The sequence below is a fragment of the Plecotus auritus genome (assembly GCF_963455305.1).
Source record: "Plecotus auritus genome assembly, chromosome: 1".
NCBI classification, from domain to species: domain Eukaryota; kingdom Metazoa; phylum Chordata; class Mammalia; order Chiroptera; family Vespertilionidae; genus Plecotus; species Plecotus auritus.
Window position 1 is genome coordinate 29,260,230 of NC_137770.1, and position 143,274 is coordinate 29,403,503.

At 46.9% G+C, this 143,274-nt stretch overlaps 2 protein-coding genes and 1 long non-coding RNA gene across 5 annotated transcripts; 2 read left to right on the forward strand and 1 right to left on the reverse strand.

The window, feature by feature from the left end:
* Window positions 1-1,499: 1,499 nt before the first annotated feature.
* LOC308245287 lies at window positions 1,500-10,531 on the forward strand. The gene is made up of 4 exons (XR_013960266.1): window positions 1,500-1,639; window positions 9,256-9,370; window positions 9,609-9,774; window positions 10,067-10,531. It is a non-coding gene; the product is annotated as an uncharacterized lncRNA (long non-coding RNA).
* A 12,710-nt stretch (window positions 10,532-23,241) lies between these two features.
* MAP3K9 (mitogen-activated protein kinase kinase kinase 9) lies at window positions 23,242-118,726 on the forward strand. 3 transcript variants are annotated; one of them, XR_013960143.1, is made up of 13 exons: window positions 23,242-23,947; window positions 29,042-29,455; window positions 77,317-77,497; window positions 85,129-85,277; window positions 86,199-86,374; window positions 90,759-90,999; window positions 95,230-95,352; window positions 96,651-96,804; window positions 99,672-99,740; window positions 101,208-101,320; window positions 102,259-103,062; window positions 104,998-112,237; window positions 118,655-118,726. XR_013960143.1 is itself a non-coding variant. In XM_080660525.1 (12 exons), the coding sequence occupies exons 1-12, from the start codon at window positions 23,548-23,550 to the stop codon at window positions 105,480-105,482; spliced, it is 3,309 nt and encodes a 1,102-aa protein (XP_080516651.1). In that variant the 5' UTR covers window positions 23,242-23,547; the 3' UTR covers window positions 105,483-113,462. The 3 variants fall into 3 exon arrangements, 2 of the variants coding, with proteins under 2 accessions (XP_080516651.1, XP_080516652.1); XM_080660525.1 differs by lacking the exon at window positions 118,655-118,726 and having other exon boundaries at window positions 104,998-113,462; XM_080660526.1 differs by lacking the exons at window positions 99,672-99,740; window positions 118,655-118,726 and having other exon boundaries at window positions 104,998-113,462.
* LOC308244518 (RWD domain-containing protein 4) lies at window positions 74,779-75,477 on the reverse strand. Its single transcript, XM_080660590.1, has one exon. It carries the CDS (start codon window positions 75,463-75,465, stop codon window positions 74,899-74,901), a length of 567 nt encoding a protein of 188 aa, XP_080516716.1. The 5' UTR covers window positions 75,466-75,477; the 3' UTR covers window positions 74,779-74,898.
* Window positions 118,727-143,274: the final 24,548 nt, after the last annotated feature.

Below are 143,274 nucleotides of genomic sequence, written 5' to 3' on the forward strand. Positions count from 1 at the left end.
CCCAATTGCTCCGCGCCGTCAGCGGGTGTGAGCGGGGCCAGAGCCGTCAGCGTGTGGGATCGGAGGCAGCGGGAGTGGAGCTGCCAGCAGATAGGGTACTGGGGCTGTGGTGGGAGGGGCCGGGCGGGGACGCAGAGGATGGGCCAAGACCCACCCCTGTGCCCACCACAACTTCGTGGCCCAGTTCCTTTCAAGGTGCATGAATTCGTGCATTGGGTCCCTAATATACTTATATGTATAGCTCATGAACAGGGGCAATAGGGTGCTGAAGACATGGGGAGGATCTGGGAAGGAACTGCAGGGAGAGGTGTAAATGGGGGGGGGGGGAATGGGAGACATCTATAATACTATCAACAGTAAAACATATATATATTTTTAAAAAAGAAAGAAAGCAGATTAGTGATGGCCTGGGGATGGAGAAAGGAGAGAAGGTCAGGAAGGAGGGATTACAAAGTGATTATAGGAAAATTTATGGGGTTGGTGAATATATTCATTATCTGAATTGTATTGGTTTCATAGGTAATGGCTTCATTATCATATAATCTACTGTAAAAATAGATAGCTTATTGTGTCACTTATACCTCAATGAAGCTGCAAAATAACTTGCATTTAATTAACCCTCCCCTGGACAGATTCTATTCATTTTTAGCAACATTGACTTCCCTTAGGTATCTTGTATAGAGCCATTTCCGGCTCTTTCCTCACTTGTTGGCCTCCTTGTCTGAGCCAGGATTTTCTTGTGTTCCACCAAATATCGAGAGGTCTGCCTATAAAGACAAACAGCAATCAATGCTAGAAAGCTATTTTCTTCTAAAACATATTTTAAAATCTGAAGAGAATTATTACATTACTTGCTATGGCTTTACTTATTATTCTGTTGTAATGGTCTTGGAAGAAATGACGTGCCAGCCTGGAGATGCCGGAGTATCACCTGAGAAATCACATGCCCATCAATGTATGATGTCTGGTCTGTGCACCTGTGTATGGATGCATAGGCAGCAATTATCTAATGGGTCTACACAATGACTGATGGTCTGCAACTGCATTTATAATTTCAGCATGTATTTGGGATAATGTCCTGGGAGTGTGGGTATCATCTAGGAGCTAAGCTGTCTCCAAGCTCCCAAGCTCCAATGAAGATGTTTTGCCACCATCCCCATAGGCAGCAGGGCTAGCGGATGCTGGTGGGTTCCTGGCTAGTAATAATAATAATAGCCAGTGTGTGTGGACTGGTAAAAATGAGCTCTCTCTCACTGTGAAAAACATGGCCACAGTACGTGGCAGCTCCTGCCATCAGGAGGTGGAGTCTATTTCCCCACTCCTTGAAGTTGGGCTGGCCTTGTGACTTGCTCTGACCAATGGGATGCAGCCAAAGTGACATTATGCAAGTCCAGAACCTAGGCCTAAGAAGTACTGTACTGCGTCTCCCCGGTGGCACTCTTGGCACACTCCTGCAGCCGTGTAAGCCTGCGCTAGACAAATGAATGACATCAGCGGGAGAGGAAAATCTGACAGCTAAGCACCAAAGCCCCAGTCCTGTAAGTGTGGTCGTTTCTATTAGATCATCCTGCTGCAGTCAACCCATCTGAAGATTACAAGCTCATGAGTGACCCCAGGTGAGATCCGAAGAACCGCCCAGGTAAGCCCAGTCCCAACTGCAGAATCATGCAAAATAGGTGGTGATCGTTGTAAGTGACTATGTTTCGGGGAGGCTTGTTATGCAGTAATAGATACCTGCAATGCTCACCCAACAGCCAGCCATTTGTGCAATCTGAGACAGTTCCCAGTAAGCTCCTGAGAACCAGTTTCTAGTGTTTTCACTGCCTTGTGGCACAATAGTGGGCAAATCATTTACCATCTCCACCTTAATTATTTTATTTTTCAAAAAGAAACAGCATCATGTGTGTTGAAAAATTTATTTTTGTAGGATGTTTCTATATACAGTTGTGGGGGAGTGAAAATTTAGCTACATATTTAGAAAATGGATTTATTTTGATAGTTTTGGCTAATCAGGTTTCTCTTTTGAGGCTGTCCTTAAATAGCCTTAATGTCAGGCTCTTCTGGTTTTACTAGCAAACAGTCTTCAAACTACTGATTACTGCCTCTTCCTTCTTGTCTTTACCACTCCCCTTCTTTTCCTCTCCCCGTGCCCTTTGTGTAATCTTTGGTGCAGGAGACCTGATACGGATATTGCAGCCTTGCATACCTTTTGTCTGTTTTGTTTAGGAAAGCCTGTATCTGATTTCTACCGCTTGTTCCTGGCAGAGTGATTTACAGGTAGTAGGGGCTGAATATTTGTTCAATGGTGATACTATTAAACTACCAATACTTGGGCAGAAGGACCCAAGGAAGGTAAACAATTATTTCATTAGAGAGATAAGCTGACCCCTAAAAGATATACCTGCTGAAGCCTGGTTTCTAGGATGGGTACACAAAGGACCTTGGGGCAGATTCTGTTTTGCAGGAATTGTCTTAGTTGGCTCTTTGGTTATGCAAAAATAAAGCCAGTGGGGGCCCATTGTCCTGGAGGAAGGAAGCAAATAGGGTGAGTTTCATGGCTAAAGTCTGGTCTAATCCCAGGTATGTGGTTGACTGTGCGGCAGAGGTTAGAGAAATATGCATTGTGGGCCAAGGACCCTACTCGAATGAAAGGGATCTAATACTCAGACTACTTCTGTCTTGGGGTTTAACACAGTTCTACACCTCTGATGCATGAGATAGTTCCAGCTAAGATCAGCAGGCAGGAAGGGGCACCAGGGCTCCCCAAGGGGCAGCTTAAATCAACAGTGAGGGAAGCCTGCAATGGCCCGTTGGTCTCCACACCAGCACTGAGATTGTTTTATTGGAAAGCCTGGTATGGGAAGAATGGGTCTAAGGCTGGAAAGCCTTCCTGACCTAGTCACCCAGCACTTGGAGTGAGCTTAGGAAACAACTGTGTGAACGTGAAAAGCACACAGGTGAAGCTTTAGGAGCCCAGGCCTTCACAGGTGTGGTAAGACCATTATAACGCCGAGGAGGCATGAGACACTGGGAAGAACTCTAACCCAGTGTTAAGAAGACCTGAGTTTTGGTCCTAGGTCTGCTGTTGCTTATTGAGTATTATTATTGAGTTACTGAGTGTTAGTAAGTGTGCCTTTTCATTTCTCTGCACCTTGGTTTCCTTATTTATGAAATGAGGGGCTGGATTCCTGGTCCATTACTTGGGATTCTGTGAGTGTTACGTTGGGAGGCAACCTTTATGGGATTAGGAATGCATTTTCATGAGAGATCTGTGTTGACTAAAAAGAATACATATGTCCATCAAGAAAATTTATGACAAAAATTACAGGCCTTTAAGTAATTTAGGCTTCCTACTCTGGAATCTGGGCCCTGGTACTTTTTTTCTTTGAAAATGAGCTCGAGGTGGCTTGGCAGAAGGGAGACTAGGTATGGAAGGCGCTAATAGGAGCTTTGGAAAAAATGACAGACTTGCTTTCCTGAAATAAGCTTCAGTCTTCAGTCAAATGACGTGTAGATTTCCATTAAAAAACAACAACACACATACACACACACCAAAACCTCATGGTAAATATAGATTCATTAAAGATTCTTCAGAGAAACCAAGATGGGAGCATAGGTAAACACCTAAACTGCTGCCTCGCACAACAATTTCAAAACTACAACTAAAAGACAAATGGACATCATCCAGAACAACAGGAAGGCTAGCTGAGTGGAAATTCTACAACTAGAAGGAAAGAGAAAAGCACACTGAGACTCAGAGGAGCTGCAGGAGGCAGAAGTCCTGAGACGCACGCGGAGAGGACTGACAACTGAGTGCACAGCTGGCTTTCTCAAGTGGGAGGGAGACAAAACCTCCCGATTGTGCTGAACTCCAGTTCCAGGCAAGACTTTGGGGACCCAGACTCATAAGGGGTGAAACTGGACTGTCAGGAAAGAGAAAAGCACACTGAGACTCAGAGGAACTGTGGAAGGCAGAGGTACCGAGGCACATGCATGCAGAGAGGGAGGCTGGCTTTCTCAAGCGGGAGGGAGATGAAAGCTCCTGACTGCACTGAACTCCAGTTCCGGGCGAGACTCTGGGGACCCAGACTCATTCAGGGTGAAACTGGACTGTCTGGCAGCAGGCAGAACTCAAGGGCGGCTTTCTCTCAGAGGTGCTTGCAGCAATTACCATGGGACACTGAGACACAGGGGCCTATTAGGGCAGGACAGACGGGAAACCAATGCTGTCTGCTCCGCCCTGAGACTCCGCTCCATCCAAGCTGATCATAGAGGCTTTTGCAAGTCTTGTCTCATAAGGGTGTCTACAGCACAGAAGTTCTCCCAGCATAGACACAGCTGATCCTCACAGCCAATTGGCATGGAGGTCAATTCCTCCCAGTGATACCAACAACAATCAAGGCTTAACTACAACAAGACTGTGCACACAGCCCACAAAGGGGTGCACCAAGAGTGTCCACCTCAGGTAACTGCGGAGGCTGAGCCACTGGGCCCTATAGGACACCTAGCACACAAAGCCACTCTATCAACTCAGGGAAGCAGCCAAAATGCAGAGACAAAGAAACAGATCACAAATGAAAGAAATGGAGGAAAGCAAACGACTGGATATAGAGTTCAAAACCACGGTTATAAGGTTTTTCAAGAATTTTCTAGAAAAGGCCGATAAATTTAGCGAGACCCTCGAAGATATGAAAAAGGACCAACTAGAAATTAAGCATACACTGACTGAAATAAAAAATATTATACAGAGATCTAACAGCAGACTAGAGGATTGCAAGAATCAAGTCAAAGGTTTGAAATACAAAGAAGTAAAAAACACTCAACTGGAAAAGCAAAAAGAAAAAAGTGAAGATAGTGTATGGAGCCTCCAAAAATATGAATATAGTGTAAGGAGCCTCTGGGACAACTTCAAGTGTACCAACATCAGAATTATGGGGGTGCCAGAAGAAGAGAGAAAGCAAGATACTGAAAACCTATTTGAAGAAATAATGACAGAAAACTTCCCCCACCTGGTGAAAGAAATAGACTTACAAGTCCAGGAAGCACAGAGAACCCCTAACAAAAGGAATCCAAAGAGGACCACACCAAGACACATCATAATTAAAATGCCAAGAACAAAAGACAAAGAGAGAATATTAAAAGCAGCAAGAGAAAAACAGTTAATTACCTACAAGGGAGCACCCATACGACTGTCAGCTGATTTCTCAACAGAAATGATGCAGGACAGACGGGAGTGGCAAGAAATATTCAAAGTGATGAATAGCAAGAACCTACAACCAAGATTACTCTACCCAGCAAAACTATCATTCAGAATGAAGGGCAGATAAAGAGCTTCACACATAAGAAAAAGCTAAAGGAGTTCATCACCACCAAACCAGTATTATATGAAATGCTGACAGGTATTCTTTAAGAAGAGGAAGAAGAAGAAAAAGGTAAAGATAAAAATTATGAACAACAAATACATATCTATCAACAAGTGAATCTAAAAATCAAGTGAATAAAAAAATCTGAAGAACAGAATAAACTGGTAAATATAATAGAATCAGGGGCATAGAAAGGTAGTGGACTGACAATTCTCAGGGGAAAAGGGTATGGGGGGTGCGCGAAGAGACTGGACAAAAATCGTACACCTATGGATGAGGACAGTGGGGGGAGGTAAGGGCAGAGGGTGGGGTGGGAACTGGGTGGAGGGTAGCTATGGGGGAAAAAGAGGAACAATTGTAATAATCTGAACAATAAAGATTTATTAAAATTAAAAAAAAGATTTTTCAAAATAGGATCTAGGGAGGGTGAGGGTAAGGTGGAGAGATCAACCAATGGACTTGTATGCATGCATATAAGCATAACCAATGGACACAGATACCAGGGGGGTGAGGACGTGAGCGGGGGGGGGGGGAGAGGGGGCAATGGGGGGATAAGGTCACATATGTAATACCTTAATCAATAAAGAAAGAAAAAAATAGGATCTAGGCTTGGACTAGAGGCTTGGGTAGGGTACACAAGCAACTTCATCAGGGCGCCTGGGGATCTTTTGTATGTGGTGCAGCTGTGAGATGACTCTCTGCATTTGTCTCAGCTCAAAATTCAGGTTCTCCAGAAAGAAATTCTGATTGCCCAGCTTAAGTCCCGTGTCCACCCTCTGGTCAGGGGATTGGTCCTGTGATTAATAGTCTAACCAGAGGAGCATGGAATGGGATAGGGCAGCCCCCCAAAAGTATGTGTGTGGTAGGAGTGGGTCTAGTTTATGCTACCATAAAGGGGAGAGGGGAGGCAGATAAATGTCGTAGTGTCTAAGGCTCCAGAATTTCTCAGGAATAACTCTAAGTGACAGCAAGTTTCTTTTTTTTTTTTTTTTAAATAAATCTTTATTCAGATTATTACAATTATTTCTCCTTTTTCCTCCCATAGCTCCCCTCCACCCATTTCCCACCCCACCTTCTGCCCTTACCTCCCCCCCACTGTCCTCATCCATAGGTGTATGATTTTTGTCCAGTCTCTTCATGAACCCCCCATACCGCTTTCCCCCTGAGAATTATCAGTCCACTCCCTTTCTATGCCCCTGATTCTATTATATTCACCAGATTATTCTGTCCCTCAGGTTTTTAATTCACTTGATTTTTAGGTTCACTTGTTGATAGATATGTATTTGTTGTTCATAATTTTTATCTTTACTTTTTTCTTCTTTAAGAATACCTTTCAGCATTTCATATAATACTGGTTTGGTAGTGATGAACTCCTTTAGCTTTTTCTTGTCTGTGAAACTCTTTATCTGCCCTTCAATTCTGAATGATAGCTTTGCTGGGTAGAGTAATCTTGGTTGTAGGTTCTTGCTATTCATCACTTTGAAAATTTCTTGCCACTCCCGTCTGGCCTGCATAGTTTCTGTTGAAAAGTCAGCTGACAGTCGTATGGGTGCTCCCTTGTAGGTAATTAACTGTTTTTCTCTTGCTGCTTTTAATATTCTCTCTTTGTCTTTTGCTCTTGGCATTTTAATTATGATGTGTCTTGGTGTGGTCCTCTTTGGATTCCTTTTGTTTGGGGTTCTGTGGGCTTCCTGGACTTGTAAGTCTATTTCTTTCACCAGGTGGGGGAAGTTTTCTGTCATTATTTCTTCAAATAGGTTTTCAGTATCTTGCTCTCTCTCTTCTTCTGGCACCCCCATAATTCTGATGTTGGTACGCTTGAAGTTGTCCCAGAGTCTTCTTACATTATCTTCAACTTTTTGGATTTTTTTTTTTGCTTTTTGCTTTTTCGGTTGAGTGTTTTTTGCTTCTTTGTAATTCAATTCTTTGACTTGATTTTTGTGTTCCTCTTGTCTGTTTTTGGGTCTCTGTATAATATTTTTTATTTCAGTCAGTGTATGTTTAATTTCTAGTTGGTCCTTTTTCATATCTTCGAGGGTCTCGTTATATTTATCAGCCTTTTCTAGGATATTCTTAAAAAGCCTTATAACCGTGGTTTTGAATTCTATATCCAGTCGTTTGTTTTCCTCCATTTCTTTCGTTTGTGATCTGATTCTTTGACGCCGCATTTTCACTGCTTCCCTGAGTTGGTAAGGTAGATTTGTGTGCTAGGTTTCCAATATGGCCCAGTGGGTTGGCCTCCCCAGTTAACCTGAGGTGGACACTCTTGGTGCACCCCTTTGTGGACTGTGTGTACAGCCTTGTTGTAATTAAGTCTTTATTGTTGTTGGTATCACTGGGAAGAATTGACCTCCAGGCCAGTTGGCTGTAAGGATCAGCTGTGTCTATGCTGGGAGAAGTTCGGCGCTGGAGACAGCCTTATAGGATTAGACTTGCCAAATTGCAATAGCCTCTGTGCTCAGCTTGGATGGGGTGGAGTCTCAGTGTTGGCTTCCCGTCAGCCTTGCCCTTGTGCGCACATGCGTGCCTTCAGACCTCCGCCTTCCCCGGCTCCCGAGTCTCCGCCCGAGAGTCCAGACTCCCCCCGTAAGAGCATGGGTCCCCAGGGGCTCGCCATGAACTGGGGTTCAGTGCAGTCAGAACTGGGGTTCAGTGCGGTCGGGGGCTTCTTTCCCCCTTCTGCCAGAGAAAGTCAGCCAGGCTCTCAGCCGCCCTTCCTCTCTGCGCCCACAAAGACCCTTTGCCGTACCTCCAATTCTCTGTGAGCTTTTCTCTTTCCTTCTAGTTGTAGAATTTTCACTCAGCCAGCTTTCCTGTGGTTCTGGATGGTGTCCGTTCTGTCTTTTAGTTGTAGTTTTGAAATTGTTGTGCGAGGCAGCAGTTTAGGTGTTTACCTATGCCGCCATCTTGGTTTCTCTCGACAGCAAGTTTCTATATCAAAAGTGATGCTCCCACCCGAACCGGTTTGGCTCAGTGGATAGAGCGTCGGCCTGCAGACTGAAGGGTCCCAGGTTCGATTCCGGTCAAGGGCATGTACCTTGGTTGTGGGCACATCCGTAGTAGGAGGTGTGCAGGAGGCAGCTGATCGATGTTTCTCTCTCATAGATGTTTCTAACTCTCTATCCCTCTCCCTTCCTCTCTGTGAAAAATCAATAAAATATATTAAAAAAATAATAAAAATAATAATAATAAAAAAGTGATGCTCCCACTGCATAACTCAGTAATTTCAAGAGCTTTTAGGGACGGCTGGTTAAAAGGCTGACACCCAGTGGCTGTTTTGTGTCATAGAGGGTGCAGTCAACCTTTTTTCTTCTTATGAGCCTTGTAAATATTTGGCATTCAATAATATTCATTGGCCGAAACCGGTTTGGCTCAGTGGATAGAGCGTCAGCCTGCGGACTGAAAGGTCCCAGGTTCGATTCCGGTCAAGGGCATGTAACTTGGTTGCGGGCACATCCCCAGTGGGAGGTGTGCAGGAGGCAGCTGATCGATGTTTCTCTCTCATCGATGTTTCTGGCTATCTATCCCTCTTCCTTCCTCTCTGTAAAAAAATCAATAAAATATATTAAAAAAAAAATAATATTCATTGGCTGGTGGTCTGACTGGGTGAATGAATGAATGAATGAACAAATGAATGGAGTGACAGCTCTTATATGGGCTAAGAAAGGATTTCCTTTCTACATTAGCCACAGTTACATTAATTTAGAAACTGTTTAATTATGAATCTTTTAGCTGCAAGTGTTGAAGCTTACCCATGCTATCTTTAGCAAAATATGGTCTTAGCTGGGATGTCATTCCTGGTAGGCATGGATAGACTTCAACCAAGACCTCTGCCTCTTGTATTCCCTTCTCTTTGAACTTCTGTTCTATTCTTCTATTCTTTAATTTTCAGCCCACCTTGTCAGAAAAATCATGACTCCAGGATTTGTATCTCCTCTGTTCAAGAGCCCAGGGTGGCCCTGTCCAGTTTTGCTCAGTGGATAGAATGTCAGCCCGCAAACCGAAGGGTATGTACCTGGGTTGCAGGCTCCTCCCGGGCCTGGGGCCCTGGTCGGGGCACATGCAGGACAGGAGGCAACCAATCGATGTGTTTCTCTAACATCGATATTTCTCTTTCTTTATCTCTTCCACCCTCTCTCTAAAATCAATGAAAAAATATCCTCAGGTAAGGATTAAAAAAACAACAAACAAACAATCAAGAGCCCATGGTGGATGAGACTGAGTTTCCTTCATTCCCATTCCCAGGACTCTCCATGGCCCAGCTTGACTCAATCAACCAAAATGGCCAAAGGGTGTTTTGGAGGGGGCACCTCTCTTACCACGTGGATTTGGCTACAGGAGCAGTTCTTGGAAAAGAAGGGAGATTTAAGCAGACAGCCCAATTGATGTCTCCTACAGAAGCCAAAGAACAGTACGTGCACAGTGCTTTAAAAATACTTGATATTTATGACCTCATTTGATTCTTGTCACAACTTCATGAGATAAGCAAATCAGGTATTAATAGTCTTTCTCCCATACCTACGTTATTTCACTCTGCCATGAGGTCTATGTTTTCATTCCTGTCTCTCCTGTTTGACTACATTTATTGCGAGTAGAGATTAGGTCCTGTTTATTTTTGAATCTATGTCCCAAGTACCTAGCTCTGGGCTCTGTCTGCGGTGTCATCTAGTGGGTATTTATAACACTGAATTTCTATTTTACAGATGAGAAAACTGAGGTCCAGAGTATTGAATGGCTTGCTCTAGGACACACAGAATGTTATAGCCTGAAGTCTGGTGGCCTCCAAGAGGACAGTCTCCACCGTCCAAGGTCTTTGCTAGAGCACGCAGATGATGTGGACGAAAGGGGCCACACACTGACCCTGACAAGCTCAGGGGAGGCCTACATGGTGAGCCTTACAAACTCAAAGACCAAAGGTAACCACATAGGATGGTCTGAACATAAAAATTCCCAATTAGCCAAAACCGGTTTGGCTCAGTGGATAGAGCATTGGCCTGTGGACTGAGGGGTCCCAGGTTCGATTCCGGTCAAGGGCACGTACCTTGGTTGCGGGCACATCCCCAGTAGGAGGTGTGCAGGAGGCAGCTGATCGATGTTTCTCTCTCATCGATGTTTCTAACTCTCTATCCCTCTCCCTTCCTCTCTGTAAAATATCAATAAAATATATTAAAAAAAAAAAAAAGGAGTTTGCTCTTAAAAAAAAAAAAAAATTCCCAATTGAAAGCGGGTCATGGCCCAGCTGGCGTGGCTCAGTGGTTGGGCTTCGACCTATGAACCAGGAGGTCATGGTTCGATTTCCAGTTGGGGCACATACCTGGGTTGCAAACTTGATCCCGGGTGTAGAGCATGCAGAAGGCAGCCGATCAATGATTTTCTTTCATCACTGATGTTTCTGTATATCTCTCCTTCCTTCCTCTCTGAAATAAAAAAATATATATATATTTTTTTAAAAAGTGGGTCATGGCGGGTAGTCAAGTCCTAGGCCAGTAGCTCCCTTGACAAACTCAATCTTTGCCTTAAGTGAGCCTGTCCATTGTCTTTTTGCATCTAAAATAACATACCCTTGGTATGTCAGAGTTATCCCCTTTTCCAGACCCATCAGGGCACAACCTCCTTGCCTACCATCTTTATGTGCTGTGTTAACCATTCTGTACCCACCAATGTAAAAGATGTGTCTCTCTGTTTTACTTGTTATCCAATCTCAGAGATTTCCCTATTTTGCTTTCTCCCAGCTCCCTAATCTACCACCAATAAACTTCATGTAACCCTCTTTACATCTCCTCCTTTGATTTTAATGTATACAATACACTGCCAAACTGCCATTCTCCAGAGCATATTCTCAACCTGTTGAGATTTTGCTTCCTAGCAATTGTTAGTTTGACTCAAAATCTTACAAGACTTTTTCTTAGACTGGACATTCTTTTGTCGATGACGAGCACGTAAGGAAGGCAGGTTATCAAAACTTCCATTTCCTTGAGAGTTGACTCAGTTATCTTGGCTGCCTGACATTTGAACTTGACAGGAGAGAAAGGAGTCAAGGGGGACACTGCCTTTTGGAGAAAATTTCTACTACACGGCAGAAGGCAGTCAGGGACACCTGCGAGCTAGGGTCTGTGGTCTCGGAACTGGGTTACATCTTCCAGTTCTGCCCCTTACCCAACGACCTGGGCAAGTCACTTCACTTCTTTGTGTCCATCGTCCCAGGGCTGTGTGAGGGCTAAATGAGAGAATGTAGGGGAGAGACCTTTATAGATGGTGGATCATTCTGTAAGTACTATGATCTCACTCCATTCAAAGTAGGACCAACAGGAATTGTGTCAAGTATAGATGAGGAAGACCAAGTCCCTTTCCTCAAAGATCTGATGACTAAGGGAGGGGAGCAGGTGGCAGTGTAAAGTGGGAAGGGCTCTACGTGTGGGTCAGGCCCGTGTGACCCAGAGAGGAAATCTTTAGGATCATCAGGAAAAGAGTCCAAGGGTGCAGAACTGTCCCAGAGAGTGTGGTCTTACAGGATGGGTAAGAATTCACTGATCAGAGAGGTTATATTTGTAAGAAATGGCAGAGTTATAACAGGGTGATGACAAAGGGATGGAGTGACAAAGCGGCCTGGGGATGCTATTGCTGCTGTCAGCTATTGTCAGAGCCTCCATATTTATGCTGGATAGGCTACACGTGGCCATCTGATGTCAGGGGACCAATCAAGAAGGCTCTTTGATATCTGAAGATTCCTTCTTCCTGACTTGCGGGTGGCATCCATTCCTCTCTTCAGCTCCATTTCTTCAGAGCTAGAAGGGATCTTGAGAAATCTGGTGCCATCCTCTGCACCAAGGTAGGAATGGATGGGTACACCCATTTCATAGATGAGGCAACTGCAGGTGAGAGTCCCCTTGTTAACGGGATTCCTAGAGTTCTTGTTCTCCTCTATCAAGCTGCTTCTTTGGTTCCTTTTAAGTTTGAAATCTCCATTCCAGGTAATACTCAAGGTATTGCTCACTTATACTTCAAGTTTCAAGCCTTTTCTTGGAAGAAGGTTATAAAAGGAGAGAAGCTGAGACAGGGAGGAAGCAAACAGAACAGGGAGGCTGAAGTCTTCATCGACCAGAAGAGAAACTTCCTTGGCTTTTGTGGACTCAACATCTGCAGCAATCTAACCAGTGGAAAGGCTCCTTGTCCAAACCACAGACCTCGGGAGCTTTGAGAAGCAGAACCAGTATTTTCATAGCCAATGACCGGAAGGAACCCAGACGTGTAATGTTAAGGTTTTCTCAGAATAAACTGTTATTATTTTATTTTCTTCTGTCCTTCCTCCTCACCTCCCCCTATTAATGACCTAGTATCAGGGCCGTTAAAGAGAGTAACAGCCTGGAGGAAAGAGCCAGCAAGTGAGGGGGAATGTGGGTGGGGAGGAAGGGGGAGAACTGAAATGCATATGCAGATCCTGTAGCTCACAGGGTCCACAGATGCCTTGGCTAGTGCACATAGAGCTGTGGGGAGAAGGGCAAGGGAGAGAGGGGTCACTTTTGGAGCAACTGGAGTGACAGGGGACAAATGTGCTGACTGTGGGTTATTAATAGGCACCAGGACATATATTTACAACCGTGGCTTAAATTAGAACAGTCACATCTAGCCAAATCTACACCCCATACCAAAGACACCTGAAGCATGCACAGTGGCTGATATGAACCCAGCCCACCCAGTTAGTACAGGTTAGTGTGCAGGCTGCCTTCCGACGGAGATCTTTGGTGCTTGCTCAAGTGTATGTTGCAATTCTGCCCTTCGGCGCACCATTCTCTTTGAAAAGAAGGAAGGAAGAAATGGATCAGAGAGATAGCGATAGAGATGAGAGATAGAGATAGAGATGAGAGGTAGAGATAGAGGGAGAGAGAGAGATGAGAGATAGAGATGAAAGGTAGAGATAGAGATGATAGAGGGAGAGAAAGAGGGAGAGATAGAGATAGAGATGAGAGATAGAGATAGAGATGAGAGGTAGAGATAGAGGGAGAGAGAGATAGAGATGAGAGATAGAGATTAGAGATAGAGATGAGAGGGAGAGATAGAGGGAGAGATAGAGATGAGAGATAGAGATGAAAGGTAGAGATAGAGATGATAGAGGGAGAGAAAGAGGGAGAGATAGAGATGAGAGACAGAGATGAGAGACAGAGATGAGAGACAGAGATGAGAGACAGAGATGAGAGACAGAGATGAGAAGTAGAGATAGAGGGAGAGAGAGAGGGAGAGAGAGAAAGCAGGATGCTCAGCTCAGGCCAAGCCCCTCGTAGGTTTTGTAATCTCCCACATCCAGCCTCAGGTCTGAGTGGGGAAATTGTTCATTTCAACCCCGAGAGGAATTCTAGTTAGGACATGCTGGAGGCCCAGCAGTGGAGCAGGGCAATCTGAACACCAAGAGGCCAGGAAGGAAGGAATGCAGACTCCCGACCTTGCTCCAGAGGGGTGGCGCGGAGGAGTGGAGTTCCCGGTCAGGAATAGTGACGCATGGGTGTGGGACTGAGTCCATACCTCAGACTTCCGCTGCGCTCTCCTCGGGCCCAAACAGATGTCCCCAGTCCGTCCTCCACGCTGGGCGAGAACCTCTGGCCCAGGGAGTGGCCGGGGTTTGGAGGGCGGCCAGCTCGCACAGTGTGTCTGGGTTTAGGAGGAGGAAGGGAAGGGCGGTCGAACGCTGGGCGGGGCTGCCCCGGGTGTCACACTTTGGCAGCCGCCAGCTAGGCCCCGGGTGGGCTGTCCAGGAGGTGGGGTGGGGTGGGGTGGGGTGGGGGGCAATCTGCCTCCCCCAATCCTATTGCAGTCCAGAAAGGGAGCCGCCACAGCGCAGTGCATTTGCCACATGGGTACCTGCTGAGCGCATGAACGCGGCGGACCCCGGCTTCTGAGCCAACTCACACCCCTCCTGTAACTTCGCGGCTCCGGCCCCCGTTTTCACACAAAGGGCTTATTAAAAGGACCTCGTGCCTAGGGTTTCGGTGAAGACGAAATGGGAGCAGCACCAGAGGTGCTTCGCTGGCCCAGGCTTGACACCCCGATGTGACCAAGAAGGATCGCTTATTTTGGCGGTTATTCCCTCGCAATCCCTGCGTGGACCTCGCAAAGACAAAGCCAGCAGACACCAGGAGACCAGGTGAGAAAGTCTGTGTGTTTAACACCAAACCAACTCTCCTGGCGGAAAAGGACTCCACGTGGGAAGAGCGTGGGAATTGAAGGCAGCTACTCGTGACTGGATCTAGTGCTCGTGCTACTTCCCACTGTGCTGTCCCACTGACCAGCCTCTCAGGGCGTCAGTTTCCTGCGGGCCCAGTGGTCATATAATCACTTCTGCCCTTGCTGAGGGCTCGCTATGTTGCAGACACTGTTCTTAGTGTATTACTTCACTTACTCCTTAAGACCTCCCCCCTCTCCCCCCAGAGAAAGGCAGAGGGAGAGATAGAAACATCAATGATGACAGACAATCACTGCTCGGCTTCCTCCTGCACGGCCCCCACTGGGGACTGAGTGGCAACCTGGGCATGTGCCCTGAGCGGGAATTGAGCGGTGACCTCCTGGTTCATGGGTTAAGGCTCAACCATTGAGCCACACTGGCCAGGCTAGCAGCCTGAGTTTTACGAAGTCAGTCAGATCACACCACTCCTCGACAGAAAACTCCGAAAGGACTCCCATCTCACTCAAAGTAAGAGCCAAAGTCCTCCTTTGACCTGAAAGTCCCACATGATCTGGGCCTCATTACCTCCCCTACCTCTGACTACCCGGGACTCTCATTCCTGCTGGATTGCTCTTTGCTTGAATACACAGGCACCTCTCTGCCTCCAGCCCTTGCGCTGTTGTTCCCTCTGCCTGCATGCTCTTCCCCCATTTCTGTATGGCTAGTTTCCTCAGTTCCTCCAGGTCTTTATTTCCAAAGTCACCTCATTAAGGAGGCCCCTGGCCACCCTGAAACGTAACCCCTTCTAGCATTCATCTCCCTCATCCCATCCTTTTTTTTTTTTTTTTTTTTTTTACCACTTATCCCTTTAATATTATATGATATTATATTATGTATTTTACTTGCTTATCTTATTGCTCTGTCTCCCCCATTAGAAGATGAGATTTATGAAGGAGTTTTTGTCTATTTTGTTACTTTTGTTATGTTCATTGCCTTGAACAGCACCTGACACATAGTAGACACATGTATGAATAATTAGTAAATGAATAAAGGCAAGAAAAGGGGACTGAAAATTAGCTGTGGACACTTTAGCAAATCATGTATCTTCTCTAAGACTCGGTTTTCTTGGATGTAAATTGACTTTTTGCATTAGATAGTTCTTAGGTTCCCTGCAGCTGACGGGAAGATAGCCTTGATTTAAGTTGAAGAATTGGAAGCAGTTGTGTGGCTAGAAAGGGTCTGAAGAGGGTCCATCTGACGATTTGGTTCAAACTCTAGTGATATCACTTGTCTGGGTCTTGGTTTCCACAACAAATTGAAAGGGCTCCACCCAGCGACCACTACGGTTTCTTTCAGCACTAAAAGAGTAAACCTAAAAATAAATTTTTTTTTTCATTAAAAAAAGGTCGCTATACCCCCTCAGTACCGCAGGGTGGCATAGTTGTCTACTATTGTCTCTGGACATTGCTGTGTCAAGTCCTTAACCAAACAGCTTCGGCTCTTGTAAAGTATTTTTCACTGTGAGTTGCTCTCATCAGATATTACTGGTTTGTTTAAATAGCAGACAACAAGAGTCTTTAAATGTATTTTTTTCTATTAGAAGTCATAAATCTCAAAAGCAAAACAGTGAGCTGAAGTTTTAACTAAATCTTTGTCACAACATGGTTTAAAGATCAAGCTTTGAAAAGCTAAAGAATAAGACAAGTTTGTGCTAGTGTTAAGTGAGTGAGGCCACAGCCACATTAAATTACTTCTAAAGTATGTAGCCACATATATGTCTGCACATAACCATGAATGAGGTAGAAAGGATAGGGATGGAATGAACTGTTTAAATTCCAGGACCTTTTTATTTGCTTGAAAAAGCTGTTGAAGACACTAATAAATAGAAAATATTGTGGATGGTACATGGCACCCAGTAAGCCTTCAATTCATAGCAGCCATTATCATTATTGTTATTAATATTATTATTGGCATACTTCTAATTTTTTTCCCTCCTCTATCATCTCCCCAGCTAACAATAAGGCTTTCTGCTTGAAATTTATTTTATTATTATACAAAATAAAAATGATTTGTGGCTATCCTAATAAAGAGGGAATATGCTAATTGATCATCACTCTGTCACAAAGATGGCTGCACCCACAGCTGAGGCCAAGTTCCCATAAGGAGCCTTAATGAGCAATCAGCAGGGACCTGAGGCTACGACCTCCCCTGCCCCCGTGGGGCTTCACAGGGGACCTCAGGCCGAGTCCCCCACCTGGCAGCGCTTGACAAGGGACCTCAGGCCGTGCCCCCCACCCAGTGGGGCTTGATGGGGGACCTCAAGGTGCACCCCCAGTGCTGGGTCAGGGGAACTCAGGCTGTGCCCCTGACCAGTGGGGCTTGATGGGGAACCTGAGGCTGCGCGGCCCTCCCAGTGCTGGGCTGGGGGACCTCAGGCCATGCCCCCCATCCAGCAGGGTTTGACAGGGGATCTCAGGCCATGTCCCCCACTTGGTGGGGCTTGACGGAGGACCTCAAGGCACGCCCCCTACCCCAGTCTGGGTTGGGGGTCCTCAGGCCACAGCCGCCATCCTGGCCCCAGGCCAGGGGACCTGAGGCTACGCCCCCTGCCCGGCAGGGCTTTACAAGGGTGGGACTGGCCAGGTCTGGATCTAGCCCAATGAGGGGGGCCGGCCAGGTCTGGGTCTCACGTGATTTTGAGGTGCATGTGGGTGGGTGGGGACTTGACTCTGGGTCTCATGGTGTGCCCCAGACTCTGACAGGAGTAAGGTTTTCATATACATTTTACTAATTTTCTTTCATCTGTGACACTTCTATTATAGAGAAAGGGCAAATAGCAATATTAAATTATTTCCTTTAATTAATCCTCTTTTAATGTGCACAAATTTCGTGCACTGGGTCACTAGTTTAATTATAAAAGTATTACATGGTAATTTTAGCTACATGGACATTTTTTAAAAGGTAAAATGAAGGCAATACAAATTATCCATATTCCACCACTCAGCTCAGAAATAACTAATAAAATAAGATTTTAAAATATATATTTTTATTGATTTCAGAAAGGAAGGGGGAAGGAGAGAGAGATAGAAACATCAATGATGAGAGGGAACCATCGATTGGTTGCCTCCTGCATGCCCCACATGGGGGATCGAGCCCGCAACCCAGGCATATGCCCCTGACCAGAATCGAACCTGGGACCTTTCAGTCTGCAGGCCAATGCTCTATCCACTGAGCCAAGCTGGCTAGGGCATAAAATAAGATTTTGAGCTCTGGCCCGTGTGGCTCAGTGGGTTGGGCATAGTCCCATATACCAAAAGTTTGCCAGTTTGGTTCCATTTCTGGTCAGGACACACACCCAGGTTTAGGGCTCAATTCCTAGCAGGGAGCATGCAGCCAATCAATGTTCTCATCGATGTTTCTATCTTTCTCTCTTCTGACCTCTCTAAAATCAATAAAAACATTTTTTAAAAAAGATTTTGATACTATACAAACACGCACTCACACATTTCTGATCATGGCATCCAGTAAGCCCTCCATTTCTGATCATCTATATATATAAAGCTTAAGTGACCATTACAACCGGTCACTACGACGCACACTGACCACCAGAGGGCAGGTGTTCAATGCAGGAGCTGCCTCCTGGTGGTCAGTGCACTCCCACAGCCAACCTCTCGCGGTCCCTCCCCCTGGCCGGCCAGCCTCAACTGGGACTGGGCAAGACGATCCAATCGCTGGCCAGGCGGAGGGACCCCACCTGTGCACAAATTCGTGCACTGGGCCTCTAGAATTGTATAAAGGTTTTTTTTCCACTATTTTTTCATTAATCATATTATGCACATTTTCATATAATTAAGATTGTTGTTTGTTTGTTTGCATTTAAACCCGAGGATATATTTCCATTGATTTTTAGAGAGAGTGGAAGGGACACGGAGAGGCAGAGAGAGGGAAACATTGACGTGAGAGAGACACATGGATTGGTTACCTCTTGCACACACCCAACCAGGGCCAGGGATCGAGCCTGCAACCAAGGCACATGCCCTTGACCAGAATCAACTTGGGACCCTTCAGTCCATAGGTTGATGCTCTATCCACTGAGCCAAACTTGCTAGGGCTCACTAAAATTTTTCATGATCATCATTAACTATAACATACTTCCTGATTAGAAAATAGGAACATTTTGATGGTAGAAAATACCGAACAGTATAGCCTAAAAAAAAACCACTCCTAATCCCATCATCCTTCCTCCCTCTCTTCATTGTTTCCTTCTTTCTCTCTTTTTTTCCCGTTTCCCATCCCTTCTTTAAAAAAAAAAAAAGGCGGGGGAGGGGGGAACCTAGTTTAACTTCCGGTCAAGAAGCCTTTGTAGTTTTCTTGGATGCAAGTAAAGGATGTTTCTGAAGGTGATGGGCAGAGGAAAGAAGGAAGTAAATATGTTGAGTTGTCAGTGGATGCTAAGCAGCATGCTAAGAGATTTTGTATCATGTAATACTATAAACCTCAGAAGCAGTTTCTATTTTATAACTATCTATATATATAAAAGGCTAATATGCAAAGTGTCCCCTCGGGAGTTCAACCAGGAGTTCGATTGCTCACTATGACATGCACTGACCACTAGGGGGCAGTGCAGACGAAGGAAGGCCCTGGCTGGCAGCCGGAAGGCCCCAATTGGCTCTGATTGCCGACCAGGCCTAGGGACCCTACCCATGCATAAATTTCGTACACCAGGCCTCTAGTTTAAAATTTAAAAAATGAGGAAACTGAGGTTTAACCAGGTGCCCTGTTCAAAGCCACATGGTTTTTAATGGACAGACCCACAAGAAATCATGATCCTCTGAAGTGAGCCTAGTAGTGCCAACTGCATCGCTGACTGCTATTATACTCTCCCTGCCTTATGCTATACTTTTCTGTGGGGTAGAGAAAATGGTCCTTTTTTGGGGTGACGTGTGTCAGCCCCTGCTCAAGAACTTAATAGTGGTGAAATCTTGGTAATTCCACCTGGCTTTCAAAGTCTTTTGCAATCTGCCCCTCTTTTAGTTAGTCCATTTTATTTCCCACCACTCCCATTTTGTACTCTCGCCTCTTCTCAGGCTGGTATTCCTGTTATTGCTATCCATTACATTAATTTCCAGCTCCACCTTGCTGTTCTCTACTAATTAAGTTGTACACATCCTTCAATGCCCAACTTAAGCACCTCCTTAAGCATTTCTCATCTATTCCAGTCCGCAGTGACAGTAACATTTGATCCCCTCACAGCCCTGCTCAAAAGCCTTCAGTGATAACCTTTTATCTGCTAAACAAAGCCCAGGCTTCTTAGCCGGGTACTCACACCAGCCATTCAGTCACAAATACATACCTAGAGTGATTTACGCACTCTCTAGGTGCTGGGAGAACTGTAAAGAACCAGGTCCCTGCCCGTACGGTAAACAAACTGGGCATTAAATCATTACAAATAATTAATTATTAGTGTGAATCAAGTGATTACAAGGCCCTATACAATCTGGTCTCAACCTGTTTTTCAGAGTTCTTTCTCATCCTTTTATTCCATCCAGATGGGCTTACTCAAGCTTTCCCACTTCTGTGGCTGTGCCCATATCCTCCTTCCTTTCCTGAACACAGGTTCTTCCACAGGTTCTTCCTGGCTCCACCCCGTACCCATCCAGGACCAGCTTTGGTTCTGCCTCTTCCATGAAACCCTGCTAGGCAAAGTTAGCCAGAAGAATCTTCCCTCATTTGAATTCCTATCACTTAGCCATTCAACAAATATTTACGGAATGACTTCTTGGAATGTTTGATGAATGACTCTTCATGAAGTGCTAAACACATGCTATGGTATTACATATTTAAATTATATCAGGAGTTAGAGGGATCTGGAATATTTTCCCCTTCTCCTCTGGGTGGGGGAGAAGTGAAGAGCCGCAAAGTGATATAGTAGCACATACAAAAAATTACTGAGAAGCAAAATGACAAAAATTGTCCAATAACTCATAATCCTGCTACTTTTTTTTTTTTAATATACTTTATTGATTTTCTACAGAGAGGAAGGGAGAGGGATAGAGAGCCAGAAGCATTGATGAGAGAGAAACATCGATTAGCTGCCTCCTGCACACCCCCGACTGGGGATGTGCCCGCAATCAAGGTACATGCCCTTGACCGGAATCGAACCTGGGACCCTTTAGTCCGCAGGCCGACGCTCTATCCACTGAGCCAAACCGGTCAGGGCAATCCTGCTACTTTAAAGCGATCCACCACAGACGGTTTTCTCTTTATCTTTCTAGTGGTTTTCTTTTTCTGTGTCTCTCTGTGTATGTCTATGCCATTTTCCTCCAAAATAATTTTTTCTCAAGAAAACCTTTTTTTTTTTTTTAATGGTCTTTTAAAAAACACAAAGGGCCTCTCTATCCCCATTATCCTGCTCTCTTTTGCTTGGGGATGGGATAGTTTGTTTTAAACAAAACCTAGAGAATTAGCCCTAACCAGTTTGGCTCAGTGGATAGAGCATCGGCCTGTGGACTGAAAGGTCCCAGGTTCGATTCTGGTCAAGGGCAGGTATCCTGGTTGCAGGCACATCCCCAGTAGGGGTTGTGCAGGAGGCGGCTGATTGATGTTTCTCTCTCATCAATGTTTCTAATTCTCTATCCCTTTCCCTTCCTCTCTGTAAAAAAATCAATAAAAAAAACCCCACAAAACAAAACCAAAAAAACCTAGAGAATTGACTCAAAGACTCCTCCATATCTTTTCCAGTTCACAGATCCAATGTACAAGAAGAATCTGAACATTGTTTTAGGGCATCTACTCAGAAGTCTTTTCTCAAGAACTCCTCTGGACGCTCTTCAGGACAGTACTCAAATCTCTCTTCTTCAAGACCTCGGATGTGTGGGTATACCGTGTAGCCATTCTGGTGTGCAAACCAGAGCGCTGGGCCTACAAGAACACGGGAGATCTTCCAGTCCACCCCCTCACTTTATGGATGAACACACTGCACTGCAATGTTAAGCACTTTCCCAAGATCATGCAGCTGCTGGTGGAGGAGCCAAAGATGCCTGCTCTGCTTATCTTTCCCAGTTACCCTATTGTCTCCTTTGTCCAACAATTAACCCCAAACTAAAATTAAACAAGATATACTCAGTGAAGCACTAACTCTTGTTAAATACATCGTATCTATTCTTACCACTAAAGGGGAAAAGGTAAGGCAGTTTGGTAGAGACTGGGCTAGATCTTTCAGCATTCAGTTATTTTGAAACCCCAGAAAACCTCATTGGAAATTTTCATTGCTCTGATAGGATTAGAGCACAGAAGAAATAGTAGGGACCACCTATCTCATTCTTTCTTCATGTTTGAGAAATGGAGGATAACAAAAGGAAATATATATATATATTTCTTCTTCTTCTTCTTCTTCTTCTTCTTCTTCTTCTTCTTCTTCTTCTTCTTCTTCTTCTTCCTCCTCCTCCTCCTCTTCCTCCTCCTCCTTTCAGAGAGGAAGGGAGAGGGAGAGATAGAAACATCAATGATGACAGAGAGGCATTGATAAGCTGCCTTCTGCATGCCCCACATTGCGGATCCAGCCAGCAACCTGAACATGTGCCCTGATCAGGAATCTAACTGTATCCTCCTGGTTCATAGGTCAACGCTCAACCACTGAGCCACGCAGGCTGGGCTCTATTTTGGTTCTTAACCTTATTTATATATATGTCACCGTGACCAGAGGTGTAGTTCACCCAGGTGAAAGAAATGCACGACTGTAAAAAAGCTGTCTCTTCAGAGAGACCAAGCCAACTTCGCCATAGTTTTTCCAGCCTCAGTTTGAAGCCCCTGTAAAGTGGTCTCTCTTTCTGAATTCTAAAAACCACTGTATTGGAATCTCTTCTCACAGGAACCCGGAAAAGGAAAGCTGTGTGCACTCTTCGTTAAGGCGGGAACTGTCGTTGTAAGAGCTTTTCTAAAGAACATTTCAATAGGCCTGCAGGCCTTAAATTGGAAATGAAAGGTTACGGAGGTGGGGTGGAGCCAATCCAACTGGTTGGACCACGGCAAAGGCAGATCCAAGAGGGGAGAATCCAAGTTAAGAGGTAGATGGAGAGGAAAACGCTCTCCAGGGGGGCGGGGGGGGGGCGCAACCCAGCTCCCTTCTCCTCTGCTCATTTTCAAAAGCTCACTGTAGGATACAAAACACCGGTACTGCCCAACAGAACCCCTACCCACCCACCGCAAACAAAGAGAAGGGCCTCCTCCAGGCTTTTTGGTCTGAATGAAGTCTGGGCTTTACCTTTTAGGATCCACCCATCCTTCCTCATATACCCAATGAGGCCGCGGCCTCCTCCAGCCGGGAGGTGTTGAACTCTCCCAGGAAATGGACAGGTACCTCGGGCCAATGGTTGGAGCTGCGGCGGGCCAATGGGAGAGAGAACTGCGTGACCTGGGGTTTGAGAATGTGGGAGCCCGCAAAAGAGGGCGGGAACCAGGGGGGCCTTTGACCAGGGCGCAGCGGGTGGAGAGAGGCGGGCCGGGTACTTGGCAGGGTGCTCCAACCGCGGCGGGGGGAACCTGCGGGCCGGTCGGCAGCATCCAATAGGAAGGCGGGTTGGCGCAGGGGCGGGCCGGATGCCGGGGAGCCCGCCCCTTCGGGTCCGCAGGGCTGGGGCGGAGCCAGGCCGCGTCAGGTGGTCCCGGGCGGGCTGGCGGGTCTGGGGCGGGGCGCGGCGCCGAGAGGGGAGCGGCCGCTGGCGGGCGGCTGCGGGCACCGGCTGAGTGAGCAGGTAGCGCGGCGGAGGTGGCCAGGCCGCCCCCAGGGGGCGAGCGCACAGGCTGGGGCTCCTGCCCGCCGCGCCCCCATGCTGCGGTGAGCACTCGAGCTGGTGGCACTCGCCGCGCCAGCCGCAAGCAGCCAGTTCTCTCCGCCCCGCCAGCCCGGGCCCTACCTGCGGCCACTGTCGGGGGAGGGGGTCCCCCCAGCTCTGCGGAGCCGCATGAACAATAGGCGGCGGCGGCTCCAGCGGGTGGCGGCAGCCCCGCACCCTATGGATCGGCCGCTCCATGGAGCCCTCCAGAGCGCTTCTCGGCTGCCTGGCGAGCGCCGCCGCTGCCGCCCCGCCGGGGGAGGATGGAGCGGGGGCCGGGGCCGAGGAGGAGGAGGAAGAGGAGGAGGAGGCGGCGGCGGCCCCCGGGGAGCTGGGTTCCGACGCGCCGCTGCCCTACTGGACCGCCGTGTTCGAGTACGAGGCGGCGGGCGAGGACGAACTGACCCTGCGGCTGGGCGACGTGGTGGAGGTGCTGTCCAAGGACTCGCAGGTGTCCGGCGACGAGGGCTGGTGGACCGGGCAGCTGAACCAGCGGGTGGGCATCTTCCCCAGCAACTACGTGACCCCGCGCAGCGCCTTCTCCAGTCGCTGCCAGCCCGGCGGAGAGGACCCCAGTTGCTACCCGCCCATTCAGTGTAAGGCGAAGGCGGGGCCCGGGACCCTGGCGGGGAGGGGCGGTGGGACGTTGGAGCCTGGGGATGGTCCCAGAGAGACGGGAGCCCTCCTCGAGGGTTAGGCTGAGTGTGGAGGGATGGTTGACCTGGGGCTGGGTGTGTGCGCGCGCTCGGGCCGCAGGGCTTTGGTGGGGGTGCTGTGTGTACCATGGAGACGCCGCAGGCCTTGCCTGGAACCTCAGGCGCTTGGGCTTCTCAACCTTCATCTGACCACCTCAGCAGCAACCCCTGATTGCACTTCCTTAAGCCTCAGCATGAGAATCTCCCCATTTCCCACTGCCCTCCCTCCCCCCTCCCCCCAACATCTCCCCTACCACTCCCCTCTCCCCTCAAAAAATATCTGCAAGGATTTCAGGCAAGCTAGCTGGTGGTTTCTGTCGTAACCTTAGTCCCTAAGTCTAGGACTTCCCGGCCCCTGGTATCCTCTGTCCCCGCCCCTTAAAGGCATTTGCTTTGAAGGAGTTGGGGGTTGTCTCCCGCAGGGCTGGGCTGGGCTGGCTCACAAGTCCCGGAAGCCTGTGTGAACTCAGGGCTGAAGTGTCTTTGAAATGTCGTGTTGATTTCTTGGATGCTAATCTTGTAACTCAGAAGTTGTACCTTCTGGAGTCTCACTGAATACTAATGTGCTGAGAAGGGTGTGTGTTGTGTGGAGGGGCAGGTGATGGGTAGAGAAATGATTAGAGAGGCAAAAGTAAGTCATTCTCCCATGAGAGATTAGGAGGTCAGGGTACAGTGGCTAAATCCCAGACCCTTGACACCTAGGATGTTAAGACAATACATTTTCTTCTTTATTCTCATCCTACATCCTTGCCTATATTTGGTGTTTGCTAAATCTCAGGGGGACCATGCCCATAGGTCCCTCCCAGGGCCTTCCTTCCAGTGTCCTGGTTTTTACCAGTTTCCCAGGAGTCCCCTGATCCACACCCTGTAATGAAATTTCCTTTGTTTTTTCAAAGGATTTAAGCTGCCATTAAAATCCCTCAATCAATGATGCTAGGTGGTTTTAGTAGAAAGATGTAGATATCTCCACGTACCGCTTACACTATATTTGTATTTGAGGGATTCCATAATTTCTTTCCTGTTAAGAAAAATATTGTTGATACATATTTAGCATTCCTCATTCCATATTTTGTATACTTTGCATCTTAGCGCTGATTTAAAAAAATCATCACCATCCAACTTTAAACATTTAGTTTTAAAATTTCATTTGTGACAGTTATCTTCTGGCCCTGTAACTTACTTTCGCTTGAACAACTGTGTTATTATCTTAAGATATTTATTAAATACCACCACTTAATATCAAAATCATAATCTCTTACCCTGTTTTTCTACTTTCTCTTTTTGTATTGGTGATTTGACTATCAATTGATGTTCAAATCGTTAGTTACCTTTGCTTCCCTCTCCCTCTTATTCAATTAAAAACGTTCTGTTTCTGCATCTGATAGTACTTGGAGGCAACAAAATACTTTACGCTGTTTCTATGCATTATATCTTTTTGGCACTAGTATTGGGAAGATGTAGGCTAGTGTCTGAAATAGTGTTGAAGATGAACTTGGTCACACATTGGGAGAAATATGGAAGAATGGTCTGGTGTATTAGAAAACAGTGTCGTTTTAAACACAGGTCAGATTTTGAGGTTCTTTGTGGGTGAAGTTTGATTTTTGTTTTTTCAGCAACAGCTAATGTCAGAGCAGAAGGGTTGTGTGAGGCTCATGAGCTGGAACGCAGTTTCTTGACTGTCTTGTGCTCTGCGCTGTCAGAGCAGTCAGGAGTGAATGAGACTTAGGCTGGAAGCACCCATCCCCAGAAAGCCAGACATGTCCAGTGTGCTACTGTAGACACTCCTTCTTCATTAGGTTCCCAGGACTTAATCTTATTGTAACAAAAGTTACTTTGCATAGACTAGATTCTTATATCTAGAACTCAGATGGTGAGCAAGTAGGCAGTACCTTGTGTTATTGAAAGAATTGACTTGAAGAACATGGTATTTGAAGGTCCTGGTGAGTTATTTTATTTAGTGTCGTCAGGAGTTCTGATCTTGCCTGGAATTAATTCTTGGTAATTCAGAAAATGTAATTCCAGTCAAAAAGCAATTACAGGACCTCGTGGAGAATGGCTACTGTGTTAAATATCCAGGGATGAAGAAATGATAAAGAGGTGCTTGCAAGTCACACATGAGGGAGATTGGTGATGTAAATAATTTCACTACAGTGCTTTGGTAAAGGATGAACCAGGCAAGTTGCTGACAGATGTGCTTCCTACCTGCAGGCTAATGTCCACCAGTTCCGGTGGTGTCACTCAGAAATGAAAGGTGATTGACAACCTTTCTCCAAAGATTTGGAATGAAGTTGAGCCACTGACAACTTTTCCCTGTTACCCTTTTGAACTTCCCATTATGATGTTAGACTGCGAATAGAAGACACTAATAACGATCTGTTTTAGTTTTAAATACTGCTTCAGAGGGAAAATTCTGTTTCAAACTTTACTCAAAACAAAAGAGGTGGAAATTACTAAATCTTACGACAAAGAAAAATCCCCTCCATTGTGGATATTAGAGTATAGCTCTTCATGGAGCTGACAAATAAAAACCACCAAGGAGGTCTTTCATCTTCCTTATTTTAGTAAAAGATGAAAAATGTAGTTCCAAATGTTTTATCTTGGGAGATATGTAGGTATTTAAAAACGTTTCTCCTAATGGAGGGTGTGTCTATTTTCAAGCAGGGCATAAATTAAGGTTCTGACTAATTTATTTTTTTCTTATAAGGATGCATTTTCATATGTACTTAAGATTTTTGAATGAGTGAGATACATACCATTCACTTGCCAAAACCCACCAGAATGTGCCTATACATTTCATTTTCAAGGATACAATTGAGAGCGAATAACATTTGACTCCGAAAATGAAAGAAATAAGGTTTTGTTCCTGATATTCCTGGATATGTCCTTCCGAAGAAACAGAAAACTGTGATGGATGCGACTTGACCTGATTCTTATTTAAAACCAGGTCTTGACTGGAGCAGGGAACGGAAAGAGAGCCCCACATTCTCTCAGCGCAACCAAGGAACTTCTTCCAAGGGAAGGGAAAAGAAAGAAGTACCTTCCTCCCTTGCCCCCGTCCCCTCTGTTCTTTCTTCTATCTGCTTGTAAGCTGTGTTCTATACTTTTCTTTAAGTTTGGTCATAATATTTTCTTAACTAAGTAGCAAGAACCTAAGAGTTTATGTTCTACCCAGAGCAAGAATATTCATTGCTTTGCCTTCCCCACAGAGGTTTTCTGTCTTCTGCAAAACGCCACCCGTGGAGCTGTCCTTTCAGCACCCTAGTTCAGAATCACATCTTTAAAATCCTCATACATTTAAATAAATATTTAACACCTCCTGTGTGTTCGCAACTATGCTTCAGTCCCAGGGAAGAAGGCAGGATAGAAGAGAAAACACAACAGTTCATTCCCTTAAGGAGAATTCACATATTCAGCTAAAGAAATAAGATGTGTAAATACAAATTTGTTAAATAGGCACATACCTTTTCATCAGTATAAAAACTGGTAGAAAACAATGAACTTTCCTTCCCTCCATGATCCAGGTGACTCCTAACATAACTTATATGTTTCTCCAAAAGGGTTTCTAATCTCTCTTTAACATAGGCATATTTTCCCCCCATTCATATAGATGAGATAAGGCAAAAATTAGTAATGTCAGGTTTCATTTTAGGACCTAGAAACACTCAAGCTATTTTAAGTAGAGAGTGCTCTCGCACAGGAAATTAGGTGCTTACAGAATGATCGGGAGGGTAGGGAGAAGGGACTCGCAGGTGGACCTGTAGGAAAAACTCCAAGAACATTGCAGACCTGACCCACCAGGTAGGCTGCTACTTCTCTCATTGGGAAGGCACAGAATCCGGAGCTGTCTTTGAAGCTGTGGATTTAGAAAGCTCGGTTGTTGTTGCAGTCCAAGATTAGGCAACCACTTGGCCTTGCAACATGCCTCTCCTCATCCACAGAGCAAATGATTGGACACTGACTCGCTGTTGCAGAAAAACGCCACCTCTCCACAGCCTTGCTTGCCAGGAGACGCAGCAAGAAGATGGTCTCCATTTCATTTCTGCCTTCCAAATCTTCTGCATCTAACGCAGAACCTAATCTGCATCCAGAACTCTAGCTGTCAGGGAGTCTGGGAAAATGTAGTTTTCAGCTTTCTGGCCTCTGTAGAACTGAAAGACATGCTGGAGGGATTTTAGAATGGATGCTGATTGCTAGTCTGCAGGACCTGCCGCACCATATATTCTTTGGGGAGAGTGCCCAATGAGGTGATAAGCCGGAACATTTGGAGTCAAGATGGGCCATACTTTTTGTATACCAAAAAACAACTAACTTTTCCTAATAGTTTCCTTTGTGCAGACTGCCACTTGCATTACAAAATACAAGTGAATATCAGCCCCAGATGGAATAGAAACACTATAATTAAGCAAGAACAGAGTTTGGAGCACCACCAGGATCTGAGTGGAGAATGGCGGCATCATGGGGCTGGCTGTGGAAGGAAGCAGTGGGCAGTTCCTCTTTTGGTCTTGCCAAAAGTTCAGAAATACATTTTTGTTTTCTTAGTTTTTTAGCAAAGTTTTGTTTGTTTTTATTGTGTGTGTGTGTGTGTGTGTGTGTGTGTGTGTGTGTGTGTGTGTTTGCGCGTTGGGGTTTTATTTTTCTTAGCCAAACTACTAAGCTGAGAGATGAGTATGAGTAAGTCAGGTAAAGATGATGAGACTGAGAAGGTAGAACAGGGTTTTCATGAAAAAAAAGAAAAACCACATAAAATAGCACTTTGCTCATAGAGCAGTACCATGTCCAGCCCAAGATTTGTGTGCCAGTTACAAAGCATAAGGCCGCAGAGAGTAAGTTAATCCCATTTCCTGCCCTTATGGAGTTGCCTTTATATTAGGAAGACAAAAAAAACCACACGAACAGACAAACAACTTGCTGCGTTTACTCATCCGGGTAAATGGGTGATTAAATGGTGTTTTTGGAATGTTTTTGACTTGCTTCTCTTTCCCTCCTCTTTCCCAGTGTTAGAGATTGATTTTGCGGAGCTAACCCTGGAAGAGATTATTGGCATCGGGGGCTTTGGGAAGGTCTATCGTGCTTTCTGGATAGGGGATGAGGTCGCCGTGAAAGCAGCTCGCCACGACCCCGATGAGGACATCAGCCAGACCATAGAGAATGTACGCCAGGAGGCCAAGCTCTTTGCCATGCTGAAGCACCCCAACATCATTGCTCTCAGGGGGGTGTGTCTGAAGGAACCCAACCTCTGCTTGGTCATGGAGTTCGCTCGTGGAGGACCTTTGAACAGAGTGTTATCTGGGAAAAGGATTCCCCCAGACATCCTGGTTAACTGGGCCGTGCAGATTGCCAGAGGGATGAACTACTTACATGATGAGGCGATTGTCCCCATCATCCACCGCGACCTTAAGTCCAGCAACAGTGAGTATGGAGGGATGGGGCTGGAGGGCTTAAGAGCACGTTCAGACTCAGTCCAGGGCATCAGTTGGTGTGGATTCCTAAAGGAACCTTAGTGGGCAGTGAAAACTGCTTGCTTAAAACCATTCCATCCTGGAGTTGAGATGTAGGGCTGCAATGAGTGCCAGGAAAATTGGTTTAGGAGGAGAAGAATAAGGTGCCTGAGGGGTTGGGACACTTCTGAGCTCCCATCAGCAGGTAAGTTTGGCAATGTATAATTCTGATGTACTGTGCAAAAAAATGACGATGACATAGATTTACTTTTCCACTTCAGGGAATTGTGTCTGTAATCACAAAAGGGCTTTCTCTCTTTCGTGGAACATCAGGTAAAGCAAACCTATACCACCTGTTTGCATTTCTCTAAATAGCCAGCTTGAGGCACCCATCAGAGAAGGGGCTCTAAAGAAGAGGAGGCATGTGGTTTAAGCTGTGAGGCCTAGTCAGGTGACAGTGTCAACTTGGAGAGCAGGACCTGGCTGGTAGGCTTACAGATCTCCTGATAGCCTAGGGGTAGTGTTAATTAATTGTCATAACTTCCTAGTATTTAATAGCAGGGAACTGAGAAGCAACTTTATTAACCACCCAGAATCCATAAACTGGATCGTAAAGCAAGTGTTAGACATAATTAAATGGTGAGTCGGTAGACACTTGAGTCTTTTTCCTTGGCTGAATCCACAGGTACTGGGAATATGCTTCTTTTGTGTGGTCATGCATGTTCTCTGTTGCCTAAACTATGTGGCAAAGAGGATCCAGTGTGCTAAATGGTCACTCTGAGCACCCTGTCCAGAGAGGAGGGTGCTAGGACTTTGGTGGTGAGGTGGGCCCAGGAACTTCACGCTCTCTGGAGCCTTCAGCTTTGAGGCCAGAAAGCCTTCAGGCTTTGTTTCGTACCTTTGGCTGTTCCAGAGGTAGCTTACTTTTCTGTTGATGCTTTTGTGAATCTGTTTAAGGGAATGCATGTTAGCCCGGGCCCGTTTGACTTGGTGGATAGAGGGTGGATAGTGTGTCGGCCCTTGCACTGAAAGAAACCCATAATGTTTTCTTTCAGGGAATATAACTATTATATTTGGCATTTCCTGCAGACATTTCTAGAGCATATATGGTTTATATACTTTCCAATTTTTGTTAAGTAGCCTTTATTTATTTATTTATTTATTTATTTATTTATTTACTTACTTACTTAAATATATTTTTATTGATTTCAGAGAGAAAGGGAGAGGGAGAGAGAGATAGAAACATCAACGAAGAGAAAGAATCATTGCTCGGCTGCCTCCTGCACACCCCCTACTGGGGATTGAGCCCATAACCCGGGCATGTGCTCTTGACTGGAATCGAACCGGGGACCCTTCAGTCCACAGGCTGGCACTCTATCCACTGAGCCAAACCGACTGTTTTTTTTTTTATTGTTTAAAGTATTACATGTCTCCTTTTTCCCCGATTGACCCCTTCACCCCCCCTGGTAAGTAGCCTTTATTACCCCTACCTCTTCCACCTGCACCTTCTTCCCTTTAATAATAGAAAATTCATTCTTGTGAGATTATGGAACACTGGGTATGTATTTTAGATAGAATGCATGTGAAGGATTTAAGTTCCATAAAATAAAACCTGATTTCTCTTTTCCTTCTGCCATTATTCTGTCTCTTTAACATGATTATTCTCATACGGGCTTCCAAAATTCTGTTCTTTAACTGTATTAAAGAAATTAAAACTTTTGGTGACCCTTTTTCAAAGTGATTTCCACCTAGAGATTGCTTTGGATGATGGGGTAAGAATAAGCAGATGTGTTGGTACAAACAAATGATAAAGAAGCTGAATTTTCTTTATTTTATTTTTTCTTATATCCTTATCATGCTGGGAGAACTAAGCAAAGTGCTTTAACCTTACATAATTGAGCCCATTTAAAAATTTGGGCTAGGATGATGGAATTGTGAAAGTTAATAATTTCTTATATGAAGTTTTAAATTTGGGTATAATTTCAAGCTGTAAATACAAGGTTTTACCTTATGAGATTTGTGTTTGTAAGTCTAGGCTCTTGTGAAGGAAAAGCTAAATTGTCAAGGATCTGCTGTTTGCAGGAGATGGCAAGAGACCTGAATGTCATTCTGTCATCCAGGAGACAAAGGCCTGGTTCCTTTCTTTGTCCTTAAGTGAATTTTAGGATTGCCAAGGCTAGGATTGCCTTCAGTGCAGTGTATTGTGGTAGGAGGTAACTGATGTCCAGAAGTGTGTAAGGTTCATTGTTCTGCATGGTTGGTGTTGATGTTGATGCCCCCATAAATCTCACAGGTGAGGTGGGGCACCTCCCTGGCATTTACCTCCTTGGCTGTTTGCCTGGGATCGTATACAGCATATCCAACAGGAGCCTTCATGACACAGTTCTTATTTCATTGCTGTGTATACATAACTTGGAAATCATTTTTAAAATGTTATGCCACTTCTTTGCCTCCAGTTGGAGAGTCACAACTTCTTTGTGCTTTGCAGACTTGGGGATACTGGCCTGTCTCCCTTGGCTTTCATTAGGGGTTCCAGAGAGTTGGATTTGGGTCACAGTCATGTGAGGGCAGAATTCTGCAACTTATATGTATTAGTTGACTTTGAACCTCTAGAGAAAAGAATATGTATATATTGGGAAGGTCCTTGTTGGGAAAAAAAAAAGTAGTTGATGATAAACATCTATTACAAAAGGTTCAGCAAAAAAGTGATTTTTAAAAATATATTTTTATTGATTTCAGAGAGAGGAAGGGAAAGGGAGGGAGAGATAGAAACATCAATGGTCAGAGAGAATGATCAATGGGCTGCTCCCTGCATGCTCCCAACTGGAGATCAAGCCTGCAACAGGGGCACGTGCCCCGACCAGGAATCAAACAGTGACCTCCTGGCTCATGGGTCAACTCTCAACCACTGAACCACACCAGCTGGGCAAAAAAGTGATTTATTAAAATGTTATATCATCCTGATCACCTACTTTAAAAAGTATAAGCTGTTTAGTGGCAGTGAAATGTGAACAGCATATAGCATCCTATGTTGATATACAGTATAATCTCTAGTAAGCTTAGGTTTGACTGTATATAACCTAAAAAGAACAAAACAAGTTAACAGTGGCTAAAACAAGGTATGCCTTCATTTGCCTTTGAAAGGAAGTCTGGGGGAGTTTTGGGGCATCTGCACAGTATCCTCAGGGGCCCAGGCTCCTATTTTTCACTCCATTATCCCAGCACATGGCTAGTATCCTCAGGGGTCGCCTTACTGTTCAAGATGCTATTATTTGGTCTAAGTCAGTGGTCGTCAAACATGTGGCTCGCGAGCCGTGGTTTGCCGCTCTGGTGACTAATGAGTTTGCCGACCACTGGTCTAAGTCATAAACCTGGAGAAGGAGGAAAGCAGAAGCACAGAAGTTGTCTCCCATGAACCTCCCAGAAGTCCAGTACAACACATTTGCTTGCATTAATTGGTCAGAATGAAATCATATAGCCATGGCTAGTACAGGAGAGGCTGGGAGATGGAGGATTTTGTTCTGGGTGCAGTGGGTGCAGCTAATAATCAGGGTGTATCACCAAGGAAGAGGGAGAGCATGGCTGGTGGGGAAGCAGCTGGCAGTCTTACCATGGAATCTCAATGCGGGACAAACGTTGGGAAGAACCGTTATCTCAGATACTTAGCATCATACAGCCAAACAAGGCTAGACAGGCCCTGGGATGTGTGGCTCAGACCCCTGATTTAGCTAATGGTTTACTTTACCACATTGCATCGTTAACTTAAACATCACTTCGTGAAACTGCTTGTAAAAGCGCTGGCTGTAAAAATGGATTTATGTGGCTCTGCTCCTTCAGACAGGGGAAAACCTGATTGTTAGCAACCGTGTTAGTGATCGGTGGTCTTTCAGAGGAAAGATTGTCCTTTTGGGGGTAGGTAGATGGGTTTCAGGGTTTTGACTTACAGGCATTTGGCAGAATTGCAGTTTAATAGTAGCCATTAAAAGTTAAATTAGTGTAAAAATGAGGCCATATGAAAAAGCTTTGGAAAATGGAAAGCCTCACCCAAAGTGAAGACTGTGTTCTTTTATTATTAAACTAGTGGCCCAGTGCACGAAATTTGTTCACATTAAAAGGGAATTAATTAGAGGAAATATTTTAATATTGCTATTTGCCCTTTCTCAATAATAGAAGTGTCAGAGATGAAATAAAATTAGTAAAATATATATGAAAATAATATGTAAATTTATTAATAAATAAACAATAAGCCTCATGTCCCCTGGCTGGTGCCGGGTGGGGAATGCAACCTCACGTCCCCCGGCCGCGCTGCGCATGCAGCCCTGCCGCACACACAGCCCCACCCACCCATGCTTGCTGTGCATGCAGCCTCCTGCTGATCGGTTATTACGGCGTGAGGGTATCACGACCATTTGCATATTAGCCTTTTATTATATAGGATAACTTATTTCCTCCTCTTAGAACACATGGAAGAAGCATACAAGCAAAAGCCGTGTGTTTTTCCAAATTTTGCATTTGTGCATATTTGTTCTCACTCCCAAGTCATGCACAGAAAATCTTAATAAACATTGCTTGTAGTATGCATTCCCCCCCGCAACACTTGTCAGTGTATTGTAGCCACTTTCTCATGTAAGAAAATATTCTTTTACTACCAGATATTTAAAGGTTGCACAGTATTTTACTATTTAGATATACCATCCTGTATTAACAGTCAAACCCTTATCTAATAATAATATTAATAACAACTACTAATGCTTTCTGAGTGCTCCCTTTAAGTCAGGCACTGTCTAAGCATTTTACCTAGATTCTCTTTTAATTCTCTCAGCAACCCTACAGGGTAAAGGCTATGAGTGTCTTTACAGATGAGGAAACTGAGGCTCGGAAGGGGTCAGCCTCTTCTCTAGAATCTCACTGCCAGTCCTAAGACCAAGCTTGGAGCTCAGGTCTGACTCCTCAGCTTGTGTTCCTAATTACTCTGCCATCATTGGCACACTGTTGTTGGGCAGCGGGGGTGTTTCACTGCATTATTTCTGTGGCCCTATAGTACTGAAGTTTTGTGTAATTAGAAGTGATGTTACTCTGCTCACAGAGCCATGGCATCCACATTTCACTAATGTACAATCGATCACCTTATTCTTGATTTCCTAGTTGAAAGAACAGGTGAGTGGTGAACTGTATTTGGTTTGGGACTAGCCACACGTGCCTTCCTGTTTTTGGATGTCAACTTATTCTTCTCATGAGGTTTTTTGCTGCCTTATTTCCCTCTTTTCCTCAAAGGTACTTGCCCCTTAAGCCAAGCTGGTTTCCTCTTCCCCCCGGGACACATCCTGTACTTCTCAACCACTGCACCCTCATCACACTGACCCTTGCTGTGGGAATAATCTTGCTTTCAGGGTGCTCTCGCCTCATCTCTTTGCCTAGCCAAACCCCACCCAGTTTCCTGTGCTCAGCTCAAAGCTGGCTGCTTCTCCTACCCCACAGCCCGTCACTGTAGTCAAGGCTGAGTAGTTGCTAAATATGTTCACCTGATGGCATGTAGAAGAATATTAAGGAACAAGGGACTAGATCTGCTAGGCCAGTGGTGGGCAAACTGCGGCTCGCGAGCCACATGCGGCTCGCGAGCCGCGGTTTGCTGCTCTGTTGACTAATGAGTTTGCCGACTCTCGATTCCAATAATTACAGGCTGTTGTTGTTCCTTGTGATTAAGCCCCTATCCAGTGGTCGGCAAACTCATTAGTCAACAGAGCCGCAGTTTGCCGACCATTGTGCTAGGCCAGTGGGTGGAAACTCAGATGCTTTCCAGTCGGTCAGTAAATTTGTGAAGCAGCTGGTGTGAAGGTGTAGGGCTTGGTGGGAATGATGGCGAAGGGCACGTCTGCTCCACCCAACACAGGCCGATGGAAAACAAAGCAAAACACTGTGCTGGCCTGCAGCTGGCCGCGAAACTGCATCCCTGGCCTCCTGTCTTTGTGAGCTCTGATCTCAGGAACATCCCCTATGTCTCTAAATAGATTTTGTGTCTTTAGTTTTCAGGCACTTGAATGAATGAATGAGTGAACGAGTGAATAAAGTAGCACTTGAACTGTCTGCTTGCAGGATCTCAAAATGTAAAAATTCCCGTTTTCTTGTCGGAGGTCGCTTGTGCCTCATTTGCATGGAAGTTGCTTTGGATCCTCATTATAATCTCCAGGCCCTTGATCCTTGCTAACATCTGAGTTCATCGACCTGTTCTGGGTGCCGCGTGTGGCATTTTTACAACATTCGTTAGCAACCTCTAGGGCTTTGCCCTCTTCTTTCTCTGCACCCTTCCCAGTTGCTCGCCCCCAGTGGCTCTCACTGGCCAGTGTCTCCATAGCAGCCAGTTGCAGCTGCCAGGTGCTGCTGGGTCCACTGCCAGCCTGTCTCATCCATCCTCGGCGTTCCTTTAGTCCCGGCTTGTGAAGCCCTGTCTTGTTCTTCACGGTGCCGGGTCCAGTTTTGTTGAGTTGTTTGATTGGCTGCTCCTTTGCAACCGGAGGCCCTCCCTCCCAGTTCTGTGCTCACAATGCTTTGTGCCTGTCTCCAGCCTTTGCTCAGAGTTCACCAGGCAAGGAGAGGAAGACCTGCTTTCCTACAGTGGGAGGAGCTTCCATCTTGCCCTTCGCCTGAGGCTGGCTCTAAGTTCTAAGCCCTGGCGTGCACCTGGACTGGACCCTGGCCTCAGCCCCTGACTGCACTCCCTGTGTAGGCTTTCCCCAAGGCTGCCAGCTTGCTGGCTGCGAGGTTTGTGGAGCCCCGTGACCCACTAGATTCCACTCTCTAGTGTCCTTGTTCCTGCACACATTCCTCCTGAGGTGGAGCACATTCCTGCCTTAGGGATGAAGCCTCTGAGGCAGTGGCCTCCTGGCCAGCAGCAGTGTGGCAGAAAGGACCTGCCTAGAAAAGGTTGAGGAGTAGCCATAAACGTAGCTTTCCAGAAGGACGGGTGGGGAACGTCTGGCCATAAAAGGCCTGTGAAATAATTTGGTCTGGCCCTGCCACGGCATTAGGAGTGAGTTAATTAAATGTTTGACCAAATAGAGCAAGCTAATTTTTAAGTTGATAATTTTGTATGGCCTGCGAATGATCTTATAAATATCCAAATGGCCCTTGTCAGAAAAAAATGTTCATCACCCCTGCTATAGGAGAATAAACTAGAACAGTGGTCGGCAAACTGCGGCTCGCAAGCCACATGCGGCTCGCGAGCCGCGGTTTGCCGCTCTGTTGACTAACGAGTTTGCCGACCACTGAACTAGAACATTCTCAGGGTGGATCTGGGAGGCAGTCAAATATCAGCTATAGAGAACCCAATTCTTAGTCTTTCTGAGAGGTTCATGAATGACTTTTTCTATGACTCATGAACACATCTCCAGCAATACCAGGCTCTGGTATTTCTGAATCCTTTTCCCTGTTATTCTCCCTATTTCTAGTCTTTGGGGTGCTTTGCTACAAGTTCCCTCTCACAGAGAATTGGAGGATGACAGATGAGTCTTGAGGACTTTTCCAGGCAAAAGTACACACGCGCTCAGCGAATTGGATTTCTCTTTTGGTTGCAGGAGACTGTACCTGCAGTCCGCTAGCAGCCCTCAGGCATGCCCCAGAGCGTTGTGGTCAGTTGATGGGTTGCATTTTCCATGAATACAGAGACCGCTTCTGCAAGTTAAAATGAATACATAAGTGAATAAAGCTGAAATGAAGCAAGCCACCAGCCAGGTGACACGCCTCAGCAGAAGACCCCAGTGAGGCCAAGAGGTCTGACCTGCGGGTTGCATTGTGTCTTCGGTTCTTTAACTTTGTCTGGGAACCTCGGTGCTTCCCCACAAAGGTGGTTCTGGTGGTGTGTCAGTTTGAACGTGTGGTGTTGGGAATGTAACAGTAAGCAGAAACAGATGCTGTCATGATGGGTGAGCATAGTAGAGGGAAGGTGCAGGTGACATGAGAGTGACTAACAGGGGACATACCCGAGGACATACCCGAGAGTTTGCTGAGGATGTGGTCTGAAGAGAGAAGAGGACTTAATGAGACAAAGTGTGGAGGGTAGGTGGGGCTGGGAGGTTCCAGGCTGGGAGACTAGCAGACACAAACGCCCAGTGAGAGCATGGCCTCCCGTGGGGAAGGGGGTGGCAAATGGTGCCCTTGACATTCTCTGTGGATTTTCTTGCCTCAGTCTTTTCCTGTGGTTGGAGGGGCTTCTTTGTGGATTGTTTCCCCTTCCCCCCCCCTCAGGTTTGCTCTGGAAGCCGCCCACTTTCCCTTCCTCTGTGCTGACCCTGGGGGCTTCTCTGTAGCTTACTCAGTGGGGCTCGAGTGGCTTGGGGCCCTGGGCAATATTTAGGCACCTACAAAGCCTGCATTGGAGTTGGAGCAGAAAAGTGTTGTGTGCAGGGTTTTGGTAGATATTTCTGGACTATGACTGAGCTGTTATCATGGGGGGGAAAAGCCTCGGTGAAGGAAGGGCTGGGTGGGCTCAGAGCAAGAAGGGTTTTGAAAGGTGTATGGGCTCTGATTCCTAAATACAGGGTGGGGCAACAGTGTTCATATGGAAAATAACACAATAATTGATAAATAATAATACCAGAATAAACTCTGTTTCAGATACTTATAAACAACTGTAAACCTACTTTTGCCCCACCCTGTATTTCTTTTGTCTCGTCTCCTTTACCCCTGTTCCTAGTGTCTGCTGGTTTGAGCCACTGTTGCCTTGAAAGTCGAATAAACTATCATGTCTTCTCTTCCTTAGTTCTCAACCCCAAGCGAACCTGGTAACAGCTAAGTAGTGACCTCCACCTTTCACAGGTGGCCGGTGGCACTGCCATCGCTCAGGGTCAAGATGTGTGCTTCACAGCCTCTCTCTCCTTTCCTCCATGGTGGGAAGTTTTCCACTCCTCACTTGGCGCTTCGCCTCATTCCCATGAGGTAGCTCAGGATCACTATGGATATGGACACTGAGACATAAAGTGGTGACGTCAGTGGTCTGAGTCAAGAGAAAAATGTAGCTTCTCCCCAGGTCGCCCTTGGAGTCTCCTTCAATGCCCTATCGGCTTCTTGTAGAACCATACTTGTTCTTAATTAGGAAGGGCTTGAACCCCTGGATCTATGCAAAATGTGTATGGGTTCATTTGGGGAAAGGGTTATAGCTTTCACCTGTCCAATTCTCAGATAAAGTTATGAATCAGCACCGTTACAGAGAACTTCTTTGAGCATCTCGGTAAGAGGACTGGTGCGGTGGAAGGGACACCTGCCCAGTGGTGCTGACTGGCTGGGTGGCCCTGGGGTACATCTTGTGCTTTCTCTGGGCCTCAGGGTCCTCGTTTGTGAAATGAGAGGTTTGGATGAGATTGTCTCTGAGGTCCCTCCCAGGAATGACATGTGACGTAAGTGTCAATGTGTGTGTTTTGGGAGTAGGTGAGGACTACATGATCTGTCTGAATCTGTGCGCAGGCCACTGCAGGCCCAGGTTCCCCCTCTTTCCAGCTTCTTGTTGCAGAGGCCAGGCGCCTGGTGGGGAATCTTCGCCAAGTGAGAAGACAGTTGACAGGAGCCCACAGGTGCTCCCTTCCCCCTTTGCTGCCCAGGGGCATGACAGATGGCCTTGCGGAGAGAAGATGCTCTGGTCACATGCAGCATAATTGGGATTTACAATAAACCAAGGGCAGCCTGCATCCACAATCAGGACACAGCCCACTCTTCTGTCCTTGGAGCTGGGTGACGGGCATCCTAGTGTCTCAGGGCTTTGAGTACTGGCTTCCCATCCACTTTTCTGAACGGACATAAGGCTTTTCCAAATGGCGCTCAAGACCATTTAGATGGTTTTAATTGTGTGTTTCTGTTCTGCACTCACCCATACAACTGCAGGAAGACTTTGCAGGCCATTAGGCTGTGACAGTGAGCTACAGAAATGAGACATATTAAAGCTGTGGATTACATAGCCCTTTCCTTCCGAACTTCCCTGGGGTTTTTATTCTCTGTAGGAAATTTGAAGGTTTTCATATGAGAAGAAAGCATTTCTCCCTTAAGCTTGCTTTTTGGAACCACTGTGCTCTAATGGAAGGGACACTGGCTTAGGCGTCAGAGCGACTTGGATTCAAGCTATTTCTTAAGCCCCCGACACTGGGCATGTGGCTAGGATTCTCGTCTGTACGATGTGGATAGTCCAGAAAGGAGCAGGCTTGTCCCAAGATGGTGTGTCATGCACAAACCACAGTCAGCAGTGGGCCTGCACTTTCTTCCCTCTTCCCAAGGAGTAGGAGAACCTTCTTTCTGTTCCTTGCTGTTTGAGGTGTGCACAGGATAGAATCGGGTTTTTCTTTTTATTATGAGGATTTTCAGCAGCCCTAAGCTGCCGTCTCTCAAGCCGGCCAGGTGTAGTTTTACCGCTTCCACTGAAATGGGCAGAGTTATTTCCGCGGAAGCTGCAGAAGAAGATTGATCCCTGCCAGCCCCTTCCAACTGTGCCTGGGCCTCTTGTGGACCCAGCTTAACTCGCAGTGCTAGGCCCCCTGAGAAATGCTGCCTGGTCTTATTATGGCCTTTGGCCTGATTGAAAGGGACAGCTGGCCAGTTTTATGGCTCGGCTGGCCTCTCGGCTGATCATTAAAATGCTTTTGCCCTAGGAGGAAGGCCATATATTTCTCTCCCTCTCCCTTCTCTGCTGCCCCACTCTGTGGCTGAGGTCAAAGGGAATAGATGCCTTTTTTCCAAACCCTCCTCCCAGCCTTCCCAAATCAACTTTAGCATTCTTGTTGCACAGTCTCCTTTAAGACTGGAATATTCAGGGTGGGCGGAAGAGATTTTGAGTATTGTGGTCTTCTTTGGAAGGAGAATGGAGTGTGATTACTCCCTTTCCATCTCTGTATAGCAGCTCTTACTTCCTACTGCTTTTCCAAATCCGGTTGTGCCAACCTCCTGGTGGGGAATCTCCATTTGGGGGGAAAGGGTTATAGCTTTTACCAGTCCAAGACTCAGATAACATTATGACTCAACACTGTTACAGAGAACTGCTTTAACTGAGCATCTGGGTAAGAGGACCGTAGCGCGTAGAAGGTCCTCAAGAAATGTTTGTGCTTTTGATCGTCATAGGTTCCGGTGCTGTGCCTCTTCCCATGTACTAACTACCCGCCTCAAGACATTCTCCAAACAATGCCAGAACCCCTCTCCTGTAGAGCCCACATTTAGGATGTGAACCCCCTTTCCATTGGAGATGAGCCCGCTTGAGTTCTGGGTGAGACTGGGTGTGAGCCCTGGCTCTATTTCTTGTTAGCTGGGACCTTGAGCAAATGAGAATCTCTGTGCCTTAGCTTCTATAAATGTGAAATGGGGATAATTATAACCCCACCGATCTCATTTTACAGGGTAGACGTGGTGCTCTTAGAGGTGCCTGGCACGCGGTAAGAACTCCATATACTGACATTATTATTGTAAATCCAGCGACTACATTTATTCCCTCAGTATTTAGATACACAATTTGTGATCTTGTACTTTTGAGTACAATTTGTCTTCTACCTGCATTTTCAGTATTTTAATCGTATTCGCTCCAATTGCACAATGGGTTTTTAAAATTCAAAGATGTCAAAATAGTGCAAAATTGAAATACAAAGAAAAGCCAGTCTCTTTCCTATCCTAAAGTTCACTTCCTTTTTTCCCCATTTATTTATCTATCTATTTATTTATCTATTTATTTATTTATTTTAATTTAATAAATCTTTATTGTTCAGATTATTACAATTGTTCCTCTTTTTTCCCCCCATAGCTCCCCTCCACCCAGTTCCCACCCCACCCTCTATCCTTACCCCCACCCCCTCACTGTCCTCATCCATAGGTGTACGATTTTTGTCCAGTCTCTTCCCGCAACCCCCACATTCCTTTCCCCCCGAGAATTGTCAGTCCACTCCCTTTCTATGCCCCTGATTCTATTATATTCACCAGTTTATTCTGTTCATTAGATTTTTTTATTCACTTGATTTTTAGATTCACTTGTTGATAGATATGTATTTGTTGTTCATAATTTTTATCTTTACCTTTTTCTTCTTTCTCTTCTTAAAGAATACCTGTCAGCATTTCATATAATACTGGTTTGGTGTTGATGAACTCCTTTAGGTTTTTCTTATCTGTGAAGCTCTTTATCTGCCCTTCAATTATGAATGATAGTTTTGCTGGGTAGAGTAATCTTGGTTGTAGGTTCTTGCTATTCATCACTTTGAATATTTCTTGCCATTCCCATCTGGCCTGCATCATTTCTGTTGAGAAATCAGCTGACAGTCATATGGGTGCTCCCTTGTAGGTAACTAACTGTTTTTCTCTTGCTGCTTTTAATAGTCTCTCTTTGTCTTTTGTTCTTGGCATTTTAATTATGATGTGTCTTGGTGTGGTCCTCTTTGGATTCCTTTTGTTTGGGGTTCTGTGCGCTTCCTGGACTTGTAAGTCTATTTCTTTCACCAGGTGGGGGAAGTTTTCTGTCATTATTTCTTCAAATAGGTTTTCAGTATCTTGCTCTCTCTCTTCTTCTGGCACCCCCATAATTCGGATGTTGGTATGCTTGAAGTTGTCCCAGAGGCTCCTTACACTATCTTCATATTTTTGGATTCTTTTTTCTTTTTGCTTTTCCGGTTGGGTGTTTTTTGCTTCTTTGTATTTCAAACCTTTGACTTGATTCTTGTGATCCTCTAGTCTCATTAGATCTCTGTATAATATTTTTTATTTCAGTCAGTGTATGCTTAATTTCTAGTTGGTCCTTTTTCATATCCTCAAGGGTCTCGCTAAATTTATCGGCCTTTTCTAGAAAATTCTTGAAAAACCTTATAACTGTGGTTTTGAACTCTATATCCAGTCATTTGTTTTCCTCCATTTCTTTCATTTGTGACCTGTTTCTTTGTCTCCACATTTTGGCTGCTTCCCTGAGTTAATAGAGTGGCTTTGTGTGCTAGGTGTCCTATAGGGCCCAGTGCCTCAGCCTCCCCAGTTAACTGAGGTGGACACTCTTGGTGCACCCCTTTGTGGGCTATGTGCACAGTCTTGTTGTAGTTAAGCCTTGATTGTTGTTGGTATCACTGGGAGGAATTGACCTCCAGGCCATTTGGCTGTGAGGATCAGCTGTGTCTACGCTGGGAAAGCTTCTGTGCTGTAGACACCCTTATGAGACAAGACTTGCAAAAGCCTCTGTGCTCAGCTTGGATGGGGCGGAGTCTCAGCGCGGAGCAGACAGCATTGGTTTCCTGTCAGCCCTGCCCTAATAGGCCCCTGTGTCTCGGTGTCCCATGGTAATTGCTGCAGGCACCTCTGAGAAAGCCGCCCTCAAGTTCTGCCTGCTGCCAGACAGTCCATTTTCTCCCCGAATGAGTCTGGGTCCCCGGAGTCTCGCCCAGAACTGGAGTTCAGTGCAGTCAGGAGCTTTTTTCTCCCTCCCGCTTGAGAAAGCTAGCCGCGCACTCAGTTGCCTGCCCTCTTAGCTTGCATGCGTGCCTCAGTACCTCTACCTTCCGCAGTTCCTCTGAGTCTCAGTGTGCTTTTCTCTTTTCTGACAGTCCAGTTTCACCCCGTATGAGTCTGGGTCCCCAGAGTCTCGCCTGGAACTGGAGCTCAGCGCAGTCGGGAGCTTTTGTCTCCCTCCCGCTTGAGAAAGACAGCTGCGTACTCAGTTGCCAGTCCTCTCCGCACACGCGTCTCAGTACCTCTGCCTCCTGCAGCTCCTCTGAGTCTCAATGTGCTTTTCTCTCCTTCTAGTTGTAGAATTTCCACTCAGCCAGCCTTCCTGTGGTTCTGGATGGTGTCCGTTTTGTCTTTTAGTTGTAGTTTTGAAATGGTTGTGCGAGGCAGCAGTTTAGGCGTTTACCTATGCCGCCATCTTGGTTTCTCTTAAAGTTTACTTCTTAGAAACAAATGGAATTAAGGTTCTTTGGGTTTTCTTTGATAATTTTTTCCTATGAAAACAGGAACCCCAATAGGATTCCTGACAGCAGAGTTGTTGTGCTCCTTTTTCCATCTTCCCCTCCTCCCTGCCCCCCTCCCTAGAATCATGCCAACATAGGACTTTGCATGTGGCAGTCCAGATGCTGAGCAGCAGTTCCAACTTTGCTATGAAGTCTTGCCTTTCCTGTGCCTAGTTCCTTTCTGGATGGACTCAAACTCCTTTACCGAGTGAGCTCTGTTTGCTTCCGTCAAGCCCTTGCTTTTATGTATCCATTTTATAAACTTTAGGAGCTTGGAATCCTAAGGGAAGGTGTTCCCTGGAGTTATGCAGAGAGTCAGAAGCCTAATGTTTGCCTCTGGAGTTGCCCACCTGGGAAGGCTCTTTCTTCCCATCCCCGTGGGTTGGGGGTGGGTAGGGGTGAGGGCTGTGGCCACACCAGTGCAGCTACAGGGTCCTGGCAATGATGGGTATTGTAACTAAGACCTTTCCCTGCAAATCCGTGTGACTGTTTGCAGCTTGTTACCTGAGAAGGCAGTGTAACAGGACAAAAGCATCATTGAAAAAGGAAAAATTATCCCAGATTTCACTGTGTAAATGTTTTTATCTACACTAATAAAAGAGAAACATGCAAATTAACCATCACTCTGCTACCCCCACCAGCCAATCAGAGCGAGTATGCAGATTAACCCAACAAAAGATGGCGGTTAATTTGCATATGCAGACAGAGTGAAGACTGAAGACAGCATAGAAGGAAGAGGGAGGGAAAGTGGAAAGCAAGGCGGCAGTGGCAGCAGGAGGGAAAGCACGTGGGGGGGGGGGCGGTGGCTGCAGGAGGGAAAGTGCAAGGGTTGGGGGGGTGGCGGCAGGAGGGAAAGCACGTGGGGGAGGCGGTGGCTGCGGGAGGGAAAGTGCGAGGGTTGGGGGGTGGTGGCAGGAGGGAAAGCACGTGGGGGGAGTGGCGGCTGTGGGAGGGAAAGTGCGAGGGTTGGTGGGGCGGCGGCGGGAGGGAAAGCGTGGGGGGGGAGCGGAGGTGGCGGGAGGGAAAGTGGAAAGCAAGGCAGCGGTGGCGGCAGGAGGGAAAGCACGTGGGTGGGGCGGCGGCTGCGGGAGGGAAAGTGCGAGGGTTGTGGGGGTGGCAGCGGGAGGGAAAGCGCGGGGGGTGGGGGAGCAGCGGTGGCGGGAGGAAAAGCGCAGGGTGGGGGGTAGAGGCCGCGGGAGGGAAGGGAAACATGGGGGGCAGGAGGGGTGGCGTTGGCGGGAGGGAAGCCTGCTGGAAGCCCTGTTCTTGCAGGAATCTTCCTGCAATGGGCCTCTAGTTATTATATATGATTTGCCTATTTTTGTCTATTTAGCTCATCTTCTGTCATTTTAGTCATAGTGTACCTACTATCCAGATACTTATTATATAACTAGAGGCCCGGTGGGGTCCAGCCTGCCTGCCCCAATCCAGCTGTCAGTCCCGGCAGCTTCAGGGAGGGGCTGTGGGTGGTTGCCCGCCCCTGGCAACCACCATTCTACTCTTTACTTTTACAAATTGGGCTTCTTTAGATTCCACATATAAGTGATATCATAGAGTGTTTGTCTTTCTCTGTCTGACTTATCTCTTAGCATAATACCCTTAAGGTTCATCTATGTTGTCGCAAGTGGCAGGATATTGCATTGTATACATATACTACAGCTTCCTTAGCCACTCATCTGTAGATGACATTTAGATTGTTTCTTTATCTTAACTATGTGAATAATGCTGCAGTGAAGATGGGAGCGCAGATATCACCTTCAGGTAGTGGTTTTATTTCCTTTGGCTATGTACCCAGAAGTGGGATTGCTGGGTCATGTGGTAGCTCTACTTGTTTTCCAGAGTGACTACACCAATTTACATTCCCACCATTGGTATTCAAGGGTTGTCTTTTTCTCCCATTTCCTCACCCACCTTGTTACCACTTGTCTTGTTGACAGTAGCCATTTTGACAGGTGTGAGGTGATAGCTCATTGTGGTTTTAATTTCGCATTTCCCTCATGATTAGGGATGCTGAGTATCTTTTTATGTAAGTCTTCTTTAAAAAAATGTCTATTCTGGTCTTCTGCCCATTTTTCGATCGAATTGAAGAAAACATTTTTATTTCTTAAGCAGTTAAGCCCTGGTACCTGTGCTTAGGGATAGGCATGCTGGAGTGGGTCAGTAGCAATCTCTCTGCCATTGGTAGTTCTCCCTTCTCCCGTAGGAGAACGTCTCACTCTAATTATTTGGATCAAATTAATAATAAAATTAGCTTGTCTATCCCAAGTGTGTGGCAGCTGGTGACAAGGAAAGATGCACCCTCAAGTTCCGTGGATGGCAATGGAAAACCTTCTTAAAATTTTCCCACAAGCTTTTTTCAGATGATTTAAGATTACTAGTGTAATGTGACCTTATCTGATTTTTTCCCTCAGCCTGTTGTTCATGGTGACAGCAATAAATGAACCTTCATCCCCACTACCCCTGTCTCATATTTCTAGAGATGGGATGAAGAATAATCATATTTGTATTTGGTGCTGTAGAATTTCATTTGAAAGAATATCTAATGTATTCTAGGCGGAGGTGATGCTTGCCCCATTTTAGAGTAGAGGAAACTGAGGCTCAGAGAGATTTAATGCCTTGCCTAAAACACATAGCTAGAGAATGGTGGAGCCTGAGCTTGACCCCCAGGCTCTCAAGCGCTTGTGTGCTGTTCTTTCTGCTCTGTTCCTTGAGAACACACTGCCGTAGGAGACCCTCTTGTAGCAAACTTGTTCTGTGGGATGGCCCATGTGACCCACCAGAGTCTGGGTGTGATGAGGAGGCTGGTCCCCGACTTTAAACCTGGTCTTGTGGAGCAGATCATCCCCACATCTGGAATTTCCGGGAGCAGATCCTTCACTCCAACCCAGGGGCCTCTGACACCTCTGGACCTCATGGTCCTAAAATGCAAGTTGCTGCAAATTAGTTTCTCATTTTCCCCTTCCCCAGGGCCCCTCCAAAAGCACAATATGCACCTCAGCTTTCATTCTGTGGCCTCGGCTTTGCTTTTTGTTAGTGTTGGTCCTGAACCACAGTGATGCTTGCATACAGCTGCCCAAAAGTTGGGCCATAACCGAAGTTTCCCCTCTATGGGACTCTTGTTTGTGTTTATGTTCATGTTGTGGTTTTGTTTTTGTATAAACCAGGGAAGTATCTATAAATCTCAGATAAATTCACTGGTGCTCCTTTATGGCATTTAAAAATTTTTAACCAGAAAAGTAATGTAAACATTCAAAAACATATGGACACATCTGTTGATGGCAGAGCCTCATGTGGTTATTCAGATGCCAGGGTTTTAGCTCCTTGTCTTCTTGGCGGTGAGCCGGCCCCCTCCCTCAGGTATTGCCTTTGCAGTTGAGCTTGTAACCAGAAGAACCATGTTGGACCAGCATGGCGCTTCTGCACCCCACGGAGGAGAACATGGCAGGCTTTGTGGTGCCACTTACAGTTTCAGATTAATATCGTGAAAGAGAACGTTGACTTTCCATCATTCATTCTTTAATGCTTCAATTTGGGTCAGTTGCTGGTGGAACAGCCCCCAAAACTGTTATGAGTGAAGCTTCCCTACTGTTTCTTCTCCCATCTCACTGTAGAGAATTTGACTTTGTTGCTACTAGTACTTTTGAGCTACTTTGATGTGAGGGAGGGAAAGGGGAAGAGAACTAAAATCCTTCAATTCAGCAGGACAGAAACATTATTTTAAAAGGCATTTTAAGCAGGAAATTTGTGAGCTTCTTTGTGTAAGGGCAATGAGAGGAAGGAAAGGGGGGATTTGAAGAGTATTTCTGTGGACCATATGAACCCCCTGATGCCTGACAAAATAAGGAAACAAGTCTTAACTAACTTCTGATTTCCTTTAGGATGCTGTCCGTCTCCCCACTGGGTACAGCTTGCCCTGTGATTATAACCTGTGAGCCTGGCTTTACATGCATGGCTCTGGGTGGCATGGACCGTGAATCTGGCTAATTTCAGGCTCCTCTAAGCTTTTTGGTGCCTGCTTTGATATGTAGTATATTGGAGGAGAGGCTGGGAATGGCAAGGTCACTGGAAAGAATAAGAACGTCTCTGTTGAGGAAAAAGGAGATATTCTAAGATCTTTCCTGACAGGGAAGTTCCCCGAGGGAGGAAATCAGGCATTGGAATATTTTCCTGGCAGTTTCTGGGTGTGCTCATGTCGCCTACATTCCTCAGGTAGCAAGGAAGGAAGGAACAGATTGGCTTCCCCCTGGAAACAGAGATGTACCACCTTGAGAGTCCGTGTGGTTTTAGTTTGCCCAAGCGTAGTAAGATCCGCAGCTCCATCCCATGGGGAATGGGATATGTGGAGTAATTTTTGGAGGTAGACTGGGAAGTTATAGGCACACAACTTGTCTTGCTCATCCCAGTGGGCGTGGAGGTGGAAGGAAGGTAGTAGGAAAGGCATCCACAGCATAGACTGGAGGACAGTGAGTCAGAACAAAGTTAGTCGTAGCCTGAGGAGGTACTCGGGGTTGGTCCCTCCTTGCTCTTAGTGGGGAGCTTGAGGAGTGACTCACAGGAAACTTCAATCGTTGTTTCTCAGCTTTCCAGGACTATTAAGGACTTGTGGTTCAAAATGGCAACTCTGGACCTTTGTGTCGAGCCTCCATGGTCGGGGGGCTTCCTTGCCTGCCAGGTGATAGTGATAGATGTCTGTGGTGGGTCAAGCTGCTTCCTCCGCCGCCCTCAAGTCCTTTTTCCTCTGTGATGCCCCGGGGGGGAAGTGCAGGGCACAGAGCCTGGGATGTTTGTGTTGTGTGTTGGTTGTGGTTCGCAGCCTACCAGCTCCTTGTGAGAAGCTGATGTGCCTGCTGTTGTATAGGTGCTGCAGGTTAGGTCACTTTATCACATGCATACCTTAGACATCATTTCCACCACATTCTTTCCATCCTCAGGCACCAGGCAACCGGAGCACCAGGAGACGGTATGGAATGGTGTGCCCAACATATGTGAGAGGGTGTCCAGAGAAGGCAGAATTCTCTGGAAGGCCTGGGTGGAGGAGTTAGGCCTTAAAGAAGGAGTGGGCTTCAGGGGGAGTTGAAAATAGAGCGATGGGCCATGGCAGGGACTTTCTAGGCAGGGGGTTCTGCCCCAGCTTAGACTAGGCCAAGTGTTTGTCGATGCTGTGCCCCTGTCTTCTGGGTTCTTCAGGAAATTCCCAGACCTATTGGACAGGAAGCCCGTGCTCCCAGGTAGCTGAGTCTTCCATACAGAAGCAGCTCGTGCCCAAGTGGCTGGAGAGCAGAACATGGCTCAGGGTTATGGGCTGTCAGTCAGTCACACCTGGGCAAGGTCCTCAACCTCTGAGCCCATCTCCATTTTGTAAAATGGGGGTAATCTTAGTATTTACGTACAGCATTGTAATGAGCATTGAGTGCAATTATGTGTGTAAGCCCTTAGCATAATGCCTGGCACTAAGTAAGTGCTCAATAAAAGGGAGCTTTTAAAAAAAATTACTGTTTGCGTCTCTGGTAGCAGCAGATGTGAGAATCGACTAACAAATGAGTCACCAACTGTTTCCATTACTGTTGCTTCGGAACGAGAACCGTTTCATTATCTGATGGAGACTTTGGGTTGGGAATTGGGAAAGGGCTTAGCAGGAGTGGCTTATTGTTGCTCCTCAGTTTCCGGGGCCTCAGCTGGGAAGATTTGAAGGCTCAGGGTGAGGTCAGAGATGGAGGCAGGAATCATCAGAAAGGCTTATTCACACACACCTCTGATGCCTGGGCTGGGAGGACTGGAAGGCTGGGACTGCTGATGGGGGTGCCCACCTCTAACCCCTCGGTGGGTGCCACTATCTCAGGGCTCTTGGCCTTCTCACGTGGTGGCTCAAGGCTTCAAGCACAAGCGAACAGGGCAGACACTACAGCATGTTTTCTGATCTGGTTTAGAGGTCAGGCAGTGTCGCTTCTGCTAGTCGGCAAAGTGAGTCCGGGCCCACTCAGACTCAAACAGAGGGGACAGAGACCTGCCTCTCAGTGGGAGGAGTGTCCATTCACATTGCAGAAAAGCATAGAAGACAGGAGATGCTGTGCCCTTAGGAAAAGGCCACCTGCCATGCCTGCTAAGGGAGCTCTGGTGGTCAGGCTTGGGGCTAGAGGTCCTGAGAGCCTGTCCTCCAGCAGCACCCCATGCCCACATGCCAAGAAAGAAGCACGACTTTGTGTTGACAGCATCGTCAAAGGTCTGATGTGCCACCCCTGTTTTTATTATTTTTATCCAGCTGGTAGCTGCTTGCTTGCAAGGCACCACAGAGACCTGGCATCTCTGCTCAGTCCGTCTGAGCCGGTAAGGTGGGGATATTCAGGGCAAACAGGTGTTTGAAGAAGTGTTCTTTCATGAGGAAACTGGCTGCACAAAAGCTCTGCCCTGCCTTTCTGTTCCCCACTGGTGACATCTGTGTCTGGGCCAGCACAGGGATGGGTGCCCGCTGTGTTATCTGGGCTTAATCTGCACAAGATGGCAGTAGCCGTGGGTACCCACGTTGACACCTTTTGAAATAGTCATATTTTAGGATGTTGGAGAGAGCAGGTGTCCTGCAGACACATGCTGGGAGGCATGGCCAGGGAGATGGCACTGATTTTTCTGTTTTAATCACCAGAAGCTGGTCTGTAAGAAAATCTTTATGCACAGCATGAGAGAGATGGGCGAGGGAGTAGAGCATTCAGGGTAGAGATGAAAATGAAGGCCCGGTGGAAAGCTGGGGCTGGTTAAAAGGGTCATTGAAAAAGTCTGGTGACTTGTGCTATGCCTGCTTGAGACCAGCCGCTGTTACTCTGTCAACACTGTATTTCCCTGCCGTGCCCCCTTCTAGGCTCCAGCCCAACAAGGCAGCAGAAAACCACCCTCATGCTGTCGAATCATGTCGCAGACATGGATGCGGGCACATAATGAAGGCTGTTCCACTCAAATGCATCTGACCCTCCCTTGTTCCCCATGGCCAGCCAGAGTTGGGAGTGGCCTGAAACCCTGGCCAATCTTGAACAGTTGCACAGTGCTGTTAACTAACCACCATGCCTGAACGCTGTGCTGAGGGCCCTGGTGCCAGTCTGAGCACTGGCTCATGTTTCAGTTCCGTCCCCTCTGGCCTCATGCTTGGTTGTGCTGTTGCCTGAGCTCTCTATTGCATGCCTTTGGCTGACATTGCGAAGCTCAGTCCATTGTTCCTGATGAACGCGGGGCTGAGCTGGTTTGGCAAATAGTGTCAGCATGGCAGGACTATGGGACCGCACGTGGTCCAGACGGCAGCAGTTAGTAACGTGAGAGTTGGTGGTTACAACTGGAAACAGGAACCGTGTGCCTAGGTGGCTGTGGAGCTCGTAGCGGGGGATGGGAAGCTTCGGTCCCTGTTGGAAGGGAAGAGTGGGGGTGGATGTTGGCGCAGAGGCGGGGGAGGGAGGGTGAGGATGGGACCTCTAAAAGCCCCTGTACTCACTGAACCCTTATACCTTCCTGTAAGATTGGTGACATACAGGTACCAGCCGGAGAAAATGAGTGATGTGAAGCCAGGAGATTTCCTGGGGCTCATTGGCCACTCCTGCTCCCTGTACATGTAATTAGTTACTTCATCTCTTGATCATACATCCCCATCTCCGGTACCTTAGTTTGTTCTTTACCACCTTCCCCTGGATAATGGTAATAGGTGATGGTGTCCTTGCCGCCAGTTTGTTCTTGCTATCAATCTCACTGCACCCACGATGTTTTGCTAAAACACAAATCTGATCATGCCACTTTCTTTCTTTTTTTTTTAAAATATATTTTATTGATATTTTTACAGAGAGGAAGGGGGAGGGACAGAGAGCTAGAAACATCGATGAGAGAGAAACATAGATCAGCTGCCTCCTGCACACCTCCCACTGGGGATGTGCCCGCAACCAAGGTACATGCCCTTGACCGGAATCGAACCCGGGACCCTTCAGTCCGCAAGCCGACGCTCTATCCACTGAGCCAAACCGGTTTCGGCTGATCATGCCACTTTCTTGCTTAAAAACGGCCTGTGAGCCCTGGCCCAGTGACTCGGTTGGTTGGAGTGTTACCTCGTGCACTGAAAGGCTGTGGGTTTGATTCCGGTCAGGGCACATACCTAGGCAGCGGGTTTGATCCCTGGTCGGGGCGCGTATGGGAGGCAACTAATTGATATTTCTCTTACATTGGCGTTTCTCTCTCTCTCTCTCTCTCTCTCTCTCTCTCCCTCTCTCCCTCTCTCCCTCTCACTCCCTCTCTCCCTCTCTCCCTTTCTCCCTCTCTCCCTACCCCCCTTTCCCTACTCTCTAAAATCAATAAGTATGTCCTTGACTTAGGATTTAAAAAGAACAAAACAAAAAAATGTATTGACTCCAGGGTGGATTCCCAGCTCCTCCGCGTGGCCTGTAGTCTTCCAGTCCTGCCCCATCCCTTTGCTCCAGCTCCACCTTCTCCCCTTTCCCTTCACGAAAGTTCTGCTCCAGCTACCAGGGACTGTTTGCTAGGTGTGTCAGGGTTTTTATTCCCTTTGGCCTAAAATAACCTTATTCCCCCTACAGAGAGTGGACTCCTCCTGAGTCTGTCCCTGGACTAAGCCCTGTCCCTTCTTTACAACTCTAAGAGCAGCTGTATATTCTGTGACCCCTTCTGAGACATTTCCTTCTCTCTACATCTGTTGCTTTCAGAGTGCTCCGCGGTAGGTGTTCAAGTAAGATGGGTTAGAATAAGAGCATCATTAAGAGCATGGGAGCTTAAAGCTAGTCCCAGCTGCGCCACTTACTGGCTGTGTAACTTTGAGGAGTATCCTCACTTCACTCAGCCATAGCATCTTCATCTATAAACAGAGATGAAAACAGTATCCATCTCATGAGGTTTTAAAGGGAGATGTGCATGTAAAATGCTTAGCTCAGTGCCTGGCATATAGTAAGTGCTCCGTAAGTACTTGTAGTGGTGATGGTAATGGTTATAGGTGCTGACTTATAGCCAGAATGAATGGGAGTAGAGATGTGAGAATGAGGGAAGTTCCATCCTATTTTTCTTTATAGAATCAACTCTTTATTCCTCTCTCTTTCTCTTCCTTTTGTGAATGTAGGTGATTGCTGACCTTGTCCAATAACCAAAGCAGTTGATATCTCTTATTGGCCAAAGTCAATAGATTCTCAGGCAGGAATATTAGTAAGGAGGACTCTTGATCTCTTGGAGTAACAACCTGGATTCTCTTCTGGTTATAGGTCTGATCCTGGATGTTGGTTGTATTTTAGAGGCTTTAGCTAACTTCAACTCCCTTTCCACCATGGTGGTGGTGCCTCTTTCCCAGAGAGGAGGGTGGTTGCTGCAGTTTGTCAGGGTGTGGTCTTGTGGTTCGAGGACAAAACTGGCATCTCAAGAGTTGACTTGCTGGGGCATGTGACTCTCTGGTGAGGGCCTGACCCTTGTGCTTCAGAACTCCACCCCATGTACCCTGACCACTTTTAGTAGCACCAGCCTGGTCTTGTAGGGGAGACTTACTGACCCCAGAGACTTACTGATGGAGCAAGGAGAAGACTCCTTTCTAAAATAACTTTCCCCTCCATTTTTGAATATGGACAATGATTTTTTTTAAAAAATCTTCACCCAAGGATATTTTTCCATTGATTTTTAGAGAGAGTGGAAGAGATAGGAAAAGACAGAGAGAAATATCGATGTGAGAGAAACACATCGATTGGTTGCCTCCTGCATGCACCTTGACCAGGGCCCAGGCCGGGGAGGAGCCTGCAACCAGGGTACGTGCCCTTGACTAGAATTGAACTCAGGACCCTTTGGTTCACAGGCCAACACACTATCCACTGAACCAAACCGGCTAGGACTGGACAATGATTCTTTCTTGGGTGAATGAACAGTATGTAATGTTTCTCCCATAGTCAACTATGGCTGTTTCAGAGTTTACACTTATTCTTTGCCTTTCTTATCACTCTCTGGAGGCCCTTTCTGTTGGTCTGGGGATGAATCCCTGGGTAGGGAACACATTATAGGAAAGGACAAAGAGACATGGATGGTGACTTGGTACGGGTGGGACAGGAATGAAGATTCCCGGTGAAAAGGTTAGTGAGCTAGGCATTGGACCAAGCAACTGGGCCCTAGAGATGGGCGGAAAGTTAGAGACCAGCCAGTCAAGGACTGTTCATAGTTCTTACAGCCTGGTGACTGAAGCGACGGTGGAAGAGGATTCCCTAAATCCAAGTAGAGATCCTAGATTGAGAACATTTCATTTTGGGTTTTGCTGAGCATCTGTATTGGGCCCACCTGCTACTGCTCAGCACCAAATACATACTTATCTTGAGGATGGAGGTCTAATGGTGATATCAGAACTTCAAGATCCCAGGATTCCTCTGCTTTCTTAGTTTTTATCCTTGCACTTTTGAACACGTAAGTTTTCTCTTCTCAGCTCTCCACTGATTTTACTGATGGTCTATAACACCTGGAGGGGTATAACTTAAAGATGATTGGTGGTATTGAGTTTACAGGGTCTAGCATATATGACTCAAAACTCCTACAGACTAGGTGTCAGACTAGATTGTAGCAGGGTTACAGGCCTGTCCATAACCACTTTCTCTCCCCAACCCCTCAGCCATGGTGCTTATGGCACACATTTGCTCTAAATTACACCTGGTGAGACACTGCCCACCAGCAAGCTCTTGCCCATCACACCTTGCCAGAGATGCCATAGTTTCAGTGTCTGACCTTCCCAGATATTTACAATCTTCACTTCTAAAGCACTCCTATCCTATATAATAAAAGTGTAATAGGCAAACCGACCGAACGGCTGAACAGTGGAACGACCATCTGGATGGCCATCCGGGACCACACTATGACACCCACTGGAGCCAGGCCAGCCAAGGCGGGTGCGATGCGATTGGTTGGGGGCCCGGCCATCACCCCATGATCACCCCGCAGAGGGAGGCCCAGGTGCCGGCAGCCAGAGGGAAGCCCGGGTCCCTGGTGCCAGCAGCTGGGGGAAGGAAGGCCTACTCTTGTGTGAATTTCGTGCATCGGGCCTCTAGTTTAGTTATGAAAGGCAGGTAGAATTAGGTTTTACTCCGAGCTTTGGCGGCTTCTCTTCAGTTCCCTTTTGTTCTAGACAGCCATCCCTGCTTGCCCTGGCCAGTGAGAAGTAGCCGTCACCAACTTGACAATGCTCTGAGGAAACCATTCTCAGTGGCAGCTCTGTCCATACGGGGTGTAGGATTGGGTGAGGTGCCTGCCCAGTTAACCTGTGATATGAGCCCATCCCAAGACAACAAAAAACATGAAGATGTGGCACTGTGGCACAGGAGAGATGTATGACAGAGACGTGCAAGGTCTTGTAGCGATGTAATTGCTGAACATTTGAACCCCAAGAAGAGGGGACAGTGTGGTATAGTGGAAGGAGCTTGGGCTAGAAGAGGTCAACAGGGGGAAAGCGGGGACCTATTTTTTATATTAACAAAAATAAACATTTATTTTAGATGATTTCAACAATAGAGATGAGTATAACAAATTTGTCACCTCAAATCCTGGTAGCCAGAGATAACTGCTACTAGCATTTAGGGATAGGTATATACCTCTCAGGTATTTTCTATATGACAGATAGATAGATGGACAGACAGCATATTCTCAACAAAAAGAAATACGATCAAGCTATGTCTTTTTTTATACTAATGTTTTATTTTAACATAGTCACATGTATTATTAAATTGTCTGCTACATCTTTTTGATATGTATTTTTTTAAATTTTTTTTAAAAATATATTTTATTGATATTTTACAGAGAGGAAGGGAGAGGGATAGAAAGTTAGAAACATCGATGAGAGAGAAACATCGATCAGCTGCCTCCTGCACATCTCCTACTGGGGATGTGCCCGCAACCAAGGTACGTGCCCTTGACCGGAATCGAACCTGGGACCCTTCAGTCCGCAGGCCGACGCTCTATCCACTGAGCCAAACCAGTTTCAGCTTGATATGTATTTTTAAAGTCATACATGTATAATATTTAGTCTAGAAACCAAGTTATATCACAGGGTTTATAACAAAAATCAAAGGTCTCCTGTTCTATCCTTTCTTACTCACTGAACCTTCCTCCTAGCTAGTGATCTTCTTGAGGGGAGGTACTGGTTTAATTTATATTTGAACACCCTGTACTTAGCACACTTGCCTGTAGGCCCTCCATACATGTGGCCTTTTGTTTTTGAAATATTTAAGCCAACACTTATTATAAAACATGACATACTACTTTAAAAATATGCAGTTGAAACATGTTTCAAGTTGATTCATTTTATAACAGCTTGGAGAGGCCATTCAAATCTTTGGCTATATTGGGTGGAGACATTATTGGCTGGAATGTTGCTTTTTGTTTATATTTTCAATTTTGGATTGCTGTTTTGCTGTAAAGAGATTTTTTTTTAAATATATGTTTTTATTGATTTTAGAGAGAGAGGAACGGAGGGGGGGGGAGAAAGAGAGAGAGAGAGAGAGAGAGAGAGAGAGAGAGAGAGAGAGAGAGAGAGAACATCAGTGAGATAGAAACATCAGTCACTTGCCTCCTGCACACTCCCTACTGGGATCAAGCCCCCAACTTGGGCACGAGCCCAGACCCAGAATCGAACTGGCGACCTTTGGTGCATGGGATGATGCTTCACCAGTGGAGCCACACCAGCCAGGGCTATAAAGAGATTCTGTAGGAGTGGAATTGGACTTTGTATAAGTTAGCTATCAGGAGCGGGCACGCAGAGTCTCTAGTGGCTGAAATAAGAAGCCTGGTTCTTTGGTACATAAAAGTCTGGCAAGAACAGTCCATGGTTGGCATCTCTGTTCTATAAGCCCTACACTTCTCGTTCACAGCTATGCCAACTTTTGGGCATTATCTTACCCTCATGGTCCCAACTGGTAGCTAGTACTCCATCTATCACATTCATGTTCCAGGCAGCACAAGGTAGGAAGGGATGAAGAAGCAGGGCCAAAGGCCTGGAGCTGGTATTTTTAAGACAAGTTACAGAAAGCAGCCACAGGATACATCTTAGTCACCTGGCTATACTAGGAGCAAGGGAAATGTAATGGGTGTTAGAGGTGGCCAGATGCCCATCTTGAAATTGAAGGTTCTGTTACTATGGGAGGAGGGGAGAATAACCATTGAAGGGCGACTAGCAGTCTGGGTCACAGATTTCAGGCTCTCTTCCTCTCATAAATCCCCGTTAGTCCTTCCACAATATGTTGCCAGGATTGCTAATGTAGCAGTTCATTTCTGCTGTGTTTTCAACTTGTTTTGTCTTTCTCATGAACTTGCTGACTCTGTCCTTCTGTTTTAACCCTTCCTTGGAGATTCTCTCCCCTCCACTCCTCTGGAGTTGGAGGCTTGGTGACACCTGCTTGGATGTGAGATTATGGTAGACAGGTAGGTCCTTTCTTGGAGGCAGTATCCTGCTGCTTTCTGCATAATGGGCTTCTAGGCACTGAGCTCAGTGGTTCCTAGTGATGGGCTATAGACCCCTGAGGAGGGGATTACTGCAAGGTGTCTTTAAATCTAAACATGTTCATAGAAGGTGCAAGTATTCATATTTCTGTTTTCACATGTGTGTAGGTGCTGCTATGTTCATAAAATACCAATACATTTAAAAGTGCTTTTCTTATTGGGGTTTAATTTGGTACGGTGACCTGTGGCCCCGACTGTGATTTCATTCAGACCTGAGTTATGTCCTCCTTCCCCTTGTGGACCAGCCTCTCTGAACTCCATTCTCCACATCTGAAAGTGCTTTCCAGAATTGTTGAAAGAAGTAAGATTATGGGTGAATCACTTAGTCCAGTGCACAGCACACATTAAGGCCCTCATAAGCATTAGCTCTGGTTATTGTTTTCTTCTTAATTGACACACACTAAAGTACATTTGCCATCATAATAACATTGTTTAAGGATGAAAGGACCTATTTTAAAAGGTTAGGAATCATTGCTATAGTTTCTTTGGTGATTCACCCAGCCCTCAGATAGGTATTTGGGGACCACTGCCTTAGCTGATTCAATCAGAAACCTTTGGGATGATATGTATTCATTCACTCATTCATTCATTCATTCATTCATTCATTCAAGACATATCTTTATTGAGCACCTATATGCCTCTTCAGGTTACAGTTAAAGGAAGGGAGGCCATTGTAATTCAGCTTTGTTCTAGCTCGGGTCACAGGACAAGGTGCTCAGTGTTCTCTGGCTTTTCCAGGACCGCATTGCACACATCCAGTATTTTCCTCTTCTGTAGAAGTGGAGGTAGATCCAAAGTCCTCAAAGACCCAGTTTTCTCTACTCGTCTGTAGTTCTTCCCACAGGACCTGCTAGCTGCCTGGGCCCAAGCGTTTGTTGGGAAGCACAGCCTCGCTGGCTGTGCTGGTGGACTTGGTGCAGCTCTGCTGACATTGCTGAACCTGGCTGGGACCTTAGTGGCTGCTGGCATCTCCCTGCTGTCTCCAGGCAGCACCACACCTTTGCTGAGGCAGAGAGTCGGGGAGTCTAGGTGGTGAATCATTTGCCTCTGTAAGCAAGTCTGGCCTCTCTTGGCCTTGCAGGGAGGGACAGAGTGAGCTGAGGGCCAGGGGCCAGAGAGGCTGGGGGATGCCTGCTGGCCGTGTCCTCACTGCATGGTAGTGGTCCCTGTGTCAGGCTCTTCCATGTGGCTCTTGCTGAGTCAGCACCACGGGGAGTCTGGCCTGTGGGGCTGGAGCCTGAGGTCTTTCTTCTTCCCCTGGAGACGACTGCAGGAAGCTAAAGTCTCCAGTGCTGACTCAGGCTCCTACGGCCTGGCTGTGTCTACGGAGCTTTTCTCTGTGGTAGAATCCTCTACCTAACTTCTCTTTGCCCTTGAGTTGAGCTGTTCTGCAGCTCAAATGGGTGGTGGAGCTTGGCTGGGCCCAGGAAAGACTGACACTACTTTCTGGGAATTACAGAGAAGGTCAGAGGTGGGGGAACGGGATCCCGGTGGAGATCACACAGTGGCGGAGCCAGAACCAGACATTCTGGGTCTTCATCTGCTGCTCTTTTCTTTCCTCCTTGCTGGAGCTCAGAAATTGTTCTTATTGAGGTGGGAGAGGATGCCGTGACACGGATCTGGAGGCTGATCTGAGCTTTGGCAGGAACAAGCAGGAGTACAGAATTTTGCATATTGGGGGATGGAAGAACCCAGCCAAGGAAAGTGGGAAGCCTTGCAGGGCACCTCTGGATACAGACTGTACCCGGGTCCTGCTCCCTACCCAAGAAAACAAACCAAAGGCGGGTTCCAGGCTAAGGAGGCAGGTTGAATACATACAAATACTACAGCTGTTTGTGCTCTGTTGAAACCCAGCTGAAACTACAGGAACTCGCAAGGCAAATAGGAGAGAAGGTAACAGCAATAAACTTTTAGAAGCTGGGAAAAGGTGGATGAGTGGTAATTGACTTAGCACATATGAGAGAGATAATTTTAAGCTGACAGTGAGGAAAGCAAAGAACCAATCTGTTTGTATCACAGATTCCTTAAAAGTCTAGGAGCTACCAGCACCAGGTACCCCAGGAACTGGGGTGAATTGGGGGAGGAGAGGTTGCTAAAATAAAAAAGATTGGGTAGCCATTGTAGGAAATGCTTTTGGGTCCATGGACCACTTCCTTTTGCCCCCCACTCAGCCACCTGACTGCCTTTCCTTTTGGTAGGGTTGAAGCAGATTCTGGACTGGGGGACATTAAGTATATGGAGAGTGTGGATACTTTATCCTAAAAAATGGAAAGAGGAGCCGGCCAGTGTGGCTAAGTGGTTGAGCGTCGACCTATGGACCAGGAGGTCATGGCGCATGCCCGGGTTGCTGATTCGATCCCCAGGAAGGGGCGTGCAGGAGGTAGCTAATCAATGATTCGCTCTCATCATTGATGTTTCTCTCTCTCCTTCTCCCTTCCTCTCTGAAATCCATAAAAATATATTTTAAAAAAAAACAAAATTAAAAAAAGGGAGAAGATGAAGCCACTATTTCTGTACAGAAGCCTACATTCTGAGACCACCTCGCCCTCCTCATGACTTGATTCTCAGCTCACTGGCAGCCAGACCTTTGTTTTCCTAGCAGTTTGGAATAGTACTGCCCTCTGGGAGCTGACCAGCTCAAGAGAAATGACCTCAGATATTCTGGTCTAGGCTTATCTGGACCTCCCTACAGTGAAGTTCAAAGCTGACAGATTCCTCCTGTGTGCTTAGAGGTTCTACCCAGCTTTTGAAACTCCCCGCCCCCTTATTATGGACAACATATACATAAGTAAGGGGAATGACATATGAACTCCCTTGTACTCAAACAGTTTTAGCAATGATCAACTCGTGGGTAATCTTATATCTTCTGTCACCCCACTCATTCCCCACCCTTGATTATTTTGAGGGGAATACTGAAAAAAAAATTTGGGGGTAACTATTTCAGTATGTGCCTTTAATATCTAAACACAATTTGGTTCTTAATCATGGACAACTAAGGATTACTACAACTCTGAACAAAGTACATTAGAGACCAAAGCACAAAGAGGAAAAGTAGCTGGAACAAACAACATTGGGAGAAAACAGAGAAATTAAAAAGAGCCATCAGTAATACACACAGGTAAAAGAAAAGATATTGTGCCCATATTAAACAGCTGTCACACAGCTACGTTTGTGCTTGCCACTCAATTTTTAAAAAATTCAATGAACCAAAAAGCTCTCTCTTAGAAATTAGAACCATGATAGGGAAACGACAAACCCAATGGAAGGGTTAGAGGATAAAGTGATGATGCCTCAGGAAAAAAAAAAAAAAAAAGAGGAAAAAGAAAGAAAGCTGGAAAAAGTAGAAGAGAAAGAAGAAAGTTAGTTAAAGGAGCAGCCTTAAAAGCCCGCTATCTGTTTAGAGGTTGTAGAGAAAGAGGAAATTAAGTACGGGAGGAAATTAACAGTAAAATACTTCAAGAAAATTCCCTGTAACTGAAGGACATGAGTGCTCAGATTTGAAAGTATTCACTAGATTCCCACCCTCTGAGATTTCAGAACACAGGGGTGGGGTGGGGATTAAGAAGAGACTTAACAAGAAACTAGAAACACCAGTCAGAAAGGATATATGCACCCCTATGTTCATAGCAGCACAATTTACAATGGCTAAGATTTGGAAATAGCCTAGGTGCCCATCAGCAGATGACTGGATCAGAAAACTATGGTACATCTCACAATGAAATACTACGCTGCTATAAAAAAGAAGGAATTCTTACCATTTGTAGCAACCTGGATGGAATTGGAGAACATTATGCTAAGTGGAATAAGCCAGTCAATGAAAGAAAAATACCACATGATCTCACTTATTTGTGGATAATAAAAAACATTATAAACTGATGAACAAAAAGATAGATATAGAGGCAGTAAAGCATCAAACAGACGGTCAGATTACAGCAGGAAGGTTAGGGAGAGGTGGGGGAAATAAGAGATCAACCAAAGGACTTACATGCATGCATATAAGAATAACCAACGGATGCAAAACATTAGGGAGTGAGGTCATGTATGGGAGTGGGGTGAGGGGGGGCAATGGTAAGATATGTACACATATAATACCTTAATAAAAAAAATTTTAAAAAAGAAGAGACTAACAATTTCCGGGAAGAAAAAGATATACATTGCATACAGAGAGCATCAGAAAGCAACATGGCTGGGGGCTTCTTATCAGCAGTGCTAGAAGCAAAAATATAATGCATGATGCCTTCAGATATATGAACAAAAGTCTCCAGTCATTGTTATACTAAGTATGGGGAAGGAACCGATAATTTTCTAACAAAAAAAAAGTACTTTGCTCTTTCTAAGGAGAACACACACCACCAAAGCAAGAGGAGAAACCAGCCAAAGGAGAAAGTGGGGTGTAGGGCACAGGAAATAACACAGGAGAGAGGCGCAGGGAAATCCCAGAGGACTGGGAAGGGCGATCCCAGGAGAACGGTGTGCACTTGACATAGAGGATGGACAGTGGGGCAAAGGGCTGTCATTACCTACTTACCTACTGCCCGTGTTCCATCACTTTAGCCTGAGGCTGACTCCCTGGGGGAGCCTGGTCCGGATTCCTATCTGCACTTGTCGGTCTTGCTCATGTGCTGAGTAAGCTTCTGCTCCCCCCTCCTTGCTCTGCTGACCAGAGAGACAGTGTATTCTTCCCTGATCCTGAGAACCAGAGGCAGGCCCCAGTGAATTTACAAACAGAAAATCGGAGGAGCTCACTCCTGCAACCCTAGTCCCGAGGGATGTCCAGTATCCCCATGACCACACTGCCAGATGTCCCCACTGTGGCCACCTACTCAATATTGTTGGGACTCAGTTATGATCTTGCTTATCAGCTTTCCCAGAAAGGGCTCTTGGCAATCCTCTGGGACCACAACCAAACTCTCTGTTTAGCTAATTACCTTCTGGGAGGCTTCCTCTAGCAAAGGCAGTATTCTTACTGTTGTACAGTATTGCGGGTAGAATTGTGTCCCCCTAAACAAGATATGTTGGTGGCCTATCTTGTGAATGTGACCTTTTTAGGAAACAGGGTCTTTGTAGACGCAATCAAGTGAAGATGAGGTCATGCTGGGTGAGGATGGCCCTACTCCAGTGACTGGTGTCTTTATAAGAAGAGGGACATTTGGACATGGACACACAGAGATGAGAATGCCATGTGAAGACATAGTCAGACACACAGAGGTTAGAGGGCCACATGAGGAGATTGGAGTTATGCCACCTAAGCCAAAGCAGCTACCACAAGCTAGAAGAGACAAGGAGGGATCTTCCCTGGAGCCTTGAAGGGAGCATGGCCCTGTCCACACCTTGATTTTGGACTAGAAGTCTAGCCTCCAGACCGAGAGAGAATAAGTTTCTTTGTTTTAAGTCAGCAATTTTGTGTTCATTTCTTATGGTGGCCCTAGGAAACGAGTACACAAAGCTACATTTGTGCTTGTCTCACTTTTTTCAAAACTAAACAATATCTTATTTAGGGATATAGACATAGGATGTAATATTACAAAGAGAAGTAAAGGAATGAATAACAGAAGATTGTGTGACATCTGGGTAGAGGGAAGGGGTTGTGACAGAAAGGGTCACATGGAGCTTCTAAGAGAATGAATCAGTTTTCATCTTATTTTTTTTTAAACCATAATACATGTTTTATATACATTCTTCTGTATGTATACATATTTGATAATAAACTTAAAATAAAAAAGACTAAACCAAGCAAAACATAACTCTGAACAGAGTTAGAACAAGAGCTTAATCTGGGAGAGGTGATGGGGAATCATTTGAACTAAATGGGGATGGGAGCCTTGGTGTGGGAACCCCTTTTCACGACCCGCGTGGTTCAGAGGCTGCTTCAGCTACCAACGTCTCAACTAAACAATGAGTGATTAGCTCCGACCTTTCAGAGCATTTAAGGTTGACCAGCCTTCCGGATTCCCTTCCACATCTCTCTATTAGTGGGACAATGATCGGTTTCCGGCATCTCCCCCCGTTTCTTTTCTTTAAAAAACCTTGCATCTGCAGACCAGAAATAAACATATAAGAACAAAAAATGTTTGAGTCCCAGTTTCAATGTCATACAGTTCCTTATGTGTACATGTCAGCAATGATATCTGGATGGTGGACAAATGGTGATTAGTAATGCAGGTCCAACCCTCTCTGGTTTGGTCCTGGGCAACCTGCAGCGACGCACAGCTGCTGACTGCTAGAATGGCAAGGCATCATCAGCATCTTCCATCTCTGGACTCTTTCTCTTCTTGTCTTGGTGGTTGGAGCAGACCTGTCAATTCCTCTCTGTTGCAGGAATCCACATGGTCTTGGAGTTGTTTTCTGAAAATATACAAACATATTCTCGACCAAAAATTAATAAAGGAATCTTTTCTATAAATTTTACTTGGGATCCTTTTTATTTTTGCCCAAACGATTTTCCTTTCGCTTATTTTGACACCATGTGTGTTTTTCATGGGTGTCTTGCTGTTAGCATTACAAATGAAAATTAGTTTTCAAAGTAAAAAATTTCTAGATGTAATTTACTTTCAGGATATTTTTCCTTACATAATATTACTCCACTATCCCCCCCTTTTTTTTAAATTTAATTATTAGGAGGCTTTTGGAAAATTTTTATAATGCAGTCTTGATAACTTTAAATTTTAATTTTTTGCACAAAAATATGACTGCTTTAGGTTCATTGCATGTTAAGCAATTTTACCATGAGATGAACTACCGATAGAAATTTTAGTTAATATTTTAGGAACAGCTTTTTGTCCAGTACAATTAAATTTTCTTGAATATTCACTTATTTCAATTAGCCTATTTAAATTAATCTGAAAACTTGACTACTGTTTTACTGTCAAATTTAATACTCTAACAACAATCTTCGTTTACCCTGTAAATATTAGTGGAAAGGATTATTTGCATCCTTGAGTAGGCCCTGAGCATTCCTGGTGCTAGGCTGGATTTAGATATAGGGCAGCTTCGGTCGGCCAAGTCTCTGTCTGTTGCCTGGGTCCCGATCTGAGCTGGGTGTGGGAAGCGAAGCAGCAGCCATGGGGGCAGGAGACCTCCCTCAGAAGGGGCGAGGGTTCAGGCTCCTGCAAGGTTGCAGGGGTGAGGGTCTGTGCCCCACCACTGTTGACCCCCAAGTTTTCTCCTAATGGCCCCTCTGCGACTGTGCCTGTCTTAGGTTGTTCCTTCCCTGAGGAATCTTACCTGTCTATGGCTAACCAGCCATCCTCCGGGGCCAAGCAGGGTGATGTGAGGTGAGGTTCTGTCTCCTTGGTAGGTAGCCTATGCCCCCGTGGCCTCCATGCCCAGCACCTGCCTTGGGATCCCCTCGCCTGCTGGTGGGGCCCCAGCATTGATCACAGATCTTGGGGAACCCAGGTTTCTTCTCCAGGGAGGGCCCAGCTCACACCAATGGGTGAGAGACAGATCCATGGTACCAGCCACCACGAGGCTTTAACCTCAGCATGAACAGAAAACTCAGGCAACAGCTATGGGCAATTGGATTGTGAGAAGAGGGACCCTCTTGGCAAAAAGGGCAAGAGGGGCCAATATAGAATGCTCAAGTGCCTTCCCAGGGGGCCTTCCACACAGTGGAAGGGATTAAATCCTTTCATGTCCTTTTTAAATTGCTGCCAAACACTCAAAGAATTAGTTTGTAAGTTTGTTTGGGATAATTGTACAATATGCTGTTGTAAAATATCAAAAATTATAATGACATTGTAGAATAATATCATGTAAGGATATTCTTTGCTCTAGGCCATGGCAATTCCATTTCAAACTGGCTGTCAATTTCTTTTTGTATAGACAAGGTCTTAGTTACATTTTCTGCACCTCTCCCAGGAGCAAGTAGTGATAGTCCCCTTCTTTGGTGTCCACGGAAGCCAGAAACCTCTCTTTAATTTTACACCCAAAGGAGCAGTGGTTTGATTTTGTGTCATACAAAAGGGAAGCTGGGTGGCGACACCTGTGTAACTATACTTCCTTGCCCCACCCGTGTTCCTCCTGGATGACCAAGGTGTTTGGTATTATTGGTGACTACATTAGGTGGGGGATCAGCCCACGTAAGGGGTCTACCCATGAAGATTCAGGAACATAAGTCCAAAATACTTCCCCATTTGCCCCAGGTAATATTACCGTACAGCTGATGACTGCTAGCATGGCAAGAAAGACGTTCTCAGGCGTCTGTACCGTCTTTTTTACCATGCCCATGCCCCAGGTGGTCTCCGGGCTGTTTGTTGTCCGGCTCGTCGTCCTCCTGCTCCTCATCTTCAGTGGATTGCTCGGATCACTGCTCTCTGTGGCTGAGGTAGTTGATTGTCTGCAGCTGCATGGTGTGGCTCCAGGCGCAAGGTCCTCATTAGTCTGGCTAGTTTCTCTCTTGGATCCCTGTTGCAGTTTAATATTTCTAGCAGGAATACACACGGGTTTGGAAAAATTCTCTGGAAATATACAAGCATACCCTCTGCCAAAGGTTAATAATGGATCAGGTCCCTTCCATAAACCAGATTCGGGATCCTTCCATTTAACTAGACCATTTTCTTTTGTTTTATTCTAACACCAATGTAGCTCCATAGGTGTCTTTCCATCAGCATCACAAGTGAAAAAATTTAAAGTAATTAAGGCTTGGTGCAGCCTACCTGCAGGTGATTTCTCCATCATCCCCCCTTTTTGTTTTTCAAGTTGGGATTTTAGCCGCTGATGCTGTCGTTCAATAATGGCCTGTCCTTAGGAATTATATGGTATTCCTGTAACATGCTGAATTTTCCACCTTTTACAAAAATCCTGGAAATGACAGCTTGTGTAATAACCTCTTTTGCCGTTTCTCCTGTAGATGCAGTAGCCCATATGACTTTTGAGAAGGTGTCTACAGAGACATGTAATGCCCCAAGGCGTCCAAAGGAAATATTATGGGTTACATCCATTTGCTAGATATGATCTCTTAGCAAACCTCTAGGGTTGACTCCTGTGTTAGGCCCTTGAGGTAGATGTAACATGCAAGTGGGACATTCCTTAATAATCTGTTTTGCCTGTTGTCGAGTGATTGAGAATTGTTTAGACAGCATTTTGGTAGGCTGATGTAAAAGCTGATGAGATTCTAAGGCTTCTTTTAAATAAAGCAACCAATTGATCAGCATGTGTATTTCCTTTTGTTAAAGGACCAGGTAAGACACTATGAGCCCTGATGTGAGTGATATAAAAAGGATATTGTCTCTGTTGTACAATCTGCTGAACTTGTTTAAATAGTAAAAATAAACTTTGGTCACTAAGCCATTTCAACTGGGCAGTTTCAATTCTATTCACTAAGTTTGCAGCATAAAAGGAATCAGAGACCATATTAAGAGGCTCTTGGAAATCCTGCAATGCAGCCTTAATAGCTTCTAGTTCAATTCTTTGTACAGAAGTATGACTGGTCAGTATGACTCTGTCTGAATTTATTGTATGATAGGCAGCTTTCCCATTTGATGATCCATCAGTGAAAACAGTTAAAGCTCCAGGAATAGGTTCCTGCCTAGTATTTTTTGGTATAATGATGGAGGTATTATATAAAAATTGTAGTAATTTATCTTTTAATAGGTGACAGCTAAGTTCCCCTGAATATCCACTTAACCCAATTTGCCAATTTATATCATATCAGTCTGAAATAACATTTCTAATTGCTTCCCAGTGAGGGGGAGGTAGATACACTGGGGCTCTTCCCCTCTAAGCTGTTTACAACGTTTTCTAATTTGAAATATTAATTGGGCCAATAGTTCTACATATGTAACTGCAGTTTTAGAGGATTGATGCCCTAGGTGGACCCATTCAATAATGGCAGGAGAGTTTTTATTTTGAAAGATGACTCCAGTGGGACTATTTGCAGTAGGGTTAATTTGTCCCACTAACGGTAATTGGGGCTGGACCTGTGCTACTTGTGCTGAGGAAATTGCCTGCTCAACTCTTAGCAACTCATTCCTAGCTTCATCTATTAATGTTCGGGGAGAGGAAAGATTAGAGTCACCTCTAAGTAAATTAAATAAATTTGTCATTTCTCCTGTAGAGATCTTCAGATAAAGTCTTAACCAGTTAATGTCCCCTAATAATTTCTGAAAGTCATTTAAGGTTTTAAGACGATCTTTTCTTATCTCCACCTTCTGAGGCCTAATGCGTTGGTTTTCAATTATGGTTCCCAGATATTGGAACAGCGTTTCTTTCTGTACCTTTCTCTGGAGCAACTCTTAAGCCCCATTTAGGGAGCTCCTCTTCTAATTGGGAAAACATGGCCAAAGTCTGCTCTTCCCGTGGGCTTGCTAAGAGCAAGTCATCCATGTAATGAATACTGTAACATTGGGAGTATTTGTCTCTTAAAGGCTGAACAGCTTGAGCCACATATTTTTGACACAAAGTAGGGCTATTGGCCATTCCTTGAGGTAAAACCTTCCATTGATATCTTTTCATGGGTTCTATATTATTAATAGATGGCACTGAAAATGCCAATCTGTTTATCTTGAGGTGCCAAGGGAATGGTGAAAAAACAATCTTTAAGATCTACTATGAGAGACCAATTTAAAGGGATTTGTGAAGGCGCTGGGAGTCCAGGTTGTAAAGCTCCCATGGTGTGCATAGTAGCATTAACTGTTCTAAGATCATGTAACAATCGCCATTTTCCTGTCGCCTTTTTAGGGACTGTAAATATAGGCATATTCCAGGACTATTGTAAGGCTCTATGTGACCAGCTTCTATTTGTTCTTGTATTAATTCATGAATATAACTTAATTTCTCCTTGGTTAATGGGCACTGATCCACCCATAGAGGTCTATCATCTTTCCATTGTACAGGATCAGCATGAGGGTGAGGAGACTGGGCAGTGACCGATCCTAAAACGGTTGATATCCTATCTGAGTCATTAACTGCTTTCCTTTGCTGGTAATAATACATGCCTGTAAACCTTTTAAAACATCCCGGCCCCATAAGTTGACTGCAATTCCAGAGATGACGTAGGGCTGAAACCATCCTGTCTGTCCTTCCTCATCTCGCCACCTTAACACTGCAGCACTACGTTGTGTGTCATCAGGAACCCCTACCCCCTTAACTGAGCCCATAGCTTCTGCTGTGGACCAACTTGGAGGCCAGAATTCTTTGCTGATAACACTAACATCCGCTCCAGTGTCCACTAGACCCATAAATTGTTTTCCCTCTATTCTTAAATTAATCATAGGACGGGTTTTGCTAATTTCATGTATCCAATAGATGTCCGAGCTTCCAAATCCTTGCATTCCTCTTTTCCTATTTGTAGCCTCACCTTGCTGAACATAAGGTAGAAGTAGTATCTGAGCAATTCTTTGTCCTGGAGTAATTTGCATAACATGATTACATTCTAGTATAACTTTAATTTCTCCTTCATAATCTGAATCAATGACTCCAGGCAGAACAGTTAGTCCTTTCAGAGTGTTTCCACTCCTCCCTAAGATTAATCCTAAAGTTCCCGGTGGCACAGGTCCCCAAATTCCTGTAGGAATAGCTTGCTGAGCAATATCGGGGGTCAAAGTGACCGCTATAGTGCTGTTAACATCCAGGCTTGCGCTTCCTGGAGTTGCTCGGATGAGGGAATCCACTGTGGGCCTTGCAGGGCAGATTTCCCCTATTGATGATGGGGCTGGGGGGCGCCCCTCTGGCGTTTCCTGGCGGTTGACCATGCCCTCTATCTTGATCTAGACTCAGGCTGCCGGTTTCTATGAAATTTCGATCTACACAGACTGGCCCAATGGTTCCCTTTCTGACATCTAGGACACCAAGAGATTGAATCTCTCAGAGGCTGAGTCTTTACGCCTCTCCCTAGAGCGCTGCCTTGCGACCTTCTCGGTTGCCTACATTCCTTTTGGAAATGTCCTGCTTTTCCACACTTATAACACCTTTTATTTCCCACTGTTACTGCAGCAGCGAGTAAATTTGCTTGAAAAGTGCCTGATCCCACTCTCAGAGGCGTCAGACATTTCTTACAGTCAGCATTGGCATTTTCATAAGCTAATTGCTGAATTAAAATATCTCCTGCTGTCTCATGTTGAATCTGTGAGACGAGCCACAAAATCAGAAAATGACCCTGTAGGTCCCTGCATACATTTACTAAAAGCTCCCTCAGGGTCCCCTTTTGCTGGTAAAGCCCACCAAGCTCTCCTTCCACAAAGTCTAATTTGCTCATACGCCTGTTGCACATAATGTAGCTGATTTTGTACATCCATATACTGTCCCAGTCCTGCCAGCATTTCATAAGTTATTTGAGCATTCGGCCCTCCGTTTGCGCGGGCTTGCTCTTGACATTTCTCCAAATATTCTCCCTTCCATAGTAAATAATCTCCTCCATCCAGAGTTGCACGAGCCAGAGAATACCAACCATAAGGAGCTAAGAATGCTTCAGAAATATTATCCATAATTTCTCCTGTAAAAAGAGCCGTTGGACCGTTTTGAACAACGCTTTCTTGCAAAGCTTTTATCATTTTAAAATCAATTTTTTCATGGTGTCTTATTATCTGATTTGGGAGCTGTGGGTCAGCTACTTGTATAACAGGAAAAGTGAGCCTTTCTTCCACCGACATGTCCTTCATTCCTTCTCTGATGGCTCTCTGTATAGATGATTCTGTTGGCGGTGAATTAAATGTTTCAGGGCTAGGACATGGAGGTGGAGGGGGCCATAAAGGCCATTCCTCCAATTTTTCTTCCCGCTCCTCTCTAGGAGCGGAGGGAGCCAGGGGAGGAGACTTCTCCTCAGCCTCTCTAAAAGGCTCTGGCAAACGCAATATTGTGTTCCCCAGGGAGAAACAGTTTGTTGTTGTTTTTTGTTTTTTTTGAGGTAAGTTTTTTCCTGCTGCTGAGCTTTTTTCAAATTTTGACCAACTTTTTGCCAAACATTCGAGATCTAATGTACCTTCTTCAGGAAACCAAGGGTTATATTCTATAACATCAAACAAAAACTATAAAAGAATACCTTCTCAAACTTTCAATTCCTTAAGCATACAAACCAAAAAGTGTATAATAGAATTTACTTTATAACCTAATTCTGCCCCATTAGCCTGGCTGAAAAAGACGTTCCCACCCTACTTACAGATCCGGTTTCTGCAGCTGGTCCTGGGCTTTACGTGCGGTGAATTTCCCTCACCTTTTTCAGTGATCTTTTCCACACCTTTTCTCGGTGTATTTTTCCCTTCCTTTGCTCTATGCGAAAATATCATCCCCTCCAGATGTCCCTGTTCGAAGGCGCCAGATGTGGGAACCCCTTTTCACGTCCCGCGTGGTTCAGGGTTCAGGTTCTGAAGGAGGCCGCACACAAATGAAAGAGACTAGAAAAGTATTAATTTGGGAATATTGGGGGCCAGGTGGGAGCCCACCTCTAGGGGGAGGACTACACCCCGCTCTGGCTTTGCTATCCCTTTTATTAAGGTTATGGGATACACCCATATCCTTTAGGCAGGAAATTCCAATAATAGCCAATCAGCAAGAATTTCCAATAATAGCCAATCAGCAAGAATTTACATAAGACTAACAGGTGGAGGCTGCTTCAGCTACCAATGTCTCAACTAAACAATGAGTGATTAGCTCGACCTTTCAGAGCATTGAAGGTTGACCAGCCTTCCGGATTCCCTTCCACATCTCTCTATTAGTGGGACAATGATCGGTTTCCGGCAATTTAGCAAATCTGAGCCCCTTGTGCTAATGAAGGTGAATAATAAATAAGAAATCTCAAAATGATAAGTCATTATTTGCCATTCAGACATATGGGGGAGTCTCCTCAGTTTTGCTGAGTTTTGAGGGCCTGGCCTCCAGCTAAATGATAGGAGATCATCGCACAAAGCCTTTGTCCCCATCCTGCCCTGCTCATTTCTCCCCCTGATATCCTAGCAGAGGATGGGCTTGAGGCCCTTTTAGATGGTCTGTATTAAATACTGTTGACTCCCATAGAAAGTCATTCAACCGCTCAATATTCATTCATTCTAGTGCTAGTTGGCCTTTATTCCTCTCTAAGGCGTCTAATCTTTTCTTTCTTTCTTTCTTTTTTTTTTTTTAAAGATTTTTTTTTTAATGTATTTTATTGATATTTCACAGAGAGGAAGGGAGAGGGATAGAGAGCTAGAAACATCGATGAGAGAGAAACATCGATCAGCTGCCTCCTGCACACCTCCCACTGGGGATGTGCCCGCAACCAAGGTACATGCCCTTGACCGGAATCGAACCCGGGACCTTTCAGTCCGCAGGCCGACGCTCTATCCACTGAGCCAAACCGGTTTTGGCTAATCTTTTCTTTCTAACCAAGAAACAGGCCTTAGGCTCTGAACTTAGACCAGTAGCAGTATCTAGTGAAACTAATAATATATTTTCATTTTATTTCTTTGTACCTAATATTTAGAATATTTTTTCCATTTGTTATGATATAAAAATTTTTCTTTAAGTAATTAAAGAAAAATATTAAGCTCTAGCTGGTTTGGCTCAGTGGCTAGAGAGCCTCGGCTTTCGGACTGAAGGGTTCTGGGTTCGATTCCGGTCAAGGGCACATGCTGGGTTGCGGGCTTGATCCCCAGTAGGGGGTGTGCAGAAGATAACCAATCAATGATTCTCATCATTGATGTTTCTATCTCTCTCTCCCTTTCGCTTCCTCTATGAAATCAATTTAAAAAAATATTAAGTAAATGGTGTATAGGTAATGCTCTTGAGTTACTGAGGTTTGGAAAACCATGATTATCGTAGAGTCTGTAGCAAAACCTGAGTCCTTATCGGTGCACCCTTTGTCCTGACCTGATGTTCAGTTTTGTCCTGTATCTTTCCGTGCAGCTTTTGGGAGGCCCTTGAAAGATAAGAAAGACGAGCTTACCTTTCCTGCATCCCCCACCAGCACCAGCTGAACGTGTTAGTCACTAGTGAACCTGGCTGAGGTGTTCCTCTTTCCCCAATGTTGTTATCCTCCTTGTTATACACTCAGCTCTCCTTAGTTCCCCAGGGATAGGTAACATTGGGAAGATGCCCCCAGCACCCAGCAACAATAGGATGGGGCAGTGGGGAGTCTGTGAATGATGCACGGGTACTCCTCAAAAAGTTTAACATAGAATCCTATATAATAAGAGCCTAATATGCTAAGTGTCCAGTCATCCATTCGGCCATTCAACCAATAATCTACACTAATAAAAGAGAAATATGCAAATTGACCGTACCTCCACAATGCCACCAGCAAATCAGTGAGCATGCAAATTAACCCAACAAAGATGGCGGGTTAATTTGCATACTCTGGCGCAGAGCGGCCGGGTGGGGCAGGACGCCTGCTATGAGGGGAGGGTGGGGGGCGGAGGGAGCTACAGGAGCAGTGCTCCGGCCGGAGCAGAGAAGACTGAAGGCTCCAGCCAGAGTGAAGACGGAAGGCGGCGGCCAGAGCGAAGGCCTGGGTCCTGGGTGCCGGAGGAAAACCAATGCCAGCAGCCAGGGGAAGGAATCTTCGTGCAATGGGCCTCTAGTATGCTAATGATATGCTAAGGCTGCTTAACTGCTCGCTATGATGTGCACTGACCACCAGGGGGCAGACAGTCAACTGGTCGACCAGTCGCTATGACGTGCACTGACCAGCAGGGGGAAGAAGCTCCGACTGGTAGGTAGGTTAGCTTGCTACTGGGGTCCAGCTGATCAGGACTGAGCGAGACGGGCGGGATACGCCCTGGACCCCTCCTGCGGTCCCTCCCCGGCTGGCCAACTTTTTCTGTGCCTCCCCAGCCCCGATCGTGCACTGGTGGGGTCGCTCGGCCTGGCCTGTGCCCTCTCGCAATCCAGGCTGAGGGACCCCCCCCCCCCCAGTGCAGAATTTTGTACACTGGGCCTCTAGTTATAGATAATCTAGTAATTCTACCCCTACGTATATAACCCAAAGTATTAAAAACAGGTACTCAAAAGAATATATGTACACACATGTTCATAGCACTATTCACAATCATCAAAAGATGGAAACAACACAAATGCCTATTAATGGACAGGTGGATAATATTCCATTGTAGTATATCCATACAATGGAATATTATTCAGCCATAAAAGGAATGAAGCACTGACACAGGCCCTAATGTGGATGAACCTTGAAAACATGCTAAGTGCAGTAACCATATGTGCCACATATTATAGGATTCCATTTATGTGAAGTATCCAGAATAGGTAACTCCACAGAGATAGAAAGCAGATTGGTGGTTGCTAGGGGCTAGGAGGAGGGGAGAATGGGAAACAATTTTTTAATAAGTATGGGGTTTCCTTGGAAGAGTGATGAAAATATTTTGGAACTAGGTAGACGTGGTGGTTGTACAACATTGTGAATGTACTAAGTACTATTGAATTGTTCACGTTGAAAGTTTTAATTTTATGTTATATGAATTTCAATTTTTTTAAAACTTCAGAAAAAGGTAAAGCTTTTACAAACTTTGTAACCATAATTATTACTAGTAATAGATACTTGTTGATACCAGTATGTCAGGATACTGTTGAGAATCCTTGCCTGTAACCATCTGCTGGGTTTACTAGCTGGCTTCTAATTACACTTCTTGTGGCTGAGGGCAGGACACCTCGCCAGGGATTTCTAACTTAGATGCCTTCAGGGCCCAGCCTGTTGGGATAAATGTTTGAGGTTCAGATTCAGACCGTCTATCTCCGGGCTGATTCTTGCCCCATCTCCATCATTCTGCTGTCCCTTTTAAATCAACTGACAGCCTAGACTGTTGTAAAAATCATCTTCAGCATGCCATTCAGTGGCTAAAAATCCTTTTCCTGTAACAGAATCTAAACTTCTCTGCTTCCCATTCCAGCGTAGAGTATGGGGAAGTTTAGCTGGTTCCATGTGCATATGTACTATGAAACTCTTTTTTTAAAAAATATTTTTATTGATTTCAGAGAGGACGGGAGAGGGGGAGATAGAAACATCTATCATGAGAGAGAATCATTGATCGGCTCCCTCCTGCACACCCCCAATTGGGGATTGAGCCTGCAACCTTGGCATATGCCCTGACCAGGAATCAAACCTTGGCCCCCTGGTTCATAGGTTGATGTTCAACCACTGAGCCACACTGGCTGGGCATATACCATAAAACTCTTACCCTCCTCCCCGCTGTGCCTTGGGCCAGCCACCTGGAGATTTGGGGTAACAGGACTAAACCCATAGCCTATGAAAAGGGGGGTCTCTCTGAACCTTTGGTTTAAGGACGGCTCCGGCGAAAACGGCCAGCAGCCGGTGGCCCCTCTATGGAGGTTTGGTGGGCTTCTTCTTGTCACTTTCTTTAGTGTCAGCAACCAGAGTGCACATTTGTCTGCTATCTCTGTTCAAGGAGAGAGAGAGAGAGAGAGAGAGAGAGAGAGAGAGAGAGAGAGAGAGAGAGAGAGAGAGAGAGAGACACAGAAGAACCTGGAAAGATTTTTTTTAAATATATTTTTATTGATTTTTTACAGAGAGGAAGGGAGAGGGATAGAGAGTTAGAAACATCGATGAGAGAGAAACATCGATCAGTTGCCTCCTGCACACTCCCTAGTGGGTATGTGCCCACAACCAAGGTCCATGCCCTTGACCGAAATCGAACCTGGGACCCTTGAGTCCTCAGGCCAACACTTTATCCACTGAGCCAAACCAGTTAGGGCTGGAAAGATTTTTAGTAGATGACATGACGAAAGGTTTTTTTGTTTTTGTTTTCTGTTTTTATTTTTTTTAAGTTAACACTGATTACTTTTTATTCCCCTTATTCCACTGACAAAGCTCAAAAGGTTTCCAAAGTATATTAAACAGTAACATTTCACCTTTTATTAAGGCAAGTTTGTGAAAATAATTTAATACAACCAAATCTCGTCAGGAACTTTCAGCTTAGAACATTTTTATGTAAGAAACATACAAAAAATGGTTTTATAAAAAGCCACCTCAATGCCAGAAGAGAGTGACAAGAGTTTGAACCCAGTGTACTGTTTAAGGATGCTCTTCCCTTGTTTCCAATTCCAAGTGCTAGTCATCATCTTTAGTGCCACTTTTGCTTAAATGCTTCACCACATCCACCCAGTTCCAGCCTCGAGGAAGCTCTCCTTTGTGATCTCTTTTATCTGCCAGCTTACGTTTCTGGGCTTTCGTAAGCTGTTCCTTCTTGTCTTTTTTCTTACTGGATGGGGCTACATTCGGAGTTTCAACTGAGAGGCTATTGCTTATGGATGTCGCAGAGTTCACGGGATGGTGGTTCTCCATGAACTGCGCTTTGTTGTCCTTGGCGTACTCGAACAGCGTGTAGGTCGTGGCGGTGCCGAGGTTGGCTTCCACGGCTTCCTGTAACTTGGCTAATATGCTCTCCTTTATGGCTGAGGATATGGTGTTGTTAAAGAAAGCGTTCATGGATATAATTGGAGGGGTCTGGGGATATGTTTCTGTCCAGGAAACCTCTATGAGGAAGGCTTTGGGATCACCATTTTCACCTATCCTATATTGAAATGAAACCGGACTTAATTCCCGGAAACTTTCATCTCCTTCATATATAGAACGTAATGCTTCCAGTTCCATCTCCTGGTCCTCGTTGGCACTCATTGTGCGGGGCGCGGGCGCGACCACAAAGAGAAACGCGAGCAGTGGCCCCGAGGCCCGGGTGTCCCTGTTCCTTGCCCTCGGCCGGCTGCGGGAGGCACGCCCTTCGCACCGCAGACAGCAGTCACGCGCACCCCTGGCCCTCGGGCAGCGTGAAGCCGCCCGCTGAAGGGCTGAGGGCGCGGAGCCCGAGGCCGTGGCAGGCGCGGCGCCGGTGCCCGGTGCGTGTCTGTTTTCTGTTTTTAATCTGCCCAAGCACTCAGAGGCCTGGACCCTTTCAGGCTCCTGGAAGCAGGGAGTGGGGAGGGCTGTGTCAGGGGAGAGGGTGTGGAGGAAGGACACTTAGTCCATTAGGTTTAGGGAGTGGCTGGCACTGTTTTCTTTTGTGCCTCCAGCTCCGTGGCTGCTTGTAATCCCTCCTTACTGATGATTTTCTGAGAACCACATAGGACTTGGAGACCTTTGGCCCCCATCCTTTCCATGTGGTAACAATTGGACATTTGCTGGGGGTTGGGGGACACAGCAGGAAAAGTACGGTTGTATGACTGCAGGACCTGCCTAAGGCCCTTGCCCTACCTAACACATCCCGGCCCGAGTGGCAGAGAAGCCTTCCTCCTTCCCTGGAATCCTGTGTTCAGAACTCTGAATTCCACGGGGCCAGTGTCTGTCCCCCAAGCGGCTGTGTTTGCCCCGGGCCTGCGGAACCATCCCACTTGTGAAAATGGAGGCTTGCCCTCCGCAGATCCAGGGCGCTCACTCGCTGCCCCCTCCAGCAGAGTTCCTTGGCTTAGCTTACAGCACTGCAGTCAGTTAGCATTGTTGTCCTCTTGGGGGAGATTGGCTTCCACAAGGGCACACTTATCGCTGAAACGGTCCTGTGCGTGAGGTGGCTGCCTCAGCTGCTGTCCGAGGAACGCCAGGATGGCTCCCACACCGCGATGAGCTTGGGAGATGGCCCAGTAGGACCAGTTCAGCCACCAGTTCTTCCTTCCTGGCCATGTTCATAGAGAACATCATGGGTGTGAACGTGTGTGTGCCCTCTGACCCTGTCAGCCAGTTCCCAATGGGTAGGGGGTGAATTCCTGGAATAAGGGGAAATCTCTGTGTTCCAAAATGTGTTTTCTTGAGAGCTTAAATAAAGTACCTTGAATTGGTTCATGGAAGCTACCCAGATACTGAAACCTTGGAGATCCAATGTGCACCTCCATTCCTTGTGGGCTGAGAAAGGACTCTAGGTTATCATTGTACCTCAGTGTGTGAAGCCGTTGCTTCCTGATGTGTTGTAAAGTGAGCTTATGCGTTTATATGTGTGTGTGGGTACTTTCAATGATAGCGTTATTTAGATATTATTCATATACCATGAAGTCTAGGTTATAGCCCAGCGGTGCTCTGGCCGACAGAAAGCCCAAGTATCCCCTCCTCAGAGGGGTCAGCTGTGACCTCAACTCCTTCCTTAGGGGTGAGTGGGCCGCAGGTTATAAGATTAAGAGAGAAGGCTCTTGAGTCAGGCTGCGTGAGTGTCAGCCCTAGCTTATTTGGTGGGTGGCCTTGGAAAATGTAATGGTGCCAAAGTTGTTTCCTCACCTCAGTTTCCTCTGTGAAACAGAGATGGCAGTAGTCCCCACCTCATAAGGCTTTGTGTGGTTTGGAGATAATGCTGATAAAAGACTTGGCATAAAAATGGTGCCTCGTAGGTGTTTCGAGTGACGGCTCTGACCATCAGTCAGTCCGTGGTAGCTGCATGATGGAGCCTGCACAGGAGAGGACAGTAGGTCCATGAGGGCTCTGTTTTTGATGGTTTCCCTGTGACTAATGCAGACTCTCTGGTTTCTTTGTATTCCTTTCCTTGCCCAGTACTGATCCTCCAGAAGGTGGAGAATGGAGACCTCAGCAACAAGATTCTGAAGATCACCGACTTCGGCCTGGCTCGGGAATGGCACCGAACCACCAAGATGAGCGCGGCAGGGACATATGCTTGGATGGCCCCCGAAGTCATTCGTGCCTCCATGTTTTCCAAAGGCAGCGATGTGTGGAGGTAAAGTGCAGGAGTGCAGGGTCAGTGTCCCCCAGGTCTGTTTTGGCTGCACAGACGCTTCGGGACTTGGAGAATTGAGGTTGCATAGACTCCCAGGAACCCCAAGTAGGTCTGAGTGACCCCTTCAGAGCAATCTACACTAATTCCCGAGTTGCCAGGGGACAGTTTCCAATGCCTTCATCTGCCAGACGTCCCTCCAGTGCTGTGGCAAGTGCACATCTATGCTGGCCCCTCTCTGTCAGTGATTGCTCCCTAGGGAAGATCAGGGGCAGTGTGTGCTGTAAGGGGGTGAGGGCACTCAGTCACTCCTGGAGACCTTCACCAGGGTCACCCTGGCTTGCTTAGCAACAGTGGCTCTTTCTGCTGGACTCATCCTCACTATAAGCTCCTGGGACCATAAGTATTCACTGTGCTGTCTCTTTTTTCTTGGCGGCTGGATATTATCCTTTCCAGTTATCCGGTTAACCTTTTTAGTCTGTCTGTTGATGTGGATATAGGAGTAGGAAAAGACAGGACCAAGCATGTGCCCAGAAATGCATAGTCACAGATTGGACCAGCCATCTGCCTAATAAATATCAGCCCACGGGGTCACTTTTGTATTCCTTTTAAAAGGAATACAAGTTTTTGTGTGAACATATGGGTCTAAAACTCTTGTCCTCACTGATGGGAGGATGAGCATCTACAGAGCATGCAGCCCGTGGCCGTGAGACTGTAGCATCACCTTGGTACGCAAAAGAAAGGACTATAGGTTATCGTTGTACCTCAGTCTGTGAAGTAGTTGCTTCCTGATGTATTGTAAAGTGAGCTTATGTGTTTGTATGTATGTGTATTTTTAATAACAGCGTTATTGAGATATTCACATTTACCCTTTAAAAAGCATGACAGTGGTTTTTAGTAAATTTACAAAGATTTATACCAGTCACCATTGTTATTAGTTTCCTAGGACTGCTATAACAAATTACCAAAAACCTGGTGGCTTAAAACTGTAGAAATTTATAGCTTGGGGACCAGAAGTCTACAATTAGTGTCAATAGGGCCACACCCCCTCCCAGAGACTCTAGGGGAGATTCTGTTTCAAATAAGGCTTCTGGGTATGAAGACATGGACATAACTTTTTAGGGTCACCATTCAACCTAGTATAACCACTATCTATTTTCAGAATATTTTTATTTCCCAAAAAAGAAACCTGATACCCATTAGAAGTCATTTTCTAATCTGCCCTGGCAACCACTAACTTTCTATCTCTAGGGGGCTATTCTGGACATTTCATACAAATGGGATCATATAATGTATGGTCTTTTGTGACTGGCGTCTTTCATTTAGCATAATGTTTTCAAGGTGTATCCATGTGTTAGCATGCATCAAAACTTCATTCCTTTTATAGCTGAATAATATTTCATTTATGGATATACCACAATTTGTGTATCCATTATTCATCAGTTGATGGACATTTGGGTTGTTTCCACTTTTTGGCTCAGTGCTGCTATGGACACCTGTGTACAAGTTTTTGTGTGAACATATGTTATCAGTTCTCTTGGGTATATACTGAGGAGCGAAATTGCTGAGTCACGTGGTAATTCTATGTTTAACTTTTTGAGGAACTGCCAAGATATTTATCTTTCTCTGATTGGCTTATTTCGCTTAGCATAATGCTCTCCAGGTCCATCCATGCTGTTGCAAATGATAAGGGTTCTTTCTTTTATACAGCACCATAGTATTTCATTGTGTAGATGTACCACAGTTTTTTAATCCACTCATCTGCTGATGGGCACTTAGGCTGTTTCCAAATCCTAGCTGTGGTGAATTGTGCTGCTAGAAATGTATTTCTTTTCAGGAGTAGTCCGGTTAGACCAGGCTGGTGGGGCAGTGTGCCCTGTGAGATCGTTCAGGAACCCAGGCTCTTTCCGGTCTCTCAGTGCTGTCTGAATGGTTACATCTGAGTTGACTGTTGCTTCTGCGTTACAGTGTGCAGAGAAGGGGAACGAGAGCTTATCCATGGCAAGCAGTTTGTCTTTAATTAGGAGATGACCCAGAAGGTGTGCGCATCTCCTCTGTGCACACCCCCATTGCCTGCTCTAGGTTATGTATGCACACCTGGCTCCAAGGGAGGCAGACAAATGTAGGCTGGACAACCATGTGCCCAGCTAAAGCTCTTATTATGGAAGAAGGAGAGGATGGATTCCTGGGGACAATCAACCACTTGCCACACTCAACTTCATCTTAACTTTCTTCATGGGACAACATGACTTCTCAGTAGCATGATTGTTTTCTACTTTCTACATTCCTGCTAGCCTCTTCTCTGAAATCATTCAGGATTAATTGCCACACATTCCCAAGATTTCTGTTGCTGCAATGATTTGGGCAGCGTTGCCTCTGGATACCAGGTACATTCTTAGAGGAAGGGCAAACCCAAATGCCTAATGTCAGATCTCATAGTGATAGAAATCCAGGCAAGGAAGGGCAAGGCCATTGCAGGGCTCTGGAAGGAACAAGGCAGAACCTTTCAGCTTTTACCCCAAGTGTCCTTGTTCCAAGGCTAACCTCCAGGTCTTGCCCTGAAACCACACATCCTGAAAGCAGGCGTGAGGAGCCTCTGGGGAGAGGCATCTGATGATGTTATTCTACTACCTGAAGGGAGTAACTTGGAGGTAAACTTCAGACCAACTGCACTTTGGATGAGGTGTCTTGGAATTTGTCTCATGGTCTGCTCTGCCGGTGGGTCTCTGGATTAGGATTGTTCCCAGAGCTCAAGCCTCCTGACTCAGCGTGGTTGGTGAATGTGGTTTGAAAACATAATTCACCCTGTTTCTTTCTAGCTTCCTTAGCTTCTTCCCTGCTTCAGTATTTCTTTCTAGGACACAATCTATTGAACCCATTAAATGAGCCTTTTATCTTTTTCTCCTCAAGCCTGCTCATCTAAGTGGCTCTAAATGATCTTGCATCTTTACCAGAAGAAAACATGTGCCCATTGCTATTCATACAGCACACATACACTGGTAGCAGTATTTACCGCCTACGAATGCTTACGGGCCAGGCTCAGTACTGAATGCTGTGCATCGTTTATCTCATGTGTGGGATGAAATGGAGGCATTTTATTGATCATTGTAAGTTTCTAAAGTTACAGTAGTAAAATGGGTTCACTATAGAAAAAAAAAATTAGAAAATATGGATAAACAAAGAAAAAAGAAAAAGAAAGTCACCCACAACTTACTTCTAAAGATAACCTATATTAATATTTTGGTGTACTCATTCCTGTTTACATGCTCATCCACTCAGCCCTTAAAATGGATTATTCTGTTTTTTAAGCTACTTTTTAAATATAATATTGCCTGAGCATATCAATAAATATTTTTTGCCAGTAAAAATATCAATATATATGTTACATAAATACGTTAGTAAATATGTCATCATTTTGAATGAGGATCCAGCTAACCACAAGAAGAATTATATGCTACTTCACAGTTTACAAAGTGTTTTCACATATTGTAAGTTCAGTTGTTTTTGCCAAAGATTAAACAGTCAGTGAGGTTCCTGAATGTGGGGTCACAACTGATTACCAAATGCAAGAGCCCATTCAGGGGGCACCTCTCCTTTTAGGGCATGGACCCCTAAGTTGACAGTTATCCCTAATAAACAAGTTATCTCTAATTTAGAGATAACACAGGTTAAGAAGAAAAACAGTCCTTGGTCCAGTTCAGGTGCAGAATTGCTGTGCCTTTGGTTGGGAAGGGTTGCTATCACTCAGATGCTTTTCTTCAAGTTGAAAAAAATAAAACACCCGCCCCCCACCTTTGACCATACCCAACAGGGGAAGGTTACCACACCCCTGGAGGTGGCTAGTGAGTGACACCGGCTGAGTTCCCTGAGGGCAGCACTGTGGGGGCTGGCGGTTCTCTGTGGGGGAGGGGCTCCCAGGCAGTGTTTTAGTGGGTACTTCCAGGCTGCTTGTAAATGGTCTTGGAAGGATCTCTTGACCTTTCCTTTCAATCCCAGGAGGGCAACAAATTAGGCTAAACTTGAGGTAAATCAGTGGGCTTCTGCCCACCTCTCCCTGGGGCTCAGACCCAACTAACGCGTATATCTCCAATTTCTTTCTTGGACTCTATTCCTGTGAAAGGAACACCAAGACTTCATTTATATCACCCACCTTCTGTTACAAAAATAAGCAGGAGCATTGCCAGAGGAAAACTTGGACTGGTTGAGTCATCCCCGGAAAGGCTTCTTCCAAAAGGCTGGTGTCCTTCAGCAAGGCTCTCTCTACACACGGTGGGCTCTCCCCAGCTCCCCCCAGCCACTCTCACTTCAGGTCCTCTCCAAGGGCAGCACAGATGTTTGCTCACCACAGAAGGTGATTTCTGGATGAGGAGCAGTTGTTATTCTCTGCTCTGCGAGGTGTAGGGGAGGCTGTCTTGGTACAGATGAGGGAACAGGTCTGGAGACATGAACTTGCTTTTCCAAAGGTCACATGGCTGGTAAGTGGTAAAGCAGGCATTTGACTGAAGTCTGTCTCAGTCTTTCTTGGGGGGAGTAGTCCTCCCATTTCACTTAGTTGTAGAGCCCTTCAAACGGAATGGAATGCTGATGCCCAAAGAAGCCAGCCAGGTATGAGCAGAGCTGCTCTTGTTAAGCCGAGCGGTGCCTGGCTCCTCCCTTTTCCAGGTGGCCTGAGACTTCTCCATGGGTCACACAGGGCTCCGCGTGAGAACCATCACCCGGGGGATGCTAGGACACAAAAGAGGATGCATGTTTGGATCTTTGAAACTCGACTGTCTTTCCAGGTGGTTAGGGTTCAGACCCCATTTGTCTTTGCCTGGATGGGAGAAAGAGGTTCTTTGGGACTGTGGGTGTTCCTTCCTCAGGGTGGAGGTGGGCAGTAATGCCAAGGGCAAGCAAGAGGAAAGTCACTCTAACCTAGGAATCTAATCAGCAGTGCTGGGAGTTCACTTGGTAAAAGCTGCCCCACATGAGCTCTGTCTGGGTGGTCACATTAAAGGTCTGGTAGGAAGAATAATAGTGCAATTCTTGGTGGTATTCAGGGCTTACTCTAGGGTACCCAGTGCACCCTGCAGGACCATCTCACCAGGCACTCACTCCCACACCCCTCCACCAACTCACTCACTAAATGAGTGCCTACTATGTACCAGAGCCTGAGCCAGGCCCTGAGAATGCAGATTAAACACTACTATCCCTGCCTCTAGGAGCCCATAGGCTGGTGAACAAACAACTACACTATGTGGCAGCCCAAACAAAGGCTGTGTAACACCTGGAGGTGTTAGGCAAGGCTTCCTAACGTGCCCAATTGTTCCCATCAGCCTCAGTCTAAAATCCAACACCTTGTCCAGACAAGACTCTTGGAACTGTCTATCAGGCTTTTTCCTGTCAAATACATCAAGTGTTTGGAGGGGTCACTGGGGTAAAGCCATTCTTTAAGGAGACTAGCCAGACCACTCTGAGGGTCCATCTGTAGGGATCCCCTGGCTGCCCTGGCTCATGGGTTGGCACATTGTTGCTCTTTGGGGCCATGCCAGACCACTTGGGCTTCTTTAAAGACAAGTTCATGTGCTTGTACGTGCTGATCCCTGTCTCTGGAGCACTAACTCTTCTTTCACTCAGCATTCAAGGTTTAGCTCACGGTTTAGCAATCTCCCATCCCACCCTGGTCTGGTTTGGGTGTCCCTTCTTTGTGCTCTCTTAGTATCTCTGTTGTGACTCATTTCTTCATATTCTAATTGATGTTCTTTCTGTTCTTCTCACTAATCTCTTTGTGAATGAGATCTATATCTTTTTTTTTTTTTTAATTTTCACCCAAGGATATGTTTTTATTGAAGGGAGAGGGAGAGAGAAGAAACATTGACCCATTTGCCTCCCATACTCACCCTAACTGGGGATCTGAACCTGCAACCTGAGTAGGTGCCCTGACCAGGAATCAAACCCAAGACCTTTCAGCGTATGGGACGACACTGTAACCAACTGAGCCACACCAGCCAGGGCAAGATCTGTATCTTTTATCCTGTATCCTAGTGTGTGGCATTGAGCTTGATGCATAATAAATATTTAATAGATGTTTAAAATGAATGAATAAATGGTGGTGCATTTGAATTGGATCTTGAAAGACTATTAGAGTTTACCAGGCAGAGAAATGGTAGAAAGGCATTCTAGAGAGAAAGAATGGAAAGGTGGTTCAGGGTCCACCATGACTTACCTCATGTATGCCCTTAATATATGCTGCTCAACCTATCTAGAGCTTGCTTTCCTCATCTGCAAAATGATGATGAAACTTACCTTGCAGGTTTGTTGTAGGGATTCAAGATGGTGTTTGTAAATGGCATAGCACCCTGCACATGCCAGGTACCAGGATAAAATAGATACTGGGTTCTTTCTTCCTTTTTATTATTTAATTAATACGACTTTTTGTTGTTTGTAAACTACTGATGAATATTTTAAAATTTGAGGTTTGTGTTGAAAATATGAAAAGAGCCACTGTTCCAACCATTCATGGCCTTACATTTCCTTGTCCTGACTCATTCCTGGAAGGATTGAACACTCCATATTTTGTCTAGTTCTGATTGTGAACTGGTAGAATAGTTATTCTGCTGAGCTCTGTGCTCCTCATTCTCTGGCTCCTAGGACCTGTGAAAAGAAATTTTTCATGTAGACTTGCAAGGTAGGGAGGGAGCTCTGACGTCCTCACAGCTGGTGATCTGCTGTGCTCCGCTGGTGCAGGCCACCCTGGCGAAACATCCCCTTTGAATTAGTCAGTGGTGTCCATTAAGGACTCACACTGATGGGGGCAGGAATCTATTCAACCTAGTGGGCATTAAAGAAACCTTTTTAAAGATTTTAGGGGAAAAAAATCTGTTTGTTTGAAGTGGTCAGCTTTCTGTGTTTCCAGGGCTAAAATATATACACTGGTGGCCAGATTATGATCTCTGAACGCACAATAATCTGGCCACTAATATATATATTTTAGAGGCCTGGTGCATGAATTCGTGCATGGGTGGGGTCCGGCCAGCCTGGCCAGGGGGAGGGGACATGGGCGGTTAGCCGGCCTGCCTGCTGGTCGAACTCCTGGTCAAGGGGACAATTTGCATATTAGCCTTTTATTATATAGGATATACACTGAGTGGCCAGATTATTATGCATTCAGAGATCATAATAATCTGGCCACTCAGTGTGTGTGTGTGTGTGTGTGTGTGTGTGTGTGTGTGTGTTTATTTGTGACTAAAGCCAAATTTTTTTTTAAAACAGAAAATAATGTATTTTGGGGAGGCTGCCCCTTCTCCCAGTTTATTACATTAACAATAAAACTACAAAATAGCTGTGGCCCTTGAGCACTGATTTAAACACTAGAGGAGCTCATTTAATGTCATGAGTCTGGAGAGACTGCCAGTGTTATTTACCCTTTACAGGTGAGGAATTTGAGGAGCAGACTTTGAAACCAAGTGTGCCTGACTCCAGAGTTTTTACTTTCTGCCAGAAGGCCTTATGGTCCCCCTTTCATATTACGTTATGACGTCCATTTTGTTAGTCTCCCTACATGCTGGAGAGCATGTGGCATGCTCAGCAAGCACGCATGAATGAACTATTTCAGTGCAGTTGCACCTGTGGTTAACACGTCTTCTTCTCCCTAGCTATGGGGTGCTGCTTTGGGAGCTACTGACTGGTGAGGTGCCCTTCCGAGGGATCGATGGCTTGGCAGTCGCTTATGGAGTAGCCATGAACAAACTCGCCCTCCCCATCCCTTCTACATGCCCAGAACCTTTTGCCAAACTCATGGAAGGTAAGTGATCCCTCGCCAGGACAAAACTGGAGACAGTTCACCTTCCTATCTGCACTTGATAGATTTTGGCCAATTTGCAGGATCAGTTACTGAAAGAGGAGATGAAGTATTAGTAACTCAAGGAGGAATCCTATGGGTGGTTGGAAGAGCTACTTCAAGATGATGTTAGTGCCCTGATAGTTGATGTCATAGCTGTCCCTTCTGTCCTTCTCCAGTGACTGTAGATCTTAACTTAGTAACTAAAGCCTGCTATCCAGTTCTTCATTATATTATTAACTCAAATGAAGAAGTATAGCAGCTTTTATTTTAGGACCTCTGCATGTCTTACATGTAGAAATAAAGAGCACCTGAGAAGAAAGGAACTCTCAAAGTCATCTAGTCAAATCCTACAATTTTGTGAGAAATCCAAAGCAGAGAAAAGCTAAGTGGATGGGTGGCCACTCCATTAGTAAGAGCTGAGCTAAAAGTAGAAAGAATTTATTTTTCCTGACTCCTGTTCCAGTGCTGTTGATTGTTGCCTTCTCAATTGCCCATTGAGGTGGAGAAGGGTAGCTCATTGGAAAATTGAGGCCGAAGGTGTAGTTACCCACTGTAGACTGGAATCGTGAGTAACTGGATAAAGTGTGGCCGTGAACTTCACACAAGGGAACTCTTTGAACTTGCCTTTCTCGTGCTGAATCAATAGTCACCATTGGATGGGTGTACAAGTGCAGCATTTTCTTTCCAAATTCGCCCTCTTTGATTGTGATGCTGGGCACCTGGCTTTACTTCCTAAGCCCTGTTTGTGGACCTAAATCCCAGCCTCTGTTTCTGGAAGGAGAAATGAGAGGTAGTTGTCTGGTAAATGAGGTCATAATATCCTAAGTCTAACATTTGCCTCTGTCCATTCATGCTTTTTGTCTGCTCACGTGCTCCATGAAGATTGCTGGAATCCCGACCCCCATTCACGACCACCCTTCACAAATATCCTGGACCAGCTAACTACCATAGAGGAGTCTGGTTTCTTTGAAATGCCCAAGGACTCCTTCCACTGCCTGCAGGATGACTGGAAACATGAGATTCAGGAGATGTTTGACCAACTCAGGGCCAAAGAAAAGGTAAGAGAAAAAAGATAAAGTCATGCATTGGATCAGTGAGCCTTCTCTGCTGGGGCCTCTGGACAGATCCTGACACGACCACCTTCCTGCTTGGTTTGCAATAACAGGGCAGCTCTTTAGTTCCCGGCTTTGCATGGAAAGAATTCTCCAGGCCTCAGGTGAGACCTGAAATGGTATAGACCTTTTCTTTTGGAAATAAGGCAGGAATAAGCAGGGGGCGTCGGAGCCAAAGCTCTCCTTGAGCCTATCTACTTCATTGTCCAAACTGAGGGAGCACACCATTGGGCAAGTACAAATGTGGTGTCTCACCTGCCAGCTGAAAATGCAAAAGGGTTCTCAAAAGGTTTCTTGGCTTTGCAATGGACTTGTCGAGGGGTTAGCTTGATACAAGGATACTTCAACATTGAGAACAGTTATCAGAACACCTTGCCAGTGTCTTTTGGTATCAGAATCAGAAATAGCATGTGGGCTAAAAATACTATGGATCTGAAATTGTTTGGCATTTTTCATGTTTTTGTGAAAAGGGCTGGCAACCAGGGAGTTCAGAGACTTAGCCAGGTGGAAATCCATCTTCCTGTTTTGTGGCCGTTCCGTAAATGTCCCCTCTCTATGCCCTTGGTGCAGTCAGTGTCCCCACAGGTAAAGTTAATCAAAGCAGCTGTGTTGCTTTATACTGCAGGGGCGGAACTAAATCTAAGGGCTACAGTTAGGGCCAGGAGGGAGGTCTATATATAGACCTGGTTAATTTCTCTTTCCCTTCTCACTCCCCACCATGGGAATTTGGGAAGCAATATGATAATAATAGTAGCTAAAATTACACATATCTTTATGACTTCCCAGTTCTTTCACTTGAAAGGTCTGCTAAGACCTTTTCATCCTTTTTATCCAGGAGTCTTATGCCCCTGCCACCAGCATGTAGGGCAGGTGTCATTATCTTTTTCTTCTCAGGACTGAGGGTCAGTGACTTGTCTAGGTAAGTGGGGAACCAGAAACTTCAACCTGAGTCTTCTGATTCCCAAATCATCCCCTTCCCAGTATCATTATTGTTCCCTAAACAAATGACTTCAACATCATTTCCGGAGCTGAGGTAACGAGACTGAACTCTTTTTATTCAGCAGAGCAGTCCTAAACTTGATACTGTTTGACAGGTCAGTGAGCATTCTGCAGGGGAATGGAGTGAGCTGATGACGAATCTTTAAGGATCTCAGGGGGAGCGGGGGAGAGACCTGCACTGACCATTGAGCAGAATGATTAAAAGAAACTGTTCCAACTAGAAAACTGCAGAGTTCCTGGCCTTTTGTTAGATTGCTAAATCGCTGACTCTCAGTTATTTCTTTTAATTAATGAAATTATAAGGGTACCAGCCAATAAAAAAAAAAAGAAAGTTGGATTTTGTCAATAAGTAGTTACTAGTCAAACCCATTCTCACAATAGCTAACATTCGTAGAGCAGGTACTATGTGCTGTGGTCTGTTATTTATTTATATGAATTCTTACATAATCATACGTAACGAGATAATAATTGTCTTATGTTATACAACCCTGTGAAGTTGGTGCTATTAACTCCCTATCACAGATGAGGCCCATAGTAAATTGCCCAAGGCCACAATTCAGGCAGTTTGTTCAGAGTCCTTGCTCTTAACTATCACGCTGTGATGCCTCTCCTCATAAGGCTCATAGTTGGGCAAGTGAGGGTAAGATGAATAATGAGCTTTGTCTCTGGAGTGATTCCTCTTACGTTATTGTATGTAGACAATATGATTGGCACACTATGAGGCTGACCTCTCAGAGGTGTTTCATAAGAAGGGTATTTATCATGTTTGAGGTTCTTCCAGGTATATGGTGCCCTAGGCGAGTACTCTGTGAATGTCTTGGTTTCCTGTGTGATTCAGCTTATTCTTCAGGTTGGCTCAGCCTACTGCTTCTAGGTATTGGAACCTGGCTTGGTCTCTGGACTGGGGTTGGGGTTCCCTTAAAGCAGTGGTTCTCAACCTTTCTAATGCCATGACCCTTTAATACAGTTCCTCATGTTGTGGTGACCCCCAACCATAAAATTATTTTCGTTGCTACTTCATAACTGTAATTTTGCTACTGTTATGAATCGTAATGTAAATATCTGTGTTTTATGATGGTCTTAGGCGACCCTGCTAGCGGTTCTCAACCTGTGGGTCGCGACCCACAGGTTGAGAACCGCTACTGTAGAGCCTAAGACCACTGGAAAACACAGATATTTACATTACGATTCATAACAGTAGCAAAATTACAGTTACGAAGTAGCAACGAAAATAATTTTATGGTTGGGGGTCACCACAACATGAGGAACTGTATTAAAGGGTCGCGGCATTAGAAAGGTTGAGAACCACTGTCTTAAAGGAAGGAGCTTAGCCTCAAACCATCCCTTAGACAAGAGCATGCGGGAGAGAGGACTTAGAAAGGCTGGTATTAGCTTGCACTCTTCAGCTTTCCCACTTAGCAACACATGGTAAATTACTACAACCAACCAGCAATAATTTTTCTGATTCGTCCATGTGTTTGTGTTTTCCTGATGGTGGAAGCTAAGTCGTGGGACAGGGAAGCCAAGGATTTGGAAGGTGCACCATTGATCTCTTTGGAGCTTATTTCATCAAAGTAGAAGCTCAAAAGTTCAAGCTCATCTCGTAGATACTTCTGATGAATCTATGTTCCCATCAAGGAGGATTGTATTTATAAAAATGTCTCTGCCTCCTTCTTTCTCATTCACTCATTCATTAATTGACTCAGCAGTTATTCAGCAACTATTGAGCACCTGCCATATACCAGACAGTTTCCTAGGTGCTAATCCTCTTCTCATTTCTCATTCTATTACTTTTATGGTTATTTTTATCTTCTCTTGGGAATGGAAGACTAGTCGGATGAAAAGCTCCTACCACCAGAACATTTTATTCCCATCTCTGTTCTCTCTTCTGTTCTCTACCTGCTGCTCAGCTTCCCCAATAGGTGCCCTCATACTTTTTAAAAAAAAAAAAAAAAAGCTTTAAGTTTCTTATCTACAGTATTTTGTTTTTGTCCTGAATGACTCCTTCTAGTGGAGCATGTCATTGAGAATTTTAAGTTTCGACCACAGAAGTGTTGCTCTGGCTTCTTTATTAAAGAAGCATTCCACTTTGCACACATGGTTCTCCTAGGTTATTGACATGAGAGCTTTCTTAAATTGCCCCTTATCCCCACCCCATTCAGTCCTAGGCCTGGAGTATCCAGTATGAAAAGTTTAGATTCCATATTTTAAAATTTTATGCATATGCTTTGTTCTTTTTCCTATTTTCTCTCCTATTTCCTGATTCCATGTCTCCCACCTCTTCCCAGGACTTTTTGCTGGGTTCATTGATAAATTCATGCAGAAGGAAAAGGGGGTTCTGCTCCCCTAATGTGGCAGTGGTTCTAGAGCAAGTGCCTGGCAAAGATGTCAGGAAATGCTCTCTCTTCTCTTGGCTGCACCGTCGCCGCCCTTCCAGAGCAAATGGCTGTCCTTTAAAATAAGAAGAGGGGAAAAAAATAAAATAAAAAATAAAACAAAATAAAATAAAATAAGAAGAGAGTTCCAACCACATGCCTCAGCTGACTCACTCACCTAGCAAGCATGCCTCCCCTACGTCTGCAACAGCCACTCTGGAAATCTGTGTGTGTGTTTTCTAAATATTTTTTAATTGATTTCCAAGAGGAAGGGAGAAGGGAGAGAGAGAAACATCAATGATGAGAGAGAATCATTGATTGGCTGCCTCCTGCATGCCTCCCACTGGAGATTGAGCCCACAACCCATGCATGTGCCCTTGACCGGAATCGAACCTAGGACCCTTCAGTCCGCAGACCAACGCTCTATTCACTGAGCCAAACTGGCTAGGGCTGTTTTTTTTTATTTGAATGTTTTAGGTGATGCCGGCAGGGTGATTCATTTATAATGGGCACATTTTAAGGTAGATCACGTTAAGTTGGCTCTGGTTTACAAAAAACATTTTACATGATGGAAAAATTTAAAGTAGAATCACATCTGTAAATTGTAAGTACATATATTTTCTACCCAACCCTGCATTTTTTTCCTAACTCGTAAGCAATTTTAATCAATAATCAAGGAACCGCTGGGAACTCTCAGTCCAGAGCTTGGCCTCTGGCTCCTCTAGCTGTATCCTCAGTCTGACTGTTCTGAGCTTGCCTTTCTCCACCATCCAGGTGGTCAGATGTTCGCTCACCAGCTAACTATGGTGCTGCCGTCTCTGCTGGGGACTAGATGTAGGGGGCGTTAAAGGGGTGCTCTGCAGGTGGCCCTGAGCACCAGCCTCCAGGCCCTCAGGCTTCACCTCTCTGCACTGACACCCACTCCTACTCATGGTTCTGGGTCCTGCCGCCCCCAGGAGCTCCGCACCTGGGAGGAGGAGCTGACGCGGGCTGCGCTGCAGCAGAAGAACCAGGAGGAGCTGCTGCGACGCCGCGAGCAGGAGCTGGCCGAGCGGGAGATCGACATCCTGGGACGCGAGCTCAACATCATCATCCACCAGCTGTGCCAGGAGAAGCCGCGGGTGAAGAAACGCAAGGGCAAGTTCCGCAAGAGCCGGCTGAAGCTCAAGGACGGGAACCGCATCAGCCTCCCTTCGGGTTGGTGGCCGGGGACCCACTGGGACGAGGGCACTGGGCGAGGGGCTGGGGTGGCCAGGGATGGGCGGGAGCCAGGGACTGAGCTGGACACATGGCACCCTGAGTCTCGACATGGAGCTGGCCTGGAATGGGCCATTCTGTAAACTGGTTGAACTGGCCTGCTGAAAAGCTACTCCACTCCAGGGCACTTTGTGAGGGTGACTAGACACAGAATGGGAAGGGAAGACACACTGGCGGTGGTCCTGATGGGCACGCCCGGTCCGGCTGCTAGAAGCATGATCGCTCACTCAAGCACATCCTACCTTAGGCACATCTGGCGAAGGAAGCGGGTCATTGTGGGAAACAGAGATTCCAGAGTATGTATGTGTGAGAAAGAGAACTCTTGTCTCTGCAGAATAACTCATCTCAGGGTTCCTTTAAATAATTAGTTCACTGCGTGCAGTTAAATTAGGACTAACGTATAAGAATCTGATTTACAGAGAGGGGAAACCAAGATGGCGGCATAGGTAAACACCTAAACTGCTGCCTCGCACAACAATTTCAAAACTACAACTAAAAGACAGAACGGACACCATCCAGAACCGCAGGAAAGCTGACTGAGTGAAAATTATACAACTAGAAGGAAGGAGAAAAGCTCACAGAGAATTGGAGGTACGGCAAAGGGTCTTTGTGCACGCAGAGAGGAAGGGCGGCGGAGTGCCTGGCTGGCTTTCTCTGGCGGAAGGGGGAAGGGAGCCCCCGACCGCATTGAACCCCAGTTCTGACTGCACTGAACACCTATTCCGGGCGAGCCCCTGGGAACCCACGCTCTTGTGGGGGGAGTCTGGACTCTCGGGCGGAGACTCGGGAGCCGGGGAAGGCGGAAGACTGAAAGTCCGCTCGCGCCAGTGCGCACAAAGGCTGCGGGAGGCTGCCACAGGCTTTCCCTAGCGGAAGGGAGTGAGAGGCTCCTGACGGCACAAAACCCCAGTTCTGACTGAAGTGAGCCCCAGTTCTGACTGCAGCGAACCCCAGTTCCAGGCGAGCCCCCGGGGACCCACGCTCTTGTGGGGGGAGTCTGGACTCTCGGGCGGAGACTCGGGAGCCGGGGAAGGCGGAAGACTGAAAGTCCGCTCGCGCCAGTGCGCACAAAGGCTGCGGGAGGCTGCCACAGGCTTTCCCTAGCGGAAGGGAGTGAGAGGCTCCTGACGGCACAAAACCCCAGTTCTGACTGAAGTGAGCCCCAGTTCTGACTGCAGCGAACCCCAGTTCCAGGCGAGCCCCCGGGGACCCACGCTCTTGTGGGGGGAGTCTGGACTCTCGGGCGGAGACTCGGGAGCCGGGGAAGGCGGAAGACTGAAAGTCCGCTCGCGCCAGTGTGCACAAAGGCTGCGGGAGGCTGCCACAGGCTTTCCCTAGCAGAAGGGAGTGAGAGGCTCCTGACGGCACCGAACACCAGTTCTGACTGAAGTGAGCCCCAGTTCTGACTGCAGTGCACCCCAGTTCCAGGCGAGCCCCCGGAGACCCACGCTCTTGTGGGGGGAGTCTGGACTCTCGGGCAGAGAATCGGGAGCCGGGAAGGCAGAGGACTGAAGGCACACACGTGCTAGCAAGGGCAAGGCTGATGGGAAGCCAAGACTGAGACTCCACCCCATCCAAGCAGAGCACAGAGGCTATTGCAATTTGGCAAGTCTAATCCTATAAGGCTGTCTCCAGCACCGGACTTCTCCCAGCATAGACACAGCTGATCCTTACAGCCAACTGGCCTGGAGGTCAATTCTTCCCAGTGATACCAACAACAATAAAGACTTAATTACAACAAGGCTGTACACACAGTCCACAAAGGGGTGCACCAAGAGTGTCCACCCCAGGTTAACTGGGGAGGCAGACCCACTGGGCCAAATTGGAAACCTAGCACACAAATCTACCAACTCAGGGAAGCAGTGAAAATGCGGCGTCTAAGAATCAGATCACAAACGAAAGAAATGGAGGAAAACAAACGACTGGATATAGAATTCAAAACCACGGTTATAAGGCTTTTTAAGAATATCCTAGAAAAGGCCGATAAATATAACGAGACCCTCGAAGAGATGAAAAAGGACCAACTAGAAATTAAACATACACTGACTGAAATAAAAAATATTATACAGAGACCCAAAAACAGACAAGAGGAACACAAAAATCAAGTCAAAGAATTGAAATACAAAGAAGCAAAAAACACTCAACCGAAAAAGCAAAAAGCAAAAAAAAAAATCCAAAAAGTTGAAGATAATGTAAGAAGACTCTGGGACAACTTCAAGCGTACCAACATCAGAATTATGGGGGTGCCAGAAGAAGAGAGAGAGCAAAATACTGAAAACCTATTTGAAGAAATAATGACCGAAAACTTCCCCCACCTGGTGAAAGAAATAGACTTACAAGTCCAGGAAGCCCACAGAACCCCAAACAAAAGGAATCCAAAGAGGACTACACCAAGACACATCATAATTAAAATGCCAAGAGCAAAAGACAAAGAGAGAATATTAAAAGCAGCAAGAGAAAAACAGTTAGTTACCTACAGGGGAGCACCCATACGACTGTCAGCTGACTTTTCAACGGAAACTATGCAGGCCAGACGGGAGTGGCAAGAAATTTTCAATGTGATGAATAGCAAGAACCTACAACCAAGATTACTCTACCCAGCAAAGCTATCATTCAGAATTGAAGGGCAGATAAAGAGTTTCACAGACAAGAAAAAGCTAAAGGAGTTCATCACCACCAAACCAGTATTATATGAAATGCTGAAAGGTATTCTTAAAGAAGAGGAAGAAGAAAAAAGGAAAGATAAAAATTATGAACAACAAATACATATCTATCAACAAGTGAACCTAAAAATCAAGTGAATTAAAAACCTGAGGAACAGAATAATCTGGTGAATACAATAGAATCAGGGGCATAGAAAGGGAGTGGACTGATAATTCTCAGGGGGAAAGGGGTATGGGGGGGTTCATAAAGAGACTGGACAAAAATCATACACCTATGGATGAGGACAGTGGGGGGTAGGTAAGGGCAGAAGGTGGGGTGGGAAATGGCTGGAGGGGAACTATGGGGGAAAAAAGGAGAAATAATTGTAATAATCTGAATAAAGATTTATTTAAAAAAAAAAAAAAAAAAAAAAAAAAGAATCTGATTTACACATATCCTTTCAGATACACGTCGGCTGAGTACAGGGACCTTTGTGGTATGCACAGCCTCGGGAAAATGCAAAGAAATATGAAACTAGGCATTAGAATCTTGTAGGAGGCACTGTACCCATGGAGGGAGGTGAACGCTCAAGTGTGTGTTTATGTAGATGGAAAAGTTCACTGTAATCCGAGTCCTTAAGGCCTCAAGAAGCAAGCTTATTAGAAGTTAGGGGACGCGGGGAAAATGGCCCAGTAGGAGCAGTAGTGGGTGGTCTGGAGCACAAAGATGGAGGCATATGCAGAGACAAGGGAATTCATTTAGTGAAAGCCAGTGAATGTGTTCATGGGACCTGCCTGCTGGTTTCCTTGTTGTGCATTTGTTTTCTTTTCAGGCAACACAGTCCCTAAGCACCTCTGAGCCTCCAGCATGTGCCAGCACACTGCTGCGTGCTGGGGAAGCAGAGAGACTCGCGATCGTTCCCACCTCAGGGAGATCACAGTCCAGGGGGCAGACTTAGGTGTCAACGTGCAGCTGTGATTATTAGACCTCTTTGATCGATGAGGAGAGTAACACTCAAATTCAGAGCTGTGCGTTTTCCAATGCTTAGGCCAAGCCGTAACCGCCTTTGAAACGCATCGGAATTCGGACCATTAGCTCCATGGCCCTCACTTCCCTAAGTTCCCACCAAGGGTTCGTCCTTATTCCCCTGCTCTGCCTGCACTTGGTGAGAAGCATTAGTCTGCCTGCTGGGGTCCCTTAGAAGAGGGGTGTGTACTAATAGATTATATGAAACGGAGAATTTAAAGTTAGACTTCCTAGAATAATCAACAACTCTCAGGATCTAAAAAGGACTATTCCTTTCACTGGGATAAGGAATTTTCCTTCTCCTTGTATGTTCATTTTGCCATCCTGCCATCTTTTTTGGGGAAAAGAGATGATTCTGAAAAAGAACATTTCCCAGGTGAAAAAGGGGTTTCTTAGGACACGGGGCCTGTCCCTCAAGCCTGCCAAGAAGTGTGTGTTTTCTCGGAGGAACTTGGTTGTGAGGAAATGCTAATGCATGTGTGTTTATCTTTCTCCAAGCAGATTTCCAGCACAAGTTCACGGTCCAGGCCTCCCCCACCATGGATAAAAGGAAGAGCCTCATCAGCAGCCGCTCCAGCCCTCCTGCAAGCCCCACCATCATCCCTCGCCTTCGAGCCATCCAGTGTGAGACTGTTTCCCAAATTAGTTGGGGCCAGAACATCGGGGGCACCTGTCCCCTACTCTGTCCAGCCACCGACTGGTCCAGGCTTGCACCATCCATAGCTTCTGCCACTTCTCCTCGACAATGTGTATATACATGCACATATGTACGCAAACCTCAGCCTCCCCTTGTCTCCCTCCATTAGCTTTATTGCTGCCTCTTCCTCTTCCTCGTAGTCAGATACCAGCAAAGGGGTCTGTGGGTTCTGTGGGTACGAAGCGTTTTGGTGTGTGATGTAGATACAGGCTGGTACCGTGGCCTGGGCACCTTGTGCGCTCTGCCATATTTGAGGCGTCATTGTTTTTCTTTTGTTCATGCTTCCCAGGGAAGGGTGTTTTCAAAGTGTGGGTCCTAAGAAAGCTTGCCAAGTATTTTACGATAGGCCAGATCTGGACCGATTTCAAATTTATGGCAGTGCTTATTAAAAAGAATTGATATATTCACAAACATATACATGTCACATGCATGCATGTGTGTATGTATATGAATGAACTAGTTTCCCTGATTTAAGAGATTTCATTAAAAAAAAATCCTGGATTTCTGGCTTTCCTTGAAAAATCAGATCACATCAGTGGACTCCCTTCTGCATGTGGCCACAGTTGGCTAGAACCCACGGAGGCTTCCACATGCTCCGTATTTTGCCTCAGTTCCCTCAACTGCTTATTTTTTTGGCAACTGGCTCACTTCACTCATTTGTGGAATAAGCCAAGTCTCTGAAGCAGGTGGTTTTCAGCCCATGCTCAGAAGAGTGTTCTTCCCCTCTTATCTCTTCTATTTCTCTAGGCCTGTTCCTGTCCCCTGCCCTCCTCCGCCTAACTCCCTTTTCCGGAGCCTCGAAACCCTCATTTGCTTCCTTTCCACCACTTACAACAATTCCTGCACTTCCACACCTCCGTTGCCCCTTATCCCCGCCCACCCCACACTCTAGTTCCACCCAACCAAACCAATGCCTCAGTCAGATCTGTTTGGAATGCTGAGGTCTGGCTGGCCTATGCTCCAGCTTTTCGGTGGACCCATGAGAATCTAGGAAGGGTTTCCACATTTGGTACTTTGAGAATGCTAAGTGAGTGGGGGCTGAGAACTCCATTACTTTCCTGGAAGGCTCCACTTGGCCACAGAGTTTTTAAGGAAGTGTGACTTCTTCCCGGGAGCTCCAACAGTGTGTCTGTGTGTGTGTGGTTGGGTAGAGGCTGGTTTAGGGGGCTGGTGGGGAGCGCTGTCCATCTGTTTCCAGATCCCATCCAACCTTTGTTATTCACAGTGACACCAGGTGAAAGCAGCAAAACCTGGGGCCGGAGCTCAGTCGTCCCAAAGGAGGAAGGGGAGGAGGAGGAGAAGAGGGCTTCCAAGAAGAAGGGTCGGACGTGGGGGCCAGGTACACTGGGTCAGAAGGAGCTTGCCTCAGGCGACGAAGGGTAAGAGCCAGATGATGGGAAATTCTCATTTAAAGACGGGTACCTTTTAAAACTACCGTGTGAAGTACCTTTTTCTCTGTTGTGCGTTTCACTTCTTCCTCAGAAATTATGAGCTTCTTGATCTTCACAACGGAGTTTGCCAATTTCCTTTTTCCCTGGGACCACCTATGATAAGGGTCGGCATACTTTTTCCCTAAAGGGCCAGATAATAAATATTTTAGGCTTTGTGGGCCATGTGGTGTCTATGGTAACTGCTCAATTTCACCGTGGTAGTGCAGAAACTGCCACAGAGCATGGACGAGACTTAAGTGAAGAAGAGGTAGTGGGCAGGAGGTAGACCACGAGTGACAGTTCACCGACCGCCAGAGGAGCGCTACTCAGAGTAGCAAGTCCCCTGAGGCTGAGCCAGGTGGACAGAGTTCTGCTGGAGTATTTTAATTAAACCCGGCTCTTCCCCAACACAACTGCTCAGAGGAAAGAAGGAAGAGCGGATTAGGGGGCCCTCTTGACTTGAGACTCATCCCGAAGCTGGGGCAGGCCGAATAATCCAGCCCTGGTAGAGCAGTTAGTCAGCCTTGGGCAAACTACGGCCCGCGGGCCGGATCTGGCTGTTCTATCCGGTTCTCTTGCTCTCCCCTCCGCTCCTTTACTTTGAATTTATATTAGTTCACACAAACACTCCATCCATGCTTTTGTTCCGGCCCTCCGGTCCGGTTTAAGAACCCATTGTGGCCCTCGAGTCAAAAAGTTTGCCCACCCCTGATAGGTAGAACTCAGGGCCACTAGAACTTCTTTTAGGCCCCACTCCATAGCCACTCCAATGGGTGTGAGCGCCCCCTCTGGACAAAGCACAAAGCACGTCTTGGTGCCTTAGATGTGCCTGTGTGTGCTCTGCGGGCTTGTGGCCTAGGACTCACATTCTCCCAGTCCTTGTCCTTCAGCGGCCAGGTGTTTGTAGTGTGCTCGTGAAGAGCTTGGATGCTGACCCTGAGCTCCCCGGGTTCGAATCCTGGCTCCACCATGCCTAGCTGTGGAACCTTGTTTTCTTATCTATAAAATGGGGATTATAGCCATACCCGTCTCATGGAGTTGATGGAGGAGTAAATAAGCTCATCTTTGTGACGTGCCAGAGATTAGCTGGCTCATCGTAAGCAGGTGAAAAATTTGCTATGCTTCTCCCATGCTTTAATGCAATTCTATTTCATACCTGAAGGACAAACATGATGGTGTATACTTCTTAGTCTTGGTGTGAGAATCTAGAACCATGCTTTTTTTACGTTTCCTAGAGTGAGTCTAAGCAGCAACCTGCCTCACCCTTTCTAGTGGCTTTCCGAAGAGCTTCTAAGGTTGAGTAGTAGACTTATAGGGGCCCTCAACCTATAAATTGGTCTTCGTGTTCCTCCAAACACTTAAGATTTTGCGTCCAAAATCTAGTTCGCTATTTCAGATCTGAGCTGAATGTGAAAATGCTTTGGTTCATAAAGGATTGACTATTTGAAGCCAGGCTTTGGAGATTGCTAGCTACCTTGGAATAGAAAATTTAAACACCTAAGCTGTGCGGACCGGACCCCCTGGGATGGCACGTTGCTCTGCTGCACTAAGTTCTACAGGAGCAGGAGCCCCTTGGTCTGCCCTCTGCGCCCTGGGCTGGAGAGAAGAAACTCAGTCACTCTGAATCCCATGATATTTCCGACATTAGTGTGATTACAGATAGGACTTACCAGGTTGGCTAAGGATCCAAATTGTTTCTATGGTTTGGCTTCATTTAAATATTTTTTTTTCTTGCTAATAGATTAAGTTTACTTTGCAGTACAAAATATTAACTTTGGAATTTTCTTCCTCCTTATATACATTTGCCCATAAAACTTTTTTTTAAAAGATTTTTTTTTCCCAATCCTCACTCGAGGATATGCCTTCATTGATTTTTGAGAGAGTGGAAGGGGGGTAGGGAGTTACATTGATGTGGAGAAAAACATTGATCAGTTTCCTCCCATACATGCCCCAACCGGGGATCGAGCCTCCAACCAAGGTATGTGACCTGACCAGGAATCGAACCTGCAATTTTTTTGGTGTGTGGGATGATGCTCCAACAAATTGAGCCACCTGGCTAGTTGTGTTTTTTTTTTAGAGGGGGAGGGGAGAGAAAGAGAGAGAAGCATTGGTTTGTTTTTCTACTTTTTTATGCATTCAATGGCTGATTCTTATATATGCCCCGACTGGAGATTGAACCTGTAACCTTGGCGTATGGGGAGCACGATCTAACCAGCTGAACTACCCGGCCAGGGCTGCCCTAAAAACTTTTGAAGCAGTTCAAAATATGTGACTTCATTTTTCATGATTCTCAATTCCTATTTAAGAATTAAAATAGATTCTACCCAGTCTCGAATTAAAAAAACACACAAACAACCCTCCTTAATGTCAGCAATTTTTGAGAGCCTCTATATGACAGTATTTCTAAATTTGGTCCCTGTCAGCTAAAGAAAATATATAGACATAAAGTTATATTGAATTTAGTAATGTTAAGTAAATTTGCATCTCTATATTTTAAAAATATAATAGTCCACATTTGTAGGAAACATATACATACACTTGTCTGTCGACAGCTTGGGTATCTGGAGTTCGCAGGCCCCGTGGAATGATGCTGTGGCTGCCCAGGGACCTTTGTCCCAGGGAATGGGTGGTCCTGATGTGTAGCAGCTCAAGCTGGGCCATCTTCTTAAGACCTTATATGGTGTGGGCTTTGCTGACCGGACAAGGGGGGGTAACTGGTGACGTAGCTCGAGTCCAGCCTTGAGGGGTCTCCTCTGAGAGAGGCTGAACTGGATATACCTGCTCGGCCCACTACTGATTCTCTGTGTTCATTGAAGATCCCCTCAGAGACGTGAGAAAGCTAACGGGTTAAGTACCCCATCAGAATCTCCACATTTCCACTTGGGGTGAGTCTAATCGTCACCCTTTCAAATGTATTGGCAATAATCTTCCTTCCATTTTCTTGTTCTCACAGTGCGCCTCATAGAATCCAGCCTCGTTATTGCCAAGCTGTGCTGACCTTTTATTTATTTATTTATTTATTTATTTATTTATTTATTATTTTTTAAGCAGTACCATCGTGCACCTTGGGAAAATTCCTGTGTTGGTCTGACTTTACCTTGTTCTTCACTTCCCTTATCACTCCGGTTATTGGGGTTCTCCTGGTAGTACCCTTAGTTTTAGGGAGACCGTAGTATGCATCCTTTGGTCTGCAGCACTGGCTCTGACTATGCTAACCTGGATTTCCTTGGACCCAGAGCTGGAGGCAGTGATGTTCTAAGATTATCGGGCAGAAGTCCCGGGCTAAGGGTTCTAGCAGCTTGCTTATCTCTGGCGGTGTATTTTGGTTCACACCACTGGTGGCTAGAATGTATTCTAATTCATTGGCATTTGTGATAGCACTTGAAACAGATCTGAAGTCATGGAAAAAGTTGGTTCTTCCCTCTCCCTCAAGATAAGCTGGGAAGAGTGGGCTTTCGTTGAATGGCTCTTTCTAGCCCCAAAATGAGAGCCACCTCAGGTTCTAATCCTGGTATCTCTTAGGCACCCATAGCATAGATTCCTGTCCTTCCTCTCATTGTCCTCAAGGGAAAGGCCAGTGCTTCTGGGCCCCTGACTCCGCCCCCACCCCCCCCACACACACACACCTGTAAGGGGGTTGGTGGGCTTCCCAGTCTGTGTCTGGAGTTGCTGGCTTGCTAGTGTGAGCTGATTCCAGGGATGAAAGCGAGCTCCTGTCCTTTTGCTCTCCAGTCCCAGACAAACCGAGGGCCTGAATACAGCGTTACGTACTCCCCACATAGGTCTGTCCCAAAGTGCACTGGGTTGGTGCAGCTGTGTTGGTTGATTTTTGATTTTGGAAAGTGAATGGCTTTGAAAGTTGCCTGAGCATGCCATAAGCTTGGAAGGAGAAATTGAGAAATGATGTGAGTGGAGGGACCTGGCCGTCTGTGCCTGCTTCTCTGCCTGGGGCTTGGCTGGCATGGCATTGCAGTGTTTCTGATGTCACCAGTGTGTTGAATTCAGTGTCTGTGGATTGATGGCCTCTCCCTTAAGATGGGCTCAGGCAAGACCCTGGCCGGTGCTGGGCAGTCCTTATTCCTTCTGTCCTCTTCCCGGCCTGCCCATCAGATCCTTCCACAGCCCTTAGCAGCATGTGAAGGGGTGGGTCATGCCACTGCTTTTCTCTCCCTGGAGCATGTGCGCTTTTGTTAATGAAGCAGGTGGGCTCAGTAAGGTTTGTTGCCTGTTCCCCAAGGCTCTGCAGGGCTCTGGTGTAATGAAGGGAGACACATTTCCACAGGCCCATGGAACTGAGGGTGGGGTGAGGGCAGTAACCAGTATTAACAGTTTCCTCCTTTCCCCTTCTTTAGCCTCAAGTCCCTGGTAGATGGATACAAACAGTGGTCGTCCAGTGCCCCCAACCTGGGGAAGGGCCCTCGGAGCAGCCCAGCCCTGCCAGGGTTCACCAGCCTTATGGAGATGGGTAAGCATTGCCCTTGTCTAGACTCTCTCCCTGTTCCCCCAGGGAATTCTTGCCAAGCTTCTAGGACTGTGTAGGGCCCTCAGTGTTACTTCATGGGGTCGTCCCCTCTTTTACTCAAATCCTGGTCCCTCACCCGAGTCCCTCTTCGTTTGCCCTATTCCCATTTCATTGAATCTTCCCAAGTCACTACTACTGCCATGGAGCCTGCCCTTGGCCTTCTGTCCCAAGGGGCCAGTTAGAGTCTCCGTAGGGCAGTGCAGAAGGGTGAGGCCTTAAATCAGGCATTTGCCTTTTCTGGGTCTGTTTCCTCATATTTCAGTGTAGGATGTCCATAAAACAGGAGATGGTGGTAGAGGCTGCGCAGTCTTCCTCTTAAGGGAGCTCACTGAATGGGTCCGGCCTTCTCCAGGCTCTCTCTCAGATAGTCATCCTCTTATTTATCTCTGTAGATTTCTAAGGTCATAGTAGATCAGTCTATAGAGTAGGTTGGCCTTCGCCCATGTAGGGGATTCTAATCCTTTGCAAGAGCCCAGTCTTCAGACAGATCTCTAGGCTGTCATTCTAGAAATCCAAGGTCCCTTGCAATTCCAAAGGGCAAAAAAATTAGGGATGTTTCTGTCTATCCATTGTTCTAGGAAACTCGCTGCTCTTCTTCTGTTGAGGGTCCCTAGGAAAGAAGTAGAAAATTAGCAAATCTGCTTCTGCAAGTAGGGAAACAAGCTCTGGAATGGAGAGTGATTTCTTGCTAGTCACAGTTGAGTGTGGAGGGGGAAAGCCTTGTTGGTTCAATGCCCAGTCCCCCATCTCGCCCATGTGACTATTTGACCTCTGCATCCCTGACACTGAGCCAGGAGGCCTGGGTTGGGGAGAAGGACCAGCATTTTACTGTTGCTGCTGCATTCCCATTTTCTATTTCCCGTCTACTCTCAACTTCACAGACGATGAGGACAGCGAAGGCCCAGGGAGTGGGGAAAGTCGTCTACAGCATTCACCCAACCAGTCCTACCTCTGTATCCCATTCCCTCGTGGAGAGGATGGGGATGGCCCCCCCAGTGACGGAGCCCACGAGGAGCCCACCCCAGTCAACTCAGCCACCAGTACCCCTCAGCTGACGCCAACCAACAGCCTCAAGCGGGGCGGCACCCACCACCGCCGTTGTGAGGTGGCTCTGCTTGGCTGTGGGGCTGTTCTCGCAGCCACAGGCCTAGGGTTTGACCTGCTGGAAGCTGGCAAGTGCCAGCTGCCTCTCCCAGAGGAACCTGAGCCACCAGCCCGGGAGGAGAAGAAGAGGCGTGAGGGACTTTTTCAGAGGGCCAGTCGTCCTCGACGGAGCACCAGCCCCCCATCCCGGAAGCTCTTCAAGAAGGAAGAGCCCATGCTGTTGCTAGGTGACCCCTCGGCCTCCCTAACACTGCTGTCTCTCTCCTCCATCTCCGAGTGCAACTCCACACGCTCCCTGCTGCGTTCGGACAGCGATGAGATTGTGGTGTATGAGATGCCTGTCAGCCCGGTGGAGGCCCCACCCCCGACCCCTTGCACCCACAACCCCTTGGTCAACATCCGAGTGGAGCGCTTCAAACGGGACCCTAACCAATCTCTGACTCCCACCCACGTCACCCTCACAGCCCCCACGCAGCCCAGTGGTCACCGGCGGACCCCTTCTGACGGGGCCCTCAAGCCAGCGGCTCTCCTGGCCAGCAGGAGCCCCTCCAGCAACGGGCTGAGCCCCAGCCCTGGAGCAGGTGAGTCCTGCCCCCTCCTCTCTTCTCTTTCCTGCCTTTGTGCCTCCCCTAGGAGTAGGGATGTTGGAGTGAACTCCATTCCTCCTCTGACTCAGCCAATCCAGATGGCTGATCTGTCCTGTGCCTCAGGGGGTCTTCCCTGAGGAGCAAAAGAAGACAGGCAGGTTCTAGGAAGGACCAGAGCCGGGACTTGGGCTCCTATGGGTGTTGGGGCCCTGGGCCTGGGAGAGCACAGGGCAGTGCTCTGGGCCTGGATGCAGAGGGCGAGCGTCAGGGTACAGGAGGGTGGGAGTCTAGCTCTGCTTGTTCCCTGCGGAAGAGATTGCAGTTACCGGAAGGAACCTGCCTGAACTAGGGTGTTTTTTGCCACGTAGCTGTGCTCTCGCCTCTCATTATAGCATGCGTACAGGCACACTCATAAGGCAAGCTTCCGCCCAGGCCTCATGCCCTTCACCACTCACCCCTTACTCATGCCTGACTTTCCGGAAGTGGAGGTGTGCCCAGGTAAATCGCTGTACTTACACACAGGCCTGCCTTCTCCATCTGACACCTGTGACACCTGGGCATGCCTGCGCCCTTCCCGGGTCTTTCCCATCACTGGTCCTTCCTCCCTAGAAGACCTGGGTCTGACTTGGAAGCCGCCTCTAATCCCATAGGAGACACGATGTGGTACTTTTCAAGGGGATTTGCCTGTAAATGATCATTGTATTCAACCACTCAGCTGTCCCTCCCCTCTATAGATTTTTTTGTTAAACATAAATATGTGACCTCTCCCTATATTACTCATCTTCTTTAGATTTCTGACACCTAGCTTTGTTCTCATCACATGTTTATTAAATGGATGAACTGGAAATGAACAGACATTTCCTTAAGTCATGGGTCAGCAAACATTTTTGGTAAAGGGCCAGATGGTCAATATTTTAGGCTTGGTGGGTCATACAGTTTCTGTTGTAACTGCTCACCTCCACTGCTGCAGTGGGAAAGCAGGAATAGGTGTGGTTCTGTTCCAATAAAACTTTATTTACAAACACAGGTGGCTGGCCTGTGAGTTGTAGTTTGCCAACATCTGCCTTAAGTCATTTTATTATAGATGCTAGAGTCCCGGTGCACGAAATTTGTGCATGGGGGGGGGGTCCCCTCAGCCCAGCCTGCACCCTCTTCAATCCGGGACCCCTTGGGGGATGTCTGAATGCCAGTTTAGGTCCGATCCCGGGGATCAGGCCTAAACCAGCAGTCGGACATCCCTCTCACAATCCTGGACCACTGGCTCCTAATCGCTCACCTGCCTGCATGCCTGGTTGCCCCTAACTGCCCCCCCGCCAGCCTGGTCGCCCCACGCAGCCTGCTGTTCAATCGTTTGGTCATCCCTCACTCACCCCCCTGCCGGCCTGGTCGCCCCTAACTGCCCCCCGCTGCCGGCCAGGTCACCCCCAACTGCCCCCTCCCTGCCAGCCTGGTCACTCCTAACTGCCCCGCCCCACCAGCCTGGTCGCCCCTAACTGCCCCCCCTGCTCGCCTGGTCGCCCCCAACTGCCCTCCCCCTCCCCCCCCCCCTGCTGGCCTGGTCACCCCACACAGCCTGCTGTTCAGTCATTTGGTCGTCCCTCACTAACCCCCCTGCCAGCCTGGTTGTAGGCAGCCATCTTGTGAGGACGTGAGGGTTAATTTGCATATTACCTCTTTATTATATAGGATAACCCCCATATGTCCCATTACTGTTGTCAGATATAGTGGCCATGGCCTTCTAGTTCACTATTGTATTTTCCATTACCTCCCAGCACACTGCATGGCACATAGTAGGTGCTCATTAAATACTTGTTGTTTGTGTTATTCCAAGTGAGTAGGGCCTTGGCACGGTGGGGATGGAGCAGAGTATAACTGGCCCAGAAGCAAGGGACCCTCATCTGATGCCTCTCCCTTTGTCTTTTTGACCAGGAATGTTGAAAACCCCCAGCCCCAGCCGAGACCCAGGTGAATTCCCCCGTCTCCCTGACCCCAATGTAGTTTTCCCCCCAACCCCAAGGCGCTGGAACACACAGCAGGACTCTACATTGGAGAGACCCAAGACCCTGGAGTTCCTGCCTCGGCCACGTCCTTCTGCCAACCGGCAACGGCTGGACCCCTGGTGGTTTGTGTCCCCCAGCCACGCCCGTAGCGCCTCCCCGGCCAACAGCTCCAGCACAGAGACACCCAGCAACCTGGACTCCTGCCTTGCTAGCAGCAGCAGCACTTTGGAGGAGCGGCCTGGGCTCCCAGCCCTGCTCCCATTGCAGGCGGGGCCGCTGCCCCCCACCGAGCGGACGCTTTTGGACCTGGACGCAGAGGGCCAGAGTCAGGACAGCACTGTGCCACTGTGTAGAGCTGAACTGAGTGCACACAGGCCTGCTCCTTATGAGATCCAGCAAGAGTTCTGGTCTTAGCATGAAAAGGCTCAGGGGTGGGCAAGGGGGACGCAGGAGGAGATGGGGGAGCTGGCTGGCACAGCCCTTTCTCAGAGTTGGACCCCTGAGATCCAGTTCCACTTCTTGCACTGATAATGCACTTTGAAGACGGAAGGGATGGAAGCAGAGCCACTTCAGAGAGTCTCTGGCCCTGCAGGGCCTTTTACCCGTGTCCACTGGAGGGGCTGTGGCTATCAGCTCTGGCTGGAGGGGAGGGGGGGTGCGTGCATGTCCCCCACCCTCCACAGTCTTCCTCGCCTTTAGGGTGACCCTGCGGCGTCACTCAGCCAAATCTTTCTGCTGCTCCCTCTCCTCAGCCCCCTGGGTATGCCCAGAGCCTGTCCTGGGGGCCCTCTGTTAGCCCTGAGTTCAGCCTTCCCAAGCATCAGTATTGGATGTTCTGTGATTGATTTTATTCCTCTTCCACATTCTTCCCCAACACCCATGAATCAGAATCTTGTTTGATGTGAGCTTTTCTGAGTCCTAAGCCCTTTCATGCCAGCTGGGGGACAGATGGACCCAGCACTACCTCCCTGCACTTTCAGGTGCCCACCTATTTATTTGAGCCTGCCCGTGGTAGGGGAGCTGCCTCAGTGAGAACTGGGGCGGGCGGGGAGAGTGTTAGGGAAAATACAGTTCAGCTGCAGTAAAGAGGGTAACGGAGTCTGTCTGTCCTTGTTCCTTTTGGCACCCATCTCTTCCCTGGGGTCCACCTATTGTCAGGCCAGGTTCTGATACAAACATAAGCTCATCCCATGATTAATTTCTTGGGATGCCAGAGACAAAGTTCCTCCATTTGTCCCTTTTGTTGTCTGATCTTTATGTCATTCCCTTCCTGTGAGCGTTCCTCCAGTCCCTGGAAATAGTGGACTTTGGGTTCCGTATTTGGTTGGTAGATATCTCTGCATTGCACCAGAATAGCATATGGGGTTGGGGTGGGGGGTCCTCGACACTGGAGGTTGAAACTGGGCAAGGGTGTTCCTTCTCAGCCAGGCCATCCACTCTGAAATGCCCGTGAAGTAAAACAGAGCCCTTGGTAGCACCTTCCGTGACGGGATGCAGTGCGGCGGCGATGGCTGTAAGGTGCTTAGTGAGCCACCCGTGTGCAGTAACCTCCAAGTCCCGGGCACGGTACCCGGCCAAGGCCTCTTGTCTCTGTGCACAGATGGCCTCAGTGCTGGACTCTGGAGCCAGGTAGGAAGGACAACAGCGGCCAACCCTGGCTTTTCTGGAATTTGATTCCTTGACTTGAATGTTGAGCTTCTGGTACTTTCTCTTGTGCGTCTTCACTCCTCCACTCACTGTGAGGCCTCCTGTGTCCGTGGGAACAGTGAGGATAACAGCTTGATTGGGGGTAGAGTCCTTAGGTCCTGCTCCTCCCCCTTCAAGACTGTGTATGTTGCTCCACCGCTTTTTATCCTGGATCATTCCTCTGGAGATGTTGGTGGCCAGCCTGCAGGCTCCTTGCTCTTGCTGTCTGAATGTCAGAATGGGGAGAGCGGTGAAGCAGGTCCAAGTGATAAATACGGTCGCTGCTCTCTCTGCACCTGTGACAGACATCCTGCTGTGGGGATGGCAAAAGGGGTGACCTTGGCTTTCAAATCGTTCCTTGTTTTATGAGCCCACTGGCACTTTGGTTCAAGGGCCCCACCTAGTCTTGGCTGGGGAGGCACTATTGGTTTTGTGGCCCAGGGTTTGCTATTGCATCTCATCCTCTCCTTGTCTTTGTTCAGTGAAGCCTACATGTAGGAGATTGTTTTTGCCCCGATTCCCCACTCCTTAGCTAGGAGGGATAACTGTGAGTCCTGTCAGCAGTTCCAGCCAGGACTCCTCTTCATTCCTGGTGAGGAGAGGGACACAGGTGGTCTGTTCTGTGCCCCTTCTTGGACTCTGCATAGCTTCAGTCTCAGCCACTAACACATCTCTAAGCCACTAACACATCTCTAAGCCACTGAGTGGCTCTCTGGGGGATGTGGGGTGCAGTCAGCAGCGTGATCCAAACCATGCTGACTCTGGACGGTGCTCTGTGGTGTGAGGCAGGGATGTTTCCTTCAATCGTGTTCTACCTTTTGCCATGTTGTTAGGTGGTAGCCATCTTTCTTGGAAGTGTAACTGGCATAGCATAAACTGAATGACTGTCACTTGCCATTGAGTGGCAGTTGAACCCCGTGCTTACTCCTCCATCCAGGAGGGAGCCAGAAGTCTGGGTCTCTGCTGAGGGAAGAACTGTAACTGCCAGAGGCAGAAGCAGGGTTATTCTGAAAATGCTTCCGTGAGTTTCCATGATGATGAAGGAGTTACCGTCTCTCTCTGATGGGCCCCTGGGATAAGGGTCCTATAGGGTAGCAGGTTTGAGGTACTTTCTGTCCACTCGGGTTCCCTGGCCTCTGTGGTCATGGTCAGGCTCAGGCCTTGAACTTGGGGACCAGGGGGCCTCCCTTTCCCCTTTCCTCTCTCCTCAGAGACGTCCCTTACTCTTGGCCGGTGCTCCTACATGGAAGATGCTGATAGGAAACAGACCCTGTCCTCTGCTCCTTATCCTTAGATCCGTTGGCTCCTTCCACTGATGCTGAACAGATTACCCTTCATTTACCCCCTTGGGCATCCAGGCCACTGCCGGGGCTGAGTAGATGTCCTGGATATCCTTATATGTTATTTCTAAGAGACGTTGGTGAATGCTCTTAACTTCCCATCCTTTAGTATCCTGAGGGTTTGGTAGTTATGATGATGACGATGATGGTGGTGCTATCTTATATTTGCATGACTCGGAATAATGCCAACCTTTCGTCCTGACCTAGGACAAAATTACATCACTTTCCTTCTACCTTTGATGTCCTTGCTGGTAGAGAAGGGGAAAGGCTTAAAGACAAAGGTTCAAGTGAAGGGGAATGAAAAAGCTGCTTGGATGGATTTCGGAGTCGGGCACCAGGCTCTGAGACCTGAACAAGTTGGCTGTGTTCCTCACTCTGCTTCTACCATCTGACCTCGGGCTTGTCTCCTCACTCTCAGATTTCCTCCCTGCAAAGGCCGCGTCCCCTGCTTCCCTCCCAAGGGCAGTGAGCACAAGGATCAGCAGGTCAGTGAGGACGGACTGCTGAGGTTGGCAGTGTGGGTCTCACCCTTTACTTCTAGGGACTCGCCTGCAGTCTCCTCCTTTGCCTTCTAGAAGAGGAGTGATTGGAAGCTGGCTTTGCACGATTAATAGGGCCCATGGTCCGGCCCGTGCTCTTCTCCTGCATTTATGTAGTACCTGATGTTTACAAGCCTCCTTCCAAATCCCCCCACTTAACGTGCCCGGCGGATCATCCCCACCACTCGTGTCTCATAGAGGAGGAAATGGCTGGGGCCAGCATCGGAATGACAGCGTGGGGTCTCTGATTTCTTGGAGTCACTCCCAGAGTCTTACTTGTTTGGAGATTGGAATCAGGCCAAATCCTGGAAGACTCTTCGGGACAGGGTCAGCTGGCCTGTGGGACATGTGTCATGGTATGGGCTTCCTCACACAGCCCTTTTCCCTCAGACCACGATTGCTCAGGGACGTGGTGGGACACCCAAGGGCAGCGAGGTCTGATTTTTTTTTTTAATTGATTTCAGAGAGGAAGGGACAAGGAGAGAGAGATAGAAACATCAATGGTGAGAGAGAAACATTGATCGGCTGCCTCCTGCACACACACAGGATTGAGCTCAAAATCTGGGCATGTACCCCGACTGGGAATCGAACTGTGATCTCCTGGTTCATAAGTCGATGCTCAACCACTGAGCTAGGCCAGCCAGTTGGGCAAGGCCTGACTTCTTGTCAACACTCTTGCTCCACAGTCCACACATTGCCTCCCCCCCTCCCCTACAAGGAGGGAGAAACCTCCTGAGCATCCCTAACTCTCCAAGCTTGCTATTAACAAAGCACAGAGCAGTGGGTACTGAAGACTGGATGGCTGTGAATGGTTCACTTCTGGCAGGCCCCTCAGAGCGCAGAACGGGCCCTTTTCCTTTCATTAAGCCTATGCCTTTGACTCAGGTGTGTAGCATCCTCAGGCAGGTCAGAAACACTCCATTGCCAATTTTTTAAAAATTTATCTTTATTGCTGAAAATATTGCAGATGTCCCCTTTTTCCCCCATTGACTCCCTTCACCCCGGACCTGCCCCTGCCCTCTCCCCCCCCCCCCCCCAGGCACTGTCCATGGGTTATGCACCCATTGCCTCTTGAAGGATTGGGGGAAGAAGCAGGTGCTGAGCTTTCGGGAGGGCCGGGCTTTTCCTGAGGCCTGTCAGAGACTGCACCCCTGGGTCAGAGGGGAGGACAGCCTGCAGCTCCTGCTGGTTGTGATGGGAAGTGAGGGAGGCCGCAGGAGCTGCAGGAATGTGGAGATCTGAGCTGCCCATATACTAGGCGTGTGAGGTTGCAGATGTCTCTTCTGTCCGTGGGCCTCAGCCCAGCCTTGAGCTGAGGACAGTGCCGCCCCTACCGAAGCCGAAGCCCTTCTAACTTTAAAATGTGTGGTCCTGGAGCTCCGGTCCAGCGCAGATGAGTCTCACCTTGCTAGATTGCTTCTCTTTGTGGAGAAAATTATATACGTGTTGGGGGAGGGGGAAAGTGGTTGTAGGTTAAAAACAAAAATAAAAATAGGGAAACAAGCAATTTCATATGCTTCCACCTACTAGACCACCGGCCTCTCTCCATGGCTTCAGGCCTGAGGATGATGTCCTGTGCAGCTAGTTGTTGTAGTCACTCATTTCCAAATGCGCGCTGCTCTTCCTTCAGATGAATCATTGTTTTCCTAGATCAGCCATTCAAATGAATAAAAATCCACGTCTGAAAGGACAACCCACTGCTGCTTCCTCAGTCCGCGGCTTGTTCTGGCCTGGCTGCCTGGGAGCTCACCAACTCAGGCACCTGTGTTGAAAGGTGGGCGGCAGAAATTGGAGTCCTGGCTGATTAAGGCTAATTAACAGGGCTCAGGTGCCTAATTAACCTGGCCCAGCCCTGGGCCTTGGGTTGGCTGTGCAGGCCAGGTGAGCCCCTCCTAGCCTAGACTTCTCAGACTGTTGACTGTGTTTTCCTTTTGTCCTGAGGAGATGTGACAGGCCCCACCCCTGCCTTTGTCCATTTCCAGGCTTGGGCCCTGGAAGCAGCCTGGCCTCAGGGCTTCTGAGGCAGCCCTGGCATTTGCTCTTCCAAAGGTTGGGCTCCCTCTGGAGCCAGTAGGACTGGTCCTTCCTGATTCTCACGGTCTGTGCTTGCCTGCATCCCCCGCCTGGAGCCTTGCTTTAGGTCTCGAGCTCACAACTGCAGCTAGAAATTGAGAATGAGCCCTGGCTGGTGCGGTTCAGTTGGTTGGAGCATTGCTGCATACACCTAAAGGTGGCGGGGTTTGATTCCCGGTCAGGGCACATACCCAGGTTGTGGATTCAATCTCTGGATGTGGTGCCTTACAGGAGGCAACCGATCAATGTCTCTCTCTTTCTGTCTGTCTCTCTCTTTTTGAGAGAGAGACAGACAGAGTGAATAGAGAAGGGCCCAGTGGGTTCCCAGAACCAGGAGCTTTTCCACATCTCTCTTTGTTTCTCTTGGAAACACCCATCTTCCTTCCTGACTGGTCTGACCCTCCCTGCAAACACCCACAACCTAGTTTTACTACACGGATTGGCTGGCGTGGACCTGACAACTAGACAGGTGTCTCAGGACAAGACACTGGAGTACGTTCCAGCCCTTTTCTACCATCGCACACGAGGCTGACATCCAGGAATGCTGAGCCCAGAGGTCAGCTGGGATTGATGAAGGAGAGTGGGGGTGAGGTGTGGATATTGTCACTTGCCTGCACTTGCTGGAGGGTAAGACCAAGTTTCAGAGGGAATGTGTTGCCCACATCCCTAAGCTCCTGCATGGACAGATCCTGGCTTTATTTACAATTCTGATATTGTGCTCAACGTGGATTTTTTCCCCATTAATTTTAATTTTTTTAAAATACTGCATTGAAATACGATTTATCTTAATAACTGAGTCTTGGGTGCCCCCTTAAATTTTCCGTCCACCGGGAGCACCTCACCTGGGTCTGCGGGCCGCCCAGGCAGAATTGTGAAGCTGGTGTTAGGATTTGTTTTGTTTTTCCTGGTTGCCCTTGCTCTGCATCCTGCGTGAGGAGGTAGTTTTCTGGTCGTACTGGCGTTTAAATAGGAACATGCTAACTGTCATCTTAGGGCAGATTTCATCTTTGGACTTACAATTGGGGGTGGCTTTTCCTTGAAGTTCTCCAGCTGCCTTTCAGCCTCCCCGAAACCCTGAGGCCACTTAGAGGTATGTGTGTGTTTTAGGGGCAAGGTCTGTGATTTCAGTAGAGGGGCCTTTTGATTCTCACCTAACATCCCTTTGGGACATCCCGGAACTCTCGGATACGTGAATAAATCGGACTCGTCCTCTCTCCCAGATTTCAGGAAGGACTGAGGTGGGTGGAGGCGTCCCTTGCATGCCTAGAGGTGTTCAGTGCACCACGCTGTGTCTGGGTCCCCACGCGCCTTCCTCATGTCAGCCATCGCCTCCTTTTCACTGCCATTATTATTCTCCCACCTTTGTTTCACTCTCATCATGTATCTCTACCTCCAGTGCCAGGGCCGTGCTGACTGTGGCTCTTCTCTTCCTCCCTGTCAGAGTGAAGCATAGACTCAGCCCGGTCTCCGCATGGCTAACAAGGAATAAGAACCCATACGTTTCCTCTATGTGGGAGGTGGTGTCCTAGAGGTATTATTATTACCATTATTATTATTATTTTGACTCACAATAATCCTGGGAGGGAAGGTATGACCCCCATCTGAGGATGTGTAAACTGAGGCTCAGATAATTCTATAACGTGCCCAAGGTCACACAGCTAGGAAGCAACATTACTGAACCGCTTGGCTCCGAAGTTGTCTTTCACTTTCCTCTGAGCACATTGTAGGCCACTGTTGAGAAGCCCCGGGATAAGATGGGCCTAGCGTAGGTCCGCCTAAGCTTTGAGATGGCTCTGTGTCCAAGGGGGAGCGTGTCCTGTGGCTAATCCATCAGCCTTTGTCCTGGGCTCACCCAGCAGGACCTGCAACCTCCCAACTCAGCTGACTTCCTCTCTGCTCCTGGCTGCTCTCTCCACCATTTTTCAGGGGTTTGTTCCACACAGGGATTGAACGCATCGATCCCGTAGCGTAGCCCTTCTCCCCGCACCACCGAAGACCTGTGGGCCTCGCTCCTGTGTTGTCAGCCCCAGTGGCCCCATGACTGCTCTTTGCCACAGCTTCCACCCACCCAGCCTTTCGAGTTTGGAAGCCTTACTGTAGCTCCTCATTGGGAATTTGAAGTCAGGCTTTGCTTTTGTTGCACTGAGAGCCACGTGCCCTTGGTACCCAGTTGTAGCAAAGAAGGGAGCTGATGAACTTGTCAATTTCCTCTAATTTTTTTCATCACCCACCCTGCACACATACACACACATGCACGCTGGCTCACACGAACATTTAGTCTGACACTGTGTCTGTCTGCAGAGGATGCAGGAAAGGAGCTGGAGATGGGTTTTATCTTGCTTTTTGGGGGATTTGCCTCCCCGTTCGAGCCTTTGGGTCTGGGTAAGGTGAAAGGTTGTGCACGTGTTTGTTTCACTCCTCTGTCACTAGCTGCCAATTTTCGTTCCTAGGTCTTCTCTGCTCCGTGTCCTGTCCATGTGTCCTGACCCTGTGTCCTTGAGTTCCCATTTGCTTTGGGATTTAAGTTATTGTTAATTCGTCGACAATATTTAAAAATAGAAAAGTCCTGAAGGAAACTTTCCAGGTTCTTTCCTTTGGCTTCTTGTTTTCCAGGTACTGTAAATTGTTGACTAAGGATGCCAAGCAGGCTTGGTTCAATGGCTAAACCTCTTATCGTATTACAGTGCAATGCTGGTCTCAGCCTGGTCTCACCGCCAGAGCACACACAAACTTGAATAAAACTGGTATAGCAATGACTTCTGGTCTACCGTGGTGCTTTATAAATTTGTCCTTGCCCCCTTTTTTCTTTGTAATTAAAAAAGATGTCCAAGTAACTGGCTGTTTCTGGGGGATTTCCACATGTAGGGAAAAAATAACCAGAGAGAAATGGATATGGTGCAGGGAAGAGGTGGGAGAGGAGCCCCCACGGAAGGTCCTAGCACCCCCACTGAAGGGTGCTGAAGCATGGCTCTGAATGACGTCTGTCCAGGTGATCCAGTCTCTTCTCATAACTGACTTTGGCACAGGTCATGGGCTTTGGCTTTTCAGAGCCCTTAGCAAGTGTGTGCTGTCTCATTCTCTAGCCTGACATTGTTGGTGAAGTTGTGAACGGGGTTAAGAGGACAAACACAGATGGAGTTTCACACTTAGAGACAAGATTTGTTGGCTCTGAGTCATGGGTTCCTTGTGGTCTTGATAGTCTTAATGACACTTAGGAGCTGTGTGACCTTGGGCAGATGCCTAACCTCTCTGGGCCACTTCTGCAGAAAGCTGATCACAGCACTGCTGTTGTGCTCTAACTTTGGATGATTGAGGGTTGAGTGGGGTTGTGAGTGAAAACAGACAGGAAGCATTTTGTTTGGGGCCATTCTTCGCCTCTTTAGTCCGCCTTTTCATCATTCAGCTGCATGTGGAAAAATGGCTTCTGCCCTTCAATACTGACACCCTCATGCTGTGACCTTTCATTTCACTCCATACCTTTCCTCTGCACCCGGGAGGGGTGACAGTGCCAGATGCTTAGCCTATGAGGAGAAAGAGGACCTTTTGCTGAATTTCAAGGTAGGTTTGTCCAGGGCCCACAAACCTTTGTAAAGCAGATTGGGTGGAGATGAAACACTGACCAAACTCCCTGCTGAAGAAGACACCGTGGAAAGTGCCACACGCCGTATGCCTGTGTATCCGTTGTTCCATGTTTCTGGAAAGCAGTGTGGCTGTGCAGTATTCATTTTCTAACATGGACCCAGAAATGCCATTTAGTAAGAAAAACTAGCCATGACGTACTAGGACTTGATCTACCTCATCTCATTTACAACATCTCCGCATCCTTAAGAGTGTGTCTCATTATTATCTCCACGTTACATGAGGAAAATGAGGATCAGAGTCAAGTGACATGCCCAAGGCCACACTATCCAATAGCAGGGCTGGGATTTGCACGTGTATCATGAGGATGAGTCAGATACAAACGATTCATTTACAGGTCATCCCAACATTCATTACAGAAGGGTTCAAGTGACCAAGGACCCAAATGAGATTTTTTGGGGGGTCTTCTTCCGCCCTCTCCCCTCAGTCAACGCAGAATCTGAGAAAGTGAGAGCATGGGAGCTCTCTTCACAAATTAGGAAACTTCTAAATGCCTGCCCACAGGAGGCTGCTTACACGTTGCTTCTCTGCAAGGCATTTGTTGTCTTCTACGTGCCACACACCAGCTGGACACTGGAGAGTCACAGCTTGTTCAGATGGGGCCCAGGTCTCAGAGACACTATGAACTGATGGGAGAGATGGAAATATATAGAAATCTGTTTAATATAATGTGGTCGGTGCTATGGTGGAGCTAGGGGGGCATCATGGACCGGCATCAGCCTGAGCTGGGGATCCACAGGCTGCCTGGAGGCTAGGACACCCGAGCCGAGTCCTAAGGGATGGAGGGGCACAACGGCATGAAGACAGGAGGTACGCCCTCTCATACCCAGCCGCAGGGTCTGTCTCCTTTGTGAAGGTGACGGCTGGTTGTGCCTCATGCTGGGTTCCTATTTCTGGTTTTGTGATACAACCATATATGGTGTTATGTAGCCATTAAAATTAGATTGTTCCAGAATAATTAAGGAAATGTTCGTAAGTTAACAGGCAGAATATAAAAACTTCAAAAACAATTTTATCCTAATTATATGCAGAAAATATATTTCCTTTTCTTTCCACCTTTAAAAAATATATACACTTGATAGGCATAAGAAAAAGGTAGAAAGCCAGTCATTGCTATCTTTATGGAAAGGTATGATGGATCACCTAAAAATGTTTTTTGCTTTTGGAATTTTTAAGACTTTTCTTTTTAATAATGAATGCATGTTACTGTTACATTGAGCAAAACAATGATGAATACAGTAGTTTGGGGATACTTTCCAGTGATGCCAGGTTCCTCTGCAGATGTTCCAGAAGCCCAGGCCACTTACTTCGAGGCTGCCCCTGCCCTGAGCAATATAGTGACTTCAGAAGCCCTGCTCTTAGAAGGCAGAATTGGGGCCCCGGCCAGGTCCAGCTTCCAGTCCTAATGGGCTCTCCCCGTGACCCCTTTCCTCATCTCTTCCAAGTGCTGGGATGGTGAGTCACCTGCAGAATGCAAGCAGAATCTAGTGAGGGCACAGGCAGCGGACATTCTAAGAGGGGAAGTACCAGGGAGGTCTCCTAGAGGGCAACACTGGCTCACTCTCCTCGGAGCAGGGCAGCAGGGCGGGGCCTACGCACCCACAGCCTGTTTACTTGACTATGGAATGTGCTTCTTTAAGACTGGGACTGATGTGCTAATCCTCTCGGGTCCCCACCCAATCTAGTCCGACCAGCTCAAGTTGGAGAATGTGTTTTGGCATAGGAAAGTGGGGTGGTGGTGAGGGTGGGCCTCTGTGGCTCTGCCCTGCCCCCCCCCCCCCACCGCCCTCAGACATGGTCACACTGCAGCTACCCAATCAGGAGGGGTCCTTATGCAGTCTCAGTGGCAGGCACTGGAGGCACCTCTGTGATAAGGGGGGAAAGGGAAGGGTTGGGATAGAAGATTAGCCCTAGAAAATAGGCCCACGGAACACAGGTCAGATCATGCTACCCCAGTGTCTGTAGAAAAGATAAGCATTCTTTATCATGGCCTGGCGGACCCAACCTGATCAGATCCCAGCCTACCCTCCCGAACTCCTACAGCAATGTCCCTGCCCCCCTGCCCGGCCCCTCCCATTAGGCTGTACACTTCCCTATTTCCTGTAAGACCTGATTGATCTTCCAGGAGCAGAGGCCTCCAGCTTGAGAGAATTATCTTCTCTCTCTCCTTTTAAAATTGATTTCAGAGAGAGGAAGGGAGAGGGAGAGGGTGAGGGAGAGAGAAACATCCATCAGCTGCCTCCTGCACGCCCCCTCCTGAGGATCGAGCCTGAAACCCAGGAATGTGCCTTGACTGGGAATCAACCATTGTTGTAGTGTAACCCCCATCTTACAAAGGACGCCTCAAAAAGTCGAATTATGGAGTCATTTATTAAAGGCCGGCGGCATACGAGGGAGCAAAAGCGCTCCAGACCTCGCAGCCCTGAACAGCTCGCCACTTCTGGCTTATATTGGCAGAATATCACAAAAGTATCGATTACATCTTTGGGTTGGGAATGAGGAACCTGTTTCGCGAAAAGCATTCTTTACAGAAGCAAAATCGAGCAACTTAGTTATCTAAAGTATCTACGAATCTCTGAATCAACAGAAACACATTATCTGGGACCACCTGGACAATTTAGAATAATTGTGCTGTCCAGATTCCGGGACCACTGAGTCAACCAAAACTCAGTTATCTGTAGCTACTGAGACAATTTAGGATAATTGTGCTGTTCTGATTCCCAGAAGAATGTGCTTCAGTAACCAGTGAGATCACAATCAATGGGATAGTCAAACCGTCATCAATGGAGTATTGGGATAGCATACATAAGTTCAGAAAATCAAAATAACTTTTAAATGAGTACAGAACCCAAAACAGCAAGGTTAAAATATTAAACAGCAATTTTTACCCAAGGATGGTTGCTGCCACACTTCACCATGACCTCCTGGTTCACAGGTCGATGATCAACCACTGAGCACAATGGCCAGGCAACTTCTTTATGAGCAGACACTCTGCTCCTTACCCAGGTGTCTGAGCTGAGTCGAACGGTGGGCAAACTTTTTGACTCGAGGGCCACAATGGGTTCTTAAACTGGACCGGAGGGCCGGAACAAAAGCATGGATGGAGTGTTTGTGGGAATTAATATAAATTCAAAGTAAATATCATTACATAAAAGGGTACGGTCTTTTTTTTTATTATTTCAATAGTTTTATTCATTTCAAACATTTTAACAAGAAGAATGTAAACACTAATTATTATAATTTGAAACTTCATAAAATGGAGGAATCATAGCACAATAACATACCTTATATTGAAGATGGCAAAGGCAAAATAAAATTGCCTAACAAAGGAAAGGTACAAAAGCCTTTCAAATTAAACTTAAATATAATAAAATAATTTAAAAGTAAAACAAATAGAAAAGAACAAAATGTGTAAACAGTAAATTAAACATTTTCTTTAGTGCAACTTCCAAATTATGCCCAGGACGTAGATGTAGATGGCAATGTAGACTGGGTTGAAAGGTTTTTGGTCTTTAAGACATCAACTTCAGTGGAAACAGTGTTGTTGGTCTCCTTTTTAGCTAATGCTCTGATACTGTGCTCTCCAGGGGCATGTCTCCCTACATCACCACGATAACGTGTCTACGCATTCCCAGGGTGATGTCGGGGGACGCGTCCGACGGCATGACAAGGAGCCTCTGGAAGATTGAGAGGTTGTTCCTTCTACTGAATGGGCGGATATAAATCCGCCCACTCAGAAGAAGGAGCTGTGGCCGTGTTTCCCAACGTTGCCATGTTAACACTGCTGCTGGTGAAGGAGTGGAGGGGAGAGCAAGAGAACCCTCCGCTCTTTCGGCTCCACGGGCCGGATAGAACGGCCCGCGGGCCGTAGTTTGCCCACGGCTGGCCTACTCTGTTCAGGGATGCAGGGTGGCTGACAATTTTCAATTCATTCAGGGCCAGATAGGTCAATGAGGGATGCATTCTTATAACAACTGGAGGGGTGAGGGCGGAAGGGGGGGGGGAGGAGACTGTGGCGAATGGAGAGGCATGCCCCATTTAGAGGCACCCGCTTAAAAAAGAATGCACACACACACACACACAAAATCTGTAAACCATCCTCCCTATGTTTTAAAACCCCTGAGAGTGATTGAGATTGAAAAGTACTGCCTTTTTGGAGTTTACCATCTAGTGGGGGAAAATCAGGTAAGGCAACAGCCATTTAAGGCACCAAAGACTGTCTATGTGTATGTATCTATGTACCTATATCTATATTCTGCTGGTGACTCATCTTTCTAGCACCATCTCTATCTCAACCTGTCTATTCTAGATGAAGATAGATTGAAAGAAAGAAAGAAAGAAAGAAAGAAAGAAAAGAAAAGAAAAGAAAAGAAAAGAAAAGAAAAGAAAAGAAAAGAAAAGAAAAGAAAAAAGAGTAAAGAAAAGAGAAAAGAAAGGAAGAGGTAGGTCTGCGATGAGACCTGAAAGATGACGAAGATGGAAATAGTCACTGGGTGGTCATGGTTGTGGGGATTCCAAGTATTGCAAGCAGCCCATGTGAAGGGGATTTTTATCCTCTGCCAGTTTGCTTATCTTGCATTTCTCACCTCCTAGGATGCTTTTTTCTTGAAGTCTTTTCTTTTTCATGAGTGTTAGGGTTAGGTGGTAACTGGGAGAGAAAGAGAAAAGGTAAATGTGAGCCTAGGAGGGAAGTGGAGGGAGTGCTATGTAGTCTGCTCTGTGGTGAGAAAAACAGTGTCTCTCAGGAGACTTTCTAGGAAAGGACACTGAGCCATGGAAAGTAACAGGTGGGGTGAGGGTTTGGGGTTGGGTTCTGGGTTTGGGGATCTTTTTCTTGGCCCGATCTCGGAGCAAATGATACTGTTATCGTCATGATTAGCTAGTTACTAGGAACAAAGGAAAGAAAGCAAAAGGAAGTCAGACACTGTAAGCATGGTCACCTGGGAAGCGTCACCAGGAAGCTAGAGCTTCACACAGCGTTGTCTCTCCAAGAGGATTAACACCCTCCCGCCCCCGCTGGGTGAGGATTGTTGGGGGGAGAGAGGGGAGATATAGACACCTGTGCAGTCGAAGCCGGGTGGCACAGGGAGATGCTTGCATCTTTAAGGGACGCTGGGCTCCCTCATGCTTCTTCTCTGTCAACTCGAGGAAGAGGTGGAAGGAGTTAAAATCAAAAAACGTTGTTGGCTGGTCTCGGACGCTGAGCATGACTGAGGTGGTTCCCAATGTGGTGACTGGAAAAGAGATGGGAGGTGGTAGGAGGCTGGAAGAAGGGGCGTCCCTGGGTCTGTTTTGTCCAAACACTAGAGAAGCAGGAGACAGATCCAGGGGCACTGGGAGAGGAGGTGGCCACGCAGCTTCTTTTATAGCTCGAGGGACCCCTCGAGGCCAGATATTCTTCATGTGTTTCGACCAAAAACAATATATTGAAACAGATTGAATGCAGAAACAGATATGAGAATTTGGCTGTCTCTTATTAAGCCAGACATTAAAGGGATGTGCAAAAACATAAAATAATGACACTCTTTTTTCATATATATTTTTTGTTTTGGAACATACGGTTATTTTTCATTAAAATGTTTGTTAAACGTGTAATGGGTTTATTATGGTTATTTTTTAATGGTTCAGTATTTTTTAATTTTGGGGTTTTATTTTTGAATACAATAGATAAATAAGATAGATACAACATGTATGCATAATACACAGGCACTCTGGAATCAATATATTTAAAAGTATTAGGATTTGAATCACCACCAGATGGCGCTGATGAGAATAAAGAGCAGCTGTGTGTGTGTGTGTGTGTGTGTGTGTGTGTGTGTGTGTGAGAGAGAGAGAGAGAGAGAGAGAGAGAGAGAGAGAGAGAGAGAGAGAGAGAGGCAATAAAATTTGCAATAGTGAGTTTTATGGTATGAGATTGCCTAATAACAATGATATTTGTAGACTCCATAGGGGAAAAAAAAAGACAGGCCCAGGGCTTAATCAGTTGGGTTTTCACAATCTAAATTAGATGGGCAGATTTATGCCAAATAATACGTTGGACTTTCCCCCCTTCCTCTAACAAAAGCCAAGCACATTCCTTGGAGAAGCTCCCTGCAGCCTCGGCAACTAAGCAGATTAAACTGGAAGAGCCCAGTCTTTTCCATTTTGTGTTGCTAATAAGATGACATTAATCTCTGGGGTTTAAGAGTGAAATTTAGGCAGATTTATTCCATTAAGGAGTGCATTGTAGAAACCTCACAGTCAGCGGCTTGTTCCCATAAGCCCCTGGAAGCTGAGTGGGGGAGGAGGTAGTGGGTGGAGTTGTTGGGGTGGGGGTGGAGAGAAGGTTACCTTTGAGAGAATTAGCTGGCCATTGAAAGACAAAATAGTATAAATGTCTGGGCTTTGTGTGAGGAACTATAAGTGGGCGTTGGAAAAAGTTGAAGCCAAACTTATTTTTCCTTCAAGGGCAGTCTGAAACGGCTGACAAAGGAGAGGAGTCTTTTTCCAGAAGTGAAGTTTTTACTGGGCTAGTAATAAAAGGAGCTGGTGCCTAAAAGGTGTGTGTGCGGGGGTGGGGGTGGGGGTGGAGGGCTGAGGGCTGGGTCTCTGAATGGATTTAGGAGGTGCTAGAGAAGTGGGTGTTATGAGGCTGGGGTTTACGTGTCCCCCTCTGATATTTAGTCATTCATTCACCTGGGCACTATCCCGGGGGCTGGGTCTACAGTAGAGACTGAAATACTAAGAGACCTGCTTCCTACCCTCAGTAGGACTTGTCTGAAAAATGCAAAGTCAATACTGAAGAAATCTAGACATCTTCATGCCGCCCCTTCACCACAGACTTTTTAAAATGTTTCAAAGTTCACTGAGCTTATTCTCTCGTAAAACTATCCGTGCAATTGGCCGAGTGGAATGACAAGTTTTCCATATGAAGATGAAGGCGGCAATGATACAGCCAGAGGCTCAGAAAGAGTGGGTGGGGATGCTGTTTCCTCCTGACTGCCCTTCCTCCTTCCCTCCTTCCCTCCCTTCTTGCCCTTCTTATTTCCACAAATATTTATTAATCACCTACTAAGTGCGGAGGCAGCAAAGCTGAACAAGACATATGTGGTCTCTAACCTGGTGGAGCATAAGAGCATGCAAACAAGAACGAAAACATATTCACACACTGCAGTTAGACGGGGAACAGTGGAAGCACAGTGACCTGGAAACTCGGGTGGGAGTCAGCAAAACTGTGGGTGTGAATGGAACCTGACCTTGGGCCTCTTGACGGAGGCTGGAGAGTGATGAGCAGGCATTCAGGATCAGGGGACTGAGCCATTTGGTGAAGAGCCTTGTGTTACTAAGGGGGTGGGAGAACAGCAGGGGCAAACTCTGACAAAATATTAGGGGCTCAAGGAAGGCCTGTGTGTTGGTGTGTTTCTAATGGCATAGGACATGGTTGCCAGGGTTTTAAATTGCAGTGCTCTAGGCATGTTATTAAGTGAGAAGGCTTAGTTGGCACCAAGTGGGATACTAAGTTGTTGGTGGAGCTTATGAGAGTGATCTTCTGATATTAAAAGTCAGGGGCTGAGTGTGTGTGTGTGTCCCTAGCCTTAATCTTGTGTGTTTTTCTTCTGGGCCTCCAAGCGAAAATGACCGTCCCCACCCCACTCCCCTTAATGTGTGTGTGTGGGGGGGGGGGGGGGGAGGGCGGGGGGGAGGTTGTTGTTTTTTGTTGTTGTTATTTTGCTGCCTATGTGAAAATCCCTGTCTAGGCCTCGGTCTGGCCTGCAGCAATAATGTTCAGAAGGGATTTCTGGGCCTAAAACAAAGATGGATCATTGAGCCCAATTGTGACCCATCCCAGACATTACAAATGCCCCGTGCAAACTCTTCTACTTAGAATCACAGAATTTTGGAGCTGAATGTGAACTTTACAATTACCTTCCCATCCTATCTAATAAAAGAGTAATATGCAAATTGACCTCTGCTACACCCACAAGCCACACCCACCAGCCAATCAGGATCGAATATGCAAATAAACCCAACCAAGATGGCTACAGCCACAGAATGCAGGAGGGAGGCTTGGGTTTCCCCGGCAATGGAGGAAGCCAAGCCTTCTGCCTGCCCTTGCCAGCCCAGGCCTCCACTCAATGTTACAAAGTTTCAATGATAGAAGATAAATAAATTCCAACAAAAATGGCATCAGCCACAGAGCTGGAGAGAACAGGAGGCTAGGGTTGCCCCTGGTGATGGAGGAAGCCAAGCTTTCCTGCACACCCTGGCCTGCCTTGGCCTCCGCTTAAGGCTACAAAGTTTCAATTATAGAAGATACATAAATCCCAACAGAAATGGCTGCTGCCACAGAGTGAGCAGGAGCCTTGGCTCCGCTCCAGGCTACAAAGTTTCAATTGTAGAAGATAAATAAATCCCAGATCCCAGGGCCTCTGCTTGGGTTGCCGGGGGGCATGGCCGGTCTGCAAACCACCACAGGCCCCTCGCCCAGGCTGCCCCACACCCCAAGGGAACTCCCACCCTGATCTGGGACACCCTTCAGGGCAAACCAGCTGGCCCCCACCCATGCACCAGGCCTCTATCCTATCTAATAAAAGAGTAATATGCAGATTGACCATCACTCCAACACACAAGATGGCTGCCCCCATGTGGTCAAAGATCCTGCCCCCATGTGGACACAAGATGGCCACCACAAGATGGCCAGCAGGGGAGGGCAGTTGGGAGGGACCAGGCCTGCAAGGGAGGGGAGTTGGGGGCAATTAAGCCTGCATGGGAGGGCAGTTAGGGGTGACCAGGCCTGCAGGGAAGGGAATTTGGGGGTGACCGGGCCTGCAGGGAAGGGCAGTTGGGGGGGACCCAGGCCTGCAGGGGAGAGCAGTTGGGGGGTACCAGGCCTGCAGGGGAAGGCAGTTAGGGGCAAACAGGCTGGCAGGGGAGCAGTTAGGCATCAATCAGGCTGGCAGGGGAGTGGTTAGGGGGTGATCAGGCTGTCAGGCAGAAGTGGTTAGGGGCAATCAGGAAGGCAGGCAGGTGAGCAGTTGGGAGCCAGCAGTCCTGGATTGTGAGAGGGTTCCCAGATTGGAGAGGGTGCAGGCTGGGCTGAGGGACACCCCCCCCCCATGCACGAATTTCGTGCACCGGGCCTCTAGTTTTATATATGAGAAATCTGAGGGCCAGCCCTGGCCAGTGTGGCTGGCACCAAAAGGTTGCTGGTTTGATTCCCTGTCAGAGCATGTGCCCAGGTTGCAGGCTCAATCCCTGGTAGGGGACATGCAAGAAGCAGGCGATCGATGTTTCTGTCTGCTCTCACATTGATATTTCTCTCTCTCTCTCTCCCCCTCCCCTACTCCTTTCCTCTCTCTCTCAAAATTAATTAAAAAATATCTTTTTAAATGTGAGGGCCAGAGTCATGACTGACTTGCTCAGGGTCGCTCAGCTGATGGGTGAGATCAGGAAATGACCAGGTCTGGAACCTGGGCACAGGGTCCTCTCGGATAAAATCCTGAGTCCCCATGGAGCTATGCAGCAGCCTCTTCCGCACCCACCCTGCCTTTGACATGAGTTCCCACCCTCTTTGAAATACCTGCCGTTTTCCCAGAAGTATGGTCACTCTGCCGCAGAGGTTTCATGGAGAGAGGAGAAGAATGCCAGCGCAGGTAACCGAAATGCTTTATGAAATAGTAGAAGACAGTTCTCTTTTCCAGTCACGAGGGAACCATTTCTCCTTGGCAAAGGCAACTCACTTCGTGGACCATCATGACCTGGAAGAGTGCCTGCCCCTCCCCACAGTGAGCCATCTCCTCGCTCTGCCAGCGCAGGCCCATTACATCATGGAGGCCAAAGGCCAAGGGCCTGTGTGTTTACCTGGCAATTATCTGCAATGGGAGCCAGCCCTTCCAAGCAGTTCTCTTTGATGCTTCCCAGCAATGTCCGCAGAGGTGGAGAGCTGGGGTGGAAGCCCATGAAGCTCCTCGGAGGTTCCCGAGAGTGACCCAAAGTCAGGACCAGATCTCCAGGCCTCTGGACCCACCCCTCCTGTACCCGCCCATTTGGACCTCACTGCTACTGCAGCAGATGGAGGATTTTAAAGAGGCCCAGTTTCCCCCTCACCAGGCAGTGAAGGAGTTTCTCAGCTGCTCCTTAGAAGAGGTGGATAAAGGTAAAATAGCTGCAGGTCTTTGTGCTATGTGTATATATAAAAGGCTAAAAGTCCATCCTTCCCTCCAACCAGTAGCTATGACATGCACTGACCACCAGGGGGCAGACACTCAACACAGGAGCTGCCATGATGTGCACTGGCTATTTAAAAATAAACGGCACCACGAACCTGGCACCAACAAACCAACACTCGGCTTCCCCCAAGTGGGACACAGGCCCCGCCACCACCACGGAGCGACACCCCACCAAATGGCAGCTGATGCTGCTGAGACCCCATGGTGCAAAATGACCCCCACAGCCCAGCCCAGCCCGGAAACAGTCGCTGTGGGCGTTGGGTAATAATGTCACATAGCAATGCCCAGCTTTCTCTCCCTAGTGACTAGCCAGCCTCCTTGGAGTTTCTTCAGCCCAGGAACCCAACTTGCTTTATGGCCAGGTGCAAACATTTTACAGTTCAACCAAATGTCTGTGAAGTGTTTTCCCGTGCCTCATCTCATTTGATCCTCACAGAAGTCCTGGAGTAGGTAGATAGGAAACTTAGTAGAATCCTATTTTCTTTTCATTAGCAAGACGACGAAGATTTAGAAAGTTTAGAAACTTGACCTGACTGAAAAGAAGTAAGAAATGGTGGAACTTGAAAATGACTTCAGGTTTTCTCACTGCGCAGAATATAGTCAAACACTGCTACAGTTCAATATTTTACCCTTTTTTTCTCCCTGCCTGATCTACAATAATAATCTGCTTCAGGTTGATATTTACTGCTGTGTTGCTTGATAATTACCTGAAAGAGAAGTTAGAGTGCTTCACTGGGCTGGAAAAAGTTTAGCTAAATCAGAAAGCAGGTCTAATTAAGCAAGTTTATCTATATATATAAAAGGCTAAGTTGACTTGCGCATTCATGATACATATAAAGCTCTCACTGGTGCCAATTGCATGCATGTGTTTCGATCTGTCACTGTTGATCGTGAATTTGGTTGACACTTCTCTTATAGAGAAAGGGTGAATAGCGATATTAAAATATTTCTTCTAAGTAATTTCCTTTCAATGTGCACAAATCCATGTACTGGGACACTAGTGTCCCGGAGCGACATCCCACCAAATTGCAGCCAACACTACCAAGACCCCATGGCGCAAAATGCTGCCCACAGCTCAACCCAGCCCGGAAACCATGGCTGCGGGCCACATTTTGGGCGATGAGGGCAGGGACTCTTGTTGGCGTTGCTCACTGCTGTATCCCACGTCTAGAACAGTGCCTGGCTCTTGGCATGAGTTTAAGGAATCTGAATGGATAGATAAATTTGAGCAAGTAACTTGCCTTTCTGAGCCTACATCCTCCCTTTTTTAAAAGAAAGGTGTGAGAATTAAATCAGATAACTGCTGTAGATAAAACATAGATCAAGAGCCAACATAGATCAAGTGCTTATTCAGTGCCAGTTTTCAAATGTGCTAAGTGCTTTATGTGGATTATTTTACTTAATCCTCTCCCAAGCCCTAGGAGGTATCCTTTTTATCTTCATTTTACAGAAGAGGAACCTGAGGCTTAGAGAAGTTGACTCACCTACCCAGGGTCACACAGAATTCCAGTCCACACTTGTTTGAGCACAGAGCCTGCACAGACAGGCCAGTCAGCCAGGACAGGGGGGACAGGGGAGCTGAGACAGACAGCTCTACGCACTGGCATTTACAGCAGATGCAGAGGTCACCTCCATAGCGATGACATCTAGGCCTCATTTGTATATCAGCTCGAGGCCCAGAAAAGCAGCAAAGCCAGGTGGGCGATGCCAAGACCAGCTTCAGTGACTGATGACCCCCTGCCCAGGCACTGACCAATCAGTAGAGGCCACAGCCATGAAAGAGCACACCTGGAAAACTGATGAATATTCTGCTGAACCCCTCCTGAGGCCTCCCCTAAGATTCCTGCCTGCAAGAGAGACAAAAGCCTCAAGCCAAAGGAGCCAGCTCATGCTCTCCCTCTGGGGAGCAGCCTGCACATTCCCTTCGTCTTCCCCAACTTTTCCCCCATGGGCATGCATCTCCTAAACTCTAAGGGACCCCACAAGACTTGCAACCAGGGGAGCAATGGTTAGCGGCAGCTCTAACCTGGGCTAATCCCTTGAACCTGTCCCTAAGGCCCGCTTTTCTCTGACTTCCCAGTGAGCTAAGGGAGCCCAGCCTAGACTGCCTGCTGTTGCTTCTTCTATGCTAAGCCCTTCCTTGTCTCACTGTCCCCAGCTTTAATAAACGTTCCCCCTTAGTCACCTGGACTCGTGTTGTGAAATTTTTCCTACACGAAGTCAAGAACCCACATACTCCCAGCTGGCCCTAGACAGACCTGCCCAGGGCCAGTTTTCAAATGTCCTAAGCGCTTTACGTGGATTATTTTACTTAATCCTCTCCCAAATCCTAGGAGGTATTCTTTTCATCTTCATTTTTCACAAGAAGAACCTGAGGCTTAGAGAATTTAGTCACCTATCATCCAGGGTCACACAAAATTCAGGTCCATATTTGTTCGAGCCCAGAGCCAGCACTCTGAACCCCGACAACATGCACAGGACACAGGGCCCACAGCCACGGCTCTACTAAATCACACAGCGCAGGACCCTGGTGGTCTGTCTGCCCCTTCTCCCCGTGCACCTGCCCCTCCCATTGAAACCTGCCATTCTGGAAGTGTCCCCTGTCCTCAGGAGTCAGCGTGGTGCACGTAGCAATGAGATGGTAGGTTTGATCACTGGACACCTAAGCCTCTGGCACCTCCGTTGCCAGTAACTTACTGTGTGATTTCGGGCAATCACTTCCCCTCCCTGGGCCCCAGGTTCTACAGGTACGATCAGCACCGAGGTCTCTCCCAGCTCTACCAGCCCTCAGACGGTGGGAGGACACCGCAGGGCAGGAATGGTCTTGCACAGCCTTGCCCCAGGCTGTGGCCTTGACTCCACTGCTCAGTAACGAAGTCTAGCCTGCTTGGAAGACCACAGCAGCAGGATAGACGCTGGCACATCTTTTTTTTATATATATATATTTTTTATTGATTTCAGAGAGGAAGGGAGTGGGAGAGAGAGATGGAAACATCAATGATAAGAGAGAATCATTGAATGGCTGCCTCCTGCAAGCCCCGTACTGGGGATCAAGCCCAAAACCTGGGCATGTGCCCTTGACCGGAATGGAACCCGGGACCCTTCAGTCCGCAGGCTGACTATCCACTGAGCCAAACCGGATAGGACTGACACATCTTTTCAATCTTGCTTCCTTCCCCATTTCCTGCTCGCAGGGTGGATGGAAAAGCTTGACTAGGATTTTTATGAAGACAGACCCGTGGCTCCTGGAAGAACCCGAGGGAATTGGTGACATGCCAGAGGAGGAAGGAAACCCTTTGTCTCACTGCTGCTGTTGGATCTGGAGTGTTTCCAAAGAACACTGGCCTGTTGACAAGGTGTCCCCGGGGCCTTGGGGTGTCCTCCCTCCCTTTCCTAGCCCCGGCCTGGGCCTGTCCTGGCAGCCTGTGGGGCCAGCGGACGGCATTGCCGGGCATGCTCTGACCCTGCTGGCGAAGCTGGTGCCTGGTTTCCCTCCTGGCTGCCCCGGCCCTCTCTCCCCAGAACCTGGGGCACCCTGTTGGGAAGCCGCTGACATCGCAGGCCTTGGGAAACCTTGGTCAAGAAGAAGCCTGCCATGGTGAACCGATTGCTTTCAGGTCTTAGAGCCAAAGGTGGCGGCTGCCTAGGCGGCACCGAGTCAGCGATCCGCACACGGGGTCAGCACCTCCAGGGTGATGCTGGCTCCCTGGTTCCACCACCCACTGTGCTTCTTTAATTCTAAAGTTGTTTTGGAGAGAGAGAGAGAGAGAAAGGGTGATTTGTTGTTCCGCTCATTCGTGCACTCATTGGTTGTTTACTGTATCTACCCCGACCAGGGATCGAACCCCCAACCTTGGCTTATCAGGATGATGCTCTAAGCACCTGAGCTACCTGGCCGGGGCCCATTGTGCTTCCCTGACCTTCTGTATCTGTCTCCCATCCCTCGCCTCTAGGTGCCCTCTGCTCACTTACTCTCTTTCCACTTGCCTAGATTCCTCTTCTCCTCACTCGCACCCACACCACGCCATTCATCAGAGCTGGCTCCTGGAGAACACGGAGAGCGAGTGCCAGTTTCTCTGTGGCCTTGGGCTCCAGTCCCCTTTCCGTGTTCTTTCCCCGCCCTCTTTCAGGTATCTGCCTCCTCATGCCCTTCTCCGTGCATCCCATCACCACCTGTTCCAGGAAAGGCCTGGGTACCAGTCCTGTGTACTCCGCTGGCCTCCTGGCATGACGTTTTGGGATATGCCCGCGCTCTGGAGTTTCCTGGCTTGCGTTGGAATCTGGGCTCTGGTCGTTAACATGCGGCTTTGGGTGTGTTACCAGATGTTTATGCTCCAGTTTCCTGGGCTTGTCGATCAGGGCTAACAGTAGCATAGACCTCGCGGAATTGTGAGGAGTAAGTGAGTAACGCATACAAACACCTGCCTGGCACTTGAGGTGTTTTATAAAAATTAGGTGTTGTTATCCGTGTAAATATGAACTGATGAAGTGTAGCTAAGAGCTCTCTGCATGTAGGAGAGGCCCCTTTCAGCCATGGCAAGCTGACTAAAGGGCCATCAGATCAGAGGGTGACCAGGCTACGGGGGTGGCCAGGCCAACATTGGTGATGTCCAGGAGAGGCTGAAACAAATTCCTAAGTGAACACAGGAAACCTGAGACCTGGGAGCGCTGTGGAGAGAGGCGCCGAGGTAGGGAAGGGAGGGTGGGTTCCGCACAGACGGGTGTGGTCATTCTGGCCCTCGGTGGACTCCGGGTGAGCACCAGGCCAGCGAGGGCAGAACAGAGAGCATGTGCTGTTGCAGGAGGCTTTCAAATGGCCAAGACGGACTCATACGTTTCCTCGGGAACCTGCTGGGGACGAGTGGCCACTCACTGCATGTGGAGGGCTGACATGCCAATAAAGACCATTTTAATCGTCACAACCTGTCCCCTACATTCTCCCCGCCCCCCCTTGTTCAGGCCCTCCCTGCCCTTCTTGGGCTCTCCTCTCCCCTGCCAGGAGAGACCCCTTGGAAAGTCTTCGGATGTCTTCTAAGTTTTCTCTGCTTGGGAGGGAAGTGAGGTCCTGACTTCAAGGAGTCCAGGGTCCAGGAGAAGGGGCCTTGGGTGGCCAGGGCAGTGCCAATTACCAGCGGGATGGAAAGCATTTTAATATATGGGGGTGGGGGGTGCCACTTTTTCTTTAAGGGCGGGGGTAGGAGGGAGGTGACTATGGGGAGTGGAGTAATCAGGCAGAAATGCAGGGCTGAGTGGGGCCACTGCTTGGGGCAGGAGGAGGAAAGCGGCAGCAGAAGGGACAGCAGGCCCCAAGCTTCTGCCTCCCCTCCCCTCCTGTCACTTGGAGGGAGCCCGACCGCCTCACAGACGGTGAATTGGGCGCAGGGCAAGGAGCGGTTCAGTACCAGCAGATCCAGCTCTCCATGGGCTCATTAGGAAGAGAAATGACTGAGCCAAAGCTGCCAAGAACCAACTCTTTAGGATTGTTTTTTTTCTGGCACTTTCCACAGCATTGCCAAGCCAGTGGAGGGATTAGGGCAATCTGATGCTGAGGGCAGCAGGGAACCCCAGTGTCCACAAAGTGGACAGTCCGTGGGTGCCTAGCGTGGTGGCCGTGCCCGATGTCCTGATATGGATGGACTCCTGTGGTCCCTGGGGGCCAGAAAGGGACTCTCAGGGTTGGCACCTCCAGACTCCACATAGCAGTCTCATGGTGGGCAGGGCTGAGCCAGTGACTCAGCAGAAAGAGTTCCCGCAATGCTACTCTCTCGCAGGGATCCTGCCTGAGGAATACGGGGCCAGAGTGCAGCGGTTGGGTCTGTTTGCTTTCCCAACACTCTTCAGCCACCACTCTACCCGCCTCCCCCCTTCATTGATACAGTTGTGGTGTTTTTCCATCTTAAGAAAAATGCTGTGCAAAGCCTTCTTCCAGCCAAGTCCCCTAGCCCCAGGGGTGATTTTCAAAATAGTGCCAAACATTAATCCTTTTATAGCAGGATGTCAAGGAGTCCAGGGTCCAGGAGAAGGGGCCTCAGGTGGCCCAGGGCAGTGCCATTTGCCAGCTGGATGGAAAGCATTTTAATGTGTTTCTTTTTTTTTGGGGGGGGGGGGAGGTGTCACTTTTTCTTTATTGTAAAAAACACAAAACATTAAATTCACCATCTTAACAATTTCTAGGAGCTTAGTTCAGTAGTGTCAAGTATATTTGCATTGTTGTGCAATTGATCTCTAAGATTTTTCCATCTTGCAAAACTGAAACTCTATACCCACTAAGCAATAATTCCCCCTTCTTTCTCCCTTCAGCCTTTGGCAACAACCTTTCTACTTTCTGTTGCTATAATGTTGACTACTTTAGGTACTTTATATGAATGGAAGCATATAGTATTTGTCCTTTTGTGACAGGCTTATATAGCTTAGCATAATGTCCTCAAGGTTCAAAACACTTTAGTATTTTAGTATTTAGTATTTTAACAATTCATATTTACACCCATGTATTGGCTGAATGTCAGCCCTGCTTTGTCCCTACCTCACACTTAAGCCCCATTGCACAGTTCTGGCAATTACTCCTGCCTGAATATTAAAGAATCCCCTTCCTCATCCCCAAACCCCCTTCTATGGTGCTTTCCCTGGTGTTTTTAGGAGACTCTGGGAGTATGAGAAATCTCTCTAACTTCAGCCAGTGCTTTGGTCAAGACTTCATTTACCAATACTTTCTAATTCATTTCCAACTAGTTCCTTAAATATATCACATACTATCTAAATGGAACTTCTTGTTACTTTTTTTCTTCAAACACACCCTAAACATTCCCATCTTCATGCCTTTGCTCATGCAGTTTCCTCTATAAAGAGTGTCTTTTTCTTTTGTTGCCAAAAATTCCCAGAGATGCAGAAAAAGGAGAAACGTTATCCCCACCAGCAGTTTGCAAACCAGGGAAATACAACCTTGGTGGAAACAAAAAGTGCCTTCCACGGAGACAAAGGGGAGGCCACCTTTTATAGAGAAATTTCCTACCCAGGTTCCTGATTGGTTCAATTGTATGCAAATGTGGTTTCCAAATTTGTACAGTTCTGATTGGTTCGAATTGTGAAGTTCTGATTAGTCAGTATTGTACGTTCTAATTGGTCTTTATAGTGCAGTTCTGACTGGTCAGTTTAGATACAAATGAGGATATGATTGTGAATTCTGATTGGACAGGGCAGGTGTCAGTCCACTGGTGAAATGACAAAACCAGGAACTCCCTTATAATTGACTCAGATGGCAGGAGCATACTACAGGAGGTTGAGAATTCAGTCTCTGGCTTTTCCTGAAATGCAGAGTGTGTGAAAGCCTCTTTCAGCCATGGCCACTAGACTCTGGTTATGAATTTGGGCCCAGTTAGCCACAAGAAGCCCATTTCGACAGTCTTGGGGTTCACATTCTTTTCTCCCTTAGTCCAACTCACACTCATCTGCTAAGGCAGTGGTTCTCAACCTTTCTAAAGCCGCAACCCTTTAATACAGTTCCTCATGTTGTGGTGACCCCCAACCATAAAATTATTTTCGTTGCTACTTCGTAACTGTAATTTTGCTACTGTTATGAATCGTAATGTAAATATCTGTGTTTTCCGATGGTCTTAGGCGACCCTGCTAGCGGTTGTAGAGCCTAAGACCGCTGCTGTAGAGCCTAAGACCATTGGAAAACACAGATATTTACATTACGATTCAGAACAGTAGCAAAATTACAGTTACGAAGTAGCAACGAAAATAATTTTATGGTTGGGGGTCACCACAACATGAGGAACTGTATTAAAGGGTCGCGGCATTAGAAAGGTTGAGAACCACTGTGCTAAGGCCTACTCAAATGGTACCTTCTCCATGAAAATCTCCATCTATTCCCCTGCTCAGAAATGATCTCTCTTTCCTCTGGTACCCAAAAACACTTTCCCCCCGCCCTAAAACCTCAGTACGGTGCTTATAATTTTGTCATCACCATCATCATTTGGTAGAATTTGTTGAGAATCTACTCTGTGTGGTGAAAATATACTGCACTTTATGGTCTCATTTGCTTTTCTGTCTTATAAAATAGTATTTATGCATGTTTTCTTCCTTTCGAGGTTATGATAATAAAGCAAATGGGATTTGGCATCAAACAGACTTGATCTTGGACCCTGGTTCCATTATTGGCTGATGTACTTTGGGCAAATTACTTACCCTCTTAACCCTCTGCTTTCTTGCTTGGAAAACATGGATAATAATACCTCATATTGGGTAGTTGTATTGCATGAAATATTAGTAATAGCTAGCACTTACTAAATGCTCATTATGTGCTAAGAAATGCTCCAAGTGCCTTTTCTATATTAACTTCTTTAATAATGTAAACCCTTATAACAATCCTAGGAGGTAAGCTTATTCCCACCAGCAGTTTGCAAGAAGGCAAATCTAAAAATTTAAGAATTCTTACTCTTAATCATTAGCAAGAGCTGCCTCCCTAGGGTTGCTAACCTCCACCACAGGCTGAACAATATCTGCAGACTACTTAGTCCAGCACGGGCAAATGGAAGCTATTATCTTTAAAAAATACACACACACACACACACACACACACACACACACACACACACTGAGTGGCCAGATTATTATGATCTCTGAACGCATAATAATCTGGCCACTCAGTGTATATCCTATATAATAAAAGGCTAATATGCAAATTGTCCCCTCGACCAGGAGTTTGACCAGCAGGCAGGCCGGTCAACTGCCCATGTCCCCTCCCCCTGGCCAGGCTGGCCGGACCCCACCCATGCACGAATTCATGCACCGGGCCTCATACATACACACACACACACACACACACACACACACACACACACACTGAGTGGCCAGATTATTATGTGTTCAGAGATCATAATAATCTGGCCACTCACTGTATATATTTTTTTTTATTGATTTCAGAGAGGAAGAGAAAGGGAGAGAGATATAGAAACATATACTGGGGATAGAGCCTACAACCTGGGCATGTGCACTGACAGGGAATCGAACTGTGACCTTCTGATTCATAGGTCTATGCTCAACCAGTGAGCCACAACAGCTGGGCGAAGCTATTATTCTTATCCCTATGCTTACTGTTGAGGGCTGGGGTCTGCCCTGTGCATCTTTGCTTACCCACAACACCTCATGGTTATAATAACTTGCATTCATAAAGCATTTTCCATGAATTTGCATTTGCCAGGAATTGTGGTAAACCTCTAGCCCTAGCACAATGAATGAATGAGTGATTGAATACATAAATGGATGAAAAGAGGACAGACATTCTTGAACAATGGGCCAAAATGGCCAGGACAGAAGGGCCATCCCTGCTAGGTTGTTAGCTTGGCAAGAAGAGGTTGCCGCCGAGGAGAGCCTCCCGGGGATCTGACTTATGCCCAGTATTCATCAGGGTTTTCATTAATGACTCAAAAGATGGAGTGCAGAGTATGCTAATCAAATCGGTGAAGCCTGCAAGGCGGGGTAGAAGCTGAGCACTTAGGAGGCAAGCTGGCGCGCAGGCAGTCCTTGACAAATTAGAGAAATAAACAGAGTCAATAAACGGAGCTCCAGGAGCTGCAGACTGCAAGTGGCTCCGAGGGAGCAGCTACCTCTAATGGATCTGCCCGGAGAAGGCCTGACCCACTTTTCTTCGGGCTTCACCTGGCTGGACTGCACATTTGGGGAAAATCTAAATGCCCTTCCCTTGAGGGACGTGGGCCCGGAGGCCTCCTGGGAAAAGTCCCCTCTCCAAACGATAACCTGTCCCCATTCCTTCCTGGCCTTTCCCCTCCTTGCCCGAGCCATCTGCTTAGCCGGGTCTCATGGAGGGAAGGAGATGGCTCCACCTGCTCCTGCAAAGACCCAGGACTTGGCAAAAACAAGAACTTGCCCCCTGGTGCCCCATTCCACCCGCCAAAATGGTGCTGCCCTTCCTAGACATCCTGATCATTAAGTAACTTATTTTCTCATTTGAGGCTGCCCTGGAGCTTCCTGGGGAACGTGTATTGGGTGTGAAAGAAGGGACACGGAGATCTGGTAGGGCATGCCTTACCTCTGCCTGCCGGCCTCGGGGAGGAAGGCACAGTCCGAGCGGTGGGGCAGTCACTCTAATGTGTGGGCTTTGCCGCTCCAGCTCCACCCTTCTGGCGCTAAGTGGCATCAGGTAAGTTACGTGACTTCTCTGAGTCAAGCCCCTTCGGTCACCCATCATTGAAAGCCACTTGATTTATCTTAATCAAAATAGAGAACTTAAGTGGAGGAATAAGAGGTTCTCAGTAGACCCAGGAGCTGGTGGGAGAGCCTCTTTCTTCCTCTTCTCCCCGGAAGGTGCGAAGCTCTCTGCTGCTGCCTCGCTCCGCACAGCTGTCCTTCCTCCTGTCGCAGCTGGCCTTCCCGGCACACATGGCCGCACTCTGTGTTACAGTCCCATCTCGAGGAAGGGCCTCTCAGCGAGGACAAGTGTCTGTACCCAAATCCACTTTCCTGAGAAGCGGAAGCCAACCTCACGCACAGGGTCAGGTTTCCACCCTGGCCCGAGGAGTGGTGGTGTCTGCTCGGTACCAACATGCCAGCCACAGCCCACCTTGGTGGGTGGGTGGAAGGGTCTCAGAGAAGAGAAAAAAGCAGGGGATCACCCAATTAGGTGTTCAACGCAGTCTCTGAGCTTCACTGTGCCCATGTAACAATGGGAATAATATGCCCTACCACATGTTACCCACCGCCGGTGACTGGCTGGCCCTTGGTCCTTCCCAGGGGAGCTCTTTCCCTCCCTCTACCTCGTGCTCATTCCTATGCATGTGACTCTCAGCCTTTCCCCTGCCCCCCGCCCCCCCAGCACACATCCCCACTAGGACACCTGTCACCAGCTCCCTCTTTCAACCATTCCAGGCAGAGCTCAGGCCTCTCCATCAACATGGTTTCTCTTCCCACCCCGACGCCCTCCTCCATTTGACCAGCGCCTCCACCAGGCTTCTCATCTCCTAAGCCTGGAAGGGAGGTTTCTACTTAAGTGTCGCTGGACTCCATTTTTGTTCTTGTGTTATGTGGATTAAGGACACAAAAAGTTATCAAATGTATAGACGGCATGAAGTTGTATGGAAAGACTGAAATCAGTATGACTACATTTAATAGGGATACGATTGTGCATTAAGATAAAAGGACAATGTCGCAACACTAGATTATCCCACTATGTGAATTTCAAAAACCAGAATAATGGTTACCTCTAGGATTTCACAGAAGAGATTGGCTGGGAAAGGGCATGAGAGAATTTTATAGGGTGGGGGCGATTTTCTATGTTATGATTGTCATGTTGGTTGCAGGAATGCATTCATTCTTAGGACTTATCAATGGACACTTGAGATCTGTGCATTTTGTCGTATGTCATTCTTAGTCATTGGGTCATAAGATAACTGCATGTTTAACCATTTGAGGAATTGCCAGACTGTTCTCCACAGCAGCTCACCATACTGCATCACCACCAGGAGTGTATGAGGGTTCCAATTTCTCTATATCATCACCAACACTTGTTATTTGTGTTTTGTTTTTAAAACATATTTTTATTGAGTTCAGAGAGGAAGGAAGAGGGCGAGAGAGACAGAAGCATCAATGATGAGAGAGAATCACTGATCGGCTGACTCCTGTAAACCGCCCTCCTCCCCACCCCCACCACCACTGGGGATTGAGCCTGCAACCCAGGCATGTACCCTGACCAGGAATGGAACTGTGACCTCCTGATTCATATGTCATTGTTCAACCACTGAGCCATGAAAGCTGTCAGGCGTTTTTTGTGTTTTTTTTATGATAGCCATTCTCGTGGGTGTGAAGTAGAATCTCATTGTGGTTTTGATTTGCATTTCTTTAGTGGCTAATGATGTTGGGCATCTGTTAATGTGTTCAGTGACCATTTGCATATCTTCTTTGGAAAAATGTCTATGCAGAGTCTGTCCATTTTTAAAGTGGGTTATTTGTCTTTTTAAATTTTATTTTTATATTTTTATTGTTGATAGTGTTACATATGTCTCCCATTTCTGCCCCCCCTCCAAGGTCTTCACTATCCTATTGCCTGTGTCCATGGGCCAAGCATATAAGTATACTAGAGGCCCGGTGCATGAAATTTGTGTACGGGAGGGGGGGTCCCTCAGCCCGGCCTGCACCCTCTCCAATCTGGGACCCCTCGGGGGATGTCCAACTGCCTTTTGCAATCCGGGACCACTGGCTCCTAACCACTTGCCTGCCTGCCTGCCTGATCGCCCCTAACCCCTCTGCCTGCCTGCCTGATTGCCCCTAATCACCTCTGCCTGCCTGCCTGATTGCCCCTAACTGCTCCCCTACTGGTCTGACTGCCCCTAACTGCCTCTGCCTTGCCCCGCACCGGTGACCCAGTATTCCCTCCTCCGGCCAGTCACAGGCACCTGGGACCCGGGCCGGCTTTGCCCGGGCTGGCTGCAGCCGCAGGAATCATGGGCGGGTGGCTTTGCCCAGGCCGAAGCTGCAGGTGCCCGGGACTGCAGGGTGGGCGGCTTGTCCCTCTCCCAGGCCGCAGCCCCAGCTGCTGGCGCCCAGGACTGCAGGGACTGTGGAGCGTGCGGATTGTCCCTCTCCCGGGCCACAGCCCCAGCCGCTGGCGCCTGGGACCACGGGGCGGACGGCTTGTCCCTCTCCCAGGCCGCAGCCTGGCTGGTTCCTATTCCTCTCTCTCGAGCTCATTTGTGCCTGGCTGGTCCCCATTCCTCTCTCCCCGGTGTTGAGCCATTACTGCGTGAGGGCGTGACAACCATTTGCATATTAGCTCTTTATTATATATGAGTTCTTTGGTTTATCTCTTCTCATTCCCCAATCCCACATCGAGGTATGTCAGTCTGTTCAATGCCTCTATGCTTCGGGTCTTATTTTGTGGTCAATTTATATGTCTTTTATTAGTGAGTTACGATAGTTCTTTATATATTCTAGATATAAATATCTCATCAAATATGTGATTGCAAAATTTTCTCCCATTCTGTGGGCTGTCATTTTGCTTTTTTGTTTGTTGGTGTCCTTTGAAATACAAAAGTTTTTCATTTTAATAGAGAAAAAGTCCATATTATCTATTTTTTTCTTTTGTTGCTTATGCTTTTGATATCATATCCAGGTAACCATCACTTACCAAGATCACAAAAGTTTACACCTACACTCTAAGAGTCTTATAGTTCTAGCTCTTACACTTAGGTCATTAATCCATTTTGAGTAAACTTTTGTATATGATGTGAAGTAGTGGTTCAACTTCATTTTTTCTCATCTGGCTATCCAGTTGTCCCAGCACAGTTTGTTGAAAAGACAACCCCCCCATCCGACCATCCAACCATCGACCATCCAACCGTCTGGTAGGTATGATGCGCACTGACCATCAGGGGGCAGACACTCAACATAGGAGCTGCTGAGCTGCAGTGACTTGGCAGCAGCGGTTCTTGGGTGACACACCCTGGAACCAGAGAGGAGGGAGACTGATTCCAGGGTGCGTCACCCGAGAAACGCCCTCTCGAAATCTGGGACCCCTCGGGGGATGTTCGAGAGCCAGTTTTGGCTGATCCCCGCAGGTCAGGCCCAGGGACCCCACCTGCCGGAGGGACACTGCTCACTCTGCAGATGCCATTTCAGCTATGGCGCTGCCCCAGGTGCAGCTGGCTGGGTTGGGACCACAGGAGGTTGGCTCCAGGGCATGTCCAGCCCTTCTCACCTAGTCCTGCCCCACCAGCCACCTTCTAATTAATTTCCTTTCAATGTGCATGAATCTGTGTACCGGGGCACTAGTTTTAGAATAAAAAAGCTAAAATTAGAGAAAACAAAAGAACATAAAACAATAGGAGATATTCAGGCTGCTTATGGCATTGTGACTATATTCGTGAAACCTGGTCTAGAATTTTTGCTTATTAAGGAAATCACGAGTCTTGAAGAGCTTCTGATCGCACACAGAGATAATGCATGTAGCCACTTGTCCCTGTTCTATTCCGAGGGGATTTAATCAGATATAACCTTCAGAGTCTTCTGTGACTTCTCAGCCTTTGGGTCTACAGGCTAGTACAAATGACATTGGCTGAGCTCAGGCATGAACAACCAGGAAAAAGGTAAGAAAAGACAGCACTTGGCCTCAAGCTGTCAAATCTTTTCACATTACAACCTGGAAAAGGAGAGGCAGACCCTTGCCATTGGCCCTGGACTGAAGTTGACTCGTCTCTCACCACTTCCGTTCCACCAGTCAGCACTCTCTGGGGAAAACCTTCCCTGGTTCTCCAGAACGGCCGTCGATGCTACTTCTATGATGCCCTGGGTGTTTTTATTAGACAGGTTTGAAGTTGCCTGTTTACTTTTCTTTCTTCCCTGTAGACCAAGCATGTCAAACTCATGGCCCGCTGGCAGCATGGGGCCCACAACGAATATTTTTTGCGGCCCAGCCATTATAATGGTATGAAAGAAATATTTTAATAAAAATTTTGTAACTTAATTTTTACAATATCCTGTTCTACATGATTAATAACGAACTACAATGTTCGCTAATGACTGATTACTATAATCGTGTTGCATTCATTTCTCTTACGTGCCTTATGCGCACCATTTCTCTCCAGTAATACTAGCAGCGAATATTTTAGCAGCCGATTGCCACGTCATTAGTGTTGGACTGACTTGTTTGGTGTGCGCAACAGGAAATATTTCGCTTTCGGAGAACAAGAAAAATAGGTTTATTTGCGTTATGCTTATTAATTTGTGCAGTTATTCAGTATCTGGTAAGTTAATGTTCAAGAAAAAATATTAATTTTTATTAAAATGTTCTATTATTTTATGTTAACGATTACTCATTTATTTCAGCCCTTTGTATTCAGCATATCGCTATTGAAATAAACCTACATTTCTATGAAAATTGAAGCTTTGTTTTTGTGCGGCCCACATAAACTTAAACCTTGTTTATTTGGCCCAGGTTAGCCTTTGAGTTTGACATGCTTGCTGTAGACTGTAAGCTTGAAAAGCAGAGAAAATACCTTGTTAACCATTGAACCGCCTATACGGAAGTGACTGGAATGATAAATATCGAGTGAAGGAATGAATGAATGAGTACTATGCTCCTTCTTTCTATTATATATACACGGAGCCACTTTAAAATGGAGTGGAGCTGCCATCCCAGAGGACACTTCTTGCATGTCCTTTGCCTCAAATCTTTGGAATGTTAAAGCAGCAATGTTTTAGGCCCTTTGGACTGGGCCTAAAACAACACTGTGTCCCAAAGAACTGTTTGCAAGGATAACAAGAAACAGATATGACTACTGGGCTGATGACTACTGCACTGAAAATTAAAACATTGTTTTGAATTAGCGGCACTCTGTAAGCTTATCTGCACCAATAGAAATGTCTTCCTTCAAGCGATAGAATTGTTCCCTTTTTCGTAAATACTTCTTGCTTTTGACTCCTAATCTGAGGAGTTTGGATTTGGGTTTCTGCCCAAATCTGAGTTAGAGTTTCTTTCTGAATCAGTGCTTTTTGAGTAGCTATTCTTTTTTTAAAAATCTCAAATAAATGCTTTTTTGCCTCTTACTTTGGCCTTTTATTTTTAGGTTACCATTTCTTTAGAAGAGAATAATTTTACAGCATTACATTAAAAAAGAGAGAGAGAGAGGTGCTTTGTAAGTGTATGTTAGTTCAGTGGAAAGAGTATTAAGTTCGCTGTCAGAAAACTGAGATGCGTTCCAGTCCTGGTTTTGTTACTTACTAGCCGTGTGACCTTGCATAAGTCACTTGCCTTCTCCGGACTTGATCCCTCATCTATAAGATGAGAGAGCTTCAGGGCTCCTTCCAGCCCTAATATTCTGTGAACTGCTGAAAACAGGGCAAATCTAGCTTTCAAATGTAGGCTCGCTTCCAGAAAAGCAATTCCACGGAACAGCTGCAACCTCCAACCTTTTGTAAGAGCCTCTGCCTCCTCCCCCTGCTCCATGTTGTAGCAAATATTAATAGCCAAGGGCCTCAGTGAGTGCGGTTTTTAATAGAATCCAATTTCAGTCCATTTAGAGTGGGCCTTTTCGTGCTGACTTAGTAATTTGAACTCTCTCAGGCCTGAGGTACTGAAGGCATTTTCCCTGTCTCGGCTGCCGGCCCCCGGCTGGAGAGGGGAGAGTGTGTAGGCATTGGGAGTGGGAAACGGGGGCATCTTAATCAAAGTGGCTGTAGACGAGCTATTTGACCTCACATTCAGTCTTGTCTTTCCAACCCCGAGGCATGGGGTGAGGATCCCAAGGTGTGGGAAGGGGAGCAGGCAATGACTACTCTCTTTTCTGACCATCGCCTTCACCTTGGAGGTGAAAAGCCACTGGCCTTTGGGTGGAACCACAGGAAGAAACCTGTGTCGATCTTTGGCTGCGACTAAAAGACAATTGGGTCTGAAAAGCATCGGAATTATTCCAGTTGGCTGCTATACATTCTCTGATGTGCTGGGAGAGAGCACGCGGTGGAATGAGGGGCTTCCTCTGCCCCCGCATCGCCCAAGTACCGGTCCTGTGTGGCCAGCGTAATCCAGGGCCTGCTGGAAGCTCCTTCCTTCTAGAGTTCGGTGTGGGAATGTGGGAGGCAAACATGCAGGTATTAGCAGCCAAACTATAGATGAAGAAACTGAGGCTGAGCGGGGACGGGGTCGGGGGGACGCGGGAAAGAAATGAATGTTCTAGTTCATGCTTACGTTGTGCTAGGCACTGAGCTAGGAGACAGGTAGTTCTTAATCCTCCCAACACGCTTGTAAGGGGCATGCAATATTGTCCTCATGGTTAAGCGAGGCTAATGAGGGCCTGAAAAGTCATGCAGCTGCCCTGAGGTCACACAGCCAGTAGATGTCAAAGCTGGTGTTCGAATAAAGCTCCATCTAGCCACTGCAAAGGTCACGTGATTTGAAATAGTGGAGCCAGGGGCTCTGATTTATCTGCTGGACTACTTCAGCAGCAGCTTTTTAACCTGGCTGGTCGTCAGAAACACTTCAGGACTCACACACTCACGTACACACTATCGCATGTTGAGCATTATCCCCATGAGTCTGATTCAATGGATCTAAGGCAGAGCCTGAGATGATGCATTTTTTAAAAGCTACTTCAAGTGATTCTGATGTTTTGGAAAGCACAGCAGGGGAGCACAGGGCTTCTCTTATAACCCACGTCTCCTAGGATTTCTTCACTTCTCAGAAGCACAGATCCAGTCCAGCCCTGCATTTACCTCAAGTAACATCTGCCACCGAATCCATTATTCATCCATGCCAAGCTCAATGCTCAACATTTAGTGAGCACTTGCTATATGAAGGCGTTGTGCTAGACGTTCTGGCTGCAAAAATGAACAAACCACAGCGCCTGCCTTGAATATCCAGGTAGCGGGGGAGACACACAGAAGTAGGAAATTCCAATTCACTGTCGCAAATGCTGGCCAGGGGTAGGCTCAGCTGCTTTAGGAGTGCAGGCTGGACTCAGGGGTCAGGGACTGCTTTCAAGTGGTGATGCTTAGGGTCCGAACAGAGTTAGCAAGGCAAAGAGGGAGCTGGAGGGGTAAGGTGTGGGCAGCTAGGCAGAGGGAACAGCGTGGAGAGGCCCAGAGACCCAGAACATGGGTTCAGGGAATGCCAAGCAGCTGTGCAGCAATGGAATGTAGGGCACCTGTGAAGAAGACCAGCAGGTGAGCTCAGAAGAGTCAGTGGGGGAAATCACATGACAGCCCTTGTGTGTTATGCTAAGGAGTTTGGCTTTTAAAGTGAATGAGGAGCCATTACAGATGTTCAAGCTAGGGAGCGACACCATCTGTGTGCTTTACAAGGGCCACCTGACAGAAATGGGAGAGTGAGCCACAGGCAGAAGAAGCTGGCAACAGAGGAACAAATTAATTGCAGAATTAAGAATTTATGTATGTCAAAAAGCACCATCAACGAAATTAGAAAGCAAAGCACTTGGAAAGCCCATTTGCAGTGTTTCTTGACAAAGATAATATTCGTAATAAAATTACATGTTGATAATAAAGGTAAACATACCAATATCAAATGACTAGAAATTTCACAAAGAAAGAAGTACAAATAATCAATAAGCATATGAAGATGTTCATCAATAATAATCAAAGAAATGCAAGTTCAGATAACATTGACATCCTATCATTTTCCTATCAAATTGGTGAAGACTTGATAAGGGCTAATACCCACCATGAGGGAGGGTGCAGGGAACAGGGCATTCTCAAGGCTTCAGATAAGAGTGCTTTGGTACAAACTCTCTGCAGGACAGTTGGCAACTTCCATCAAAATTCTTAAAGATAGCCAAGCAATTTTTTCCTTGTGCACAGTATAGCTCCAAGAATTTCTGTTGCAACCTTATGTAGAATGAAGACTGGGAAAAATGAAATAACCACTATTAGGAGATTGATTATCAAGTAAGGGTCCATCTGTAGAATGGGGAGGATGTTGAAAAGTTTGAGAGACACACGCAAAAAAAATGTTATGCTCCTGATATAATAAGTGAAGTAGCACACGGTGCAAAAGCGTGTGTCCATATGCTACCATTGGTGTGTGACAAGAGTCTACGTGTCCATATGTTTGAAAATGCTTAAATGTCTCCGGAAGGATATACAGGTAATAGGAGCGAGACTAGATGCTGGCAGAGGGGTGGGAAGGAGATTTACTTCTTACTATAGAGATTTTTGTAATTTTTAAGTTTTGTGTCTGTGTAGGTATTACATATTCTAA

Coding starts and splice junctions, on each gene's coding strand:
- MAP3K9 (XM_080660525.1), top strand. CDS start 23,548: ATGGAGCCCTCCAGAGCGCTTCTCGGCTGCCTGGCGAGCGCCGCCGCT. Junction 95,353..96,650: donor TCGCCTTCGAGCCATCCAGT/GTGAGACTGTTT, acceptor TGTTATTCACAG/TGACACCAGGTGAAAGCAGC. Junction 96,805..99,671: donor CTTGCCTCAGGCGACGAAGG/GTAAGAGCCAGA, acceptor TGTTCATTGAAG/ATCCCCTCAGAGACGTGAGA.
- LOC308244518 (XM_080660590.1), bottom strand. CDS start 75,465: ATGAGTGCCAACGAGGACCAGGAGATGGAACTGGAAGCATTACGTTCT.